Below are 144,179 nucleotides of genomic sequence, written 5' to 3' on the forward strand. Positions count from 1 at the left end.
AATGGTTACATTGTGTAATGTTGAATATACTAATTATCCTGATTTCAGCATCACATATTGCACAGAGGTATGGATATTCAATACTGTACCACACATATATGTACAATCAATTATGTTTCAATAAATTAAAAATTTTTTTTAAAGAACAACAAAAAAGAAATCTTTAAAGAAGCTCTTTAGAGAAAAAGAAAAAGCATATAGGTCAGAAACTTGGACCTACGTAAAGAAAGAACATTAGAGAAAGAATAAATGACCATACAATAAATTTTTTTATTTTTCTCATGTCTACCTGATATAACAGTTAACCATTAATTCAAAATAATGATAGCAGCAATGCACTGGATTATTATAGCTTATGGATAAGAAAAATGAATAACAGAAATTACATAAGTGATGGAAGGGAGAAATTGGAATACCCTGTTATAAGGTTTCTGCACTATCCATGAAGCAGTATAGTGTTACTTGAAAGTGGACTCAGAATATTTGGAAATGCATATTGCTAGCTTTAGGGCAATCACTGAAAAAAAATTTTTAAGAAGTATAACTGATATGCTAAGGAGAGAAAATTGAATCACATAAAATTGCTCAATTAAAACAGAGAGAGAAAGGAGAAAAATAATGGAAGATTAAAAAAGAAAAGAAAGAAAGAGTGTAATGAAAATAAAACAATTACAAATTTGGTAGATATTAATCCAACTATATCAATAATTATTTTAAATGTGAATGATCTAAATATGTCAATTAAAACTGACATTAGAGTGGACTTAAAAAACAAAAACAAACAAACAAACCGAAACACTGGCTGGACAGTTAGCTCAGTTGGTTAGAACACAATGTTATAATACCAAACTGAAGGGTTCAGATCGCTGGACTGGTCAGCTACCAAAAAAAAAAAAAAAAAAAAAAACAAGCCCTGACTTAAAAAAAAAAAGCCCTAATTAAAAAAAAAAAAAGTCCTTACTAAATGTTATCTATTAAAAAAAGAAAGTTCTTTAAATATAAAGACACATATAGATTAAAAAGGAAGAAGTGGATGCAGGTGGAGAGGAAGAGGGAATTAGTGTTTAGTGGGTACAGAATTCCAGTTTTGCAAGATGAAAAAGTTCTAGAGATCTGTTGCACAACAATGTAAATATACTCAACACTATTGAACTGTACAAGGATACTTCAAAAGGTTCATGGAAAGATTTGTATTATCTTTTTCTTTTTTTTTTTTATCAGTAAGGGGATTGCAACCCCCGGCACGGTGTCGTCCACACCACGCTCAGCCAGTGAGTGCACCGGCCACCCCTAAATAGGATCCGAACCCGTGGCCTCAGCACTACCAGCACTGCACTCTCCTGAGTGAGCCACGGGGCCGGCCCTGTATTATCTTTTACTTTTGTTTTTCCACAAACTTTTTGAAGTACCCTCATACATTTAAAAATAGCTAAAATGGTAAATTTAATGTTATGTGTTTTTTACAATAAAAAAAGTAAAAGAATGGAAAAAGATATAACATGCTAACACTAATTAAAAGAAAACAGGAGTAACTATATTAATTTTAGACAAAGCAGACTTCAGAACAAGGAAAACTATCAAGAATAAAGAAGACAGATATCAAGAGGACATAATAGTAATAAATATTTATGCACTTAATAACAGAGCTCTAAAATGCATGAAGCAGAAACAAAACTGTAGAAAGGAATTGACAAATCTACTATTCTGCTCAGAGATTTCACATTGCTCTCTAAGTGATAAAACCAATAAACAGAAAATAAAGATACAGAAGACATGAACAACACTATCAACCAACTTGATCTGACATTTATAGAATATTCTATCCAAAAGCAGAAAACACATGCTTTTAAAGAGCATACACTAAATATTTACCAACATAGACCATATTCTAGACCATAAAACGTGTCTCAGTAAATTTTAAAGGTTTAAAATCATACAGAGAATGTTCTCTAACCACAATTAAACTTAAGTAGACTTCACTTGCTGAAAAATATACATAGAAAAGACCCATATATTTGGAAACTAAGCAACTGCCTTCTAAATAACCCATGGGCCAAAGAATAAATCACAAGGGAATTTATAAAATAGTTTGAATGAAAAAAATAGTAAAAACACAACATATTGAAATTTCTCATTTCATTTAAAATCTAAAACAGGGCTTACAGGATAATTTGTAGTATTGAGACTTTATATTAGAAAAATGGAAAGGTTTTAAATCAGTTACCTAATCTCCCCTGTTAAGATACTAGAAAAATTAGAGCAAACCTAAAGCAAAAGGAAGTAAATAATAAAGATAACAGCAGAAATCAATGAAATAGAAAAAGAAAAATAATTTTATAAGCTAATAAAACCAAACTTGTTTCTTTTAAAATACCAATAAAAATGATAACCTTCTAGACAGACTAATCAGAAGAGAGTTGACAGAAAAAGAGAGAACAAATTACCAATATCATCACAAATGAGAGAAGGGACATAACCATAAATCTTAGGTAGGACATAACCATAAATCTCCCAACATTTAAAGGAGACTAAACAAATATAAAAAATGTCATGCCAATAAATACAACTTGGATAAAATGGACAAATTTCTTGAAGATAAAAACTATCAAAACTCACTCCAGAAGAAATAGCTTAAACAGACAGGAAATAGCTTGAATAGCCCTGTCTCTATTAAAGAAATTAATTTGTAGTTAAATACCTTCCCATAAAGAAAACTCTAGGTCTAAACAACTGCAGTAGCAGAATTCTACCAAAAATTAAGAAGTATATAGTATCTCTTCTACATAAACTCTTCCACAAAATAAAGTTTGAGGAAGCCTACTGAACTCATTCTATTACTCCAGTGTTAGATCGATCCCCAAATCAGATGATGATTCTAAAAACAGCTAGGTTACAAACTAACTACCACCATCAGCATAGGCACAAAAATTCTAAACAAAACTTAAGCAAATTGATTCCAGCAATACATAAAAGACTAATATATCATGACCAAATGGAGTTTATTCCCCAAATCCAAGATAAATTTAACATTTAAAAACCTAGTGTAGTAACCATAGTCTTTAAAAATCGTATAATCATCTCAATAGTTACAGAAAAATCATCTGCCAAAATTCAAACACCCAATCGTGATAAAAAGCTCTCAGCAAACTTAAAATAGAAGGGAACCTTCTCAACCTTGTACAGGGTATCCGTAAAAAAGCTATAGCTAACACAATAATAACTGGTAAAAAACTAAATGTTTTTCTTTTAAGATCAGGAACAAGGCAAGAATGTTTGCTCTCCCCCACTCCTATTCAACATTGTACTGAAGGACAGTTGCCAGGTGCAATTAGGCTATATAAGTAAATAGATAGCATCCAAACTGGAAAAGAAATAAAACTCTTTACTCTAAAATGCATTGATTCATTTATTTATTTTTCTTTTTTTATTGGTTATGAATATTCATGAGATTCAAAGCTGATTGTCACCCCTCGTGCCCATGATGTGAGGGCCAGATCCATACTGGCAGCATACCCATTACCACAAATTGCATTTGTACCCCATGTCCCCCACCCAGTTATCCCCGACCTCCCTCCTCCTACCCCTTTCCCCCCACTCCACTTTGTAGCCCATGGAATGTGCTCTGGAGGGAGCTCTGCAAGTCCAATGCACTACTGTGGTCTTTCTTTTCTTCCTTCTTTCTCTCTTAGCTCCCACTTATGAGTGAGCACATGTGGTATTTATCCCTCTGTGCTTTGCTTATTTCTCTCAACATAAGTTTCTCCATCCTCATCCATGTTGTTGCAAATGGGAGAAGTTCATTCTTTTTTATGGCAGAGTAGTATTCCATGGTGTAGATATACCACAGTTTCCTTATCCAATCATCCATCAGTGGACATTTAGGTTGGTTCCATGTCCTGGCTATTGTAAACAGACTTGCGATGAACATGGGAGTGCAGGTATCCCTTTGATATGATGACTTCTATTTCTCTAAAACTTACTTTCTCTCTTTTCATAAGCTCATCATCCTTGTCATGTGGAATTTGGAAAAGTAGCACTTATATGCTGGGTACTAGGTAATTCGTGTGCGCCTTTCTCTACCTTCCCCTCCTTAACAGTAGGAAGACTGCTTGGGATTGGACATGGTCAGCAACTTCCACCATGATGTCACAGTGCTAGGATTATTATCAAAATTGTGTGTGTGTGTGGCTAAGTATGTGTCTGTGTCTGTGGCTATGTATGTGTCTGTATCTGTTTTCTCCCTCTCTCTCTCCCTCTCAATCTCTCTCTCTCTCTCTCCCGACTCTATGTCTTAGAGTCTTTCTCTTCTCAGGAAACTAAAGGGCTAAGAAGGTCAGCGTTGAGCTCCTGCTTGAGGTTGCTTATCTGTCTCTCTCCCTTCTTTACACCTTCTCTCATTTTCAAGAATCCAGAGGGATAAAGTCTCAGAAGATGCTTGTGCCTGGAGATTCCTCATCCTAAAGAGGTATGGGAGAGAAAAGTTCTAGGCATTAGGAAAATATCATATTAAGCTACTTCTTGCTGGCTAAATGCTCTCCCTGGCCTAGAGACAGATGGTATTTGAGTATGGACTTAGAGAGGAAGAGGTTCAGGGGCTTAACATCTCTTTATTCTTTCTGCTAAGCTGCCTACAGCTCAGGTAAAAGGAGTTGTCAATGTGGCATGCCAGAAGAACACATGAGGTTTGGTGCCCAAGGTTCATGGTGATAATCCTGGGGCATTTGCTTGACCTTGCTGTCTGCACACACTGCTTTCAGGAACACTTCAGAGTTGTCAGTGGCTGGCATAGACATCCAAGCACTCAGAAACCTAGGTCCCTGTCATCTCTTGCTCAATCTTGCCCTCACTAACTGTTGTGACCACCCCACAGAGGTAGAATGTATCAACCCTCTTCACCCAGAATTTGGTTAAAGATGTCAAGATTGATACTGTGACACACCCACATCCCAAGAGAGTATGAAAAGGTTTATTGCTCACGTAGTGAGGCTCTCTGGGAAGAGCAGGATAGGCTCCCAAGTAGGGCCAAAAATGGCTTGAGAGAGAGTAATAAGGGACAACTGGGTTAGAGTTTTATGGAGTCGGGCTGAGGTGAGGGTCTAGGCTTGCATGGCTTGAACTTCTCACTGATACCAAAGCAGGAAGCACCCTGGATTTCTTATAAGCTTGCCCAGATGTCTGGTAGAAAGAGAAAAGAGAGTGGTGGGGCTAGAAAGCTGTCAGCAAACAAACATCAAAAATAAAGTCAGACTCTTTATTATTACCAACACTATCAGCAATTCTTTCAAAGAGCTGCCTCCCCAATTCTCTGCCCTCAGTACAAGGAGCATCTTCATAAACCCCACTCCAGAAACATCTGTCTTTGGGAAGAGCAGGCTGTTGGGGTGGGAGTATCACTCCCACACAAAGAACAGCCATATGTGTGGAGGTGACAGGACCTAATGAGCTTACGGAGAATATTTAAACTGCTAAATAAGATAGCATATTTACTACCATGTCTAATCCCTAAGCATTTGCAGTAAAAATCAAAGGGATGCTATTATGTGGTCCCCCAGTGGCATGTACTTGGAAGCTCTCCTTTTTCAGCCAAAATTGATTTGGGGTTGTATATAATTCTCCCTTTCAAACAGCAATTAAAAATCTGGCCCAGATAGCTCAGTCAGTAGAGCATCAGACTTTTATTTATTTTTTTTTAATTTTTATTTTGAAAGTTTTTTTTATTAAAAGTTAATTGATTATATATATTTGTGGGGTACAGAATCAAATTTCAATACATGTGTACAATATGTGGTAATCAAATCAGGATAATTAGTATGCTTATGTTTACAAAACATAATCGATCTTTGTGACCTTTAACTAGTTTCTTGCCAAATCCCCACCCTTCCCCTTTTCCCACCGCTAATAACCACAGTTCTGTTCTCTCTTCTTTTTTTCTCTTTTTTGAAAGTTGAACATATTCAGGGTGGTAGGGTGCTGAGAGCCTCAGCCATGTCCCCCGACATCCGCATCCAGCCCAGCCATGACTGAATTACCACTGAAAGCTCCCTGGGCTCCCTTGCCAGAATGAGGGGGGTGCCATGGGCCTCGACTGACCAACCGTGCTCACCTCTTCCTCTTTCTTCCACCCCATCCCCCTCCCCTTTCCCCTCTCCCCATCCTCCCTAATTGCCCCACAACAACATCTTAGAATGCAATAATAATAATTACTTAATTAATTTAAAAAAGAAAGTTTAACATACTATTGTAGACTGAGGGTTCAGAGTTCAAGTCCTTGTTTGGGTGCTTCACTTAGGGCTGGCTGGTTAGCTCACTTGGTTAGAGCACAACCTTGTAACACCAAGGTCAAGGTTTCAGTTCCCCATACAGGCCAGCCACCTAAAAAAAAAATCTAAATGGTGGGAAATTAAGTCAAGGAACAGGTAAAGGCTTAAAGCAAGGGCAGGAAAGGATCTGCTCAACTATTCCTGGAAGACAGTCATGATGGCCTCATCCCTCTCTGCTGTCCTGATGTGGGGACTATCTGCAGCCTCATGTAGAGGACAGCAAACTGGCTTTGAAGCCAAGTGAGTCAAATTTCAACTCTGGCTCAGTCACTTAACATGTAACCTCAGGAAATTCATTTTCTTATAACCTTGCTTTTATCATCTATGAATTAGAAATAGTAATACCCACCACAATAAGATTGTTACAAGGAATAAATTAGAAAATTTATGTAAGTTTCCAGTATAATATGTGCCACATATATAATAGGTACTCAGTAAACATTAGTGTACTTCCACCACCGTACTCACCACGAGGACAACCACCAGTAACAAAGAATTGTGGGTTTTAACAAATCTTCATGTTTCTTATCCCTCCATTCTTCTGTCCATGGTACATAAATTGCTCTCCAAAATTACTAATAAATCTGGTCTGCAGTTTAAAACCTCCAGAGAACTCACCACCTCCTCAGCACACACTCCATCTTCCGGACACTCTAACAGAAAGCTGTCCCTTAAACTGAACTGAAATCTGGCTTGCCATGGCACAGCATCTCCCCAATAGCTGTTAATAGAGAGGTGTTCTGGAGGATGTTAGCAGTTGAGTAGAAAAATAAAATAAAGCCTTTGATTTCCATTTCTGACAGTATTTCAGACCAGATATCTTAAAAAATCACCAGGTATAAAGAACCCAATCAAAAAGGCTGTGTGAAATATTTTCAATATTTTTTTTATGCACAGTGCATAGCAGAGGTGGCATGACAGTAAAGAAAATCCTCATAAGCCAAAAAAACACAAAACACCAACCCAGAGAGGTGAGGACGGAGCAGCCAGTTGCCGTGAGGACACAGTGAGTAGCACTGGCAACATGAAGTTTCCTTTTCAGTGGTCTTTTCCTGGAAAAAAGGAAAACAGGCCTGGGGCCTACATAAGGTGAGAAGTGAACCTGAGACCCTTGAATGAATCTGAGACCCTTAAAAGCTCAGTGAAAGGATGAACTCAGGAAAAGAACCCCACAAAGGGAGACAGAGAAAATTTGCTTGTCTTAGTCTTAGTACTGAAGAAAGAAAAAGACACCAACTCAGGTAGATTATGTGTGGAATTCATACATGTGAAACGTTTTTAAAAATCAAATAATGAGTTAAGGAGATGTGAAGTTGATCATCATCCAGACGGGGTAGAGCAAACACGGATCCTCTCTAGAGTAATACACCTTAAACCTAGGCTCAGAGAATATTCACAGTTAAGCTCCAATGCTCATGATCTCACAATCTAAATACATAAATTAGATCCACAACAACTTCCGATGATGGACAGAATATAAAATAAGTATGTGTATCAAAAATGAAAAACTTATTAACATCAGATTTTGACAAATTAAGGACACATTATAATTTTAAGGGTGACTATTCAAAAATAGAAATAGAATGTGTACCATCCAAATTAGTGGAGGGTGAAAATACAAATACTTAAAAAATACAATTCAAAAGAAAATAAAAAAGAAGACAAAAGGAAAGAGAGAATATTGGGGGAAAATAGAAAGCACAAAACAAGTGGTAAATTTGAACTAAACTATATGAGTAATAACATTAAGTTGTAAATAAACTGTACTGTCCAGTTAAAAGAGAAATGTAAAGACTATTGGACTAGATGAAGAACTAAAATCTAACTAATCTAATATAAGAATACTGGGCCGGCCTGGTGGCGCACTGCTACAGTGCACCACTTGGGAGCGCAGTGGCGCTCCCGACGAGGGTTCGGATTCCACATACAGACCGGTTCCCACTCACTGGCTGAGCGAGGTGCGGGTGCAACACCGAGGGTTGCGATCCCGTTGCCGGTCCCGGTCCGGTACGGGCGCGACACTGAGGGTTGCGATCCATTGCCGGACACGAAAAAAGACAAAAAGGTAAAAAAAAAAAAAAGAATACTGAAAGATTGAAAGTAAAGTGGTAAAAAAAAAAAAAAAAAGATATGCGTTGCAAATACCAACCATAATAAAGGGGGTAGATTTCTGCTCCCAACCAAGATGGAGTAACAGGGACTGGATTTACTCTCCTACCTGAAAAAAAAAAAAAAATCTGACAAACTATATGAAAAAAAAAATGTTGTCAAGACCCTGCACATCAGGTAACAAAGGACTGTGGTCCTTGAGAGATAGAAAACAAATGTGAAAGTTTACTGCCTTGAAAGAGAGTGCAGGCCATAGCACAGGGCGAGGGGCCCAGGTTGAACCCAAAGGACTCCCTGTGGTGAGCAGATAAAGCGGGGAGTCCAGGTAGAACAAAGCATATAGTAGGATAGAGTAGTAGAGAAGAGAGAATTGCATAAAGAAAGAACTCCAGAAATCTACACATCTCCCTTCAGCACTCAGAGGAGTACTGATCAGTATATGCATGTGAAAAAAAAAACCCAAAGGAAAAGAACCACCCACAAGGATCAGAGGTGATAGTGCTCGGCAATCACACATAGCTAAGAACAGTGACTATCCCCACCAGCCAGACTGGAAAACCTCAAGATTCACGGGATACTGAGTACAGTACACAGAAGAGTCTTGCCTCAATAACGTAGAATAATTAGCTCTAGACTGAGCACCACTCTGTTTCTACCTAACAAATAATACAAGCAAAGTCTTGAAAGAATCAGTTTCTAAGTAATTTAATGCATTCCAGAACAAAGCTCAAGGCTACTCAAAGAATACAAAAATAACCAGCACCAAATAAAATAAAATACACAATGTATAGCAACCAATCAAAAATCACCAGGCCTATGAAGAAGTGGAAAAATATGACCCACACTGACAAGAAAAATCAATAAACCAAAACTGATCCAAAACTGAGATAGATGTTAGAATTAATAGACAAGGACATTAAATAGCTATTATAACTATATTCTATATGTTCAAAAAGTTAAGTAAAGATATGGAAGATATAAAAAAAATTCCAACTGAACTTCTAGAGACAAATACTGCAACATATAAGATAAAAATACCCTGGGTAAGATTAGTAGCAGATTAGACGTAGAACAAGAAAAAATTAGTGAACTTGAAGACATAGCAATAGAAACCAAAAAAAGAAAACAGTGATAAAAAAGAATCAAAGAACATTTTAAAATATGAGTATCTTGATTGTGATTATGATTTTGTGAGTGCATGTATAGCATTAAAATTTATCAAACTGTGCACTTTAAATAGATGCAGCTTGTTGTGTATCAATTATACCTCAAGAAATCTGTTTTTTTTAAAGAACTGGTGTGACTATATTAATATCAATCAATAAACTGTAATATAGAGAGTAAAATAAAAATAAAGAGGTATAATTAATAATGATAATAAATTCAATTTGCCAGAAACATACATCACTAAATTTGTGTGTATCTAATAACATGACTTCAAAATACAGAAAGCAAATATTGACAGAACTAAAGGAGAAGACAGATCATCATGAAAGATTTTAGTGTTTCTCTTTCCATAACTAACACAACAAATAAACAAATTCAGTAAAGCTATAAAATATTTTAATAATATGCTTAACAAACTTGTGACATATGTAGAATACTGTATTAAATTACACAATATAGTTTATTTGCAGCACACATAAAAGAGTTACATAAATACAAGAATATAAACTCTGACGTTAATCACGTTTCCACAGTTTTAATAGATCAAAATCACACAAACTATTTTTTTGATCACAGTGTAATTAAACTAGTTATCAGTAACAAATGTCAAAAATATTTAGCATATTTATAAATTAAGCAATACACTTCCAAACAGCCTGTAGGTCAAAGAATAAAACCATAATGGAAATTTAGTCTTCACGATAGTGAAATACCATAAATTAAAATTTATGAGTTGCAGCTAGAGCAATATCTATAAAGAAGTTTAGAAAACAAGAAAGGCTGGCAATGAAATTAATATCTACCACAAGAAGTTTGTAAAAATCCTTCTTTAAAAAAACGTTAACACAAAGAATGAAAAAAAAAGTAAGCAGAAAATAATAAAATAGAATGGACAAAAGTTGCTTATTTGAAAAAACTTAAACCTCTGAACAAGAGAAGAGAGAGGTAGAAAAAAGGCACCAATAAATAAATATTAAAAGTAAAAAAGAGAAACTGGTAAAGGGCCACAAAAATGTTTACACTGAATAATGAGAAAATTTTAAATAAATAAATGTAATAAATAAGTAATAAAAGTAAAAAGGGAACCGGCCAGCCACCAAAACAAAGCAGCAGGAGGGTGAAGAAGGAGACTTTATTACAAATCCTGCAGACATCAAAAAGATATTATGAATAGCCTTAGGCCAGTAAATTTTAAAATTCAGATGAAATGGACAAATTTATAGAAAAATAAAATTTTCCAAACTGACTCAAAGAGAAATAGAATATTCAAGTAATCTTATAATCATTAAAGAAACTGAATTTGTAATGCACAATTTTCCCACAAAGAAAACTCCAGTCCTAAATAGCTTTACTGGTTAAGTTCAATAAAATATTCAAGGAAGAAACTTTCAGAGAAAATTAAAAAAGAGGACATAGTCCCCCAACTCACTGAATGAGGTGGAAAAACATTTATAGCAAAACTCAAAAAGACAGTACTATAAAGAAAATTATAGGTCAATCTTAGTATAAACATAGATACAAAACTCCTAAACAAGAGAACAAACCTAAGGATACTAGAGATGGGGAGGAGGTAGAGAGGGGGTTTGGGAAGTGATAGGTTGGGCAAAGGACATAAAGAAATATCATGATTTGTAAGAATTAATGTGCTGATAATAAATAAAAATTTTAAATACAGAACAGGATCAAGTTTTATTTATTTTTATTGCTCATGAATATTCATGAGATACAAAACTGATTGTCGCCCTCATGCACTAGATGTGAAGGCCAGATCCATACTGGCAGCATGCCCATTACCACAAATTGCGACTGCACCTGGTGTCCCCCACCCAATTATCCCCAGCCTTCCTCCCCCCACCCTGCTTTCCTCCCACTCCACTTTGTATCCCTAAGTATGTTCTCTCCCTCTGCAAGTCCAATGCACCACTGCAGTCTTTCTTTCTTTCCTTCTTTCTCTCTTAGCTCCCACTTATGAATGAGCACATGCAGTATTTATCCCTCTGTGCTTTGCTTACTTCACTCAACATAAGCTTTTCCAACCTCATCCATGTTGTTGCAAATGGGAGAATTTCATTTTTTTTTTATGGCAGAGTAGTATTCCATAGTGTATATATACCACAGTTTCCTTATCCAGTCACCTCTTGATGGACATTTAGGTTGGTTCCATATCTTGGCTATTGTAAACATAGCTGCAATGAATATGGGAGTGCGGGTATCCCTTCAACATGATGATTTCCATTCCTCTGGGTATGTACCCAGAAGAGGGATTGCTGGATCGTATGGAAGATCTATCTGTAGTTGTTTGAAAAACCTCCATACTGTTTTCCATAGTGGTTGTACTAATTTACAGTCCCACCGACAGTGCAGGAGTGTCCCCTTCTCTCCACACCCTCACCGGCATTTGTTATTCTCATTCTTTTTTATTTTAACCAGTCTAACTGGGGTGAGGTGGTATCTCAATGTGGTTTTAATTTGCGCTTCCCTCATGACTAGTGATGCTGAGCATTTTTTCATGCACCTGTTGGCCATTTGTATGTCTTCCTTTGAAAAATGTCTATTCAGCTCCTTTGCCCATTTTTTAATTGGGTTATTTGGGTTTTTTTTACTGTGTAATTACTTGAGTTCCTTGTATATTATGGATATCAATCCATGGTTGGATGCATAGTTAGCAAAAAAATTTTCCCACTCTGTAGGTTGTCATTTCACTCTGTTGATTGTTTCCTTTGCTGTGCAGGAGGTTTTTAGTTTGATATAGTCCCATTTGTTTATTTTTTCTTTTGTTGCTTGTGCTTTGGGGCTCATGTTCATAAAATCTGTGCCCAGACCTAGTTACTGAAGTGTATCACCTATATTTTCCCTTAGTAATTTTACAGTTTCAGGTCTAATACTTAAGTCTTTAATCCATTTTGAGTTGATTTTAGTATATGAAGAGAGGTGCATATCTAATTTCATTCTTCTGCATATGGGTATCCAATTTTCCCAGCACCACTTATTGAAGAGGCAGTCTTTTCCTCAGTGTAGATTTTTGTTGCCTTTGTCCAATATCAGATAACTGTAAGGCAGAGGGGTGATTTCTGGGTTCTCAATTCTGCTCCACTGGTCTGAATGTCTATTTTTGTGCCAGTACCATGCTGTTTGGGTTACTATAGCTTTTTAGTATAATTTGAAGTCAGGTAGTGTTATGCCTCTGGCTTTATTTATTTATTTATTTGTTTGTTTATTTATTTTGCTCAGGATTGCTTCGGCTATTTGGGGTCTTTTATTGTTCCATATGAATGTTAAGATTGTTTTTTCCATTTCTGTGAAGAATGTCATTGGTATTTTGATTGGGATTGCATTAAATCTGTAGATCACTTTGGGTAATACAGACTTTTTCACAATGTTAATTCTTCCAGTCCAAGAGCATGGAATATCTTTCCATCTTTTTGTGTCTTCTTTATTTTCTTTTGGTAGTGGTTTGTAGTTCTCACTGTAGAGATCTATCACGTCCTTGGTTAAATTGATCCCTTCGGTTTTGTTTGTTTGTTTGTTTGTTTGTTTTGAGTGTGTGTGTGTGTGTGTGTGACTATGGTAAACAGGCTTACTTTCTTTATTTCTCTTTCCATTAGTTCATTATTTGAGTATATAAATGCAACTGATTTGGGGCATTTATTTTGTATCCTGCAATATTACTGAAATTATTAACCAGCTCTAGGAGTTTTTTGATAGAGTCTTTATGTTTTTCTATATATAGAATCATATCATCTGCAAATAAGGACAGTTTGATTTCATCTTTTCCAATCCAGATGCCCTTTATTTCTTTCTCTTGCCTGACTACTCTGGCTAGTACCTCCAGTACTATGTTAAATAGAAGTAGTGAAAGTGGGTGTCTTTGCCTTGTTCCTGTTCTTAAGGGAAAAGCTCTCGGTTTTTCCCCATTCAGAATGATACTGGCAGTGGGCTTGTCATAGATGGCTTTTATTGTGTTGAGATACTTTCCTTCTATACCTAATTTGTTGAAAGTCTTTATCATGTTGAATTTTTTTTTTCCTTTTTGTCTTTTTTCGTGACCGGTAACAGATCGCAACCCTCAGTATCGCGCCCGTACCGGACCGGGACCGGCCACGGGATCGCAACCCTCCGTGTTGCTCCCGCACCTCGCTCAGCCAGCGAGCAGCCGGTCTGTATGTGGGATCCGAACCCTCGGCGGGAGCGCCACCATGCTTCCCAAGCGGCGCACTGTAGCAGTGCACCACAGGGCCGGCCCTATCATGTTGAATTTTGTCAAATGCTTTTTCAGCATCTATTGAGATCATCATATGGCTTTTGTCCTTGAGTTTTTTGATGTGATGTATCACATTTATTGACTTTTTTTTTTTCCTTTTTGTCTTTTTTCGTGACCGGCAACGGATCGCAACCCTCAGTGTCACGCCCGTACCGGACCGGGACTGGCAATCGGATCGCAACCCTCGGTGTTGCGCCCGCACCTCGCTCAGCCAGTGAGCGGCCGGTCTGTATGTGGGACCCGAACACTCGGCGGGAGCGCCACCACGCTTCCCAAGCGGCGCACTATAGCAGTGCGCCACCGGGCCGGCCCACATTTATTGACTTTTGTATGTTGAACCATTCTTGCATCCCTGGGATGAATTCCACTTGATCATGGTATATAATTTTTTAATGTGTCATTGTATTCTGATTGCTAATATTTTATCGAATATTTTTTCATCTATGTTCATCAGGATATTGGCCTATAATTTTCCTTTTTTGTTGTGTCATTATCTGGTTTTGGTATCAGAGTTATGTTGTCCTCATAGAATGAGTTTGGGAGAGTAGCTTCTGTTTCAATTTTTTGGAATAGTTTGAGAATTTGTATTAATACCTCTTTAAACGTGTCATAGAATTCAGCTGTAAAGCCATCCAGACCTGGACTTTTCTTTGTTGGAAGATTGCTAATTACTGCTTCAATCTCATTGCTTGTTATTGATCTGTTCAGGTTTTCTTTCTCTTCTTGGTTCAGTCTGGGTAGTTTTTGTGTGTCTAGAAACATATCCATATCTTCCAGGTTTTCATTTTTGTTGTCATACAGTTTTTTATAATAGTCTTTAATGATTCTTCCTATTTCTGTGGCATGAGTTGAAATGTCTACCTTTTCATTTCTGATTTTTGTTGTTTGGGTCTTCTCTGTTCTTTGGGAAAAATAAAACCAACTTTACCACAAAGTAAATGGAATTTGGCACCTAAAAAAAAAAACCTCCTAAACAAATGTTGGTAAATTGAATCCAACAATATGCAGGCAGTCCTTGCTTTGCACAGTTAAGAAATGCAGACATTTCAGTTACCACAGTTTATATAACACCAGTTCCCCAATAATGACTCAAATTTCAGTTACCATGGTATATTAACTGTGATTACATAAAGTACAAACTTTATCGTAGATCTTCAGTCCACAAATCACTATGCAAGTAACAGATTGTATCATGATTGGGGACTAATCATGTAACTTCTTTCCAAGTCTGTTGGTGATTGATTCCTGCACATGTGTTATTCATTTCTCACACAGACAGCAAAGCGCATAGTTGTATTGCCTCTTTGTCTCTCAGCGATAAGCTTGCGTGACATATTATGAGTACAAAGATGTATAATTGAAAGATAGAATAGGCCAACAAAGATGAAATGGCAGCAAAGAAATGAAAAGTGATAACACTGAAAGTGAAAATCAAAGAGAATCCACACGAAGTTATAAAAGAAATAGCCGACCATGGGAATGTTGACACTGCCACCTTCAAGAAACTCTAGATATGTAACCAGAGACACTTAGTGAAGGCAAACTTATTGACATAAATGAGGAAGGCAGTCGTGATGAAAAGGATGAAGAGGTCCCAGAGGAAATGACACCAGTGAAAAACTTCACATTAAGGAAGCTCTTAGAGATATTTCACAATATTCAAAGCATAAAAGATAAAATGATGGAAGTTGACCCAAACTTAGAAAGGCAACAATTCTCTAAGGCATAAAAAATATGCTTGCTCCATAAGTTATACTAATAAAAAGGCAAGCACTGTCCAAACTACTCTTTGCTTCATTTTTTATGAAGAAATAAAACACTTTAATTCCCAACTTATCTAATGTATTAAATTACAGTGTACTACATAAGTATCAGATAACGCTATTATTTTTGTTTCTCTCTAGAGAGTTTTTAATAGTTGGACAAAGAAGGTCAGAGAAAATTGCAATTTTTACGTGGATTAAGATTGCTTTGCATAGGTTCAGCTTGCATAATCATTTTTATAGTTTTGCACCAACACAAAGTGAGGACTGCTTATATATAACTTTTTAAAAGTCATGACCAAGTTATGTTTGTCTCAAGAGTGCAAGGCCAGTTCAACATTAGAAAATCTATCAGCTAATTTATTACACTAACAGATTAATGAAGAAAATAAAAGGATCATCTCAGAGATTTAAAAAAGCCTTTGGAAAAATACAACTCCAGTTCAAGATAAAATCTCATAGCAAACTAAGAATAGAAAAAAATTTCCATAATCTGATAAAGAAATAAAGAAAAACTAAATGAATAGGAAGCACAGACTACGTTTAAATAAATCCCAATTCATTATTCAACATACTAAATGTAGATAAAATAAACAAAAACTACCAGACCTGTTTTTTTAAGAATGCAATTATATTCTTTTGAATAGAGACATAACTGAAACCTAAGGACATAGAAGAATGGGATAAATAGAATTACAATATAATAATAAAAATAATTCACCAGGAAGGCATAATGAATCTAACCTCATGTGCACTTAGGACATAGCTCAAAATATATAAAACAAATAAGAACTCTAATAAGGAATTTTCTAATTCACTGAAATAATGGAGATTTTAACATCTTTTTCTCAATAATTGACAAAACAGCCAAGAACTCAGCAAGCAACAAAATTTACAAGCTTGATCTAATAAACTGGTATAGAATATTGACTCAACATTTGGATGATATACATTCTTTTAATATATTCATGAAACTCTGATAGAAATTTATCTGGTACATGACTGATATGGATTGAGTTGTGTCCTCCAAGTTTTATGTATTAGAAGCTTGATCCTCACTGTGACTGTTAAGAGGGTGGGAAATCCCATTATGATAATTGAAAGGTGGGGCCTTGGAGAGGAGATAGATTGTGAGGACCATGCCATAGTGAATGAATTAATAATGGAGGTCATGGGTGTAGTTCTGAGGGCTTTAAACGGAGAGCACATGAGAGTCTCTTCTTTCTCTCTCTGCTCTGCTGTCCTGCCATGTAAGAACTCTGCAATACTGTCACACCAAGGCCTTCACCAGATGTGTTCCTGGACTTTGGACTTTCCAGCCTCCAAAACTATAAGCAATACATTTTGTTTTCTTACAAATCATCCAGTTCCAGTTATTTCTGTTATAAGCAACAGAAATGGACTAATACAACGACCATAAAGTAAGCCTCAAAAATTTCGGAAAATTGGTATATGCAGATAGTATTCTCTAAGCATAGCACAATTAAGTTATAAATCAATGCAAAAAGATAAACTTTAAAATCCTCAAGTAAGTTTTAACACTTGCGATAGTCTTGCCAAAAAAAAAATCAAACCTAAATCTCATCAAGCTCTGAACCCATCTACTAATTTCCTGGGAATACAAGGACAAAGGAACATGTTAAATTATACCATGAGGATGCAATTATCAAAACCCAGACTGTGGTAAACTCTGTAGGACAAACAACTTAGCTTTTAAACATAAATTTCTGGAGTTGGGGGAGGGGGACTGGAGGAGAAAATATAAATTAAAAAGAAATTTACAGACACTTCAATTAGTAGCAATGTATGGATTCCATCTGGATTCTGATACATACAGACTACTGAAAGGGTAAGATGACATTAAGAGAAAGTTAGATATTCAAATACTTACTAAATATTAATAATTATAAAATAATTATTATTATATGATGTATAGGATTTGCTTCAAAATAAAAGGGGGGGAGAATATAAGTGAAATAAGATTGTGAGTTGATAATTGCTGACTGGCTAATGGAAGCATGGGAGTTCATTAAATTATTCTACCTTTGTATGTGTTTGAAATTCTCAGCAATAAAATGTTTAAAAGAAACTAACAAATTCAGCATGAGATTGAACATTACAGGCCAGTGTCCCTCATAACTACACTTGCCCTTTAATACTGCGTTCCTTACTGCTGGGGCTTAAAGTCTGCAAAATATATTTCTCAGCTCCCATTGCCAGCTGGTTTTCTTTTAGATTCTGCCAATGGGAACCTAAAGTTACTGTTGGACAAAGAGAGAAGTTTCCTGCTTTTGGCTCCAACAATGTGGCAGTTGCTGGTTGTTGTAATGACAGCAAATATAGAGAGATTCCAAACTCCTGAAACCTGGGCCAAGGCAACATTTTTTCCATGGTTCCAACCCTGGTCAAGACAGCACCTTTTCGATGGGTTCAGAACTGACTGAGATATTTTCCCCAATAGTGCAACAGCAGGTGGCTGCTAATGGGTTCCAATCCAGGGGCATTAGCAGCTTTTAACCTTTAGTGACCACCCCTTCTTCGTCTTTACTCCTCCAGCACCTTTCTTCTCCTTTTTGCCTCTTCAGTGTTTCCAAAATATGTATATCCATCCCTGTACCAGCCAGGCATGCAAAAAGAAAAAAAAAAGTGTATCCAATTCCCTTTATTAAATTCCCTCTATTCAAAATACCTACAGTGGTTTCTGTATTCCTGGCTAGACCCTGGCTAGTACAATATGAGATATCAGGAGTGCTCGTATCAGAGAACCTCAACATGGGACTCTGAGATTGGGTTGCTGACTTCTTTGAGTGTGAGTGCAATGATAATCTCACTATACATCAAAAATGAGATGCTGTGAATCTATGCCTTGTAGTGTCATTTCAATTTCTCAGATCACCACTTCTGATTGTTTGGAATGTGGTGTCTATTAAAGGCCAGGCTTTGGAAGGTGGAGTGGCTACTGCACGGGACTGCTATGACAGTGAAGGTGACTATGAAGATTGAGGGAGCCTAGTTATTTCTGACCACACTGGAGAGCTTACACACACACACACACACACACACACACACACACAAGTGATAAATTCAAAAATTTAAACTCTCAGCATAAGGCATGGTCAGAGAACTAGGGAGTGTCTATGGCACTCTAAAATTATCTCTTAATTCTTGTAGGCACAGAGAAGATATGGCTGAAAAAAGATCCCAAATGTCATTGTGCATGTTGCAGAATTACAATATAATTTGTAGCTTCCATTTTCCTATGTGAAAATTAGGACTTGACTAGGAAGGAGTAGAAACTAAAGTCTTTGGATTTTGGTAGACTTGGAAGAATCTAAGAAACTAAATCTCCCAAATCCCCTGAGCTTCCCTTGATAACAGAAACAGTTACTTCTTCCCCATCCAAGAAGGAGACTAGCCAACACTTGCTGTAATAACATTAGCTGAGGCAGTGGCCTTTCAAGGGATTTCTATACTCCTCAAGATTCACACCAATATCCTCATATGTCCATTGCTTCCAGATTCATAACTATAATTGGATCTCAGTAAAAGTCTCATGCAAGAGGACACAGATTATTCACTAAAAAGAATTGTATGTTTCTGCCCACATACATTATAAGAAACCCAGGAAATATGTGTAGGAGTAGATTCCAAGGAAGATAGTATATGGCCTTGGAGAAGGCAGAATTTATTGATGTAGGTACACTTAACCTGAGATTCTGTATTTAATCCACTTGCTTTAGTAGTTGGAAATGGCTATAACAATTTGCTTGATTGACTGAAATTTGGGCTCAACAATGGTCTACAATAAATAAAATTGACATGCCAACATTCCTTGGCATAAAATAGAGAAATTGAGTTGGAACTTTGGAGACAGCAGCATTCAGTAGTATTGACTTTGAATGTGCTCTAGCAGCAGTGGCCTACGTAAACAGTGTTGATTCACAACCAGACAGGTCCTGTGGAGTGAATGTTATTGTGGTTCGTGCTGGTTTTCCTTGGTTCTGGCCCTTTCCCTGAGCCCAGTCCTTCAGTCTTCCTGTGGGTACTGTTTTTACTATGATATTCCACCCCAAAATTCCTTTTCCATTGCAGATAGACAGAGTTGCCTATAACAAAGAACCATGAATTACACAATTTGCATTTTTATCTTTCAACTACAAAAGCTATTTAGTAACCCTCACCATATTAACTTTAATTTTAATTATAACCTCTGTGTCTCAGGCACACATGTATAAGACTGGAAGAATAGTGGTGGGGGTAACAAATCAGGGAATTTCAGATTAAAACCATAATAATATATTACTTCACACTCACCAGGGGCCGGCCCGGTGGCGCACTGCTACAGTGCGCCGCTTGGGAGCGCGGTGGCACTCCCGCTGAGGGTTCGGATCCCACATACAGACCGGTTCCCGCTCACTGGCTGAGCGAGGGGCGGGCGCAGCGCCGAGGGTTGCGATCCTGTTGCCGGTCCCGGTCCGGTACGGGCGCAACACTGAGGGTTGCGGTCCGTTGCCGGACACGAAAAAAGACAAAAAGGAAAAAAACAAAAAAACACACTCACCAGGTTGTAAAAAAGTTAAAATTCTGAAAATACCAAGTGTTGGTTAGATGTGAACAGTGGTCGAGGAATAAATTGGTACAACCATTCTGGAAAAGAATTTCTAGTAACATGGATGGTGTGCAAAACTCCTATGACCCAGCAACATCTACTTTGAAGAACAGGTCACAGAAGAGCTCTTACCCATGAGTGCGGGAGAAAAATACAAGAATATTCATAACAGCATTGTTCAGAATAACAAAAAGAGAAACATGGAAGTACCCCAAAAGTTCAATAGAAAAGATTTCTATGGCAAAACAAGAAAATGGATAAATAGCTTGTGATGTATTCACACAATGGAATATTAAACAGCTCTAAAATAAGCTAATTATAGAACAAAAATTATAAAACAAACATATGTGAATCTCACCAAAATAATGTTTAATGAAAAAAAGCAATTTGCTGAAGATTACAAAGAGAATGATTCCAAATTGGAATAGTATTTAAAAGAGATGAAATAAAACAATATATTGTTTGTGGATACATTAAAAGGTGGTAAGATTCAAGCTGAAGTTACCTCTGGAGAGAGGAAAGAAATGTGAACCAGAAGAGGCACACAGGCAGACTTCAAAGAGACTGGTAATATTCTGTATCTTAAGTTATTGTTTTACTAATATCTATAAATTACTTTTATTTATTATACAGTATATACTGTTTTATAATTACAAAATAATCATAATTTTTGAAAAGCAATTTTATTTTAAGTGGTCAGCTGGCTGCCACTTAAAATGCTCATGAATTTGAGAAAAGTAACTTTAAAAAAAGAAAATGTCTCCTGCCTAAATCAATAAATCTGTTTAGGGCCGGCCCGGTGGCGCACTGCTACAGTGCGCCGCTTGGGAGCGCGGTAGCACTCCTGCCGAGGGTTCGGATCCCACATACAGACCGGTTCCCACTCACTGGCTGAGCGAGGGGCGGGCGCAACACCGAGGGTTGCGATCCCGTTGCCGGTCCCGGTCCGGTACGGGCGCGACACTGAGGGTTGCGATCCGTTGCCGGACACGAAAAAAGACAAAAAAAAAAAAAAGGAAAAAAAAAATCTGTTTACCTGTTTATCCGTTGTGTTTGTAATTGCAAGACTTGGCATCTTTAATATAGTAACATGGATTATGAATCTCTAAGAAAGAGATTTAGAATCCCATAATTCCAAAACTTTTTTAGCCATGGAATATTTATACTTGGAATACCTAAACCACAGACATGGTTTGAGAAAAATACTCTTCTACTATGTGTCCTAGTTCTATGCCATACCTCCCGTGTGCCGCCCCCCCAGGCATAACTATTCATTTCCACATTCTTGGTCCCAAACCTTAGCTGTGTATCTAGGACACTGCTTCTCCTTCTGCTTACCTAGATTCCTGTTCATTGCCAGCTCCTGGGTTCCTGGCGATTTCATAAGACCCGCTATCTTGGAAAAGACCACATTCTGGTCTTCCACTGTGGCCTGAAACAGGATTTTTCTGGGCCTATTGTCCTCAACATACCCTTTCGCATTCCGTTTTGTCTGCTGCAGTAGCTTTCCTCCCAGCACTTGCAGAGGGGTCTGTCTACTTGTCTTGCGCCAGAACAGTAGGCCTATGTAAGTCTAGATCACCTCCCCTCCCAGTCTTCTCCTCCCCTGCACTTAGTCTGATCACATTGGATGTGACCTAACATAGGATCATGAGCCTGGAAAATCATTTCCCTGGGGATGGGCAGAATTGGAGTGAGAGAGAAGAAAAGACGTAGGCAGACCAGCACCAGAAAAGAATGGTAGCATCAGCCCACGAGGTCACCACTGAGTGCATGACCATTTCAGATTATAGCCCAGAACAATAGCTAAAATAGCAGGGTCTCATCAAAGAGAAGAACCAGCCTTAATAGTTCACTAGTGGATATGATTCAAGCAAGCCAGGAGGCTCTCAGACAGGATTTGCAAGAAGGAAGAAGGAAGGATTTGCAAGAGCAGAGCCTCCAGAAACCTCTGGGACAGGCAAAGGAGGAGACAGCAAGGCTAGCTGACAGGCAGTTAGAAGCACAGAGATGTTACTGTGGAGGTTCTTGGAAGGAAGGACTTGAGTTCCCTACTATTGAAGCTAAGGTGGAGCCAGGGAAATACCGTTGTGTTTCTATTTCTGTCCTCTCCGTTTCTCTTCCCCTCCCCCCATTTATGTGGCTTGGGGAAGCAGAAGTTACAAGTTACAACTGAAATTCAAATTAGTATGTTGTGAGTTAATAAATAGCATTTGAATCTTTAAGACATTTAAAACCAAATGTCATAAATTAGGGTTCTTTAAGAAGTTCTGGCTAGCGTTAAGGGAAAAGAAATATTTTTGAAGAATATTAAATAGTTCACAGAATTAACCGAAAGCTGGAGAACCGGGATTTAAACATATTCAAACACAGGACAGCCAGCAGGAACAACCCAGGTCACTCCTCAGGACCCATCTGGATAGGATGGTGTCTCCACTGCCACAGGCCACTGCAGCCTAGGGATACTCAAAAATGTGGCCGAGTGCCAGATCTAAAGGTCTCTGCCACCTTAAATAATGTCTGACCTGTTCCTGAGTTGCAGCAAGGGTCCCTTGAGGTTCAAAGTGTGAGACAGTAGTGCCTGAGTGGCTGAGCCAAGATCACAGGCTGGTTTCCTCATGGCTCTTGGGCTGGGGGAGACTCTCACCTTTGGTTTCCACTGGGAGAGAAGAGTGGTCTGCACACGAGGACAATGTCCCAAAACTGGAATTTTGCATCCCAAAGAAACGTTGAACGTCCATGCAACTCTATAATATTGCATGGTACTTAAACCAACAATATCTGTGAATAATCACTATGAAAATGAGTTTGAAATGACTTTATGTGAATAAATGAAGAAATGTTGTGGGTGTTTGTGAATGTGAAAGCTGCCAGCTGTGACCAAGAAGGATTTCAACAGAAAACTGAAGGACACAGGGGCCAGAGAACAGAACCAGCACGAAATCCCAGACCCACAGGGAATCGACTGAGGAAGAGCCAGGAGCTCTGCCAGGCTGGGTCAGGGCCTGAGAATGAACAGAAACCCCCTCTCCCCCCAGCCTAGGAGGGCTGACACTGCGATGACCTCACAGAAAAGCCTGGACTGAAAAGAGCAAGCCCTTGCAGACAGAGCTTCTCTAGCGATTGCACTGAAACCACAGTTACACGCTGACAGTGGTCATCTCTAAGTGAAGGGATTCACAGGAAGTGTTTATTTCTGTCTAGAATATTCATTTTCCAAGCTTTCTACAGTAAGCATCTGTCACTTTTATAGTCAGAAAAGAAAGAGTGAAAGAAATAAGACAAACTCCAATGGAAGCTCCCCCTTCCTTTTCTCTTCCCATCAGAATAAATAAATCATCTTAGAATAACAATTAGGAAGTAAATGTGCAAGAGGGATATGTGTCCGGTGTGTGTGTCAAAGAGAAAATTTAGAGATTGTAAATCTGTAAGAAACTGGAACCCAGCCCTCATGGTTTGGTTTAGATTGGTTTGGGTTAGGATGTTTGTCAATTTAACTGCTCATAACTGAGCTCTCACTTTACAAAAACAAAAACCAAAACAAAATTCCAAAACTTTTTATTTAATTCGACAGGACAGGGATCTCTATCTTTAGGTTTAACATCCCTCCTCCAGCCTCCTCCCCCAATCGCACTCATATTTTTCTGGGAGACCCCTCGGGTGTTCTCCAGAGCAGCCCATTCAGCCCCCATAGAATGTGTGGATTATTTAATTGCCACCAGGAATGGCTCCTTGGAGAATGTCAACACACCCTGCAGCAGTTGCCATCATACCAAAGGTTGAGCACCAAGGTATCAAGCCTGCAGAAGGGAGGCACCCATGCAGGACATGCAAGTGCCCAGAAGGATGGCAAAGTCCCTTCATCCTCTAGACATGAGGACAGGGTGAGGAGGAAATTCAATCCAAAGAAGGATGTGGGTGACATGACTTGAGGAGGGCAGAAGGGTCATTTCTAAAAAATCCACCTGAGGTGTGGCAAGGGAGAGACCCAGGAAAGGACCAGGGTGCCAGAGATCTGAGAAATCACAGCTGAGATGGAGGCAGGGTCTATTCTCAGGCACCACACGTCCAGTCTGACCTGGGCCTTCAGGGAGCTGTACCCACCCTGTCCATAAGCCATGTGCTCAGGACTTGACTTCTTAATCCACTCAGCCTACCATGACCATTACATAACTCACTCCCTCTTCTGGTCTCTCCATGTTTATTCTCCCTGCTTCTTTGGTCTCACTCCAGTCTATTACCGTAGCATACCATACTTGCTAAAGAAGTAACTCAGAGTAATTCATCTCTGCTTCACCAGAGACAAATCAACACAGAGGTGGTAAAGGAAGTTGTTAAAGAAAGAGTTAACACCTTTAAGAGATTCTCTCCCTGTGTAGCTAGAGGAATTGAAAGAGCACTGAATAAAAAGAGAATTGTCTAGATAAACAGTGGCATACCAAGGGGGCGGGGGATAGGAGGAGTGGTCCACTGAGGTGAGAAGTATTTCATCACTGACATTGCTTAAAATTGTCAGTGCATGGTGATAATAAAAAGCAGACTGACTTCTTCTTGTTTGGGGACTCAGAGGCTGTTACCCCAAAATATGGTGCTTTAACATTCTGGAATAAAGAAGTAGCCTCAAGGACTCTCTGACCTCCCCCCAATCCCCTCCCCTCTCCAATCTCTCCATCCTCTGTCACTCTCCAAAGCACAGGATGAAGCTTTTCCCTTATCTGCCTAAAGTCCAGACCTGCCAACGAAGAAGACAATCATCTTTGGTCCTTTCCCTGAGTTTTCATTAACTTAAATCATATCACAGGAGGAAAGACTGGAGACTGTCAATACACCTGGACAGACTTCTGTCACAGATCATTGTCTTCTATTTCGCTCCCATTCAGTATTTTGAAGAAAATCATTTACTAGTCGTTGTCTGCTCTGCAGGCCAAATAGACTTTGTCCCAGGCCATTGTGTGATCTCCAAGTACATTTCATTCCCCTAAAAATAATTTACTCCTACACCCCCCACCTCCCCTCTCCCAGTGAAAACTGGTTTATAAGCTCTATATTCCATGAGAAATTGTAAAATAACTCTCTTGCAATTTTTTTCATGCATTGCTCCCTCCCAACATGTTCAATAATAAAATTTGTTATGCCTGTTCTTCATATTAATCTGTTTATCAGTTGACTTTTCATAGAACTTTCAGAGGGTTGGAGGGGAAGTCTTTCCTTGGCCCCTACACTTGCTTTCATCATTGTTTTAAAATTCTCCTTATTCTTTGCACCCCAGGCAGACCACTCCAACCTCGCTTGGTAGAGATCAGCTTTCTAAAGCCTTCTGTGTTATGAATAAATCTGCACTTCTGCAATCCTTATCATGAATGGTCTTTGATTTCTCTATCCATGAAGTGGCATCTACAATGGGAGACAATTGAGGCTGGGGCAGATTCGGCTATCATTTACTCCAACCTTCTCACTTCACAGTGGAGAAAATAGGTGCAGAGACATAGTGTGACTCACCCAAGTAAGTGCCAGAGCTCGGTCTTGACCTCGAGTCTCTGTTCCTCTTCATCCAAGACCATGTCTAGCACAGAAGGTGACTTAGCTAGTTCTGGCTTTAACAGTTATTTATAGGTCTCGTTCCCAATTCAACCGAGAACTTTCTCTTACCTATTGCAGGCTTTAACATAGTAATGTGATCTCTGCATGGGTCCCAAGACAGCTTTCTCAGAGGAAGATCAAAACCCCTCTCCTTACAGCCACCTGAACACCAACTTGATGGCTATCCTGGATCCTACTCACAAAATGTCCTTGTGTACTGAAATAAAAAGTGAAAAAAAGAAAAATCCCCTCTCCCAGGCATGTAGGCTTCAGTGTCAATGCTTCCTGTGTGCTGCTCTGACTTTTATAGCTTCTTCAATTGGCTGCTCCATGCAGCTTGTGGTATTAATCACTCTGCACCTTTCGTTCTGAAGCCAGAGCTTTTCTAAAACCTCCAAGTGTCTCTCAGCTCCAGACATCCCATAAACCTCCCCAGGGGCACAGTGAGCTCACTGCCACCTTTCCAGGACCTATTGATATCTTAGAGATGCTGTGGCAGAAAACGTTTGCATATCTGGAGCTCACTGTTATTTTTACTCTGCCACCCCAGAAGAGAAGTTCTTTCCCCAGCACCCATAACATAGACACTGCCATGATGGCCACAGGTGCTCTCAAAAAGAAGCAGATTTAACATCAGCCAGAGGAGACGGTCTAGAATGAATGAAGCAAATCAGCTGCTCCCCCACCGCAGAAAACCATGACCTGGTACAGTCCACAAGCAGGCTGAAGTGTTTCCCAATTGTCCATTATTTTCAGATTATCCATGCCATTCTTCTCATTAGCCCAAGTCATTGAGAGTTCACAGTTGGTGTGGCTGAATCATTGCCCAAGTGACTCAGCCTCCTGATTAAAAACAGACCAGAAAAGCTCGTTAGTTAACCATTGCTTATAGAATAAAGTCAACTCCCTAGCAGGGCAGCCAAGGCTTTCCTAAATTGGCCCCAACCAACCTCGCCAGCTTCATCATCCATCATCACCATAAAGGCCCTCTCTTCCCTCCGCACACCCCAGTTTCTATGTGTAATGCTTACTCATCCTCCAGGGCTCACCTTGAGTCACCTTCTCCAACAAGGCTACCTTGACTGCACCCAGGCCCCTGCTCTGAGCTCCCCTACCTCCCTCTCAGACTTATCATCCTGCTTTGCAAATCATCCTTTTCCTTGTCTGTTTCCTCCTCTAGACTCTGAGGCTGGAGCCTCCACTGCATGATACCTGTGTGACAGTGGATAAGCCTTTAACCTAAGTTTCAGTTTCATCATTTGTGAGTGGGAATAAGAAGGGTACCCCTCATGCGGTTGGTGGGAGGAATACGTGGGCTGATGCACATAAAGCACTTAATAAGCACTTAGTAAGTATCTGCTATTATTATAGTCAGGATTGAAGGCATCGTCAAGTTCATAATTTTTGGTCTCCCCAATATTTTACCCAATGTCTGGCACATAACAAATACTCAATAACTTGTTGAGTAAATTAGTAGATAAACATATTCCATCGAAACCTAACTATTTGCCATTTTGTAAACACTCCGTCTTTTATGACCCTTTGTCCTTGTACTTGCTGCGTGAAATACCTGTTCCTCCCCACCCCACTCCACCCCCGTCCCTTTTCTACCTGGTGAACTCCTACCTATTCTTCAAGCCCCACAGCAAATGTTACCTCCTCTATTCAACTAGCCCATACTCCCTTGGAGCAGATTTGTCTGAGCTTACACAGAACTTTGTTCATGTCCTTATTATCATGCTCAAGACATTGTCTTACAATAATTGCCAATTGTTTGCTGATAGGTCAGTCTCTCCCTCTTTCCAATGAGCTCCTCTAGAGTGATGACTGATTTATGTACCTGCTACCCAGTCCCAGTTCAGTAGCTAGCATAGTGCTGGTATACATTAGGCACTTAATAGACAAAGAAGAGGTTCCCCAGTGGGTCCAGAGGTTGATCCCAGTGTCATAGCAATAGTGAGGAAAAATCCTAAGGACCTTTCCTGGAGAGGCAGGGAATTGGGCAGTGTGCTTGGAGCAACATTGCCATTTCTTTATCTCTGCTATTTATTGCACAAACACCCTAACAACAAAGAAGTAATTTAAAAGGGAAAGAAGCATCATCCACTATCCTATTATACTAGCACATCAAGTGCTTTCATTTTTCTTTGTTCTGCTACAGTCCTTTATTTATATACATGCATAATTTTACATACTGCACTCATAATGTAGACACAATTTGGCATTCTGCTTTTTTTTTTTTACTTAACTTTCTCTGATAACGTTTTTTTAAGTTACTGTACTTTCTACAAAACCATTCATTCTGACCATATAATATTCCTTTGGTTGTTTCTAAATTACCACTACTAAACATAATTCTATGCCAAATATATTTTTGCATAGAACTTTTTTCTTCTAATGGGTAGGATTTTTTAAAAACATTTCTGCCTAGGACTTCAGAATTTTCCTGGGGTCTTAACAAAAGAGCTGACTTCTTTTTTTTTTTAACTTCCAGCCAATAAAGAGTGAACGCCAGGTAGTCAGTTAAGGCAGAAGCCTAGAATAATAGTTCTCAACCTCTGGATGGATTTTAGGATCCAAAGGATCACTTGAAGATCTTTTTAAACTACCTACATACAAGCCCCACCCTGGGCCAATTGGAAGCTGGGAATGGAGCAGTAGAATGTTTTAAAAGGTCTCCAGGTAGTTACGATGCCAGTAAGAATCACTGGTCCAGATTCTACTAGGTCAGAGAATTAGCAAGAGCATCATGGCAAAGAGATTGATGGGTCCTTGTTCTAGAGCAGAGACGATGTCACCTGCTGGGGGTGGTCTCTCTAGACCATGGGAATTAGTGATATGCAGAAGGCCATTGGAGGCTCATGAGAGAAAACTGACCAGTCATACAATCACTCTTCAAGAAGTATTAATTGGGCACCAAAGTGAGCTAAAGTGCACCCCTGAGTTCAGTCAAATATGTCCAATGGCCTGCTCTACATTTCTGTCTAGGTATGAATTGACATCTTGAACTTGACATGTCCAAAATCTAACACCTAATTTATCCTGATCAAACCAGCTGTTCCAGCAGTCTTTCTCATCACAATTAGTGGAAACTCCCACCTTCCAATTGCTCAGGGCCAAAACATTGGTATCATTCTTGATGCCTCTCCTGTCACATCAACGAATCCATCAATGAATCCTGCAGGCTTATCTTTCAACATACACCCAAAATCCAACAACTTCTCACCACCTCCACTCGCCGTCACCCTGGCCCAAGCCACCACCATCACTTGCCTAGATTATTGCAATAGCTTTCAAAAACTTCTCCCTGATTTACCCTTGCCCTTTGCAGACTTTTCTCTACACAGTAGCCAGGGTAATCTTTTAAAAACACAAGTCAGATCATGCCACTTATCTCTAAAACTTCCAACATCTCCCCCTCTCACTAAGAGTGTGATGATTAATTTTATGTGTCAATTTGACTGGGCCATAGAGAGCCTAGGTGTTTGGTCAAACATTATTCTGGGTATATCTGTAAGGGTGTGAGGGTGGATGAGATTAACATTTGAATCTGTACAGATAGGAAAGTCGACTGCTCTTCCCGGTGTGGGTGGGCCTCATCCAATCAGTTGAAGGACTTAATAAAACGAAAAGGTTGCCCCCCACACACACACATGTAAGGGGGACTCCTGACTGACTGCCTTCAGACTGAAACACAGAATATAAATGTTTCAAACTGGATTATCGGCTCTTCCTGGGTCTCAAGCCTGCCAGCTTGCATATGGAACTACACCATCTCCAGGCTGTACGTCTCTCTGTCTCTCTCTCTCTCTCTCTCTCTCTCTCCATATATGTATATATGTATATCTTATGTTGGTTCTGTTTCTCTGGAGAACCCTAAGACAGAAAGTAAAATCCCAAGTCCCTACCAAGACCTCTAGGGTCTTTTATAATCAGACCTCCCCATTACCTCTCTGACTTCATCTCCTTCCTCTCCCTTTCAAACACTGTGCTCCCACAGTGTTGACCTCAAATAAGCCAAACATGCCTCCACCTCAGGGTCTTTGCACCCAATATACCCTCCACCTGGAAAGCTCTTCTATGTGGCTCACTTCTTTACTTCCTAAAGTTCTCTCTCAGCTCAGTGATGTCTTATTAGAGAGGACCACATTGCCACATACCCCCATCCCATATAAACAGCAACCCGCCTCCCTATGGTAAAGTCTTCTTTCCCTGCTTTAATTTTCTCTGTCATGCTCATGACTGCCTTTTGTATTAAATATTTGTTTACCACCTTTTCCTGCACTAAAATGATTCTGACAACACACACAGATACATGATATATTAGGTAGTGATAAATACTGTACAAAATAATTAGGGTAGGGGGATAGGGCATGAGAGAGTGTTGTTTCAAATAGGGTGGCTGGGAAAGGCCTCCCTGAGCGAATGAAATGGGGACAAAACCCAGGTGAGAGGAGAGAGAACGAGGACTGGCAATGGGAAGGAGGCTAAGGGCAGCGTGCCCCACGCATATGCCCATGTCATTCTTTATGCAGGTAAATGTCCTCCTGCGAGTACCTACCACTTGCACCTGAAGGCTTCTCTTCTCTCAGCCTGCTCATGGGGACAGCCACATACCCCTGGGAGTTAATGCTCCTGGGAGCAGCTCTCAGCCAGTGACAGCAAGGAGTTAGAGAATAAGTACTCTGGCTCCCTCACCCCCATGGAGGGACAATTCTGAGTCATGTTCTAAACCATCTCCCAGAGTCCCCAGGGGGGCTGAGCCCAGGTGCCCACAGTGGTACCTGCTCCAGAACACACTGGACTGGCTTCCTTCCCTTCTATCCCTTGGTTTACCACCTCCTGGTGGTGACTCCTTCACACAGAAATCTTCCTCTCAAATTCAGTGCAAGATAGAAAGAAGCTTACCTGATGCCTGATGCCTTCTCAACCTCAAGATGGAGAGTCTGTGTGAGTGACACACAGGGGAAGGAGGCCTCTGCTGGGGGAAGCTGCGTGCAGGGCGGGCTGCGGGCAGAGGCTGTAGGGTGCTGCAGCTCTCCAGGGGCGGCTTGTGATCCAAGCACCTCACACCACCCCACACCAAGTAGAGTGCGATATTCAAATCAGGTTGAGGTCCTGGAGGGAGAGGGCGGCTGCACAAGTCTGGCAGTGAATTTACAGAAGCAGATTAACCCAATCTGCATACTAAACAGCATGTAAATTTCGTTATTTCAACCCATAAGTTTAGACATGTCTACAGAAATAAAAATTTATAACACTGATAAGATGTGTGGTTGGTGTAAATAAGCTAGCCCAAGCAAAATATACTAAAAGGGCTATGAAAATTCTCCAAAGTCAGTGAGTGATGCTGGCCCCAGCCTTCAGCCAGAAGTCGGGGAGGCTGACTCCTGGCCCTCGGGGCGCTCTTTGCTGTCTCCAGTCACTGCAGGGAGAGGGGGAGAATGGTCAGTGCTCATGCACAGATGGGGTAGCTGCAAGCCCTGGAGACAGGACCCCACCTTTGAGGGTAGTCACCATTAGAGATGGAGTAGAAATCACTCTAGGATAAATCCTTATAATAATAGTAATAGTAGTAGGTAATAATATCTAATATTTTCGAGGACTTAGTATGTGCCTAGCTTACTCTGAGCCCTCTATGGGTCCTACTCATTTAATTCTTACAACCACCCCATGAGGTAGATACTACTATGTACCCTATTTTATATGAGGAAACTGAGGCTCAGAGGCTAAGCCAACAGTAAGTAGTGGAACTAAACTCAGGCAGCCAGATCCCAGACCCTGCATCCTTAATCATAATGCTCTACTACCTCCACTGAACATCATGCTGAAAGAAACTTTGGACTAATTTATTTCAACCCTTCCACTTTACAAATGAAGATACAGGCTCAGCCAAAGGGTGTATGACTGCATGCCCAAGGTCATGCAGCCAGTAAATGGCAGAGCCAAGATTCTGACCTAGGATTTCAGACAGCATGGCCAAAGCTCTTTCAAGTGCCCAGGGCACCCTCTCCCTGTTGTCACTTGCAATGATCTGGGAAGGCTCAAGGAGCTGGAATCAGATGGGGACTACCAGTCTTACTTTTCTTTTATGTGTGGCCCTGAGTCTCAGGTGGAGAAGGTCTGCATTCTGTAGATTTGAAAAGGGCATAGCAGGGGAAATTCAGCTCATATTCTCAGAGGGGTTCTCTCATAGCCAGAATACTCTGCCTTGCCTATCTGAGGTGAGAGAACTCAGCAGAATAAATATCAGCCCCCACGTCCATGGCTTGCTCTCCCTTCCAAGGGTCTTGACTTTGTTACTTGGCTGAATCATCACAGTCCCCAAGAGGCAGACTTTCTTGGCCAGGGTTTATTCTGTAGCAAGTGATCGATCCAAACTCAAACAAGCTAAGCCAAAGAGGAGGCTCCTGAAGGGACTTGGAAGCCAGGATACAGTGGGCTGGGTACATGGGAGACTTGCTAGGTCCAGGTGAGACGTGGCTGGGTCCAAGGACTCCAATGATGCCTTCAGGACTTGGCATCTCCCTCTGTGCTCCCTCTGCCTCCGAACCACACACTCAGGGAGGTGCTCTACACACAGCGGGAGAGAGAACAGCCCAAGCCTGCACTCTGAGGGCCAACCATGCAGAAGGGACAGAAACCCCCTTTCCCAGGGAGGATACATCAAGTCTACTTATTCACTCAACAATGATTTAGAGAGCACCTATCGTAGTCAGACACCAGCGATACAGCCATAAACAAAACAAATGTAAATCCCATGGCTTTATGGAATGGAACACTGTATTGGAAGCAGGGTGGGGAACAAATAAAAAATAAAAGTAGGTAGAGTATATAGTATGCTGTACAGTGATAATTGCAAGGAAAATAAAACAAGGAAGGGAAATAGGAGTGCCAGGTGGTATGATATTAAATTGGACATAAGGAGTAGAGAAAAACTCACTGAGAAAGTAGCATTTGAGCAGGGAGCTGAAGGAGGCAAGAAAGTGAGCAGTGCAGGTACCTGAAGGAAGAGCATTTCAGGCAAAGGGAACAGCCTGTGCAGATTCCAAGGTGGGAGTATGCCTGGCATAATGAATGAATGAAGAAGGAACACTGTGGTTAGAGCAGAGGGAGAAAGGGAGAAGCAGATATAACAGGGTCTGAGAAATAACAGGCAAGGGGGCACACCCCATGCATGGCCTTATAGAGAAAGAAATGGGTGTCACTGAGGGGGGGGTGGGGAAAAGAAATGACATGACCTGACTTGCATGGTAAGAGGTTCACTCTGGCTGCTGCATTGAGAACTGACTATAGGGCACATGAGCTGAAGCTAGGAGACTGTCATTATAATCTGGGGGGAGATGATGGCTTCGACGAGAGTGGAAGCAGTGATATGAATTCGAGACATGTTTTGAAATGGAGCCACCATGACTTAATGATTGATTGGATGTGGATTGACAGAAAGAAAAGTGTCAAGAATGACTCTAAGATTTCTAGCAACAGGAATGATGGAATTGTCATCAACTGAGATGGGGACAGCTAAGAAAGGCAGGTTTGGGGGGTGGGGAACAATCAGGGAAAACCCACGTTTACAGGGTTCCATGCCCACATCTAGACTAATCACTGCACAAGATGGATGGAGCACTCTGATTGGCCAGCCTGTGTCATGTGGTCCTCCAGGGGTAGGAGGCAGGGCATCATGACTGACAGGCCCATTAGGAGCCCATGGGAAAGCCATAATTCCTCTAAGGGAGGGTTACTGGGTATGTCTTCCACACAGGCAGAGAAACCAGAGAGAGAAGCTAGGTGGTTTGTCCAAAGGCACAAAGTTTCTAGGAAATAGGAAATTCTTCTCCTCCCCTGTTCACCCACATGCACAAAATATGGCTGAGTCCCATCACCTGATATCATTAAGAGCCTGCATGGTACACACTGGAATGAGGTCAGGTTGGCAAAATACACCCACAGGCTCTATACAGTAGCACCGCTGGCCAGAAGCAATAACCATCTCTGAGTCCTCAGGGTCTGGCACAGTCCTGAGCACATAGTTGGTACTCCAAAAACATTTATCAAATGAATGAACAAAAGAATCAAAGCCCCTGAGCTAGCCACTGGGAAAAAAGCATTCTTTTGCTCAACTTCTGCCCAGCCTGCAAAGAGATATAGGCCACGATCCTACTCTGACCCCTTCCCTGCCCACCCCACACCAAAAATCTCTTTGAGCAAAATCTGTAGACATACAGGATCTCTACACAGGGGAGGGGAAGAGCCAGGAGCTGAGGGGCTGAGCAGCACAGGTGGCTACTTGCTGCCCAGTGGCTTGTGGCTTCTGTTTAGGAGAGTGGGAAGCTGAGTGGCAGAGCCTGAGCACCCAGGCCACTCACCCCCATACATATACACCCTGGCTGGCTGCAGCTTCCTGCCCCTGGCTCAGGAGCAACTGCTGGCTCTGGGCTGGCCCAGCTTTTAAGGTCCTTTCAGTGGGTTGGAAGGAGGGAGGGGAGGGCTGGGAAGGAGGAAGAGAGAGAAGCAGTGCCAGGTGCCTGCAACCAGGCAGGGCAACTCGGGCCTCTAAAGTTCAGAGTCTAAATGAAGAGAGAAAAAAGTAGTGAGAGGAAGGAGGGAGAACAGAGGGCAGAAGGAGAGATTGATTTCCCCACATCAGGCCCAGCCCCCAGGCTCTGGCTGCTCCTGTCTGCACTAGAATCATTCTCTTGCAGAGGAGTTGTTAAAGGTCCCTTGCCAGAGATCAGTGGTGGGGGAAGGGGGAAACAGGAAGGGCCGTATTCTGACCCCTCTCCCTGTCCATTCTCCACCCTTCTGGGCTCCGGGAGGCTGAAGCCAGAGGACTGTATCACCCAGTCTCCCTTGTGGCATGCAGGAGGGTTTGCCAGTGGGAGGCACTGGCAGGGTTCAGAGGCTGGAGCAGACAAAGATTGGAGCATTTCTTGTCCATACCCTGCCTGCTTTGGGGTCACATCTCTGGCTCTAACCCTCTGTGACTATAGCTCCTGCAGGGTGGCCCGCTTTACACAGTTGTTCAGGGGCACCATTCCCTGTCCTCTGTCTCTCAAGCCTTAGGGCTAGTGTGGCTGGACCCTGGGTGCCTCAGCATTCTGTGTTTTTCCCCTTAACACTGCCCACACCATTGTACATCGCCCTTCATTAAGGTCTCTTCATTTGAACCATTCGGGATGAATTCATTTGCTTTTGGGGATCATGGTTGATATAGTCCCCAAGCCTCCCTGAGAAATCCTGAGCACTCATCTTTGTAACCTAACACCTAACTGTGACCAAGGGGCAACATCATTTACCCAAAACCCAGTCACCAAAGGTCTACTTTGTGCCAGGCACAGTAGAGGGCCCAGAAATGATTCAGTTTTGGAGCCCACTCTCTAGGAGTACATTGAGAGGAAAGTTCCCCAGTTAGCTTTGTGTTGCCTCCATGTCTCTCAACATTTAGGCCAGTGCCAGTACGGAGCATGCAACCGATTTCAAATAAGCAAATGCTCCTCCTGAGTGAAGGGCAAGCATGCAAAGTCCTTGCAAGCTGCAGCTCTAGGCTGCACACAGAGAGAAGGAAAAGCCAAGGCTCCTGGCGCTTCCCAGCTCCATCATGAATGCAACAGCTACATCCAGACAGAAAATGCTAAGCACAGACAGTATGATAACCAAACTAGGAACCTCAGCTGAAGCATCATTCCCAACACAGTGCACCCTTGAAGGAGAGAAAGAAGCTTGCGCACCGAGTGATACAAAGCTGTGGAAGAATATACATGGGTATGATTAAGAGTGCAGACCTGGAGCCAGACTGCCCAAGTTGAAATTCCACTTCTGCCTCTTAATTGCTGTGTGACTTTGAACAAGTTACCTAACTACTCTGTGCTTCACTTTCCCCATCTGTAAATTGGGGATAATAATAGCACCCAACTTGTAGGTTTGTTGTGGAGACTAAACAAGTTAAAAGCAAGTAAGTTGTGAAGCAAAAGCCCTTAGAGCAGTCACTGGCACATAATAAGTGCTTTACATGTGCTTACTATTATTATGCTTTGCTACTGTGGAGAAAGAAAATCACATGAGCAGAAGGGCGGAGTGCCAGATGAATAGACATGCTAGCATTGAAGGTTATTAGCCAAGTGACATCAAAGTACTCTTTCTTCTTTGTATTTTCTAACTTGACAAAAATTTTGTGATTTTTTGGGTACTATTGCAAAACAAATAGAACCACAGCTTATGCTTCAAAGTAACACAGCCAATTTCATCTGCTTTTGAAGATGGTTCTACAAGGCTTCTGACATGGTTTTCTTCCCTTCTAGGAAGTCAAGGGGCACCTGCCACATGTGATGCGGGACTTCATATTGGAGTGCAATCCAGGAAAGGAGGAATCACGGCTGTGCCTGGAGTTGGACCTAAAGGAAGCCCCTGCCTCCCAAACGGAGACCAAGTGGCAGGCGCAGACAAGTGGTAGACCAGCGTAAATGAAAGAACAAAGATTCTGGCATCACATCAGAGTTCAAATCCCCAAAGACCACTTACGAGCTGTGTGGCCTTGGGAAAGTGGCAAACTCCCCAAGCCTCAGTTTCCTCATCCATAGAGGGAAGTGATAGCGCCCTCTTCCGGGAGCTGTAGCAAGGATCAGTTAAGTTGGACAAGGTCTACAGAGTGCCTAACACCAAGCCTGCTTTGTCATAGGTGCCAAATGTACGTTTTCTTGTTCCCTGGAGAAAAGTCCTTATTCCCCACTAGCTGCCCAGACACAGGGAAACTGCAGCAGGTAACTATTCCCTCCCAGGGTGGTCTTGTGCTAGGGAGCTCTGCCCAGAAGAGAAGCTTCTGGTTTGATCCCAGATGCCCAGAGGCCCCTCTGAGCTGGCCCCGTTTCCAGAATTGGCCGAGGGCTCCTCAAAGGAGCAAATGCCTGCCGGAGGATGAAAGGCAAGCTCGTGCAAAGCTTTGAAGCCTGCCATAATGCTGGCCTGACTCCTCCTCCCCGCTCAGGACGACCCCTGAAGGGGAAGATACAAAGAGAATCTGTGATGAGCAGATGAGGGACAGCCAGGAGCCAGGATCTGCATCAACAGCTTAATTCTCTGCTTTCTTGTCAGGCCTGATGGCTGGCAGCAAGGATAATTTGAAATGAAGAATGTTTTTCAAGAAGGAGCAAGAGTCTCTCATCTGAAACTAATTTGTTGTCCAAAATTGTGCTGCAGAAGTTGTTTAGAAGGCGCAGATTAAGTTGCGCGTAACAATACAGCCAACTCTTGATTATCTACACTCTCGGATAATCCCAAAACAACAGACACCTCAAAGTGACTTCTATTTGGTTTCATAACGTAGGATTATTTTTCCCTCAACATTTTTAGCTTTCTTCACTTAATTGTCCTCAGGGTGTATATAGCCAGAGAACTAGGGAATCTATAACCTTCAGTTAATTGCAAAGTAACCGAGGTTTCAGCACCATGCCCTGCAATACAGGAGCTGCCCGAATGGTATTTGTAGATAAAAACACCACCGAGGAAAATGAAGAAAAGGGAAGTGAAAAAGAAGGAAAACTATTGAATTTCTGTACTCTCCACACACAGACCAGAGAGAGCAATTAAGAGTATAGGGTCTAGAATCAGACTGCCCATATTCAAACCCCAGCTCTGTCTCCTACTGGGTGTGAGTTTGGGCACTTTAACCTCTCACAGCCTTAGTTTCACATCTTTAAATTGGGGTTGATAACAGTAGCAATGTTGTAAGGCCATTGTGAGGATTAAACGGGTTCATCTATGTAATATGTTTAGCATGAGGCCTGGCATACAGGAAGCAGTCAATGGATGTAAATTAATACCAGTGAATGTTAGTTACTACCGGCTCTCAGCAAGCTGGGTAGCTGAATCTCTGGCAATCTGTGCTCAATAACATCTCGTGGAATTCACTGAAGGACCCCAGGGACTGTGGACAGTTTGAAGCCCTTCCAAGCCTCCAGGAGGGGGCATGAGGCCAGACTTCATGGAGAGAGGCAGGTGCAGCTGTGGACGGATACTGGGGTTCTCTGGAGAGCCCAGGACGGTTGTCAATTCCTGCATGTGCTGAGCAAACAGGCACACCATCCAATCTTAATTATCCTGCCTAATGGGGTAGGGCGATTATGATTCATAAAAAATTGGCCATTAGCAGCACAGCTTGGAAAAGCAAACAGCCCTCAATGGCACAGCACAAACACCAGGTCAGGAGAAAGGCCCAGGTGTGCTGAGAGGGAAGTGCGGGGATCAGGGGCTCTGCTCTTGAAGCTACCATGGGGAAAGGAGAGGTCAGAAGACCTGCAGCCTGAGAGGTGGAGAAATGGAAGTGAGGAGCACAAAACTATCAGGATAATGAGGTGAGAGTACAGACACCAAGAGCAACTGCTCTGGGACCCAAACATCCAGAGTTCATCTCAGCCAGCCCCCTGCCTCTGCCAAACCCAAAACAGCTCTGATCCAAGTGAAGTTGCAGGGTAGCATTTACTCCAGACTAAAGTGAATCTGGATTCTCGGTCTGGCTCTACCAGAAACTTAATAACAATAGTAACAGTAGTAGTAGCAGTAACAGCCTCTTATGAGTACTATGAACCTGGTACTATGCTGAGCTCTTTACATGGATGATCCTGTTTCTCACAACAGCTTTATACAGAAGGTATAATTTTTTTCCTATTTTTACCCTGACACTGACCACTCACAGGCACTCAGAGGGCTTCGGGTCTAAAGCCTGTTAGGTCTCTGAAACTGAAAACCTGATTTTTAGAAAGCCCCTACCCTTCAGTTTCATTTCTCTAAGTTTTTTCCTCTAAGTTTCTACCTCCCTAAGTCTCTGTTTCCACGAGCAGGCTGAGCAGGCTGCACCCAGAGCGTAACGTTGCAACTGCTTCCCCCGCCTCGCCCAAGGTTTCTGTCTCCCCAGGTCTCTTTTCCCATGAACAGGCTGTACCCGGAGTGGACCACTGTGACCATCTTCCTAGGCTAGGCCAGATGCCAATCTTAACCCTATAAAAGAAGACACCCACTGCCTCTTGGCACTGACGCCGCATTTCAGCTCAGCCCCCCCGGGTCCACTTGCCTCTTGCTAATAAAATCTTCTTTTGTTCCTTTACCTGGCTAGCGTCTCCTTCCCCGGCGACCTTACAGAGCCCACTTGGAACTGCCCTAAGGGAAGGAGGACCCTGAGGCAACTGCTTCTGAAAGCGTTTCTGACTGCCCTCTTCTTTTCTCCAACCTCACTCCCCTCAGCACGTCCGTGTCCCCGAGGGGATCAGCTGGACAGGGGGCAGGTGAGACGGCTGGATCTGGTTGTCTACTTTGAGAGAAGCCTAGCGTTGGGCCGATCAGCATTCAGTAGCAATGTGAACCACTCCCTTTCCCCCACTGTCCTCTCAGCCCTCTGGGACCCCCAGCTGCAGAGCCAGCATCACATGGCTGGCAGACTGAGTTTTCTTAATCTGTACACAGTCCTAAACCCTCGATCCATCATCCCTACTGCATCCAGCCCATCACCCTGTGCTCCATCTCCCCTGTTTCTCTCTGCATTTACCCTGGCTCTCAACCCCCAGGCTGTCCTCCATTCCCACCCATGTGGCAAAGGATTGGAGAGAAGATGTCTGAGCTGGGAGGGACCTTAAGATTGTGTTACCCAAATCTTTCATTCTACAGGCAAAGAACTGAGGCCAGAGGGCCAGCTGGTCCAAAGTCATGTGGTTGGTTAGAGGCAGAACCCAGGGCTCTTGTATTCCTGCTCAGTGTTACCTCCTTCCAGAGGGAAACTCGTCAAGATGCGGGAGCAAGTACCATGCCCAGCACCCAGGGCAGGGCTCGGTACCAGGGACCGCTCAGCAAGGGTGACTAGCTGGCGGCGGTCTTGTCTCCCACTTGCTCTCACTCCGGCCTGGCAGGAGGGGAATGAATTCAACAATGACTAGTGGCCTCACTGAGCCCTGGGATCCAGTGATCATTTCTACTCAGTTTCTCCCCAATATAAAGAATAGTTCCTGAGACTAAGTATAGATCAGGAGCAGAGTTTGTAGTCAATGAAGAACTTCAGCCCAGAGAAGTGGGTCATGTGTAATTAGCTGCAGTTTCTAGAAGCTGCTCCACCACCCTACTCCCACCCCACCCCCACCCCACCCCAAACCGCAGCTCTCTGGCCTTGGTTTTCTGAGCACTTGGATCTCTGAGCTAAGAATTCGCCTCTCAGAGAGTAATTGTCCCTGGCTCCCCTCACTTCTAATCAACAAGCCAAAGTATTAGTTCCTGGGAGCATGATTGATTTCCAGGGACTTGGGACTTAATTACATTTTAGCAAAGTCTGTTTGGAATCCTCAGAGAAACAAGACACTTTCTGTTCTTTGAACTTACCAAGTAGGAGGGCTTCCAGCATCTCAAATATTCCATTCATCCTCCCTTGTGCAAAGGGAGGGGCCTTCTGTGGCTGTCATTTTTAATCTTTCCTCACCCAAGATCTCCAGTCCCTGGAGTTTGGCCAGAGAACTTGGTTTCCTCATGCAGAAGAACTTCTCATGTGGTCCTGCCACACCAGTCACTCCATAATGCCCAGGGAAGCATGAGTCCCACCTGGAAGCCAGATCTGTGTGCTCCCTCCCAGCAACACAGGCTCCACAGCAGGCCTCACCTGCTGCACCGAGCTGGATCAGGCCTCTGGCTCCAATCTCACCCTCAGGAGGTATTCCTCTGATCATTCTCATCATCATCATCACCCTTATGACCAATAACCTCCATCTATTGAGCAATAGCTATGTGTCAAGCATTATAAGATAAGTTACACATATCAGCTCATTCTATCCTCACAAAAAACCTGGTGAGGTAGACATTAATCTCCTTGTTTACCAGTAAGGAAATGGTGGCTCACAGAGGTTCCCCAGTTTACCCAAAATCACAGACCTCGAGATGGCCAGTTCAGCATGTACTCTGTTACTCTGCTGACCAGCTCTGTCCCGTCTCTCCAGGACGACCTTGCCTATGATTGCATGTCCCCTTAAGCCCTGCATCCTTTCCCTGCACCTGGGCCTAATGGCTAAGGTGCTGCTCTCAGCTTTTAAGAGTACCTGATAGCATAATGAAACAAATGGGCCAGATGATAACAGTTGGCGAATTCAGCTAAAGGCTAAACAGGAGTTCTTTGTAGCATTCCTGTAACTTTTCTGTAAGTGTAAACATATCAAAATTAAAAGCTTAGAAGAGTAGATAGAGTTCTGGTTCAATTTATGTACCTAATTATAGTTGTTTTGCAGTTCCAGCCTGTATTGTGCATTTTACATTAATGATTGAAAGCTCGAGTGATTTTAGTAACATCTATACAATAAAGCCACGTGAGGTTGCTTTTGAGATGGTTGAGTGTCATAAATAAATAAATTCTGTAAGAAACAATAGGGGGAGGAGGAAAATGTACTTGATGACACCCAACCACATGCTTGTCTGGGCTCCAAGAATCACAGAGGCTGGATTCCTTGTCTCTCTGCTGAAACCTACCTGCCAGGACACCTGCCATCACACCTGCCTCCTCCCTGACTCCATGCCCTCACTCATGATGACTGCCGGCCTGGGCCATTGCTCCCTACCATTCAGGTGCTAATTCATGGCTGCTATTTCCTCCAGATGTGCCCTCCCCACAGATGGCTCTAGTCTAGCATCTGTGACCCAAGATGTGGCTTAAACCTGGACCACTGAAAGTGGCCCAGACCAGAGAGACTGAGGGCAGGGAAATACACTCTCTTGCACCATTGCAATCTGCCTTTCTTCATGGACCCAGAACTTCTGGAATATTAGACAAGATGCAAGTTCATTGAGAGGTCTTGCTTTACAGACTCAGATTTTCAATCCTGGGGTGGACTTTAGTGGTGTTCCAAATCTGGGAGCTTCCTCTGGGCTATGGGTCTGGTTAGAGCAGCACTACCTTTGAGGGCATAATAGCAAAGAGGTCTAGTGTTTTTAGAAATATATTTACAAACTCAGATCTTTCTATAATGGTGTAGACCAATGACTGAGTTCAAATCTACTTTCTGAACATTCGCGTCAGTGAAAAATGCTGCTTTGTAAAAAGAGAAACATAGTGCAGACAGCCCTGAGGATGTTAGTATATCTGAGCAGTGCAATGCAGAGAGAACTGTAGACTCTGCAATGTAAATGGCCAGTCTGTGACTTTCGCCACTCATTTCCAGAGCCAGTGTAGATGCAGCCCCAAGCCTGAAACCTCTGTCTTCAGACATTCCCAAAGTTCTGGTAAGCCAGCTCTCTGGAGTGTGATACTCATCTTGCAAGTGTGTGGCTCCACCCTAGCCCTTCCTGGGGCAACCCTGCCACTTGTCCTGATGCTGGCTAGCATCCAGGTCAAAGCACATGTCATGGGATACCCAGGATCACCAACATCTGGAGTCACCTCCAAGGGAACGTTCTAGAGATCATAAGATGCCAAAGTTTAGTTGTAGGCATCCCTGAAGACACTTGTTATTTTGACAGCCACCACATCATTGTTGGAAGTGGAGAAGCAGAGAAATGGCAATGAAGAAGGAAAACTGAGGGTCAGGGTAGAAAAGGGCAGAGAATCCACGTCTGCAGAATTTTCCAAACCTTTCAGTGAGGGCAAGGAGTGCCGCCCTCCATCTCCTCCGTGCCCTCTCTGCCAGCCACTTGCCACCCCCATTTACATAGACCCATTTATCAAATGACCTGGAAATGTCCACCAGCGGCCAGATCCAATCTTCCCAGACAGAAGTGAAGGCCAGCCCTGCTCAGCGGCAAAGCTCAGCTCCAACCACCCGGGAATAAAGGTGAAGAAAAGAAATAGCACAAAGGATGTGGCAGAGAGAAGTGAGCCTCTCAGCCTAAGTCCAGGAGGCCTACTCAGGAAATTGCATGAAGGAAGAATGACCAGGGCCACCTAAGCCCCCAGTGGGAGACAGCAACCAAGGGCTGCTGTCTGGGATTCTACCAGGAGCCGGACACTCTGCAGGCCCAGGACCCTTGGAAACTATGAGAGAGTGAGGTAGACTCCTACTTGATAGAGTGAAAGCAATTCATAACATTAGGAGCAGAACTGACTGGAAAATGATGGGGTTACGGGAGCACCCCCAGAAGGGAAGGGCATGGGGAGAAGGGGTCCTGGAGTCAGGCCCGGATGCTTCACGCTGTCCAGGAAGATTGGATCTGGCCATTCTCCCTTCACTCCTTTCGCTACGATCCTCATCTGCCTTAATTCTCACCATGGCTTCTTGCTGCTGTTTCTTATTTCCAAGTCAGCTGAGCAATAACGTTTGCCATCCTCACTGCCCCACTCCATACACACACATTCATTTCAAAAGAGTGACCTGGGCCTCTCCTTCCTTTTGGATAACTGGTCCTTTTCCCTCACTTGTCATACCCCTTCACTCCTGAGACCTCCTCCTCCCAACCTCCTTCCCAGGGGTCTCCCTACAGCTGGGAACTGGGAACTAGGGACAGTGGCTGGGAAACCAGACAGTGGAGGGGGCCGGTGAGTTCAGGCTCAGGGCTTGCAGGATTTCTGTGACTGGAGCCTGCCCTTCCTTTGAGAGGCCTGAGGCGACCAAGAAGACAGCCCAGCAGCTGCTGCAGCTGAAACCCAGCCCCAGGGCTGAGGGCAGGGCCAGGGACAAGCGAGAGGGAGTGAGCAGGCATGACAAGGGTCATCATCATCAGTACTCCCCACTGGGTGTTTCCTATGTGCTGGCACGTGGCTAAGCTCCCTATCTCATTTAATCCTCAAAACAGACTTTAGATAGGAATTCTCTCCATTTGTAGGTGAGAAATCCAACTCTCAGATAGATTTAGTAATTTGCCCAAGGTCTCAAAAAACAAATGAGGCCAGGATTCAGCAAGGTCCTGGCTATGGGTTGCAATGACAGTCTTAGCTTCACGACTCCTCTCCTTCCTCTCACAGCAGACAAGAGGAAGTGGGTATGGAGAAACAGCTGTTTCTGTGTCCAGAAACCTCATAAGGACTCTATTCCATCACTCCATTACCAGCTGAGGTAAAGGATCCTCACCAGTCCCATGTCTGGGTCCAAGCTTCTCACTGATGTCACTTGAGATCAGCTCTGGCCACATTTTTACCCCTTCCACAGATATGGGTGGCCCCCTGGGCTGGGACTCAGGACCCAACTCCAACACCTGGTTCTGCTCACTGCCTCTTACTGTGATTATTTTTCCTCCTGGCCTCATTTTACTCACCATAGAGGGAATGATGGTTACCAGCACCTCCTTCTATTCTGCAGAACTGTCTCAGGAAGCATTAAAAATGAAAAAGAGAAGATAGGCACTCTTAAGAGGAAGGACGTTAGTTGTTGCTGATATTGACATTTTACCTGAACAACAAGAGGTTCCTATCCAGACCCTCTGTCCCCTTGGCCATGGGAGCCATGGAGTAGATGGAGAGTCAGTCTATGAGCTCAGAAGTTCTAGGATTCAGAAAGGGGATCAGGTGCCCTGAAAGAGACAACCTGATAGTGCTTTTTTCCCCTAGACTAGGCCAAGACCCCAAAGGTCTGGGCAAGGCCAGGTGCAGTGCAGGGGAGGTCCCTCATGTGGCAGAAAAGAATGGATAAAATATGGAGGAGGAAGGGAGAAAAGATCTTGTTTTCTGCTTCTAAAAATTCACCCAAATGATCAAGCTTTAAAACTGTCTGAGCTATTCAAAACAGAAGAAAGCTCTGCCTACTCATGTTGGGCTGGGCTGGGCTGAGAAGACGCATTTATAAAACATCAAAAGGAAGGTATCAGTAGCTGCTCACAGCCCTCAGACCTGACTCCCCTAGGAATTTCTTTTCAGAAGGATATTTCTAGGGTCTCATGCATGGGAAAGTCAGGATTAGAGATCCACGCAGTTAACCATCCAGCCACCTCAGCAACCGTTAACCATCACCCCTGCGGGGAGGTTGGAAAGATCGAGGCCCTCAGAGAAGAGATGTTTTATTTATCCACCTGTTTGCTTTGGGCCGTATACAATGACAATGCATTCTATCCCTATACTGGTATTTATTGACTACTTTGTGCCAGATGTTGTGCTACACTTATGTGTGGATGAATGGTGATGAAGATGTGGTTCCTGTTTCCCAGGAATTCTTGACTAATGGAAGAGACAGACACACTAATAACTAGATGTTAATACACATTATGCTGGGTGCTGTCATGGATATGTGGAGAAAGTGCTAAGGGAACACAGAGGCAGGATGGAGGGAGTCTTCGCAGAAGATGCAACATTTGATCTGGTTATCGAAGGATGAAAAAGAATCTTATAATAATTCTAATAATAAAGAGAGAAGAGGGATGAGAACTCTTGAGGCAGGGGCTGGCCCGTGGCTCACTCGGGAGAGTGTGGTGCTGATAACACCAAGGCCACGGGTTCGGATCCCATATAGGGATGGCCGGTTGCTCACTGGGAGAGCGTGGTGCTGACAACACCAAGTCAAGGGTTAAGATCCCCTTACCGGCCATCTTTTAAAAAAAAAAAAAAAAGAACTCTTGAGGCAGGGGCTGGCCCGTGGCTCACTCGGGAGAGTGTGGTGCTGATAACACCAAGGCCACGGGTTCGGATCCCATATAGGGATGGCCGGTTGCTCACTGGGAGAGCGTGGTGCTGACAACACCAAGTCAAGGGTTAAGATCCCCTTACCGGTCATCTTTTAAAAAAAAAAAAAAAAAAGAACTCTTGAGGCAGAGGGAACAGCTCCAGCCAATGCGAGATGATGGGAAAGAGTGTGATTGATTTGATTTGACTGGAGTGTGGAGTGCATGGAGTGGTGACTGATGATCGAGCATCCTAAACAACCATGTGCTGGGCACTGGGCACGTGACAGAGGCACCACAGTGCTCTGTCCCTAGGGACAACCCAGATGTTCCTAATCATAGTTAGTTCTTCCACAGGGTAGTCATGGTGGAAAGAACAATCAGTCTTTTACTGGATTCCTGAAAGGACCATTAGGATATTTTACCAAAGTTCCAATTTCCTTCTTGAAGCCATTCTAAAATCAGAGAGATTTTACAAGGGTCTGGGTAAACTAGGTCCTGGACTCTCCTTCCTCATTCCCTGTACTGATTGGTTCATTGACCCTCAGATTCATTCCTCACCCTTCCTTTGCTCTGTTCTGTATTGTGGTGAGGACAGGAGAAGCTGCAGCCTGCCAGTGGCCTCTCCCAGGTTTCTCTCTGGGTCCAGCCAGCAGGAGGTACTGTCAGGAGAACAGAGAGCTGGAGGAAGGGAGAGTCAGCATGTTTCTGCCTTTGTCTCAAGTAGTGTCTCTGTAGTAGCTGTGACTCCTGCCTGGCTCCGTCTCCCTCTGGACACATCTACCTTGGTTCAAGTTCCCACTGAATGCATTGGCTATGGTCCCAGCTTCTACCTGGTGACCCCAACCCCTGCGATCTGGTAACATCTCACTCTCTCTCTGTCTCCCTAGCCTAGACATGATAGTGTCTGCCAAGTGTTGCTAATTTCTGTGTTGCCATCTCCTGTTCAGCTTTCCAGCTCTTCCATCATCGGTTTCTTACACTAAATTCCCCCTGTTGTAGTATTTAAAATGGTCTCTGTCTTCTGGTTTGAACCCTGACTGATACAGAGACTGCTTTTTAGTTTCCCACAGCCCCTGATACAGTGATTTTTTGAGCACTAAGTATTTATTAAATGGACAGATGGGTAGCTGATTAAATAGATGAATGGTGGTATGACTGGGTGGATGAAAAAATGGATGGATCTTCATAATTTAATGAGGAGGTTTTAGTTTTGTGAAAATAATGAATAAATTCCAAAAGAACTACAAAGAGAGTGATTCCAAGGGATACAAAAATGGCCAGTTGTTAAAACAACTGTACTTACACCAGTCAAGCCAAAAGAGAATCCAGCAGCTGAAAAAGCACAAAAAGAGAAAGAGACTTTATGAAGTTTGTTTTTTGTTGTATTTGAACTGAGTCACTCATTCCTTGAGTCTCTTTCTGGATCTCTTCCTATATTGGCAGAGGGAGAGAGGTAAAAGCGTGTTAGTGGCAAATAGTCCTAATTTTCATCTGGCAGGCATTTTCATTACATTTATTATGCCTGAGTCTCTACAAAATGAAGGAGATATAATGGAAGGAACCCCATCACCATTGATTCTCGGTTGTGTACATTTGAAGAAGATGCCAAATGGCTACAGTCCTGGGCTGGAAAGAACTTGATTGGCCAGACAACTGCAGTCTGTGGGGTTCTTGGGGATTTTCAATGATTATGTTCTCAGAATCCTGCATCCTTTTTCTGAGTATATTGCCTTGAATAATTAACAACTCAGAGACCAAACCCTTCCAAAGCCACTTTGTTCATCCTCCTGATAAGTAGGGTTATACTGAAAGATGTTCAATAAAAAATTTTTTAAAAACTTTCATCTTAGCTGCTGACACTGGCATATGAAAGCATTGAGCTTCTGAGTTCCTGGCTCTGCCACTTACCAGCTGAATTCCCCAGCAAGGTCAGCACCCTTCCGTGAGCTTAAGATCCCAGCCCTCTCCTGTCTACCTCACGAGATTTTTGTGAAGACCAGATAAGATGATTGTGAAAGCAAATTGAAAACCATAAATATCAATGCCACAATATTATTTGTTTTATAGTCAATCTTTTGTCTACATAGATCTAACCTAAAACCCTATAGCTCCACTGTATTCCCAGGTCATCTTGCCCTAGTGTACAGGATGATCTGTCCATGGCAAATCAGAATGCAGTAAGTCAAATTAAGAGGAAGAGAACAACAAGAGTTTGCTTAAGCAAGGGCCTGCCACTAATGAAGTACATTTGAAGAAAAACTACCAAAGTAGGTGAAGAGTATCTTTGCTTCCCTCACCTCTTGGCATCTTTCTCCTTATCACCAGGAAAACTTCCTCCTCTAACGTTTCCTCCAAAGACTAGTGCTTTGAGCCTACCAGGTTTTGTCCTTCCTCTCCATTTTCCTGCATCAGCTTCTTCCTCCTCCAGTGCCACTGATCTCACCTCCTTGTCATGACTAGAAAGTGCTGATCGGGTCAAGTCACACCAAAGTAGAGTACAGTATGGTAGTCCCTTTAACTGACCATGGAGTGCTAACTTTCTAAAGCCTGAACATCAGCTCTAATGTCTTCAGATGATATTTCAGACAGAGTAAAGGAGACATTTGAAGAGAGGGAAATGAAAAACAGGTCCTTCCTAAATGCCCTCAAGTTACACTCCTAGGAACAAATTAATCAGACTCATAGTAAGACCAAAATGGTCCCGCTGAGAATCTTTTCTCTTCATTCTACTCTTCTTCCTCCCAGCCCAATTCAAAGTTGGAGGAAAGCAGCAAAGCCACCCAGATATTTATCCCCTCATATCTCTAGGGGAATACAGAAGTAGGTTTGTTATGTTGATAACTCTTGGAATGGGAGAGATTCCCTCCCTACTCAAGACCATCATGCAGCTGACTCCCAGGCAGTCTCATGAGGACTGGCCATTTTATAAAACTTCCCTGGGTTCCTGCCAAGCTGGCCTCCCCTGCCACACTGGCGGTGCCCCTGCTTCCTCTCTGCACCATGGGTTTGTGAGTGTTCAGAGCGTAAATCTACTTTTCAGATTAGCTTCAACAAAGAAAGCATAAGGAGGTAAAACAGTCTGCTGGCACTGACTCATGCAAGGCATTGCAGAACCAATTTAAATGATCACATTGATCAATAATTACTTATTGAGCATCAACCAGCTCTGGTTATGCTCTGCTCAGAATACCCAGCCCTCACTTCCTCTTCGCAGCCCCTTTCATGACCCCTCTACAGACCGGACTACGACCAGTGCCATCATTATCACCAATAATCAACTTGACAGGCCCCTTACCCCCCCGGAGCTGTCCGGAATTTCAGCACTGCCCATCAAACCAAGGATGGATTGGGGAGTTGGGGCAAGAGGGTAACTGGCTTCCTTTTCCTCTCTTTGCCAAAACAGATGGGAAAGGGGGGAGGAAAGGAATTATTTATTTTCTAATTTTGCCCAAAGTGATATCTATATTGAGGGCCAGTTCCCTCCACTCCTGTCCTAAGCCCAACATCAGCTTCACTAACAGTGGCCCCCACCCCAGTGCAGTCCCCAGAGGTCCTAACCCACCCTGTTTACACTGCATGGAAGTACCTCTGCACTGCAGAACTTTCAGTTTCAGGATTTTGCAAATTTTATGAGAATTTTCAGTCAAGCTGATTTTTAGCTCCTGCTTTCCCCTCCAGCTAAAATCAAGATCTTTCATCCAGCTCTGATCTCAGAGGGACTTTTTTCTCAGCACCTGGGACATGATTAAATAACAGGCACACGTGCACACACCAGCCCAAAACCCTTTTATTTCCCGTACCTTTCTTCACTGATGAAGCCTGAAATGGAAAACTACTGTGCAGAGAAACTGTAGCAACAAGAGGAAGAGGAATAGACAACGTGCCAGCCCAGCTCCTTCTGGAAAGAGAGGTGAGAAGTTTGCTCCCCAAACAAGGGCAAATTAAATATGCATCAAATGGAAGCCTTTCCAAGGAGAACTTTGGAATGTTCAGTGGTTACCAGTTGGGGGTCCATTAGCTGTGAATAAAGGGGACTCAGGAAACATCTATATTTCTATACTTTCCAAAGAGCATGAGAGGGTGGGAAGAGGATTGGCTGCAAAGGGGCATTCTGTTCTTCACCCAGTTGACATGATCATTAACTGTAGCAATTATGGCAATATAAAGAAATCATTAAAATGCAATTATTACAGCTGTATAAGTTTATAGCTGCATAACTACATCAAAAGGCCACCTTTGTAGGTCTTTACGTGCTCCATAAACCTAAATAAATTGCAGCAAAGAGAAAAAGATTACTTCAGTATGAATCAAGAGAAAATTCAGAATTTCTGTCCTACTCTGTGGCAATAGCAGGAAGGAAAGGCCTGGGTCTCTCATGACCCCTGACCTGCTGGGTGCCTGCTGGAGTTTTCTCTTAGCTCTGGGCCTGCATCTCCCATGACCTGTCTTTGGTCAAATTGATCCAAACAAATGAAAACCAACTAAGCAAGTAAAAAAAGAATCACAGCCCCGTACATTTATATAATGTCTTACAGTTCTCACATTTAACGACCCTATGGCTAGGTAAGATAATTATATCCATTTTCCAAATTAAAAACTGAGAATCGGGCCGGCCGGGTGGTGCACTGCGCTAGTGCGCCGCTTGGGAAGCGCAGCGGCGCTCCCGCCCGAGGGTTCGGATCCCACATACAGACCGGTTCCCGCTCACTGGCTGAGCGAGGCACGGGGGCAACGCCGAGGGTTGCGATCCCGTTGCCGGTCCCGGTCCGGTACGGGGGCGACACTGAGGGTTGCAATCCGTTGCCGGACACGGAAAAAGACAAAAAAAAACAAAACTGAGAATCAGGGCCGGCCCAGTGGCGCACTGCTACAGTGCGCCGCTTGCGAGCGTGGCGGCGCTCCTGCCGAGGGTTCGGATCCCACATGCAGACCGGTTCCCGCTCACTGGCTGAGTGAGGTGTGGGAGCAGCGCCGAGGGTTGCGATCCCGTGGCCGGTCCTGGTCCGGTACGGGGGCGATACTGAGGGTTGCGATCCATTGCCAGACACGAAAAAAGACAAAAAGGAAAAAAAAAAAAAAACTGAGAATCAAAGACTGCTTAAGGAACTTGTTCAAGGTCACATAGTGGGCTGGTGAATGTCAGTCTGCCCCCCCACCCCCGCCACCCCACCCTAGATTCCCTCCCTGCCCTTCTCCACCCTGCTCTGTGCCCTAGAAGGCTGACTCATAAGGACTGCGTCAGGGAGCTCCCTTGGCCTCTGGCTTCCGGTCGGATGTGGCCAATAGGAGGCAGTGGCAAGAAAACAGAGAGAGGGAGAAGATGGAAATAAAGGTTTTTATTGCCCTGGCCCCTTCCAGTCAGGCCATGGTTTGGTGGTGGCTGTGTTCCTCTGCTACAGCCTCACATCCTGTCAGGTGGCCCTCTCATCAGGAACAGCCACAAGCCTCTCCAGGTTTGCCTCTGCAGGCCTTCAGGAGGTAGCAGTGTCCCTGCAGTCGCTAAGCCCCAGGGTGCTTCACCTTCCTGGTTGCTTCCCTTAACCCCACAGACACTCCTTCTTTGAGCCCGCTTCGTTGCCTCTACTGAATGTGCCCACTGTTTCCTGCCAGGGCCCTGACAGAGACACACAACTAATGAGTGCTGGGACCTGAGCTAGAACCGGATCATCAAAAACCCTAGTAGTCCAGGCCTGAATCATTTAGAAAATTTAATTTGCTCCAAACACAGACATGTTAATTGTCATCACCATCAGAGCTTTAAGTTCCATACTTCACTTGCAACTGTGCTGGGCCACTCAGAGAGAATTACAAGAATACAAGCCTGCCTTATAAGAACTTTCATGCTGCATCAAGCACACTGTGATAAGCCACTGTGTACAGTACATGCATGGGACAAAGACATCCCAAACCAACACCTGGATGGACAATGATGAGATGGGAGGGTCATCATATGGTGTGAAGGTAAATACATTCAGGAGTTAAGGGCTGAACATCCAGAAAAGCAGATGTTCTATTTCCAAACTAGGTGGAGAGAGCAATGGGTCAGATCATTCAAAATTGCAGATGATCCCAAACCATTTCTATTTGGCTTTGACATGCATGACTAGATAATACATCGTTGATTTGTTTGGGGGTTTCTGCTACAGATATGCTTACCTAATTAATTTTCATTAGGCTATTAGTGAAGAGAGTTAGTATTCTTGGGGTTCACACACCACTGCTGCCTAGGAGGTGGAAACAAAGCAATCTGGCCTCCGGTGTTCCCAGAAGTGAGCTAAAGAGCAGATTGCCTGTACATAGCCACCACAGCTCACCACCCACTTATGCCTGTCTGACATTTTCACGCTTATAAGATCTGAGATCATGGGTTGTGAAATGGGGTTCAAGTTCTCAGGACACAGCAGGCCCTTGCTAATCCATGATGGCTCAATATTCCTTCCCCTGAGGACCCAAATGCCTCAGAGTAGCAACTTGGGTCTTTTAAATGAGTCATAGACAGTGGGAAGCAGGAAAAGCCAGTTGTGGTTGGGAGTCAGAAGACCCCAGTTCCAGTTCATCCAAGCTAAGTCTCCCTGGGGAACTCCCTGAACCTTGCTGAGTGTTTTATGCTTTAAGATGGAGAAAATAATACCCATGTCAAGAGTTAAAGCAAGACACTTTGCCGGGCACATCGAATACACTCAATGAATATTGATAGAATTGAATCATGGATGGACAAATGCTTTGTAAATGCTAATTTCTATGTGTGAACATTATTATTATAGACTTTTAGAGTTGGAATCAGTCCTGCCTAGTGTGCAGACAGCTTTTACTGAATTCCAGACATTGTAAATTAATAGTGTTCTAATTTTTTTTACAAATAATGACAGCTAATACTTCTATGTTACTATCTACCAGACCATATTCTAAACAACTTACATGGATTAAGCAATTTAATCCTCACAATTACCTCCACAAAATAGGTACTATAATTCTCCCTGTTTTAGGAATGAAACAACTGAGACTCAGAGAGGTCACGTACCTATTAAGTAGCAGAGCCAGGATTCAAATTCTGGGTCTGGTTCCAGAATCTGTGCTCTTTACCACCGTGCCTTCCTGCCTCATGAATTGCTGGGCTACAAGCTAAAAACTGATGTGCCAGGAAAGAGATACAAATGGTGTGCAAGCATAGCACTTTCTGGCTGGGATGCAGAGAAGGCTTCACAGAAGCCTTTAAGCTGGGCCTGGGAGGATAAAAAGAACTGTGCACATAGAAATGAGATGAACAGAGTAAGTGAAGGCATAGAGGTGGGAAGATGCGAGAGGAACTTCAAACAACAGCAAGAAGTTCCATTTGGGGTCATGAAGAGGCTTATGGGAGATGAACTAAAGCTTTGAAGATGGGTTAGAGTGAGTTCCCCCCCCCCAGAATGCTAGATTAGGCTGCATGGATTATATTTCCTCCTGGAGGAAATGGGGAGCCACTAGAAGAGTTTGAGCAAGAGTTCAACAGGACCAGAGTTGTGTCCAAGAAAGAATTAATGTGACAGTTGTGTGTGGGATGGCGTGGGGGGAACGACTGCAGGCAGGGAGACCACGTGTCCCAACCATCTAATAGGCTGCTCTGCACCCACTGCCGTAAATAAAGACTTGACTGACTGATGGGCTGATTGACACACTGCCTCCAAACCACAAGCCCAGCTCCATCGGAAGTCCCCTCCTTCATAATCTACGCACAATGGCAGCTCTGCCTGAAAGTGGGTCCCAAGCTCTGAGGCTGGAGTGACTGCAAAGAACCATAATGCTGCATTTATAAATAGAGAAGGGCTGAAAACTAGGAGACCCAGACCCCGGCCCTCAAAAATTCCTCCAAGGAGGGAGGCCAGTGGTGAGAGAAATGCCCCCAGTGAACTGAACATGACCCTAATTCTTTTTCCTTTTTTCTCGTATTCCTCAATCATGAAGGGAAAATGCATGGCAGCTGTGTAAAAAATGATGGTTTTATTTCCCCATGTGAGGTTGTCAGGGAATTTGGCTATAACCTTTTATTAGACGTTAATAATTTAGAAAAGGGAGAAGCATTCCCCAGTCAAATCTAATCTCGTACAAATAAATACTTTGCAGGGGAACGAGAGCGTCACATTCATCCTGGGATGAACAGGCGATTATCAAGCCTTCACACGTTGCCGGCATCCATCAACAAGGCCGTTCACCCCAGTTACCGGCAATTACGTTACTTTCCTTGGGTCTGTTTTCAGCAGTTGGATTCGTGGCTCTGGGTGTCTCTCTCCTGTGCTGACTCTCCGAGGCCTCCCTCTATGCATCTGTGAGGAGCTGTGTTCTCTCTGTGTTTGGGTGTGCACTGTAATAGCTATATATAGGAAATATCTGGAGTGCTCGAAGTTCACCGATGGGCTAATGTCCAATGTTAACCTGAGAGGCCGCCTGCCACTTGATGTTCAATTAACGCCAAAACATTCACTCGAGAGTGCCAAAGCGACATTCACTCCATGCTCGCAGGCAGAGGCATCAGTGTACAAAAGGCCCTAGGTGACCAGACACGATCGGGTGTTTGCTTCACAAGTTAGTCATTTTCTTGTCCCATGGTTCACGTCGATAACTGGACATGAGTCAGCTTTTTGCAGCACTGTGCACATTACCGGCTGTCAGCCTGCTGTTAAATGTTAGCCATAACACGTTAGGCTGTATATTGGGGCCTGTGACTACAAAGCCACCCTTTTCTTTCACAAAAGAAAGTGAGCATTAAGGAAGCAATGTAGCAGACAAGATGACCAAGAAAGGAGGATGTCGACGAACAAGCACACTGAGCTAATCTTCTCACTGTAAACAGAGTCATTATGATGCACTTTCCCACTCTCCTGGGTCCATGGCCCAGACAAGAAGAAGTCTGACCACAGCTCTGCCTCACTTGGCAGGATGGAGGTTTATTTTCATTTACTTTTCTGCTCCTATTCTAATACCAGCCTTCCCACCCTCGGGTGAAGCAATTCTCCCCAACCAGGCCAGGAATCCTTCCAAGCAGGCCAGATCCCTGGAACAGCCTCAAGGATCTCAGATTGCTGCCACTGTCCCCACAAAGTACCCAAAATGAGGATGGCTCAGTGGACTGCTGGTAAACCAGTTCTTGGGTGTCGGGGATCAAACCCTGAGTCACAGTAGTGTTTGCCCATTTCCATGGTGTAAATAGGCCCACCATGGCCAATTTCAAGCTACCAACAGTTTAACAAGCAGCTTATAACATTCCTGAACATTTAACAATCCACCAGAGTGAGTGAACTTCAGCATGACACTGTCAGGTCCCCTGCCCACCACTGTCCTGAGGGCCCCCAGGTGTAGGCAGGTGGTGGGATGCCCTAACCCATGCGTGGTCTTCACACTCACTGCTCAGCCTCTACAGTTTATGGAACAGTCAGAACCCAACATGCTCCTTAATCAACATCTTGTTCAGAATGTGTCACTTGCCATAAATATAAGCTTTTAACCTGTCTCCTCAGCGGCTACCTCTGGGACTAGGGACAAGGAAATTCATCATAAATTTCAGAGTTGGTGGATTTCAAGGGAGCAGGAGAAGCTCTTAGTTCACAAGAATTATGAAATGAGCATGTCTCCCAAACCCCATTACAGAGGAGGGGGACAACCGTCCAAACCTTTCAGTACTAGCCACTCTGTGTCCTGGGTGTCTAGGCCAGAGAAAAAACAGCCTGGACTCTGTTTTCATAAAGTACAGGAGGAAGGCTAAGGGAGTAGTGACCTCAGAGGTGTGGAGATTGGAGATCTGCATGGGTTCAGAGTTGGAAACCATCAACAGTTATTAAGGGGATTACAGGAAACATTTTCTAAGCATAAAAGCTGTTGCCAGAGGCAAGAGAGAGGAAACAAACAAGATACAGAAACAGCTGGAAACCGAGACAGGGTCAGAGACAGAAATGAAAGGGGAGAGAGACAGAGACAGATGGATAGAGATGGTACTGAGCCAGATTCTGTTAAGCCACAAAAGCCTGAAATGGTCACGTTTCTTTATTGATTCCAAGCCCCTGGGTGCAGTTCAAAGCGTATTCAACCAGTGCCCCAAGCCCCTGCCTCAATTCATGGTTTAAATTTTCATCAGAACTGACAGCATACCCTCCATTTTGTTTGAACTCCTCTAATTCTGTGGCTATATGTAGGTCATTTCCCTTCTGGAGACATTCTCTTCCCTTCTAAATGACTCTCTGCTCCCCAAACTCATTCCAACGCTCACCTCATCCAGAAGACATCCCTGGTCAGCAGTCCTGGCTTTCAGCACTTTATCTCTCTCTCTTACTCTCTTAGCACTCAGGTGCTCAATTTGAACAAATCTTTATCCCAGTGATCTATAACGATTCAGCAACTGTTCAGTAGTGTGACCAACCTTAGACAAGTCATGTCCTTTCCTGCACCTGCATTTCTTCAACTGTTCAAGGAAAAGGCTGGACTGTATGACTTTTAGTTTCTTCACAGCTCTGACAGTCATCAGCTCAAAGTGTTGATGGCCTCACAGAAAAGACTAACTGAAGGAGGAATGTACCAATGAGAGGACAAACGGAAGTGGTGACCAGATGAGGACTGAGTGACAGATGGCAACAGTGAGGCCAGTATCTACTTCTATTGTCCCAGTATCTCCTCTTCCCTTCTTTCATAGTAACAACTGGCCACCCAGAAAAAAGGCTCTAGATCCCAATGTACCTTGTACTTAACAAAGTTCTGGACTATCAGGCATAAACAAAAATGTTGAGTAGCAGCTTCCAGGATCTTTTCTCCTAAGACGGCTAGTGCTCATCACTTGCTATCCTTTCTTTTTTTATTCTCTCCTGCAGCCTGCTGCCTGGAATGTGGATGTGACGTCTGGGGCACTAACCTCCATCTTGGTCTATCAGGATGAGAACTACAGTGAACTGGAAAGAGCCTGCATCCTGGAAGACAACATAGAACAGAATCTCCCTACCCAAACTGTATACCTCTGGCTTTTCCTGAGAAAGAAATAGCTCTCTTGTTTAAGCCACACTTATTATTTTGGACTTCTGTTACCTAAAGCTGAACTTAATTTTAAATGATACAAAGAGAGTGTTAAGGCTGAGGAGGAATTACCGAGAGGCACAGACAATCAGATGCTAGAGGGCACCAGGTGGAGGTGGGATAACAGATGGCCGGTGAAAGGGAACACGAAGAGTTGACAAGGGCAGTGCTGTCTCCTCGCTTCTCCACCACCTGAACCAGTCTCGGACGTCTCTGAGCAGTTTTCAAAGCCTATCCTTAATGCCTGTGTCCAGGAAGCCTCCTCTTCTTTGTCCAGCTCGGCACCTCTAGGATCTCTTCACCTCAGAGCTCCTGGGGCACTTTGTATTACTAAGTTGGTACTTGTCGAAATGCCCGTCGTTGTCTTTTTGAGTGTTTGCATTTCCCAACCTAGCTGGATCATATGCTCCTTGAGGAAAGAAGTCTTTCTCAGTTTTCCCCCAGATGATGACATTCCAGATTTTCTGGGATAGAACAGATTTTGAGTGTTCTGTTCTGGTGTTCCCTGAATTTCTAAAATTTTAGTGTTTAAACATATCAGGAAAACAATCTTCTTAATATAGGACTAAAACAAAAATTCCAATTTGGGACTCAGAAAATCTAATTCCCATGGACTAGGTGCACAATTTGAAAAAAAAAAAGTATTGATTTTTTTCTTCTTGATGGATTGAAAGTGTCTTGACAAGGGCCCACAGGCATCTAAGTAAAAAGAGAGATGTACAGGAGTAGGGAAGTTGATGAAGTACAACAGGTGGAGGGAGTGTGATCAACACGGGTATCATCAGGACAGGGAGAAGATGCCAGGCCTAGAACAGTGACCAATGGGCCATCAAACAGGGAGAATAGCAGCTTTCCTAATAATGCACATAGCCTGTGCCAGGTACCTGGGGCCTTGCCCAGTGGGAAACTGGAAAGGTCTTTTTTTTAATGATAAAAGTAAATGGTCAGACTTCCTGTTAAAGGTGGTGAACTGAACACACACATGTAATGACACTCCCTCTCCAAACCTCACTAAACCTACAGCAAAGGGATTGTTTACAAAGGTGTAAACCCACAAGGACAAGACAAAATGAGAAAGGAGAAAATAGCAATAAAATTTTGGAAGCTGCAAAGTAGATGGGCAAAGGATAATAAACTTGACAGACTCAAGAAATCTAAGTCACTGCTGATAGTGAGGAAAGCTGAAAGTCAACCTGATACATACCACAGAATCTTCAGAATGTCCTGGAGTTGGCAGGACCTGGTATTTCTAGAAGCAGAGGTGAAGAGGAGAGGCTAAAGTTAGGAGAGCAGGTAGAAAGCTGTTAAGAAGCAGCAGCTTCTCGATCCCCACTCTCATTTCAAGCAGCTGGGCAGTACCCCTCGCCCATGCTGGCAGAGACTGCACAGAGTGGAAGGGGGGCTTGCAGGCACTTTACCAACACAGGAGGCCAAATACAGGCATTTTAAGTGCTTCTCCAACATTACCAGACATCAGACAAGAGCCTCTAATGTACAGAATCGAAAACAGAAACCAAGAGAAACAGAAGAAGCCAACTGGAGGGGTTGCGGTAGCACTGAAGCTATGAAGGGAGATGACCACTATAATTAGACCCCATTAGAAAGTGCCAGAAATTCATACCCTCAGCTCCATTGGCCCTTTGCTTGCCTGCCTGTCCCTGGGAAGACCAGCTGCACACAGCCACAAATGTCACAGGCAGGAGGGACCTTACACAGCATCTGTCCAGTCGTTCTCAAACCCAGCTCTTAGGAACTAGGGCTTCCGAGAGTCCCTTGAGGACCACGGTGATAGGGAGGAGAGAGGATGAGCAGGGGGTCTCCAGCCCCTGCCCCGCTTCAACCAAACAGCTCTGCTTTTGACTGTTTTTAAAGCAGATTCCTTGTAAAATTTTGTTGAAAAAGTAGTTCTTCTGCTTAAAAAAAAAGTTTGCAGATCACAAATGAAATCCAGGCCTTATTTTTGGAGATTGAGGAGACCTAGGAGCTTGTTAGGAGTCGGGCTCCCGACTGCAGTTAATGACGGCTGTGCAGCAGCTCCAGCAGATGTCTGGGCTGTCAGACAGCCAAGCAGACGTCCCTGGGGCTCCAGCCACGAGTGTTCTCTCCTTGGAGATCAATGACCCTCCAGCTCGAGGCTGATCTCCTGCTGCCTTCTCCCTCCTGTTGATGCTCTAGGGCAGTCTCTTCAGCCTGGGGACCTGACAAGCTCTAATGCTATGTGCACTCTGCCAGAGACTCCCCCGCACTCATGGCGACACCTCAGCCTGGCTGGTGAGTGAATGTGAGACACTGGACGTGTCAGCTTCCTTGAAAAGGCAGAGAAGGTAGAGCTATGCTCTGTGAAGGTCACTAAGAAATGTTCTCCTTTCTAATTGGTTTAAGTTCCTGACTCTCTGGCTGTGGCTCCATTGGACTCCTCGTGCCCCAAGATCTATAGATTCCCCTCCCCAGTTCCACTCTGCTGATCTCCTTTCTTCTCCCCCAATTTCCCTGTAGCTCTCTTGGACAGCCCACTAGAGGCTGGTGTGACACTGCTCCTTGGTTATCCCTGAGGGATAAGGCAAACACAGCAGCCCTTATCTAGACAATGTGGTCCCAGAACTCACTTGGCAGAGGAGACCTCTCTAGTTGAACCAAAATCTTACACATCCAGCAGAGGCTCAGACCTCAGAAAAGAAGTGCTAAAATAAAAAGCTTCACACTGCTCAGGATGGTCTGTCCCTGTTACATAGATACACACACACACTCACTCGCACTTCCTTCCAGCTCTGGGTCCCCTCCTAGGATGACGTGGCCTCCCCTGTGATCTGCCTGCAGAGGCCAGAGTAATTGACCATGCTGCCATCCGGTCTTGTACCCACCCACCCCCACCCCCCAGCAGACTTTGAGTAGAGGGAGAGCAACCTCTTTGGTAAAATGGTGTATGCTTGGCAACGCCCCCCAAGCCCCAGGCAACCCTGCTGAGAACAGGCATGTCTGACAGTAAGGACTCTTATAGACAGACACTTGGCTTGCTGTCCCTCTGACTCATTTTCTGCCTCAGTTTAGCAATAAAATCTTCCTATCCCCTGACTTGTTTTGCCTTCTGGAAAAGAAAAAAACAATATACCTACTGGTTAAGTCAGGCTAAAACTAGAATGCAAGCTTCTTGAGGGCAGATTTTTGTGTGTTTTGTTTATGGCTATATCCCCAGTGCCTGGAACAAAGTAGGTTCTCAATAATATTGACTGAATGAATGGATGAATGAACCAATCTTTCTGCTATGGTTTGAATGTATGTGTTTCTCCAAAATTCATATGCTGGAACCTAGTACCCAATGTGATAGTATCAAGAGGTGGGGCCTCTTGGGAAATGATTAACTCATGAGTGCTCTGCCCTCATCAATGGGATTAGTGCCCTCGTTAGAGAAGAGAGTGCCCTAGCATCTTTTTGCCCGCTTCCATCATGTGAGGACACAGCAAGAAAGCACAAGCCCTCACCAGACATCAAATCTGCTGGCCCCTTAACCTTGGACTTCTTAGCTTCCAAAACCATGAGAAGTAGATTTCTATTATTTGTAAATCACCCAGGCTGTGGTATCCTGTTATAACAGCAGGAATGGACTAAGTCACTTCCTTTGTCATTCCCTCTCTCTTCCTGAAAGCCTTCCCCATACAAGGCCTGGCCCACTTTCAGAGTGAAATGCACATCATTGAACATGACATTTAAAGGACAGAGAATCCTTCAATCTAAGTGGAACTGGGAAGGAGAGAATAAAGCCCTCCCCCAAACCCCTCCAGTCTTCTATGATTAATGGCTCCACCAAATCAAGTTCCCTTTAAGTCCCAGGACCATTTGCTAAGTGTGAAGGACAATCTGGTGATATAGAAATGCAGCAAAATGACCAGAACCTTCCAGAGAGTTCCAAAGGGAACTGAAGCAAGAGAAGCCAAACCTTCGTCATAAATCATCCTCGGCTTCAGAGTATGTGGCCTCTGAACTGGAATCTGCTGCAGTCCCTGTAGATTTCTGCTACCTTTGGCCGCTTCACCAAGCAGCCGAACATTTGAGGTAACCTCTTGACATGCTGGGTGGGGCAGAGGGAGGAAAGGACCCCAAGATGCTGCAGAACTCTGTGAGGACACAGAGGTAACAGTCTCTGCTACTAGGAAAGGACACTGGACCTCACTAGCTTCCTTCTCCAGGGCTTGCTCGGGTGACAGTTCTTTGAGGCACCTTTGTTCAACCACACTAGCAGAGTCCCTTGTGGGTCCCACCCAACCCTCGGGTCCACACTGCAGAGGAAGGCACACAACATCACCAGGGCACAGTCTGTGCAGTCCACAGAGCACCCTGCGACTTTCACCACTTCACATTGCTGTGTGCCCAGGAAGTTTCCGAACACAACCTTTCCTTTCCTTTCTTTTATCTGAAAGTTTAAAGATGATAAAATAGTTTAACTGTCAAATTCCTAGGGTTTTGCTTTGCAGTGATAACAACAACAACAACAAAAAGCCAGCCTAGATCATTTGGAGGATTGCAGGGAATGGGGAAAGGGAGGTTAGAGGGAGTGGGGGGCAGGTGGGGGCAGCAGCAGAGGGAGAGAGAGCCACCATGGACCATCTTTCCCAGGAATGCACAGTGTCTCAGAAGTGGCACAGGAAGCCTGTGCTCCTTCGTGTCTTCTATCTTCCTGGTAGATCCAGTGGGTCACCCTCCCATTCCCCCACCAGGCGCTCCTAAGGTGTGAGGCTCTCCTATCTCGTGAGTATGGATGAACCTGGAAAGAGTCTCATCTTAAACTGGTACTAGCCCACATCTTAATCTGGGAGCAGAAGCGTCTGCTCTGTGCCAGGCACTCTACATGGCATTGGAAAGATAAAGATGAGAAGATCTCTCCCTGCCCCCAGAAAGCCACGATCAAGGAGGGAGAAGCACCACTTGTAAACCACTAACTAAATACAAGAGCAAAGTCAGTGCAGAAGACTGTGAGAGCAAAGAAGAAAGAAATGATTAATTTTTAGTCAAGATTCAGGGAACTTCACTGCAGAGGTGGCATTTGAGCTGAAAGGTGAGGGAGAAGAAAGTTTTACAGGACATTATAAGGCTGAGGGCAGAGTAGCAAAGGGACATTCAAAATGGTAGATGGGTCTCCAAGGCTGCCACGACAAATCACCTCCAACTGGGTGTCTTAAGACAACAGAAATTTATTCTCTCACATTTCTGGAGGCCAAAAGTCCAAAATCAAGGTGTCAGCAGAGTTGGTTCCTTCTGGTGACTCTCAGGGCAAACTGTCCCTTGCCTGTCACCTAGCTTCTGGTGGTTGCTGGCAATCCTTGATGTTCCCTGGGTTGTTGACTCATCATCACTCTGATCTCCACTTCCATCTCCACATCACCTTCTTCTCTGGGTGTCTCTCTGTGTCTGCTCCTTTCTTGAGAAGACACCTCCTCTTATGAGGCCCACCCCAAACTCAGGACAATTTCATCTCCAGATCCTTAACTATTCATACCTGCAAAGACTGTATTTTCAAATAAGGTCACATTCTGAGGCTCTGGGTGGATATGAAGTTTAGGGGGACACATTTAACTTACTGCAAGTGGTAAAGAGATGTAGAAGAAATGGTTTAGCTTCTAAGTAGCATCTCATATTCAATTATGCAAATATTTGCTATACCCATTTAGGCAACATGGACATGTTTCAGGATCCTGACTGGACATGGACTCAAAGGTGGTGGTGGTTCAGACCCCAAATCTCAATGCCAAACTTTTGAGAAGTGACTTGTGGATACCTCCTTCATGTGAAGGAAAGGTTAGGATCAAAGCTCCAAGAAAGCCAGTGAATTAAAATTCTTCTTGTGCTTTTGGGGTGTTATTCATAAAGTGATTGCCCAGTCCTAAATCCTGTAGCATTTCCCCTGTTTTCTTCTAGGAATTTCAAAGTTTCAGGCCTTATATTTAGGTCTCTAATCCATTTTGAGTTGGTTTTGGTATATGGTGAGAGGTACAGATCAAGTTTCATTCTTCTACAAATAGATGTCCAGTTTTCCCAGCACCATTTATTGAAGAGGCTGTCTTTTCTCCAATGTATGTTCGTGTTGCCTTTGTCAAAGATCAGTTGGCTGTAAATATGTGGGTTGATTTCTGAGTTCTCTATTCTGTTCCATTGGTCCATGTGTCTGTTTTTATGACAGTACCATGCTGTTTTTGTTACTACAGATTTGTAATATAGTTTGAAGTCAGGAAGTGTAATGCCTCTGGCTTTACTTTTTTTGCTCAGGATTGCTTTGGCTATTCGGGGTCTTTTGTTGTTCCATATGAATATTAAGATTGCTTTTTCGATTTCTGTGAAGAATATCGTTGGTATTTTGATGGGAATCGCATTGAATCTGTCGATGGCTTTGGGTAGTATGGGCATTTTTACTACATTGATTCTTCCAATCCATGAACAAGGAATGTCTTTCCATCTCTTAGTATCTTCTTTAGTTTCTTTCAGAAGTGATTTGTAGTTCTCATTGTAGAAATCTTCTACTTCTTTGGTTAGATTTATTCCCAGGTATTTTGTGTGTATGTGTGTGGTGACTATTGTAAATGGGCTTGTTTTCTTGATTTCTCTTTCTTCTAGTTTGTTGTTGGAGTATAAAAATGCTACTTATTTTTTTTATGAATAACACCCCAAAAGTACAGGCAACAAAAGAAAAGATAAACAAATGGGACTATATCAAACTAAAAACCTTCAGCACAGCAAAGGAAACAATCGATAGAGTGAAAAGATATCCTACAGAATGGGAGAAAATATTTGCAAAACATGCATCTGACAAGGAATTAATATCCAGAATACACAAAGAGCTCAGACAACTTTAAATCAAAAAAACAAATAATGCAATTTAAAAATTGGCAAAGGAGCTGAATAGACATTTCTCAAAGGAAGCCATACAAATGGCCAACAGATATATGAAAAAATGCTCAACGTCACTAATCATCAGGGAAATGCAAATCAAAACTACTTTGAGATATTACCTCACCCCAATCAGACTGGCTATTATTAAAAAAAAGACAGAAAATGACAAAGTGCTGGTGAGGATGTGGAGCGAGAGGAACCCTCCTGCACTGTTGGTGGGACTGTAAATTAGTACAGCCATTATGGAGAACAGTATGGTGGTTCCTTAAACAACTACAGATAGAACTTGGGGGGGGTCCAGCAATCCCACTACTGGGGATATATCCAGAGAATTGGAAAACATCAGGTTGAACGGATACCTGCACTCCCATGTTTATTGCAGCTCTATTTACAATAGCCAAGATATGGAACCGACCTAAATGTCCATCGATAGATGACTGGATAAGGAAATTGTGGTATACACACACAATGGAATACTACTCAGCCATAAAAAAAGAATGAAATTCTACCTAATTTGCAGCAATGTGTATGAGCCTGGAGAAAATTATTCTAAGTGAAACAATCCAGGTACAGAAAGAAATACCACATGTTCTCACTCATAACTGAGAGCTGGATCCATAAATAAACAAATGAACAATAAAGAAAGACAGAGAGAAAGAAAGAAAGAAAGAAACAACAATCACAGTAATATGTTGAACTTTTAGAAAACTAGAGGTGGAAAGGAAAGGGGAGGGGAAGATGAAAGCGGGCTAATGAGGAACCGGTCAACAGTCCCAAAGAATGATTGCACATTGTAATGATGAATAAGCTAACTATACTGATCTAACCACCACACATCGTACACAATTATTGAAAATCAATGTTGTACCCCACATGTATGTATAATAAAAAGAAAATTCTTCTTAAGTCTTCAGGTTTCTGTTCATTCAAAGTTCAAATTTCAATTTCAACATTTCTGAGAGTTTACTAAGGAAACAAGTGATGCTCTCTCAAGTCTCTCCCTCCCCTCTTTGCTCCTTACAACAGGGTACAGTGTGTTCTGAACAGAGAGGAGGCTTCAGTGAGGTATGAAATCAAACAAATCCACAGGCAAACAGCAAAGAAATCTGGTGTATTTTTAATATGCAGGCACCATTTCGAGGATTGTGGAGAAAGTTTTGCCTCTTCATATCAAAAAACCAATGCACTGGAAAGTGAGCCAGAGGTGGAGGAGGAGATATACAGCTCTCTCCCCTCAGCACAGCCACTTCCTAAAGAAGCAATTGATTAAAGAGAAAGAGTGGGGAACACACAGTTCACACTTGCCAAATATTTCTAAAGGTTCAAAATCACTCAAGGTGGTGGATTTTTTTTCATAAAGTGTCTACAAAATCTGTCACCTCGACACCCAGTGTTCAAACAGGGCAGTGTCTTGAAAAATGACTTTGTTCTCTGGATCACTCACAGTGCTGACCTGACACTGCTTCTATTTTCTGCATCAGTGTGAAACTGGCTACAAAAACAGCTGCACGAGGGCTCAGCACAACAGCTGTCAGGAGCCAAGAAGAGTGGCCTTCATCCCTTCAGGCTGCTGCCTCAGGCCACCCTGCTGTCCCCGACCCCTTATGCCCTGTGACCAGGAGCATTCCAAGGGCTCATTACCTCTTAGTTGGAACAATGTGAGCTGAATTGCCTACTCTGCAGAGGCATAGCAGAGCCTCAGAATGACAGATCTGGGAGCAACATTAGTGACTGTCTAGACCAAACACTTCTTTCTACAGATGAGGAAACTAAAAACGGGGAAAGCAGTGACTTGCCCAAGGGCTAGAGGACTTCTAGTATTTGTTTTGGCTGTTCAGCAACTCAACTCCTTCCTTTGTTTGGACAATTCCCCACCAGAGGATGCTTGGTGGGGATCAGACCCCATATCTCACTATAGAAGCTGAAAATGCCAGATATTCACTTTCTGTCCGTCTTTTGTAGCCAGGACATAGGCACTTGACCTAATCTCTTGCCAACCAGACACTCTGATAGGTTCTGGACACGACTGGTGCCATTTTACCAACACTCAGCACAAAATGGCCACCAGCCTTTCCCTTACAGAAACCTCATGGTTTCTGAGAAACAGAAACTCCTCTACTTCCACATGGGTGCAACTTTCCACCTGATTGCATCTGCCAGCCTCATCTTCCACTCCAGCACCAAACCCCCTCCCTGATTATTCCAAACTTCCCTACAGTCTATATAAGCCCTCCCACCCCCAGGCCTGGTGCTGCCCTCCATTTTGAGTGCAGCCCAGCAAATTTTCTTCCTTTAATAAAGCTTGATTGGTAACCAGCATTTCAGGTCTCTTGCATTTTGGTGCCAAAACCTGGGAAAGGTCCTGGCTGGGACCTTCAGAAAATCCCCTCTCTTGGGTTGATTGGCCCTCCCAGCCACCCTTCCTGGACCTGCCAAACTGGGTGCCTCCAGGACTCTCTCCTTTTGCCATTTCAGACCAACACATCCAACATTGGCCTCAATTCAGGGTGAGTCAGTGGGTCTGTCCTGCTTCTACAGGTTCCCCCGACTACTTTCTATGACTACTGTCTACTTCCTGAAGACCAGGCACCTGGCTGATGGAACCCCTCTCATGTCCCCCAGCTATTGGAGGATGCTCCTTTAGCCAGTCGGTGGCTTCTCTCTCGAAAAGGAGGTGTACACCAACAAGGATGCTCCTTGGTGTTACCCTTCTTCTACTGGGACTGATCACCCCCTTTCTCACCCTCTAAATGGGATCCTCACAATCCAAACCTCCACATTCTACTCCACTGGGCTGTCTCCTGGCTGATTTATAATCTCTTGGCTTCCAGGGAGACTTTGTTGTCACCCTCCTCCTACTAGGAGTACTCGTTTCCTTTCTCACCCTCTATGTGGGATCCTCACATTCCAAACCACCATGTTCTATGCCCTTAGGCTGTCTCTTGGCCAATTTACAACGTCTTGGCCTCCAGGGAGACATTAAATGCAAACACCTTGTTTTCTACTGCAATCAGGTTTGGCCTAAATACAAACTAGACAATGGATCTTAGTGGCCAGAAGATGGCACTCTCGATTTAGATACTCATAGATTTAGACAACTTTTGTCACCAAAATAGCAAAGTTGGAGAGATTCCTTATGTTCAAGCCTTCTTCCATCTTTGATTGTATCCTTCTCTCTGTCAAAACTGTCCTATGTCTCAAATTCTCCTAGCTCATCCCCAACCTCCCCTTCTGGACTCAGATCAATCTTTCGATCTGTCAGACCACTCTGTTCCCTGACTTCCTCCTTACATTCCAGATCCTTCACCAACCCCTCCACCTTTTCCCTCTCTTCCCCACACCTGGTCTCAAGACACTTGTCCTCAGCCACCCAATCTCTCTCCTTCCCCCCCTTCATCAGGTGACAACCCCACTTCAGCTCTGGCTCCTTTATACCCCTCCATGAAGTGGCTGGGACAAAGGGAATTGTCTGGGTCCATATCCCCTTTTCTCTTTCCAATCTCTCCCAAATCAAAAAATGACTGGGATCTTTCCAGTCCAACCCAGACACATATCTTAAGGAATTCAGATATCTTCTCCCCTGATGAATACCTTTCCAAACAATTGGACACCACAGCTCAAGGATGGGCTCCATGTTTACAAATCTTGGTGGCAGCTGCCCTTTTAGCACAAGAAAGCTCTAAACTAACTTTTGGACAACAAACAGTCATTTGTTCCCCCCATCATCTTCAAGACCTTCTCAGCCATAAGGCCATGTCAATTCTCTCCCCTTCCTGCCTACAACTTATCCACCTGGGCTCCTTTAAATGTTTCCCTCCCTTAAATCCAGCCACTGTCATCCCCAAATACTCACAACCCTTAGAACATAATTGCAGGGAGGCTTTAGACCTCTTTCTCAATCCCTTTCCACACATCTCTCCACATCCCATTATGCAGCCCCAACATATATGGTTCATAGATGGGAGCACCACCTCCACACCTGCCCCCTGGGCAGGTTATGCCATAGTAAATCTAACACAAACTATTGAGGCTGCCCACCTCCCCCTAACACCACTTCCCAACAGGCAGAACTCATTGCACTCACCCACGCTCTCACTCTGGCAAGTAACAAATGAGTCAATATATACACTGATTCTAAGTATGCTTACCACATCCTACACACCTGCATGGCAATATGGAAGGAGAGAGGATACATGACCACTCAAGGAGGGCCCATAAAAAACAGACATCTTATCAAGATACTTCTTGAGGCTGCACAACTCCCAAAGGAGGTTGGGGTTATATACTGTACAGGACTCCAAACCTCCAATGACCCCATAGCCCAGGGAAACAAACTGGTGAATCTAACAGCAAAACAGGCTGCTCAATCACAAGGCCCCCACTCTTCCTCTCCCACTCAGGTCCTTCTCATGGCCCCTACACCTTTACCCCAATACACACTCCAAGAAATACAACTCTTCCAACAGTTGGAAGCAAAAAGGAAGGACAACTGGTATACTCTGTCTGGTTGGTATGTCCTCCCTACCACGTAAGCTGAACAAATCCTTTTAGATTTCCATAATTCAATTCATATAGGCTATGAACCCCTATTATGCTTTCTTCAGCCCTTATATTACTGTCCTCACATGGCCAAGTTACTTAAACAAATCACTCAAAATTGTCCTTTGTTTACTCATCTGCTCCAATCAAGGTGGCCTCCAAGTTCGGTCCTTTCCCACCCACCAGGCCAGAGGATACACTCCTGGCCAGGATTGGCAAATTGACTTTACTCACAGGCCTCCCCACAAAAGGACATGCTATCTTCTAACCCTAGTGGATACCTTTTCAGGTTGGATTGAGGCCTTTCCCTGCACTTCAGAGGATGCTACAGCAGTAACGCATGCTCTCACCTCAGAAATCATCCCTCATTTTGGCTTGCCCACCAGCCTCCAGTCTGATAACAGCCTGGCATTCATTTCCCAGGTTACACAACTCACAGCACAGGCATTCCATATCAAATGGGACTTACATATACCATATCTGCCTCAGTCATCAGGCAAAGTAGAAAAAGCCAATCACCTCATAAAAACACACCTCACCAAGCTGTCCATGGAACTTCACCTCCCTTGGACCCAACTTCTCCCTCTAGCACTCACTTGCTTGTGAGCTGCCCACTGCAAACCCACTGGCCTAAGCACCTTTGAACTTATGTAGGGTAGACCCTTCACTCTCACACCTCTCCCTTCCAGTTCATTGCCTTTAGGCCAGTATCTCTGTACTCTTTCACTCATTAGGGATCTTCTTTGGGAACAGGCCAACCTCCTATTACCTCATCCTTTCCCCACCACCCCCTCAGACTTTAAACTGAGCCTGGGACAGCAAGTGTATATTAAAACCTGAATCCCAAAGCCCCTCTCAGCATCTTGGGAAGGGCCTTATACAGCACTTCTCACCACCCCTACAGCAGTAAAGGTACTAGGAAAGGTCCCTTGGTATCACTTATCCTTGGTAAAACTAGCACCTGAGACTTTACCCAAAGAATCTGTTAACACCAAGCCAGAGGGGTCCCTCTTCTCAATGCCCAACCCAACACCTCCTTACACTTCATCCCTTTTGGGACCCACAAAATTAAAAATCTCCAGGACCTCCACTCTTCCCCCAGTCCCAGAAGAAGGATAATCTTTCCCCCAGTGATTATCCTCTCACTTCTGCAGGCCCATTTCACGTCCTTCACACAGGAGCTGCTCCAAGACTGTTCCCGACCTGCCACCTCCAGTGTGGAAGACATCCTTGAGTGGGTACCTGAATTAGCCTGGCAGGGTGCCCTCTGTGATTACACCCCTGACGAGGTTGCCATCTACTCCTTTTTCCTACTATGCACCCTCTCAACCTCTCAGCCCCTGAACACTTGCCTTTTCTCTTCCTCCTGTTTCTTTTCCTGACAGAGACATATGCCACATCCTGTTCACAACGTTTTGGTGGGTAGAAGGACACTTTTCAACCTACCAGGTCTGCCACCCGGAATCTTCAGGGGAACCCTACAGGACACATTCACATCCCTGACATATGTTCCCGCAACATGCTATGACCAGACAACTGCCACTTCATGTTCTTACGGGGGTAAAAACTACTGGACAGCTCTTTCTACAGGGGATTCTGCTGGAGTCCAGTGTGCCCCTGCCCATAAAAACATTTCTGTTACACCCAAACCATGCACCTAGGCTCTAGCAATAGGGGAGGACTTCAGGACAAAACACGTTGGACCCCTGACCATGATAGGACTTATCCTTCTTCTTGGTCCCTGCCTCTTTCGGTGTCTCTCTAGTTTCTTACAGGAACGTATGCAGGTCTTCACCAATCAAAAGGTCACTGGATTCTTCATGGGAGGAGGATATCAGCCTCTCAGAATCAGTGACCCTTCCCTGGAAGAATACAGCCTCCCCACACAAAACCAATACCCCACCACCTAATTGTTTTACCTACCAACATAAATCTTCTATTTTTTTCATATTTTCACCCATCTCCAGCAGGAAGTAGCTTCTGAAGAGTGAGACCTCTGCCCCTTTTCCCTTCTCCCTATACTTAAAAGGCAGGAATGACAGGTTCTGGACATGACCAGTGCCATCTTGGACATGACCGGCACAATCTTGGACATGACTGGCGCCATTTTACCCACACTCAGCACAAAATGGCCACCAGCCTTTCCCTTACAGAAACCTCATGGTTTCTGAGAAACAGAAACTCCTCTACTTCCTCATGGGTGCAACCTTCCACCTGATTGTATCCACCAGCCTCATCTTCCACTCCAGCACCAAACCCCCTCCCTGATTACATCAGCCTTCCCTGCAGTCTATATAAGCCCTCCCACCCCCAGGCCTGGTGCCGCCCTCCACTTTGAGTGCAGCTCAGCAGATTTTCTTCCTTTAATAAAACTTGATCAGCACCCAGCATTTCGGCTCACTTTCTTTCACAATCCTGTCTTAGGTCATGATTGGGAGATAGTAACTCAATGAAAAGGGGATAGAGGAAGATTGTATGTCCAGGTTTATGGTTTTGGATGCTTCTCCTGGCTGTAAAAATCATTATTTAGTGAATTACCCAATATCCTTTTAATCAATCTTTTATTTTTGTCTTTAACTTATCCACAGTCTCTTTCTGTGACTTGCAAATGAAAACCTTGGCTGGTGCCAAAAATGTTACCAAGAGTTGGGCACAAACAGACCCTCCAGAAAGTGGCAGGAATCTGGAATAGTTTATTTGACATGTTTAAGGCTGAATTCAGTGAAAATTCAGCTAGTAGTAAGAGATGTGTCTCTGCCAAAACATGGTAAGCAGTGGCAAACCAGTAAGTTTTTACCTGGGGTCACCTGGAATGAAATACCTATTGAAGACAAGGCTTAGGGTGTGAAACAGTTGCCATTATGGAACAATATAAAACACATGACAAATTCAAGGTCCACAGGATAAAATGCTAGCTTCTGGTAGTACTAGATGATTTTTTTAAAAAAATAAAGAATAAAAAACATAAATTCTTAGGTTCTCAACTCAAGGCACAAAATAAAAATCAAAAATTTTCTATGACTTTACTAGAAAAATCTCTTTTGTCTTATGGCCACAATGCTGAAATAGACAAAAATCAAACACAAAGTTTGAGTCTCCAGGTTGCTGAATTTAAAATTAGTTTAATTTGCAGCATTACACTGTTGTTTAGGTGAAGATTAGAGCATTGGGAAGGAAGTCAACTTAGGAATTGTAACAGAGATTTATGGGAGGATTCAGATGACTCAGAGAGCATTGAATTTCTAAACTCCATTGATTCTTATCTCTCTTGTCAGCCAAATCAACCCTCCTTCCCTTCTCATGCACCTATTCCCACCTTGCTTAAAAATGCTGCAACGATCTAACCTGATCTAAAGGGAAGCGCTCCATCCCTCTCCACCCCCGTTGTCTCCACACATACAACTAGAGTTGGATCTCAACATGTCCCTGGGGCAGGGTGGGGTAGGGGAGTAAAGTTTATATCTGAAGTCCATTCCAATATTTGAAGGGAAAAGGCTTATAGACAAAAGCTTATAGACATGACTTTGATCATTGACATTAGCATAGACCTAGGGAATATGAAGGGGTAGATTTCGAGGGTGCTAGGCCAACAGGGAAAACCAGTTTTAGGTCAAACTGAGTTTATTGATATGGTGTATCTGCCAGTGATTCTGCATTTGATACACTAGCCTGAACATCTCGGAGTCATTTTAATTGTTTGCTGAGTGGGTTGACAGAAACCTGGACTCATTAGTGCTCTGTACTAAATGCAGCTGAGGTGCCAGAAATTACAAGGTATGATTTAAAGGAAGTAAACTCAAAGACCTGAGAGATAGGAATGTCAGAGTGGATTTGTCGCAACTGCTTACCTACCTCCTAACTACATCTCCCAAGAGCACCAAACTACCTTCATCAAGGCAATAGTAAATACATTAGTAAGGGAGTGCCAACAACAGCTAGAGTGGCTGTTCTCTGTCAGCCAAAGATGCTGGAAGAGAGAAGCTGTAGTTGGAAATGAGATGCACAATTTCAACTGGATTGGGACTATCACAAGGAAGCACAGGCCTGAGAAGAGCGTTAATTGCCAGAGGCACATTGAGCTTGGCTACCATAATAGGCAGCTGGCCAGCCAGATAATCAGAATGATTTGACCTGTGGGAATCTTGGGTATGGCAGTTCAAGGGGTCCCAAAAGAAAGAGTTGGACACATCACTAAGGTCCTAACTTTGATTTGACAGGCCTGGTGAATAGAGGCCTGACTTGTGTCATCATGATTGACAGTTGCAGTCTACAGCAGACCTTGTTCATTTACTACCCAATAGCCACTCGCCAGCCCCCTTCCTCCTTTCAAACAGAAGTCCAACTGAGACTTGTGGGAGAGGATTCCTTCCTCCAAAAAACAGACTCTAAGGAAGGAACAGCTCCTCTTCTGCTGGACATGATCTGAGTGCATGTGGTTCCTGCAGCCAGGGTGGCAGCCAACTCGGAACAGAGGAAAGTAAACCAAGACACTGAGGAGGGAAGAGCAAAGAAATGTAAAGAACCCATGTTCTCAATAACATTTTTAAGCTATTGAATTTACAAGCCCTTGTACTTCCTGGCCTTCAGATTTTTCTTAATGTGATACACTTTTTTGTTTATTTTTAAAGCCAGCTGAGTCAAGATTTTCTGCTATTGACACTTACAACATCCTATTGATACACGGCTTCTCACTCAATCCCATACCTGGGTCAGTTCACAGATTCAGTTCTCCATGTAGCAAGGGGAAGTTGAGTACCTTCAGTAAAAGCCCTGCAATTACATGGCAACTATACCTTGAATCTTTCTCCTAAAAGTCCCTAAGGAGCCCTGCAGCTATTTACCAGAGTATCTCTGTACTGGGGAAAAGGAAATACCCAGAGTCTTTCTGAAGATTATTAGACACTGACTCTAAGATAACAAAATCTGAAGACTCAGAACACTACTGTAGTGTCAGAGTGGGTAAAAATGGGGAATAGGCATAAAATGGAATTTTACACTAAATCTGCCTCATGGTAGACCCAGTGGACCTCAAGCCCAATCAGTGGGTGGAGTCCAATGGTGGAGAATGTCAGGTCATTCTCTCCAAAATAAAAGACAGTTTTCTGTAGCTTGTGCCTCTTAAAGTGAAGGAAAATGGTGTAATGTTTCAAGGGTTTATTTGGATTTTAGAGGTAACATATACCACATTTTGGTTACTATTTTCTAGGAGCCCAGAAAGGCTGCCAACTTTGAGCAAAGTTCAGAATAAGAGAAGGTCCTCTAACTGATTCAGGCTGTGGTATAAACATCTCTTCACTTGGCCCTTGTGATCCGTAAGATCCGGTGGTATTTGAAGTGCTTTTGGCAGATTATGGTGCTATATGGAGTTTGAAGTTGCATAGGAGAATCATAGAATACACCCCTGAGGTTTTGTAGAAAGCCATGTCCTCTTCAGCAAGTTACTATTCTCCTTTTAAGAAACAGCTCTTAGCTTGCTACTAGGCCCTGGTTGAGGGTGAATGAATGACGGTTAAACACCAGGTAATCATGCAACCTGAGCTACCCTCCTGAATGGGGTGTTATCTGATCCATCTACCTATAAAATCAGGAAGGCCCAGAAACACACCATTATCTACAGAAGTGATATAAACAGAACCAGGCTCAAGAAAGGCCTAAGGGTACAAGAGAATTTCATGAGCTCATATTCCCAATATGCCTATTCCTCACTTAATTCATTTCCACAGCTGAGGTACTGTCTCACAGGATGAAGCATATTCTTTGAACCATCACAATGCTCTTTCTTTCATAGCCAGAAATTGTGAGTCCAGAAATCAAAGAGTTAAAGGGGAGATGATACTTCTCACTATTACGCTAAATGATGGGTTAGTAAAGTTTTTGCTTCTAATCCTTATGGCTCTGGGCATTGCAAACTTAGAAATTATAGCATCCAAGGAAGACTGCTTCTTCTAGGAAAACAACAATTAGTTCACTAAATTGGGAGTTGAGACTCCAACCTAGCCAGTTATGACCTCTATTTTCAACTGGATGAACAGGCAAATTTTAAAAAATGGGATTACTAGAGTAATTGCTCTAGATCATCAAGGGAAAATAGAATTGCTACAACACATTGAGGCCACAAAAGAGTATGGATTGAACACAAGGGATCCCCTAGGGTGACTTACAGTTCTTCCATTTCCAGTGGTTATAGATGGAGGAAAGACCATTGCAACCCCACACAGACAAAACTATTATGGGATCAAATCCTTCAAATATTAATGTTTGCATCACCATCAACTATAAAAACCTGGTCTGACTGAGTACTGAATGAAAATAAAGGAAACATGGGCAAGTTAGTAGAGGAGGAAATCTTCAATACCAACTATAGTGACACTATCTATACTTCAATTATAGTAAAAATAAAGACAGGAATACTTATGTGAATTATCTACAAATGTTACTCTCCATTCTTCTCCTTTCCCTTACTTTTTCACATAGTTTATGTTCATTGTGATTAGGTTTATAATTTATTCTATAAATTACAGAATATTAATGCAAATTCATGCCAGAGCTAGAGGAGAAAGAGATACCAATCACAAATCCTAAATTTGAAGCTAGATACAGTATCTGATGAGTATGTGGGGAGAAGATAAGCTCATTTTATTAAGCAAGAGATAACTGAATTCTATTAGAAAGAAACTTTCTTTTAGAAATATTAATATGGAAAGAAGACCATACATTGATATTGGTCTGGAAAAGGGGTGGACTATAGAGGACATTGGTCGTTCTTTTTTGGCCCACTTTCTATATTTGGAAAAACCCGCCATCTTACAAGTCTGCTTCCCATTATAACAGTTTGAGATGACTTTCCCAGATTTTCTTGTAGCTGAGATGCAGACACATGACCTAGAGTTGTCCAACCAGAAGCACCCAGCCTGGATGCTCTGCATGAGAAGCTCATGATGCAAAGAAACAAGGGCAGTAAGGGATTTTCTCTCTGGCATCACCTGAACACAATTGAACTCCTGGCATGGCCATTGAGGGATGCTGGCAAATTTAGGAACGTGCTTCTGGCTGAGTAGCTCTGATCATGCTATTTGAGGCTTCCTGATGATCCAATATCCTTTAGATGAATTACTATACAGATCAAATGATACACAAAGTCATGGTATAAGATGGTGACTGTATTTGCATGAATCAATTATCTATTGCTGCATAACAAACCACCCCAAAACTAGTGATTTAAAAACAATAACAATTTACTGTCTCTCATAATTCTGTGGGTTGGCTGGATGGTTCTTCTGGTCTTGCCTCAGCTGCTGTAGCTTCATTCAGCTAGTGGGTTGGCTGGGCCCCTCTCTCCATGTGTTCCTCTATCCTCATGGGGACTAGACCAGGCTCCTTCACAGCCCAGTGGTCTCAGGGTTCCAAGAGGATGAGAGCTGAAGCTGCAGGGCCTCTTGAGATGAAAGCTTAGCTACATGTGTCAGCCACGAAGCCACGTGTGTCAGTTCTGCCACATTCAATTGGTCAAAACAAGTTACAGAGCCAGCCCAGATTCAAGGGGAGGGGAAATAGATTCTATGTGTCTATGGGAGAAGACAAAGTCACATTGCAAATGAACGTGCACACCAAGATGGGAGAAGTTACTGGAGTCATCTTTGTAAGCAATCTGTTATTTGTTAGATTGTATAACTGAAACATGAAGAATCCAGCACAGCGGGATCTCAGTGCTCAGACATTGTCAGAACTCCATCTCTCTCTTCATATCTACATTTGACTGGACAGACAGTAATCAGCAGCTCTGGATTATAGGACCCTTACAGACAATGACCATGGGACAGCTCCATCAAAACCCCATAGAATGGGTTCCCCACAGGAGAAAGGGATTCTGTTAATCAAAAAAGGTAGAAAGGGGTTCTGGAGAGAGAGTGGCAGAGGCAAGCCTAGCATTCAGGTGTCATGTCTCCTGGGCCTGGGCTCTTTCCACTCAAGTTATCACCTGCAATTGCTTCATGTTTCCAGATGAAAATAAAGGAAGGGAAGTGGCATCATAACACCCTGGAAACTCTGCCCCAACTGCTTGACATGGGAAGAACTTGCCCACCTATTTAGAGGAGCATCCCATCTTAAGGGAAACTAAAACGCCAGACCTTGGAAAATTGAGTTCGACCTATGGCGTGTTTGCCCCTGCAAGTAATTCATATCCTCCCGAGAATCTGTTTGTTTGTGTTTTTAGAGAGAGTGGGCAGTTGGAAGGAAGACACTATCACTTGCATGACTTATATCAATATAGACTTAGCCTCCTTAAACACTGAGATTTGAAGTCTGAGCATTCTTCATCCATGCTTCTCCTCTCTGAACTCATGCTTCAGAGACAGGGACACTTACATGTAATCCAACTGTCCACTTACTTGCCTGGGGCTCAGCATCCTCATCAATAAAATAGAGCTGACACTCTCTCCCTCACAGTGGAGTTGTGAGAATTAAATGAGGTGGCATACACATATTGCCCACCACACAACAGGCCCTGGCAGATATTAGTTCCCTCTGCCTGTTACCAGGGCAAAGCTTCTGCACTTTCCATCCTGCCTACTTCAAATGCACATTTAAATCCTCTCTACCATGCACGCCCCTTCCATCCTTTATAATATTTCCACAATGCCTGCCCTCAGAAAGCTGCCCCTGAACAGACTCGTCCTGCCCCTATGACTCACAAGCCCTGTGTCCCATCACACGCATGCTCCTGGTATATGCCCTTTTCTCTCGCACTCAGTGTCCTTCCTACATTCCCTTTATGTGTGTTCTGTGCTGCTTCTTCCCCCAGGAACCTGCCCAACACAGGATGGAAGATGGAAGGGGAGATGGGTGCTCCTCAGGTCTCCGTGGAGGCAGTGCCCTGGATGCTGGGAGAGCCCAGGGCCTCTCAGGCGTGTCTCTCTGCACAGTAGGCTCTGTCCACGCCTCTCACCGGTCGGTTGTCTCAAATGCCTCATAAAAATGCCTGCCAGTGGGCCGGCCCGTGGCTCACTCGGGAGAGTGCGGTGCTGATAACACCAAGGCCCCGGGTTCGGATCCCACATAGGGATGGCCGGTTCGCTCACTGGGTGAGCGAAAAAAGATGACCGGTAAGGGGATCTTAAGTGGGCCGGCCCGTGGCTCACTCGGGAGAGTGCGGTGCTGATAACACCAAGGCCCCGGGTTCGGATCCCACATAGGGATGGCCGGTTCGCTCACTGGGTGAGCGTGGTGCTGACAACACCAAGTCAAGGGTTAAGATCCCCTTACCGGTCATCTTTTTTTTAAAAAAAAAAAAGATAAAAATGCCTGCCAGTGAAAGGGGATCTTCTGCCTACTGCTTTTCAACAAAGCTTTCTTCCGTGCCTCCAGATGCTTCCTTTGATCTGAGCTGACCCTTTCCCCAGCCTGTGGGTAATCTTAGCTTCTATTAAATTCTGCTCCTGGTCCCTCTGGAGCAATGTTAATTAAACACAAAGTTGTCATCATGTTCTTAACTGGCCTCCTTCACAGGCACAGTGACCCAAGAGCCCTTCCCATGTGCCAACAAGCTTTGCTCTGTCCTACTTAGATCATTTTAACTGTGCATTGGCCAGGGACCATCACAGCCCACTCCATCCTCTCCCATCCAAGGCAGAGATGGTCTCTCCATGCCTTTCAATCATTACTTTACCAGCAAGAGTTGATGAAATGATGAATATACACTCAGTGATGTACAAAGGATTTATTCATTCGTTCACCAACAAATGCTTTTTGAGCAAGTCCTCCTATGCGCCAGGCACCTTTGTTGGCGCTGGGAATACAGCAGTGAACAAAAGAGATCAGGACCCTGCTCTCATAAAAATTATACTCTCGTGTGGTCTTAGTTAAGACCAGTGGTTTTCAACCTTGGTTGTACACTAGAAATACTTGGGGAGTTTGAAAAATCTCAGTACCCAAGCAGCATATGAGACCAACTAAATAAGAATTTCTAATATTTTTTAAAGATCTCCAAATAATTCCTATGTGAAGCTGCAAATATTTCGTTTAATCACTTCCCCTTGTCCCCTACTGAAAAAAAAAGAGAAATATACCATTCTATAGAGAAGAGATAAAATCGTTGTCCTTAGAGTTGTGAGGTTGGCATTTCAAGTTCTGAAGAAGCTCTTCCTAAAAAGAAAAGAAAAGTTTGGTAAGATCAGATCTTCTCTCATCCGAAGGGCCTGTTGGCTCCCAAAAGCTCTGTTGGCTCCCAGAGACAGGCAAAGGGGCTGACTTTAAACAAATCACAACATCCATGGATGACCAGTCTCTCCAGGAGCTTGGGCCACTGCTGCTACCACCTTGTGCCTACAAAATTTTCCAAAGAACAAGTCCCCAAGCTGACAAAAGGGCTAACCCCAAGTTTACTTTTTTTTTCTCTGCTGTAGTTCAGAAATGATGAAGGGCCTTCTGCTAACAGGGCACTTGTCCTCAGGACCAGTCAGGGCCTGGAACCAGGAGTTCTTTAAACTGGGGATAAGGAGCACTTCCTTAGAAACAGGTGACTTCTTCTCCTCAGCAAAGCCTGGGTCTGACTCTTGGGCCCAGGAACTCCGCATCCAAGGAAAGTTGCTGCATAGAAGGGAATGAGGTGCAAGAGTTGTCCCTTCCCCCTGGAGCTGGCTTGAAGTCCACTTTGACCTTTAGGGAGGGAGACAGCAAGAGGGAAAGCTGACTCAGGATCCCAGCAAGGACATCTGTCCTCCCTCAGAAAGCAGAGGTGAGAGGCAACATAAGTGATGCTCAATTGGGCTTTGAGAGCTCGGGGTCCTGGTGCCAGTGTCATCACCAATGAGCTAGGTAACCTCAGGCAAGGCTCATTCCCTCTCTGGGCACATCTTCCTTTCTATAAAATTAAAGGCTAGACTAAAAGATAGCTGAGATGCCTTCTAGATTTGGTTATCTGAGTCTAGGATTCTAAGAGGCTGAGAGCAATTGCCCACCCAGCTGGCCAAGAGCACCCAGTGGGATGAGGAAGAGGTCAGAGGATGCCCTTCCCAAGAGGATTGGGCAGAGATGTTTACTGAGAGTGAGACTCCTTCTCACTCTTTAGACCAGGGGGTATAAGCCACTTGCCTAGTGAGCAAGTGAACAGGGGTGAGGAACTAAAGAATCATCTGCTCTTTCATGCATCTGCAAAGACATGGCAGACCGATGCCCTCAGCCCCTGGGAATTCTGCCCTGGGCCTGAAGGTGGAAGTGAAGCAATGAAGGACCCCACAGGTCCCAGAGCTGAGCTTGGTTACAATTTGAAGCTGTCAGAACTACAGCTTGAATGCTGAGTGGCCTTGGTCTCGTGGGGCTTGCCATTCCTCCTGGCTGCCTGAGGAAATTATTCACTTGGATAAACCCAAATTATACTTAGGAAAGTAGCACATTTTTCTTTACCCCCTAGATGTCTGGAGAGTTTCTTCTCTGCTTCATCCTTCCACACAAACCTTCCTCCCTCCCTCCAGCCACCTCAAGTTACAGCCCTGGAAAATTCTCAGGCCTCTGCCAACCCTGGCGTTTGTCAGAGACACTAGAGGATACACTGAAGTCCAGCAGTGCTAGAGCTGGCTGTGAGACACCCATTCACCGTGATGTTGGCATGAAAAAAAAAAGAAACCCACAGGACTTTCAAATAAATGCCAGATTCCTTCTGGACCTAAAAAGACTCAGTGGAGACACTAGGAAATGTTTTCTGACTTCCTATTTTCCTGCTGCACCCACTCTTGGTGAGCTGACCTCCCTTCCTAGTTGTACTCTTAAAAATAAATAAATAAATAAGAAAGGGTGAAGGGGAGGCTTGTCGTAGGATTCACAGGGATTTCTCATTGGCCATGTCCACCCACCTTCCTGTTCCCTACCAATGCTAGATTAGTCCAAGGGTAGAGACACCTGACCCAGTCTGGGCTAATCAGGTTCTTTGTCCTGGGAAGTCAAAGACTTGAGCACAGTCACATTGAGACCAGGCATTTGGAGCTCATGGCAGTCCTTGTCCTGGAGACAAGATCCAGGAGGACCTACTAGTAAAGACCCTGGAGCTGCCCTGGTTGTTCAGGTTTCCCTTTGATTCTGCAAACAGCCATAATGTCCTTCATCTTGAGCTGGCTGGAGTCAATTCAGTTGTTTGCCTCTAAAGAAACTTAATTGGTAAGAGCCTCCATGAGTGCACATCCTTTCCCCCATCCCAGTACTTCCACGCTATTGCAATCACTTTTTTTTCTTTGTCCAACTTTTTACTTAGACCAGAAGCTCCTTGGTGTCCTGACCATGGATTGGTCTCATCTTCACCTCCCCACCGCCTCTTCACTTAGCTAACTCCCTCTCTTCCCTTAGGTACCAGGTGAGATATCAACAGCCTTCTCTGCCCACCACCTCCTGCACCCCTTGTCTGGCTTAAGTCCACTGGAACGTGTTCCTATTGCAGCTGGTACTTCCCCTGTGGAAATGTGCAAGGCAGGAGCTGTAGCCTGTTTGATGTTCTATCTCCAGAACATTGTACAGTGCTTAGGACATAGTAACACTCAGTAAATATTTGCTGGATGAATAAATGAATGAAGGCATATAATAATCTTCTCTCCTCCTTCTCATGGTAAAATAACAGAAATTAATTACCTGGTCCAAATTATTATTCACCTCAGAATACAATCAGTCAGTTAACAAATTAGCAGTAGCTAATGTGCCAAAAATTGTATTAAGCACTATGCAACTGGGATAAAGATGCAAATATAAGCAGGGGAGGGAAAGATTTCCTCATGAGAAATACAGTCTGTTAAGAGGGAACTCTAAGCTTCTGGTCTGAAGCAATCTATGCCTCCATTTTCTGTATCTTGAAAAAGGATGTGTAAAAATTACCATTAATGATTTACTGGGTTTGCAACAGGCTCCTGAATCAATAGACAGAAACTTCCAGAATAATGCTAGATTCAAACAAGGTAGAAACCTTTAGGCAAAATTCCACATCCAGGCTGGTGAGTGCTTTGGGCCCCTAATCAACTCATTTCTGGTCCCTGCCTGGCTCAGAAGAGCCACTGCAAAAGATCATGGGCTGAGAGGCTCTGGGGCAGGTGGACAGGAGAGGGGTCTCTGAACCTCTTTTTCCAAAGAGGCCTGCTGCTGCCATCCCTGCTACTCCAGCAGGCATTGAACTGAGAGAGGGACCTCTCCTCCTGCCCCCAGGCTAGCAATTACAGAAAGCAAATTGTCTCCTGCAAAAGGCATTGTTGCCCTGGTGTCATTTCATCGTAAAATAAATTGCACTGCCCATCAGCTTGCTGGAGGCCAGCCTTTGCTGGCAGCTCCCACCATCCCCCAGAAAGAGCCTACTCCGATGTGAAGGCAAGTCAGCCAGCTGCAGCTAGCACTGAGAGTAACCCTTCGGGCCCCAGGAGCGTGATTCTGTCGTGCAAGAACCCAGTGCATGCCTGAAGGGGCACAGCTTCAGCCTGGCACCAGTGACAGCTCTGCTGGGCTGATCTCCTAATTGTCAAGTCCCAACAGAGAGCAGGATAAACAGTTCAGAGAGATACAGGGTAACCATTCCATAAATGCGCAATTATTCTAGATGTGTGTTAGTGTGTGTGTGTGTGCACCTCTGACGCCAGTCCTCATCACCTACCTGGACTCCTTCAGTAATCTCCTAATGGCTCTCCTGACTCCACGTTCTCCTTCCTCAGCAGTCCTCTCCCACACCACAAGACTCATGTTTCAGAATCATAGATCCAATCATGCCAAATTGTGGGAATCAAAGTCTAGTATTCACCACCCTTCTCAGCTCCAAACTACCTTGTCTAATGCATGTCAAACTTTTCTTCTGGCACCTGTACTCCCATCAAATAGGGCACATCTCTGCTGTAACATGCACCCCCACTTCAAATATTTAAATCCCACTAGAACTTTAAGGTACAGCTCAGATATCTCCTCCCTCATTGACACTCTCCCCTCCACCCTCACTCTGCCACTCCAGAAGCTGGAAGACATCTCTTCTCCCTCAGAAAGATAAAATACAGCCAGCATTTATTGATTGCTTGTTATGTGCTTTACACATAAGTGCATCATATCAATACTGTTATTGTCCTCATCTTACAGATGGCAAAGGTGAAATTTAGGTGGCTTGCCCAAGGTCACAGAACTGCAAAAGTGCACAGCCAGAACTTGAACCCAGAACTACTGGCGCCAAAATTTATGCACTTAATTACTGTGTAGCGCTCTCTCTTTAGCTTTAAGGGGTGAGTGGGGGGAAGGTGGGGGAGAATTCATCTCCCCTGCAATTTTCATCAACTTTCCAAATAAATTTATAATCTAAGCAGTGACAGATTTATTCTGATGCCAATAAAGCCTTAAACAGCGAGGCCCCTCACTCCTGAGATTCTTTCTAAGGGCCTAGAAATGTGTTCACATGATCTGTTTTGTAAAACTTTTGAAAGTAATATATTTTAACCAAAATTTGTTAAAGTAGGTCTCTCTTCCCAACCAGCCTCCCTCCATCATGCCTCTCTTCATGTCAGTGGTGCTAGAGTGGCCATGGGCATTTGCAATCCAGCTAAAGGGAAGTTGAATTGGGAAAGCTTTTAGCTGGATTGGTTATATTTGTGTCCTTCATGGTTTAGGGTATAGTTAAGTTATTGTTAGCTGTCCCAATGTAGAAAGGACTCTGGGAGTATACTTCCTACCAGTTACACCAGTTCACCTGGCATCGTGGCATGAAGGGACAGAGCCAGAGGTATCATTGTGCTATGAACATGCCCATGGCTCCTCATGCTGGAATTTACCAGAATTCCTGGTTGCAGGGCACAAACCTGTAACATTATCACAAAAACAAGTGCATCTGTATGCAAAGACTCATGTTTTATGAATCCTAGCTATAATCAATAATACAAAACAAATAATACAATAATGCAAAATTACCAATAATAATACAAAACAAATTTTGATCAACTGTGCTAGAAGACAGAATTATTTTTCTATTCTCTCTTTAGAAAATGATATGCCAAAATTGTTGTCATATGAAGAAGCACTACAGAGTATACAACCAAAAATATAGGAAGACAGTGTGATAAAGGTGTGCCAGTCAGCTAATTAATTTTTGATTATGAAGCTGTAATCAGAAAGCTCCCAACAAGGAGGGAGGGAGGTTTCGGTGATGGGACATAATAATCAACTACATTGTATATTGACAAAATAAAAATAATACTAATAAAAAAGAAAATGATATGCCAAAATTGTTGTCATATGAAGAAGCACTACAGAGTATATAACCAAAAATATAGGAAGACAGTGTGATAAAGGTGTGCCAGTCAGCTAATTAATTTTTGATTCTATAACTTTTCTGGATTTTGTGATGTTTGTGGTTGTCAGCTTTTACAATGTATAATTTACAGTGAAAAAAAAAAAAAAAAAAGAAAGCTCCCAACAAAGAAAAGCCCTGGACCAGATGGAAAAAAAAAAAAAAAAAAGAAAGCTCCCAACAAAGAAAAGCCCTGGACCAGATGGATTCACAGCAGAAATCTATTTTCTTATTCGAAATAAATTTTCAATTTTATAGCTAATTCTATATTCAGGGTTTTGTGGTTTTCTTCCTTAAATAACCTCCTTCCCAATAAATAAGCTTCGTGTCCCCCATACAACTGGATCTGCCCTTAACCCTCAGTAAAAACAGCACTCTCGCTATGCAAACCCCACTGCAGGTGTCCCAGCCCCTCTTTCTGTCTAAGCTTTCTGTCTAATTCCACCCTCTGATGCTGTTCTGTGTGGGCATTCTGGGGCCATGGCTGCAGTTTCACATACCTCTCCCATGACACCCACCACTGTTTACTTACATCAAACTTGTTTATGTTTCTGTCTTATCTCTTTCCAGAAATCACCTCTGAGCCTTACATGGACACTCAATAAATGTTTCAAAATGAGAGCCCTCCTGGAATCAGGAGGCAAAGAATAGGCCAGGTGGAGGGGCAGAAGGGAGCCCTCCACTCCTGGATCTGCATGCTGGTGATGGCACAATATGTCTCTGATGTTTATTTTTTGTGTACTTGAAGTGCATGGATAAGAGATTTCCTTCTCTCTTTCTCTGTATCTCAATCCCTGACTCTCTTTTTGTCTCTCTGATTCTCCCTCTCTCTCTCTCTCTCTCCCCCCCCACCCCGATGCTAATAGGGCTAAAATGGCAATAAGGAGTAGGAATGGGAACATAGGAGACAATCACAGTCCCAAATCTTCCCATCACAGGCAGAGAATTCAGGAAAGGCACCTGCAGACAGGCAGCATTCCAGGAAGGGGATGAATCTCACCCAGGCTGTATGTTTCTCCATCAGCATGGCTTGAGCCACAAATAATCCAATACATCAACACACCAATGTTTCCTGAAAGCAGGGGCCAGTCTCATCAGTGACAGGTGAGGTGGGAGGTCTTCCATGGAGGGAAACTGAGCAATGAAATCCATTTCAAAGATCACAAGGTGTGGCCCCCACCCAGGAAATGAGTCTTGCAGCCAACTAGATGGAAATGAAAACGTAGAGTGTTCAAAGCACACAATTACTGTCTGGCTAAATTAATTGTTGCATTCATCTAAATGGATTAGACATTTTAATTAGCAGGGTCTGGTTGTTTGCCGAAATTGAGTTTTTGGCATGTGGGTGTTATGTGCACATGTGTGTTTGTTCTAGTGGAGCCCAAGCTGGATCCCAGCAAATCTACAATGATTCCTTTCTCTGCAGATGAAAGGAAAGGCAGTCTGGGAGCAGCCAGCAGCTCCCCATCCCTGAGGTGGAAAGAAAACCATGGCATTCTTTCCTGGCCACTGCAGGGGGTTTTGCAGCTAGAGAAAATATCTGTGAGCTTAGAAGTAGCTGTGAAAGGAGAAGGGGGGATGTGGAGGGAAGAAGGGAAATGTGTGATGGAAGAACCTTGACTTCAAAGCTTTTCTTTGGTTTACACTAGGTTTGGAAGGTACATGTCTTCCAAATCAGCTTGTAGAACGTGCACCCCCAGGGGGCAGCAGAGCACCAGCCCTTGGGAAGCCAGTGACCCACTTACTCCATTATGGCCAGAGATGTGCTGCGGTTAACAGGGTGTTTAGTGGCAGGAAGAAGAGCAATCTGGATAGGAGAACAAGGATTCAAACCTTGGGAGGCCAGTATCAAAAGTGTGAGAAGATGAGCCAAAGGGGATAGGAAGAAAAGGGATGGAGCAAACCAGGGCTAGAAACAGGCCGGCATCAGCCTCAGGAGAGAAAATGGGAGCCAGGGGCCACAAAGCAAGGACTAGAATTCCCAAGAAGACCCAACAAGGTGCAGCAACCTGTAATCTAACCAGAATCAAGGAAGGACCAGCCAGGCCACCACCCCAGATGCCATCCGTAAAAAGAATCTAAACATCCCTGGAGATGTAAGAAGCTAAAGAAAGTGTGTTTGCCAGAACTGCCCTCAGGAAGAGGACTGCAGGGGTCTGTGGAGTACTTTGCTGAGCTTCACCAGAAATGGGGTGAAGTGTGGAAGTGGTTGGGAATAAGAAGAGAGCTCAGAGATAAAGTAGGCAAAAGCAGGACATGTCCTGATTATAGATGTTTGTTGGACCATCCCCTTAACTGTGGGGCTTTTATTTCACTAGGTGGGGTATGCAAGTTTGGGGCCAACACCAAAGTCCTGGGGACAACAGAGGAGAGACAAAACCTTCCACCAGCAGTCCCTGCTCCACCTTTCCCCACCAAGCTCTCAGCCTTGCCTAAAAATAATTGAGCCAACTGGAAAGGAACCAAATCATGATCCTGCCAAGGTCCCCCTGTCTATATCCAGCCCTGCTTATGGCAGGCTCTGTGCACACAGTCCTTGTGCAGGTGGGGCCCTCCTTCTGTTTTTTGCCCCATTTACCTACTTCAGGGCCTGGAGTGGTAGAGGCTATATTAGGACTTGAGCATCTTTTCAAAAGCTGAAGGAAACTCTGCTTTCCCCACACTGGGCTGGGGAAAGAGCCTCCATCCTGGAGGCAGAGAGAAAGAAAGCTTTGATTCTGTGATTCATTTCACTTCGGAGTTTGCAACTGAGTTTGAACAGAACTCTTCACTTGTCTCCTAAGGTTTGTTACACATCTCTTATAAAGAGATGGCAATAATGCTGCTCATGGTTATGTGGTCGATGGAGCAGAGTCAAGAAGACTGTCTCTGGGCGGGGAGGAAGTAATCTCATTTGCTCTGTCTCTGATCAAGGGAGCAGGTAGAAAAACGGAATTTCATGCAGGTTACTCCTTCATGCTGAAACTGATGGTAATGGTTATTTAACATTTCCAGAGTGCCAGAAATCTGCTAGGCACTGAGGAGCCTCTCTCCAGCTTAGAAATTGGATTCAGCAGACAGGCATGAAAGAGTTTCAGGGAAAGGCAAACTCCCAAGATCATTTTATCCAGGACTCATGCCTCTAGATAGGAGTGTGCATAGCATATTCCAGAAACAGAGGGGTGTGGCCAAGTCTTACATTTCTCCCACTGGTCATTTTGGAACATGGCTTGCACTCAGGGAATTCTCTCCTCAGCATCAGTCCCCACTCCCCACTTCCTGTCCACCCCACCTCAACACACACACATGCTCACAACACTGCTCACTTTCTGGCGGTTTCTTCTTGGTATTTGGAGGTGTGAGGAGTGATACCAGGCAGCTAAGGCAATCAGATCTGGCCTTCTCAAATGAGAAGAATCTGAAAACCCTTCTGCTACCCCTTCCCACTGCACCCCACAAATCCTCCTGTAAAGAGAGAGGAGGCTAACAAACTGAGCGTGTTTGAATAAACTGCTGTCCTCTCTGGTCTCAGTTTCCTCATCTGTGAAATGACAAGTTCGGACTAGATAAAGTTAAGATCTCTTACAGCTCTGCCTTTAAACGGACTCTCAAAAGGAAGCAGGCCAGTGAGAAGGCTTAAATTATCTCCTGAGCTACTGGATGGGGCCATGCTAACAGGAGACAGTGCAGCTGGAGCTGTGGATTCAGGAGGGCAAAGAGGAGAGAAGAAAAAGAGAGAGAGTTGAAGGAAATTATTTTAAAAGGAGTCTTTAAAGTGTGTGGTCATTTCTTCCAAGCCTTCAGGTGAAAGCAACATGAAATGGAAAGTATGAGATCTTTGAGTGGGAAAAGCTAAGGGATGGGAGCCATCCGGCTAGGGGCTGGGGTCTTCTGGAAGTACGTGTGGCACTCCATGAGGTCCCACAGAGCCCTGCCCCAGGATGGTGTGTGCAGCCCCATGAACGGGCAGAGGCCCCCTGAGATAGCCATGAGGAGCCTTGGGGGGTTCATTCCATCAAGCCCTGGGTCCAGGTCAGGCCACCGCAATCCATCCACTCTGAGAGCTGCTGTGAGGCACAGGGGCTGCCGAGGACCTTCCTCTCTGGTGCCAGGAGACAGTAAGGTGATCTGGCAGACTCTAAAAGCACTAAAGCCTGGCGACAGCATCAGGAGGGAGATGGAAGATGTGGTGCTTGTGGGAGGTTGTATGGGGTGATGTTAATAACCATTTACACAGGGCTTTCCAGTCTATAAAGCCCTCTCACATCCATTACCTCATTTGGTCCCTCTCGCAGCTCTAAGAGGCAGGCAGGGTGTCTGCTCCTTTCTTCTGTTCTGTAGGTAAAGAAGCTGGAGTGTAGATGAGTTAAGTGACCTGCCCAGGGTCACACAGACAGCTCATGACAGAGTTGGGTGACGCCAGCCACCCAAAGGGAGCACCAGCCTGAGGGCAGATAGACCCAGGCCCCATGCATGCTCTGCCCCAGGTCACTGACCTTCTCTGAGCTTTACTGTTTTTATCTGCAAAACTGGGTAAAATAACTTGGGCAGTTAAGGCAGATGACGCGTGTACAGGGCCCAGTCCTGAGAAGACAATTAACATGTCTACTCTTCTCTTTTCTTCCTCTAGCACTTAAGAATCTCCTTCCTTCGGGTAAACAGGGAATGAAGTGGGGTCAGACAGGCACGGTTTTCACTCCTGCTTGCCACTTCTGGCCATGTGATTATAGGCAAGTTACTAGAGTTGCTCTGGAAAGGGAGGACTATGATGCCCACCCCACGGGGATGTGTGAGGCTGAGGACCTTCCTTTTTAAGTGAGAAAGCATATAACCTACTAGCACCATGTCTTTCCTAATTAATGCAGTTTTTCACCTGCCTGGAGTTGCCAACAAATCCCAAAACACTAGGTAGAGTTTCCCCTGCTGCCTTTGCCATTGAATTAATAATAATAATAATAGTTGTTGTTGTTATTGTGTTGTTTTTATTCACCAGAAACTTACTCTGGCTCAGACACAGTGCTCAGTGCTTTACCTGCATTAGCTCATTTAATCCTTGCAATAGCACAGAACTACTAGCCCTATTTTGTGGATGAGATAGCTGAAGCACAAAGAATTCAAGAACTCATCCAAGGTTTTACAGTTTATAATGGCAGAGCTGGGACTGAGCTCTAAAGCCAGAGCTCTTAATCTAACTTACCTCTAACTAACCCTGTGCCTGTTGCCCGTGGGCTGGGGGCAAAGGCCCCTGTCTTCTGCATGCCTGCGGTGACACTTACATGAGGACAGAGGGACTGAGCAAACTGGGAAGCACCCTGGCCAGATATAAAAGACCATATTTAATCACTTATGCAAATGCCAGGATTCCATTTGCCAAAGAGGTTCCAGACTGAGTTGCATTTGAGAAGCTAGAGAATATGGATGATCCTAGAAAGCCGATTAGCACACAAAGGGATATTATCCCCTGCCCGAAAAGCCAGGCAGACATTGAGGCTACTGAGAGAACTTACTCTGTGCAAACTATCCAATTAGAGAATCAGCCAGTGGGATTAGGAGCAGGAATAAACATGAGGTGTGGGCTCCCTCTCTTACCATATGAAGAGGAAAGACTTCAATGTCAGATCTAATTCTGAGACAACTCAGTGGGTCAGGGCACAGGAAGAGTCTCATAAAGGTCTGGGTGCCCACTGCCCAGCACAGTCCTGCCCTTTGTAAATGTTCAAGACGGACGGCTGAATAAATAAATGAATCAATCGATTCATCAATGAAACTATTCTCTCACCAAGAGGTAGCAAAGAATCTAAAATGTTTCTCAATGACCCATGATCTCAGGAGACTCAGACAGAACCCCAGTATTTAGAGAGGCTAAAAGAAGAACTTCCTGACAGTGTAAAATAAGAAAGAGGTGAATGAAGAATGAGGGAGGACATACCAACTCAAGAAAAGGGGGTCCTAAATATCAGGCCAGGGCCAGAGGACCACCTTTCCTAGAGGAAGGGGGTTGGATAGAATAACATCTGCCATCTAAATCCTAAAACAATGAGAGAAATTGCACAAGAAAGGGTCAATCCAAGTGGAATATGAGATGTTAGCACATCATTTTTAACCTACTCTTCTAGATGTTGAAATATTGGGAAAATCAGGATGGGTCATACCCCCACCACCCAATTCTCCTGCTCCCCTACCACAAGCCCATCCCAAATCTCAGGAGGTTCCCATCAAGTGACAATTCTACAGGAACTAGCCTGGGGCAAACTCCACACTGGTTACACTGGTGGAACAATTCTCATCAGAATGTGGCTGTTTTCCAGCTCGGAGGCCATATTTTTAAAAGTGTTTCTCTTCTTAGAGCTGATGGTCACTTTAGGAAACAGTAACAATAGCTACAATTTAGAGGGTGCTTAGTATGTGCCAGGAGCTGGGCTAAGGCCTCAGGTAAATCATCCCATTGCATCCTCAGAAAAACCCAATGGGATTGGCATATAATTAGCTTCATTTCACTTAGGAAAACCCCAAAGCTGAAAGAGGTTAAGCATCTGACCCAGGTCACATAGTAAGTGTAGGATCCACAATTTAGAAGCCCAAGGCACTCAAGAGATGATGACATTTTCTCCAAATACAATGCAAAAGAATAACTAAACCAGACGTAAAATAAATGTAAAGAAGTCCACGAAGTTCTTATTTTTCTTATGATTGTTTTAAATATAACTTTTTTTTAAAAGTACACTATTAACTATTTAGTAATCTGCCAGGATGCAATCCCAGTTCTGTTTACTCCAGTCCTGAGTTCCCAACCACAATCTTCCATTATGAGGTGGACTTTGCTTTTTCCCAGCATCCAGAGCTTCCAGAGCCTCCAGCCCTTCAAAGAGGTCCAAACATCTGTTTCTTCTTAGAAGAGTTAACAAAGTAGATATTGGAAGGGATGGGGGTGATAGGGAAGGTGATTGAGGCTGTTTAAGCTCAAATCTCAGGAAATAGATTATAGGAAATCTGTTCTTTGCCAGCCACTTGGACTCCTTATCTGAGCCAAAGCAATCACTTGCAGAAAGGCAGACTCATCTATTGCTTCAGCCAGTGTGGGAAGATGCTTCTTTTTATCTTCACCAGGAGCTGAAGAGCTTTAGCCTTTGTAGTCAGCTTCTTCGAAGGGAGGACCCAACGAGGGCCTGGACCTAAAGGATCCTGTCAGTGTGAAGAATCCGGGCATGTTCTGCTGCTACCTTCCTTAGACGGGACAAGCTGAGCTCAGCACCAGTTTGGGGGCTAGGTTTCATGGAGTGATCGCCAACTGGGATGCACACGTCCAAGGTAATAGGATGAGAGAGCTTAGGGGGAATGACATAGGTATATCAAATCTCAGACTTCATTCTTTCTACTGTGTTGAGTTTAGGAGGCACTTTCTGTTGAGTCTGCCCTGTCCCCCACCCACCACCACCACCACCCTGCCACCAACACACACCACCCTTTCAGGATCACTCCTGTCACTCAAAGGGGAGCACTCCTGTGCCTATGTTTGTGGAATGTGATCCTGCCCTCCCCCACCCCATCCACAGCTGATGGACCAGAATAGGTACTTCACCTCAGCTGTTCCAATCATATTTCTCTTCTATAAGTGTGAACTTGAAGAGCTAGAGCATAGGTTGGTGCCACTGGAGCTTAGAGAGACATCTAATGCCAGGGCAGGGGTGGCTGTATTCTGCTGTACACACAGAAGAGCAGAGAAAATTAGTCTGCCTAGAAAGAGAAGAACGAAGCCAGTGCACAAAGGAGAGTAGATGAGAACACATAGTCTGGACAGGAGCTGCCCCAGTCCCTGATAACGTTCTAGTTCCCATCCTGCCCTTGGGGTCAAGGCTCATCTCCACCCCATGGAGTTTCCTTCTTAAGCTCCTCTGAGTCAGTTTTTATTATTTGCGACTAAAAACAGGAGTCTTGAAAAGTAACTAACATGGGCCGGCCCGGTGGCGCACTGCTACAGTGCGCCGCTTGGGGGCGCGGCGGCGCTCCCGCCGAGGGTTCGGATCCCACATACAGACCGGTTCCCGCTCACTGGCTGAGCGAGGCACAGGAGCAGCACCAAGGGTTGCGATCCTGTTGCCGGTCCCGGTCCGGTACGGGCGCAACACTGAGGGTTGCGATCCGTTGCCGGACATGAAAAAAGACAAAAAGGAAAAAAAAAAAAAAAGTAACTAACATTATCATTCAGATTAAGAGTCTGCTAATGGTTATCAAATATCTATTTTTTGCCAGGCACTACTCCAGAAACATTGCCATGATTTATCTCACTCATCATTTTCATCAGCAACATCATGAACATTACCATCAAAAAGTGTTTATGAAGAGCCTGCTTTTCTGTAACACTCAGCTAGACTGAAAGAGAGTGACACCAGCCAGGTCCATGCCCCCACCAGCTTTCTAGACAGGCATGCTGATGTGAAGACAAATACAGAGAGCCTTAAATTGAGACACAAAGAGACGGTGAGATGTTTGCCTCGTTATCAGGTTAGAAGGAAGAAGGGAGGCAGAGAAGAGAACAGTTGAGGGCATTCTAGGTCAGGGGCTGGGGCTGAATCCCCAGCAAGGGAAAGCTTCAGGCTCGCTCAGTTGGACAAGGAAATATATAGAAAGGAATATCAAAGAGGCTGAAGGACTGAGTCAGGAACTGGGGCCAGCTTCACTGATCAGGAGGCATCTGTTTGGTCTCTGAATTCAGCAAGGAAGGAGAACTGAGGGGAGACTGAAGCGACAGCAGGGATGGAAGGGCTGGGAAGACCAACAGAAATGCACAGTGTTGATGTCGATCCACCGGGTAGATCTTGATAAGCATCATGGGCTGACAGCTGGTTGGAAAGAGGCTGGAAGAGGTAAACACTCAAAGGGGGAAAGCACCATGTAGAGAGGGGAAGTGACAATGGAGAGAGCCAAAGAGATGTAAAGGTAGAGAAAGAGGCAGCGGAAGATAAGTGAGACCAGAATAGAGGATGCAGGGTGGGGTCAGAGGCAGGGAAGGCCAGGAACTAAAGGACGTAAAGAGGGACAAAGAAAAACCAAAGTGGAGAATTATGGAGAGACAGAGATAGAAGCAAAGAAACCAGGGCTCAGAAATAGGACGGAGCTAATAGAGAAGGAAAAAACAAAGAGGAAAAACTTGTCTAAGCGTTGGAAAGGGAAAATGGGAAAGCAACAGAACCCTTGAGAAAGGGGGTGGGGGACTCATCTGACCGGACTCGCCACTGTCCTCGGTGACATTTCCATTCTCTTAACCTTTCTGGCTGGAAAACTTAAAAGTTTTTTTCACTTCTCCATTCTGCATATGGATAGCTGGACGCTGTGCTTTGTCATTCTTCCAATTATCTCTGACATTCCCAACCCCTCTCTACACTCACATCACTCTGAATGACTGACACGAGGCTTGTTCCTGCCTCTGGACTCTTTAAATGGTCTTTATCCCAGGCCCAATAACAATAACCTCTCCCACTTACCTACTGCTTTACAAAGAACTTGTCAGAGATGACCTCTGATCCTCCCAGTTGCTCCGTGGGTTAACATGATTATACCCATTTGAAAATCTATTCATTCATTAAACAAATATTTCTTGAGAACTGTTCCCAGTCCCATGCTCAGTGCTAAGGAATCAACACTGAACATGATAGGTACATCCTCTGCCCTTGTGGAGCTTACAGACCCACAGCAAAGACAGACAGTAGACAACCAACTACAACTGCAACAAGTGCCACAAGGGAGAAGAAGGTGCCATGAAGAAAAATGGCAGAGGACCTGCCTTAGTTGTAGTATCTGAGCAGTAATGTTTCATCTGAGCTCTAAAGAAATGGGGAAGCTGATGACTGGAGAGGTTATCAGACTTGCCGGGGTCCAGAAGCTGCAGATCTTGGCTCAGAACTGTCCTCTTCTGACTCTGTGCAGCACTCTGCCTGCCTTGCCTCTGTGCCCTTGGGTAGGCCATCTTGCTAGGCATGGAATATACAGAAGTAGGCACAACCCTCTTGCCTTCAGGGGAGACTCCGCTGTTCCAGAACTTCAGTGGTTGTCTCCATGACTGTCACATCAACCCAAACTCCTCTGCCTGGATCCCCAGGCCTCCATGATCTAGCCACACCTTACTCACTCACCCTTCTCTTCTCCTGTTCTGCAGTACATGCCCTGCAAACTAGTTGGTTCATCTCCCACTGTCCCAGGACTTGAGACATTCTTGATTTTATTTGTATATTTATTTGTATATTTATTCATTCAACCAACACTGTAAACCTCTACTATGTACTAAGCAGGCATCCTGCTCATGCTACTTCTCCTCCCTGAAATTTCATTCCCTTTACTTTTCGCTAATCTAAATCCTACTTACCTTGAGTCTCATCTCTTCTTTAAATCCTTGACATAGTATAGTGAAAGGAGTAAGGAACTCAAAGCCAGAACACTGGTGTTCAAGTCAATTTATTGCTTAAATTTCTTCAACCTCAATTGCCCCATTATAAAATGGTGAAATAATGGCCCATGACAGAAATATTGGCATAAGAATCAAAACAAAAAAATAAGATGTTTCCATATGAAAGCACTTTGTAAACTGTGGTACAAATTTAAGCAATGAGAGATTAATGGACCCCTCGCTCGCTGGCGCTCTCTCTCCCCACACTCCTGTTCATGTGTACTCAACATCAAGCACTTACATTTTCTCCACTTGAATCATGGGGCTAGTTTTGTCTCCTTGACTAGATTCCAAGCAGTTTAGGAGACAGAGATACATCATACTCTGTTACATCTCCCATGGTGATGTATTATCCAGGTTCGTGGACTGGGCTCTTCTGAAATGTAAGCAGACTGTCCAGGGAGCGCTGGCCCCACACTCACAAGGAAAGGGAAGAGGCAGGCAGAAAAACTTGCACATTGACCCTTGGCCAGCAACTGTCCAAAGCTGACATCTGCCAGGCTAACAAAGAAGTGGGCAGCTCAGTTCTTCATGCCACCTGACCTCAGGTTTCCCATGCCCTAGAGCTTCCAGGGGGCCCAAGGCCACCTGGAGATAAGAACCACCAGCCATCGGATTGATTTAGGGACATAGCTCATTTTTTCTAGCAATTGCTAGAGTTCTTGTTCCCTTTGCCGGCCTAGCTGAAGCCTTTCTATAGCTCTGGGATTATAGCAATAAAACTCCATTTAGCCGTGACAGATGATTCTGCTGCTCCTCTGTCTCTTCTTACCCGCCCCCCTCCTTGTTCTGAAGTCTCCCTCTCAGAGGTAGCTCAAGGGCCTTTCCTTTATGTGGCACTGGCATGTTCTGCCATATACAGTCCCCCAAAGCTGGTATCATTCCAAAGTGGACTGATTGTGACCCAGAGGGGAAGAGAGGCTGGGACAGAAGGATGAAGAGGAAGAGAAGAGCTGGGTAGCAATGTGGCCCAGGCTTCCCCTGGTGAAGGCCTTGATGACACAGAGCACTAGCCAGGAGAGGAAGAAAGAACATAGGAGGCCAACGCGAAATCCAGACAGCGGAGGAGAAAGGAGGGAGAGGCAAAAGTCGTTCATCAGTTGCATTGATTCGAGGGGAAAGACAAGTGATTAAATAATTCACCCCCAAGGAAGAGGCCCTGCTCCTGCAGGAAGCTGAAATCGTTTCTTAGCCAAGTGGTTCTGCCTTGCTCTGTCTGAGCTGGGGCTCATAAGGGGAGAGGGAGGGCTGCAGAATGGGGCTCCACAGCCAGCTGTCAGCAGCGCATTCTGATGGAGGGGCCAGAAGCACCTTCAGTGTCCCAAGGTGGGTGATCCCCTTATCTCATCGTCTCTCTCAGCTTTGGGATTTATCACATGGAGTGCAGGTATACTGAGCCTAGTTAGGCCTAACTTTAAAATGTGGCTTAACATAAAAGCCTCTGTCCCCTGAGGATCGGCCTTGTGGCTGCGGGGCTGGGAGGAAAAAATGGTGGGAGGTGACAGGCAGAAATTGACATAGGCTGGAAAGCTTTACATCTTCAAAGTGAGCAATCTTCATTCTCAGAGTCAAAGGCAGTGGTGACAATATTCAGAAGGGAAGGAGGACAGCACTTAGGACGTGCCGATGATGTGACGGTGTTTTCAGTGTGACTGACTAACCAACATTTATTGCCCCCCTGTTACCTGCCGGGCACAGAAGTACGGAACGAGGAAGACCCAGTCCCTCAAGGATCTCTCAGTCTAGATGGAGACAAAGTGTCAACAAGTAATTTCCATCCAATATGGTAAGGGCTGAGATTGGGGGGTGTACAGAGGGTGAGAGGGTGGGCCAAGGCTGAAGGTTCTAGAAGGTTTCCCACAGAAGGTGGGTGCTGGAGCCTCATCATGGAGCTGACTCTGTTAGTCTGGGCTGGTTCAGAAGGTGTCCCTGGGTCTGCTGACCAGATGTTCTAGCCCAGGCTTCTTGGCCAGGTCACAATTTCCCCAGCCTTTGCTGTCCTCCTTCCTACCTCCTCGTGCAGCCCCATGATCCCTGTGGAGGGAAGGAAGGCTCACACCCTGGCCCTACCTGCTGGAACAAGGTGGACTCCAGGCACTTTACAAGAGAACATCAGAAGCTTAATCAGAGCCCTCCCTCACCCAGATTTCCACAACAGGACTTTGCCCTGTCAACTCACTGTCATGTTTTTGGCAGGTATGAGGTGGCTCTTAGAAGCATTCTCTTTCAACGCACTCCTTAGGATACACTGTGCAGTCTTAGAACAACATTCAAATCCAGACTGGAGAGACCAGAGGCTGGGCTGCTCCTGCCCTTACAGAGAGGTAGGAGGAGGGCTCCACCCCAGCATTTCTTCCCCCACCCCAGCATTTCTTCCCCCACCGCCTTCTCATTCCTGCCCAGGAACATCCACTTCCTTTTCAACCAAGGATTTGATAGAACTCATTCAAAGAGTAAAAGTAGATCTTTTCTCTGTAAGAAGTATCCCAGAGAGAACTCAAAATCAGTAACTCCCAAGTGGGTTGAAGGAGAAGTTAAGAGGTCACAAAATGTATCCCAAGTTTTCAAGAACGACTTCATGTTCTCCCTTTTCTAGTCGTGTGATTCTGACTCCTGCTTCCCAGGTAAGCATTGCACCTGTGGGCTGTCACAACAATTCCTGGAGAGCTTTGCTTTGGCTCTGCTTCCTCTCTTCATGGCAATGTACCTGAAGGGCAAGCCTAGATTGTCTAGGATGGAGAGGACACCAGTAATGTCCTTTTCTGCCCTGATTTTTCCACTCACCTTCTAACACCGAGCCAGAGGCATTTCTCCATTTTCTCAGATGAAGCATATAGTTTGACTTCTCCCTCCATCACATCTCCCCCCCACCCACCCACTCATACACCAGGGTCCCTGGAAGGCAGCCAAACAGGTTGATCAACCGACTTCAGCAAAGTTCAAATAACAGACTCTGAACATTTGCAAACTGGTAGCCTCTTCCCTCTCAATAGTCACAGTCAAAGGTGCCAATGGCCTGCTAAGAAGCTGGACTTTTCCCAAAGTAGCTACTTCATACACATGCACACCTGTGCATGCACACATGCATATTCACAGAATCCGTCCTTGACTTGAGCTGGGGTTACACAAGGAAAGGAGGCATGCCAAGTGTGGCCATTGTGGGCACAGCCTTGGTTAGGAGCAGACAGATGGGCTGGCCCAGATGACTGCGGGTGTCTTCCACTCATTTAGTCTACTTCTTGGCTGAAAACAATTTAAAATAGCTGCCAAGTTCCAATGATGAGATACTTTGCAAGGTCTCCTCTTCCTTGACACTCAGTTTCCTAAGAATAGAAGTGTGCAAAGGACCTGAGATATTACCTAAGCCATGCCCCTGAGGCCCAAAGGTGGAAGAAACTTAACCAGTGTAAAACCTGAAGCAGGCCTCCAGGTCACCTGGCTCCCAAAACCAGCTTTTGTACCATCACACAGCCACTGGTTCTTCCAAAATCAGGTATAGCAGAGAGAAAAAGAATGATGAAGACCGACAGATGGAGATATTCACACTGATAGGAAGAAGAGCTCTTTTGGGACCCACCCCCAAAGCTATACACAGACACCAATCACAAAGCATTTGTTGATCAGCTACTATGTGCTTGACGCTTTTCAAGGCACTTGGAAGACTGCAGAAGCAGAATAAAAACCGAGAAGCACCCAATACAGTGTCTGGTCCTGAGTCACATCATAGGAGCTCATTAAACGTGTGCTGCATTGCATTGCTTCAAGCCATAAGACTAACCCAAGTTTACTGAGTGCTCGCTGTGCACCAGGGACTCTGATCTAAGCTCCTTTCATACATTTTTCTCACTCAATCCTCACCACAACTTTAGAGGTAGGTACTTCTATCTACCATTTTTCAGATGATGAAACTGAAGGGCAGAGAGGTTAAGCCCAAGGTCATATACCTGGTAAGTGGTAGTAAGATTGTGCATTCAACCACCAGATTGCAGAAGACGTGCAATACCCATATTCTATGTCCAACTGTGGTACATAAGCTGTGTGACTTGAGATCAGTCAGCAAGTTATTCAACCTCTCTGAACCCCATTTGAGAAATGGGTAGAATACTATGTCACATTGTTAATGTGAGGATTAATCAGATCTTGTCTAGCGGAGCCCCTGAACACTCACTCTCCGCATTGTGTAACACACCTTCTTCCCTGTGAGAGGTCAGTATAGAAGAGAAGAACTAATATGCACACACACATACACACAACCAAAAATGAACAGTGCCTCCATTTCTTCACCAGCAAATTGGGGACAATGCTATTATTTACCCCAAAAGGCTGTAGTGAGGATAGACTGGATTAATGCAAAAGAGTACTTAGAAGAGAACTTGGTACAAAGTATGCACTTAGTAAAAACCAGCTATTTTCATTATTAGTATCATAATTATCATCATTATTGTTGATTACAGAAATGTACTACAACCAGACTTCAGAAAACTGAGCTGGAATATTGGAGAAAGCTTCAGGAAGGAATGAAGTCCAGGCTGGATGGTGAAGGACGGCTAAGGTCTATAGGGACACTGAGAAGAGACAGCACTTTGCATTAACAGGAGCCAGAGACACAGGATCCCAGCCCCCAGGGCAGGGGAGCATTTGCCCAGGCCTGGGAGGACCTGCACTGCTTCCCCTCAGCTTGCGGGCCGTGGAGGAGTAACAAAAGTTCCTCCCAGTGGCCTGCACTGGGGACCACCAGCCCTGGGGAAGGGGCTGACCTTCCTGAGAAGTGGTCAAATCAGCTGGTCCTGGGCTCTTAGAGAACTAAGAAAGCTGCCTCCCAGGAGCCTAGAAGCACCGCCCCCCGCCGGCACAGCACCCCCTGCAAAGGGCAGCATGGACCCCCAGGTGGGTACATAGCAGCACTTTCTCTCCCTCTCCCCACCTCTCCTTAGCCCTAGCCAAGCTGGCCCCTGCTGGATTTGGGATTTGTGTGCTGTTTACAGTGCTGTCTTTTTACTCTAGAACCTGAAAGCTTTACAAGGGTATTAAATTCCAGCATCAGACTGCTGTTTGTACTCCTGGCTGAAGGAAAGAGAAAGAGCTTTAATGCCCTCAGAAAATGGAGCCTGAATCATTCATGAACAAGCATCACAGGAAACCCAGAGCCAGTACTAGGACAGGAGTTGATTCCAAAAGGAACGTGTTTATTGTGGAAGGTCCGGCTCTGCCCTCACCCCATCAATCCCTAAGCCCTTGTTAGCTGGAACACATGAATTGCTCCGTCCGTTATTAAAGAACATCCTGGCTGTGGAGGATGTTGTGAGAGGAGGCTGCCCGTTATATTAGGAGAAAGCTGGCTCAGGCAATTATCTTTCTGTGATAAGAGAGCAGCTCTGTCCTGGCTGCCATGGCTTATGTAGCTTTAGCTTTGTTCTTGCTGGAATTTTTTCAAACTTGTGACTCCTCGGGGGCTGGCTGACCAGGCCAGGGAAAGCCCGCTGGCAGGTGGGCTGTGTCAGCTGATCAAACCCGTGTGGATGGAAGCTTCCAGCCACCTTTTCCAGTCCCAGTCTCAGTTGCGGGTGTACAGATAAACAATCAAACAACTCCCATGATTTTTTTTTTTTTTTCTTGAAGCCATCAGCTCAACCCCTTCATTAAAAAAATTATAATCCAAGCAGTGGAATGTTTCATTTTAGAACACGGAATTATAATGCTGAAAGGAACAGGAGAAAAACAGAACAAGACTGAGCATCTTGAGCACAGGGGTAGGTCCTTCTCTGTTCCCAGACCACCCCCTCCCCTTCCTCTTCCACAGCACCTCCACAGACAATCAGAATAAAACACAATTTTGTTCCTTTTCACAACTGAAAAGACTTGGTAATTCCCAGCCACCCTGGTCTGGCCACTCCCTTTTTATACATGCCCTTGAGGTAGCCAAGACTCTGAAATACAGAAAGGGCTACACCCAGAAAGGTCTTGGAAGTGCTGGTATGGAACCCAAGTCAAGGTTTGCCCACTTCCTCAGCTCACTCCAAGGATACCCAAGAAGTACCAAGAAGTCTGATCTCAGAGCACTGGGCAGAACCTTTTCTACATCTGGGAAAATGGGGTGACCTCACAGAACTGTTGGGAAGCTTATAGAGGACATAGGGGTGACAGCCCCTTACATCCTGGAAAGCAAATTTGATCATTGGTGCTCTGACTCTGTCACTAACAAACTGCAGGACTTGAGGAAACTTCATCTTTCTGCTCTTCAGCATCCTCATCCTAGACAGAAAGAAGTTGATGGCTCCTAAGTTCTCCCCAACTTTGATTCTGGGTGGCCCCTGGCCCCAGGCCCTAAGACTCCTGGGCCTGGGTGGCATTTGAAGGGACCTGAAGGGGTGGGAGTGAGGGGGAGATCAGAGGTATCTGTACAGCTTACCCTGATGGAAACATCCCCACCCTTGGCGGGAGCCTGGTGCCAACAACTGAGTGCTAAGAACAGTTACCCACAGACTCCTCCCAATACAGGGTGAGGCAATCTCTCCAGCAGGGAATAAAATGTTCCAGCTGCAAGAACATCAGCAGCCTTCCCTCGGGCTCCAGGGTCAGTCTCAGGGGACAGTCTGGTGGGACAAAGTGCCATTCTCACCTGATAGCTGGTTCACCCCCAGAAGAGAATACCCTCCCCATTCTTCCTACCTTTTTAGGCTGAAGAATCCCTTTTAAAAAGTCCTGAGGAACGTTCACCAAATGTCAAATCTAAATCAATGTGGAGCTCCGGAGACATCAGTGGTATCTCAGATAGGCAAAGTAAATGGGGAGGGAGGAGTGAGTGTCCCAGGGGTTGGGAGGTGCAGAGTCCAGAGCCCCCAGCCAAGGGCAGAGAGCACAGACCCTGGGCCCAGGGGCATGGAGAGTCTGGGCGGGAAGATGAGGCTTGCAGTAAGAAGATCCTTGTAGCAGAAAGCAGAGTGATACACAGAAAACTATGTCCCAGAGCTAGCACTGAATGGCTATCTGCCAGCTGCCCCACCTTGGGGCCTCAAGTCATCATCTGAGAGTACAGCAGGTCAGAAGGATCTTCGAGAGGACCGGCCACATGTCCCAGAGTTCTCAGCTAATGTGCGCAGGTTCCTGACAAATGGCCTATTCCTCCGGAGGGAAGCGGGTGGGGAGAAGAGGAGGAAGTTCTTGCTTTGAAGTTCAGGGGAAAATATCTACAAAGGGATCTGGGAGTCTCTTCTCCTTTCCAGGCCTGAGTTTTCTCCACTGCCTAATAACAGGGTTGGACTTGATAGTTCCTAAAGCCCCTTCCAGCTCTAACATTTTGGGATTCTATGATCTTTAAAAAATAAATAAATAAGTGAGATCATGCAATATTTGTCTTTCTGAGTCTGGCTTATTTCACTTAGCTTAATATCCTTCAGAATCATCCATGGCTCAAATGACAAGATTTTCTTCTTTTTTACGCTGAGTAGTATTCCATTGTGTATATATACCACGTTTTCTTCATTCATCTGTTGATGGACACTTAACATTTATTCCATATCTTGGCTACTGTGAATAACGCTGCAATGAACATGGCAGATATTTCTTCAACAAACTGATTTCATTTCCTCTGAATACATACCCAGTAGTGGGATTTCTGGATCATATGGTAGGTAGTTCCATTTTTAATTTTTTGAGGAAACTCCATACTGTTTTCCATAATGGCTGTACTAATTTACATTCCTACAAACAGTGCACAAGGATTCCCTTTTCCCCACATCCTTGCCTCTAAAAGAGTCAAACTCATAGAAGCAGAGAGTAGATGGTGATTGCCAGGGGCTGAGGTGGGATGCAAATGGGGAGACATTAGTTAAACGGTAGAAAGTTTCAGTTAGACAGAATAAACAAATTTGGGGGATCTATTCTACAGCATAATAAGCATAGTTAATAATAATGTACTGTATGCTTGAAAATTGTTGAAAAATTAGCTCTTAAATGTCCTCACCATACAAAAAAATAAGTTCAAGTGAGGTGATGACTATGTTAACTAGCTTGATTTAATCATTTCACAATGTATACATATATCGAAACATCGTGTTGTACACTGTAAATATACACAATTTTTATTTGTCAATTATTTCTTAATAAAGCTGGGGGAGAATAAATAAATAAAGTTTAAAACAATAAGAAAAAACAGAGAGGAGAAGAGACGGAGAGAGGAAGGTAAGAAGTCTGAGAAAGGAAAAGAAGAGCAGGAAGCACAGCAGTGGAAAGGGTTGGTCACTTTTTAAGGCAGAGGAGCTTTGGAGAGTGGGGTAGTGCCCTTTGCTGTACTAAGAGGAACTAATTTGTCCAGGCCTAGAAACTCCCTATAAATCCTCAGCTCTGGTCATAGGAAGCCCCTGGTTGACTGAAGCCCTTTGACTTTTAAGTGTAGAGATTGCTTTGGAGGCAGCTGGCAGACCCACACTCCTACCCTGGAAAGCTCAAATCTAAGAACAGAGCCCCTAATTATATTATCCATAAAAAGAAGCCTGAGAGGTTCCTGGGCCTGTGGCAACAGCCAAAGTCTGCAGCTCATGCCTAAGTGGGGCAGGGCCAGCCCAGGCGGGAGGATTAATGGCAGTGATTGAATATTTTATAAGTGGAATATTGTGTATTTTCCAAAACCAAATGGAATGTCATTTTTTTTCACAAGAGAGATGAGGGACGTCACTGTTCTCGTTTTCCATTCAAACCACATATTCCATGGCAAGCAAGATGAATGGGACTAGGAGCTGCCAGGGAAGCAGGGAGAGGCAGAAAGGGAGCAGGAAGATCATTCACTTTGTCCTCTCCCTGCCAGCCTGGTCCCATGTTGCTGCCTCCCTCTGCACCCGACGCTTGAACCCGCTGTCCACTGGATACTCCAGCTATCCGCTGGGGATATTTTCCCTTCCCTGACCCCTGTGTGGTCTCCATACCACAAGGAGATTAAATGACAAGGTCACCTATTTCATTCCTCTGTTTCCGAGAAATACAGAGTAACAGACATGGAAAAATTGCCCCCAATCTTCCTACATGTCTTTAGTCTAAGGTCTTATTTTCTTTAGGAATGCCTTCCTTTGGTCTAACCAACAAGTCCATCTTGCTGTAAATGAAGGTCATACCCTCTAAATTTTGACTTTTGTAGAGAATGAGATATAACTGGCCTCCCTCCTTTGGGAAGAAGCTCTGCCTGTACTTGATACAAAGGTCTTTGAGGCTGAAGTGCTTCAGAAACCCTGGATCTAGCACTGCCTCCTAACCCATCCTCTTTAACGCGTTACTGGCCTGTGCAACTGCAACTGTTTGATTAGCGCTGGAATGGTGAGAGGCCCTTCCTTTCTCAATACCCTGTTACGTGCTCCAAGGCCACCCACATGCTTTGCTACTTTGCATTTGCCCTGCAATCTTTCATGCCAGTTGACTTTTCATCTCCAAATCCCTTTTCACATTAAACACAAACCCACACACTCTGTCCTATTTTCCTTTGAAATAAATCATAAGCCCATGCCAGAAACGACTCAGGGTGTTCTCTGGAATTTGTAAACAGCATTAAAGTCTTGTGGGAAATGTCACAGAGTGTTGGTCTGAATTTATTAAGTAATTTCTCAGCTTAAAATATATCTTTCCAGCCTGCTGTCTGACAACATTTACCTCTAATGGAATTTTATCCACTCTTGATCAGTAAGCACACTTCCATGCTGGAGTGCAGATTCCCAAGCTCCTTCCTGTTCAGCTCTCAGTTGGGTAGACTTCAGACACATTAGCCATGCCCCTGCATTTCAGAAGCTATTTGGAGTTCTGGGAGTGCCTGACTGTCCTATATTTCTGAGGGTGACAGTCCACAATCACACCTCACATACGTGGATGTAACTGAACTTACAAACATATTAATCATAGCCACACTAGCAGCAGAACCGGGAATGTCTCAGAGAAAGTACTTCAGTTCCCCGCCTCCCAGATCTCCATCAGCTCCCAAAATACCCCAAACAAACATACTAATTTAAAATACAAATCATGACTCACTGTACAGAACAGCTTCAAGACAAGTGCCCTAGCCTGCCTCCTCTTCTTCAACCAATCGCCCTCCTTTGCAGAAATGTTGGCACTGTCCTTGGGTGATTTTGAACTCTGGTTTCAATCAGTCAGTTACACTACACATCTGTAAAGAGCAGCTGTTTTGAACAAAGTTAAAATGAAGTGAGGACATGGAGAGGCTGTCAGGGTATGTCCTTCCTAGATCTGTCGCAGGCATTTCTGTCTTCTATCCATGGCCTCAGGCCTACTTGGTTCCAGGGCCCATCCTAACCAGGACATGAAATATTTCTGCAGCAGCAGCTCAGCATCTTTTGGGGCCTGGATTGGTCATGGTACTGTAGGCCCAGTGTCCAAGGCAATTAACCCTAGGCCTTGTCATGACTCTGAATGTCAGCTTTTCTCTACTCTGCTGTACATAGAAGACAGCATAACATACTGGTCAAAAATTCTGAGCCCTGGAATCACAGTTGGAATCAGTTCTGCTACTTGGTAGCTGTGTGAACTTGAACAAGTTGTTAACCACTCCCTTCTTCAGTTTCCTTATCTATATAATGGTGATAATATTAGTGCCTACCTCATAGGGTTAGCTTGAGAATTAAAATAATATATGTAAAACACATAGAACAATGCCTGGTTATTATTCTTAAATAATTAATTATTAACCATAGCTGATGATAAATAATTATTATTTATGTTTATTAACATGCTTACTACTATTTTATTGTCTGGCTGGCAGTGTACTCTTTGCTTCTTTTCTAATAAGACAAACGAGTTCCTGAGTCTCTGTAAGTGGTTTAATGTCTGGTGACTGAGGAATGGCTCAGTAGGTGGCCGCCCATGCTGAGGTGTGGCCAACACCTGCCTCCAAATGGGGCCCTTCTCCTTGTGCAGCCTGCTTGGAGGATGCAAGGACACATTCAACTCTCAAGAAGTTTGCATTTCTAGAGTTGAAAGTAAAAGCAGCCCACCCTGCCTTCTTCCCAAGAGACTACAAGGCCAACAGCTTCCTTGTGCTGAGTGTGGAATCAGGGCAAAGGGAGTTGAAGGTCTTACTGGGACACTGAAACTACTTTCAATAGCCAGTCTCAGAACAGAAGTTAAAGCAACAGCTAATTCAGAATAATTACAAAAGCGCCAAAAAGAACTAGTAAGGAACAAGAAAACTGAGACAAAATACAAATGAATTAAAACCCACTGGGCCAGGTTAAGAAACCAAGTATAGAATCTGAAAGGATTTCTATTAAAATTTTTGTCTTGTTCTGTAACATAAGTTCTATCTGAGCATATCTATTCTCTGTTCTAAGAATATAGCTACAAAATAGATGGAAATAGCAGATGCATGTGCTGAAAAAAGTTTTATATGGGGTTCCTTTTTATCTGGACTCCAGACTGCTCCCAATCTTGTGTTTGACCACTTTACCTTAAACATGTCAAAATTAATTATATGACTTTTCTTCATATCACATTTTAATTTGGGAAAATGTGGGAGACATCCTTGTTTCTTGAGGAGATTTGCATATTAATCTAAACTCACTGGCAATACATTTACAAACTCACGGTGTGTTAGTTATGTGTATTCGAACTTCGTTCTCTTTTTTTTTCAACTTCAGAGGATGGCTTTCTAACCTTGTGTCTGAAGTCTAGCGGATATTTTGAGAGATTTGGGAGATGAAATAAACCATACATTTATTTGCTTACTTTATACTTTGGATTTTTAAATAAGTGTAAAGAACATGAGACTATTGAAAATATTTATTCTGCCTCTTAAACACTGATTAAAGCAGTGATGTGAAAGAATATTCCTACATGTCAAGACAAGCATCAGGCGGCATGCAGAAGGCAGGTCCATGCTGACAGCCAGAGTGAGGAAGCTGGACCTGGGAAGTCAGGTCTTCCTGGAGGCTGCAAAATCCAACCATCAACGACAAAACTACAGAGCAACGGAGAGCAGAGAAACAGGCAGGAAGGTCAAATGCAAACAGGACAGAGCTGAAAATAAGCCTAGGATTAATTATAAATGAATTAAACCTACCAGCTCAAATTAAATAGCCAATTTTGCATTTGATATTTACACGTATTTTTGTTAGTTACTATTTTTATATGTGTGTGCTTGAAGAACTTATCCCGTTTCTATTTTCTCAATATTCATTAATAAACTTATTTTTCTTTTAAAAAAAATGTTTTTAAAAAATTCATGTGATATTGCGGGTCAGTAGAGTTGGTTTTGCAAGTCATGCCCCTGGAAAGTTGTTCTCAAATCTTAGTCTGCATTAGAGACACTGGGAGTCTCTGAGGCAATAAGCTGGGTATCTGGATCTTGCACACACTTCTCTGTTGAGTCTGAAGACCACTAAAGCTTAGGAACCATCACTCTAGAACACAGCTCTGTCCTCTACAGCACATGAGCTCTGCGAGTAACTCCTATTTAGTGCTTTCACTCTCTCACTTATCTCATTCATTTGTACTTGAGAACCCGTTAAAATATAATGAAAGTCACCTGGTTAATATGAAAAACCCTGAGCTGTTATTTCTACTGTCAAATTATTTATCTGGAGGACCTAGGGAAAACAAAGCATAGACATGGAAGTTAATTACAAGGCAACCTGGGAGGGGGGCGAGGGTTGTCATATTTTGGCACATATCTAGGAGTTTAGACAAGCAAAAGGTGGGGCTGCAGTGACGAGGGCAGTCTGTAACAAAAGTGAGTCTTGAGAGGAGTGCTAAAGGATGGGTCTAACATGCATAGACAAGTAGTTGTAGGTGTGTTACAGGGTGAGAGAAGGCTACAACTTGAGGTTGACAGGCAATCATCAGGATTTCTCTCTTTATGGTAGTAAGATACTAATTAAAATTGCCTTCAGCTCCCACAGGCACTATCTAGTTAAAGCTCAAAGAGGAGGAATTTAAAAAAAAATGAGTTCATAAAATTTAGTACCAGCTTAATTTTTATTCATTGTGAATCAATGCAGAAACCAGAATAGACCTAACACATTGCAGCCGAGTGTGTTCTGAAATCATGACACATTCTTGGCCAGAATCAGAAAGGTGATAATACTAAAGAAAAGTTCCCAGGTCTTCAATCCACTTGTGATTGTGGTTCTGTGCTTGGCATTTCCTGATAGGAACATCTCCAGAAGCAGGAAGTCAGCAAAGCCCAGTGATGGGTATAGGTAGGATAAATAAAATCTATGGGATCTATGGGAGTTATATACAATACCATCCCTGAACCTGGGTGACCAAGGCCTCCAGAGGTGAGAGACCCCCATGGCCTATCTCCCCTCCCCAAGGATGAGGAGTCAACACATAAATAGACATGCTCACCAGGAGCCTGTGACCTCCCTTCTAGATGACACTCTGGGTACCTGGGACACTGGAATTCCCTGTCCTTCAAAGACCTCTTCCCCAGGTCTATATTCCCAAGGGTGGACAGCACCACCAGTGTGTGCACTCCCAGGCCTCAGGAGTGGCCTGCGATACTGTTGGGAGATGGTATGGACAGAGTTTAGGCAAGTGGGCAAATTTCACAAGGGATGGATGAGTGAAGGATGGAACAAGGGGAAGAGAAAAGAGATGGGCTGGGGGTTGGGAGGCCTCAATTTCTACTCTTGCCTAGACTGTAAGAGTATTAGGGGACAACATCAAAGATCCCCCGCCTCTTAGGAATTGTGACAGCCCCTTTCTGTTCCTTGTCCAAAAAACAAATGATAGGGGGCCATTTATTATCCCACACCTCACATTTCCATGGGGAAATGGGCATTCCACTCCATCCCTTGGGAGAGAATGGTAAAACTCTCTACATCCCCTCTCCATCTGGTTGTCTGATTGGTGAGGCTGGAGAAATGTTTGTAAATGCATAACTCAGCCCTTCCTGGGCTCTCTTATAGACGCTGCCTGCCCGCAGCCACCACCTTTCCTCCTCCTTGCAGGGATCAGAGGGAAGCTCAAAGCTTTTCTATCCTGTGACTGTTCGTAGATCCAATACAGGGAGGACAGAGTAAAGCCTGCACTTGGCATACATCTAACCGCATTCTCTACCCCAGCAGCAATCACAGCCATCCCCAGCTGCAGACCTGAAGACATCTTAGGCACATGGTGATAGATACACAGTTCCAGCAATGCCAAGCCTGAGAGATACCATGGGGGGCTTGATGAATAAGAAGACAATAGAAAGTGAGAAGGGGAAGGAGACAGGAAAGATCTTACCAGTTTAGGAGAGAGAACAACTACAACAAGAGATGAGAAACCATGGAGAACAAACTGTAGAGGGCAACCAGGAAGACAGCAGTTGAAGGAAACAGCTTTGTCTGAAGAGAGAATAGGAAAGAAGTGATTGAAAAGAGAGATGGGAGTTAGAGGACATGGCACTAGTGGAATTAATCTAGGCCACAGAGCAAAGGGAGAACATGTCCAAGAGAACCTAAAAGGACTTGGGTGGGGAGCAGACAACACGCTTAGGAGTGAGGGCTTGGAATCCAGAGGAAGGGCTCTGTGATCCCAAGAGCCAAGAATGGCTGCAGGGTGTAAAAGTCCATCTCGTATGTCAAGCTGCATTAATGACTAAGCTGAGTGCCCGATATACCTATTCGTATCTGCACATGCCTGAAACCTGGAGCTCCTCTCACTATGAGGAAGGAGAGTTAGTGTGAGAAATGACTGGTTGAAGAAGACGGTGCTTTTGAACCATGATGGAACCACAGTGCAGAGCTGGGCCACGATCTCAAAGTTAAAGTCCAAAAATAACAACAACTCTTCCAGTTCCTGTAGCTGGAGGGGATGAAGGTGGCCAGAGGGGACTGCCACTTACTGCCAGATGTCTTTTTATGCATACTTTTATTTATCTAAATTAGATGATGGTTTGGCAGGAAGAGATTGTTTTGTTTTGTTTTAGAATTTCCTGTCCCTACCTTGGCTTAATTAAAGACAATTTGGGATATCATAAAACTAATACTGGAATTCATAAAGCTACACATTTGGGATGGTATGTACCCAAAGCTAGAAAGATGAATTAATATACAAAGGCATGAAAGATGAGAAAAACGGGGAACAAAGAGAAATAGTTCTTTTAAGAGAAGAGAATTTAGATGGAAAAAAGGACATAGAAACAGAAGCAAGAAGATTTTTTAATTGGAAGGAAGGAAGGGGAGAAGGAAAGAAAAAGGGAGAGAGGGAAACAAGGAAGAAAGAAAAGAAGGAAGGAAGGGAGAAGTAGAAAGGAGGCAAGGAGGGAGGGAGGGAAATGATTGGGTGAGTAGATAGGAAACAGAGAAAGAAAAAAGAGAAAATCAGTGTTCTCTAAATAAAAATATCCTTATCCACATGAAACAAGGGTATTTTTTGCATTTCATTCAACTTCTTTGCCGGTTGTTTTGTTTTAAAAAGCAGCAGGGAATGTCAAACAGCTGTTTTTATAGCTTCTGTCACTTTGTCAAAGCCAGCCTGTGCAGTCTGACTGCCGGGCACACGCAGACGGCAGTGCTGGTGGTGAGGCACTCTGGCGAGCAGATGGGCCGAGTTTGCAGGCAGCGCAGCAGGAGACAGTGCCTGGCGCCCATCACTCCCCTCGGAGCCGGAGCCAGGAATCAGGACCCCTGGGAATGCAGCTGGAAAGAGATAAGCAAACACTCAACGCAGCATTTCTCTTTCCTGATTTAAAAAAAAAAAAAAAAGCATCTAGGGATAATCCTTCCCTCAGTGGAAACAGCACAAAACTCAAAGTCACAGGACATGGACTTGGTCCCCAACTCTACCATTTCTGACCTGTGTTACCTTAGGCTGGTTGCTTTGCCTCTAAAAGTTTCCATTTCCCCACTTACAGAATGGGGATAATACCTCACAGGGTTCTCATAAGGTTAAATGAGGTTAATATGTCTCACAGCCAAGAATATAGGCCCTCAGTAAATATGTTAAAAATCAATCAACAAACAAACAAACATAGATGACATATGGACAGATGGATAGATAGACAGATGTAAGTAAGAATGGAAATGGAGATGGCAATCCAGGAAATTTCTTCAAATAAATTTTTGGTTTCTTATAAATGTAAGAAGGGCTCTTCCATTCCCTTCTTCTCCTCCCTCGCACTGCCGCCAGTAGCAAGGCCACATGGAAATCAGAAAGGTGACTCCTTTTCACCTTCCCTCCCAAATAAACCCTCCAGCAGCACTGCTCTTAACACTGCCAAGTCCAACAGAGGTCATTATCATGGCAGGAGACCCTCGAGGAAGGGGCACCCTCCTCTGTGGACCATTCCCTCCTGACAGCTGCTGTGAAACCTCACAATGTGGCTGTGATGGGGTGGGAGTGGGGGACACACAGGACAACGAGGAAGGAGAAGAGACCAGGATCTCAAAAGCACCAGTGTATGAAGGGAAAGAGCAGCACGTCTCTCTCTCCCCTCACAAGCTGGTGTGGTCAAGGGTCAAAGGTCAAGGAGAGTGTATCTGGCGTAGGGCCCTTTCCTCTCGAGATCAGAGGTTATCCAAGGGGCTCTTCCTGGGCTCCTGCCAGCTCATCAGCCACCACATCATCATCATTCTCGTCCCAGAGCAGAAGATCCTAGATGACAAATGAGTCTCTTCCTTAGGGCTTGGAGAATTATGCGCTTTTACCCTTTTCCTGGACACTTTGCTTGGTACCCTGAAAACCTGGCCCTTGCTCTGGCTCCAGAGGGCCAAAGCCTGCTGTCACCACCACCTCCCCTCAGGCCCACGCCTGACATTCATAGGGCCAAGAGCACGACAGTTAAAATTATAAATCAAGGTAACAAATTGTTAAGTAAAATATACCCTCCTACCTTGACAAATACACCTTCGTAAGCCTGGAAATTTTAAATGTAGATCTCTCAGGAGCCCTGGAATTCTGCACTGGCACACAGAGATATGGGGACAGATGACTTCCAATCCCCAGCCTGCCCCCCACCTCTTCCCATGCTGGGCTCTGTCTCACCCTCGAGGGACCTCTCTCTCTCTCTCTCATACACACACACACAAACACACACGCGCGCACACACACACACACTCTCACACACACACGTGGATGACCAGCCCACATATCCAAGCAGTGTCCACACTCCCAGTGACATAATCTACTCTTTAAAGGATGTGCTGGTAAAAAGTTTATGCAGATGCTAGAAGAAGACTTGGGGTGATTTGTCAGGGAATTGCAGGTTCCTGAAGTATGGTGTAGAAAGGCGGTCACAGTCCTCGGGTGGGCATATCCTCTTGGTCCCAAGTATTCCTTGCCTTTTGGGGACAGTTATGGCTGGGAGGGAGCCCAAGTGTGCAGGCCCAGAGCAAAGGCCCCTACACCCAATCATCCCTACTGTCCGCGTCTTCATCAATATCATGTCCCACACCAAATAGCAAGCCCATTCGTGTCGTAGGCAGCAAAGAGAACATCTCTCTTGCATTTGCTCCCTACCTGGGCCCCTGACATACCCTTTCAGTTTACCAGCTCCAGCCAGAAACTCAGAGTCGCTCATGCCTAAAGCCCCCTTGGGAAGGGACTGCAGGGACAGGGAGAAGAACCGGGCTGGAGACTGTGGCAGGGTTGAGCAGAGCTAGGATTCCTGGGGCAGGTCCCATTGTTAAGCAAGCCCCCCACCAGATTTAATGGAGCATTTCTGCTGTGCTTTTCACAGTGTTGTGGCTCTTAATAGTCTCCCCGGCAGCCGCTCAGGGCCCACGCTGCCTCTGAGCAGCTGCTGTGCTGAGTGAGGGAGCAAGCGGCCCATTTGGAGACCATGTGCCTGGCGGCTTCTCGGGAAGCCATCACAGCACGTCCCGGAACAGTCTCCCAAGGAGGCATCACAGTTGAGTGTAATTCGTCAACTTCACAGCTGCTGCTTGGGAGGGAGGGGCCGAGGAAGCCACAGCCGGAGCCAAGCCGCTCAGGAATCTCGGGAGCATTACCCAGGCCAGCAGGTGAGCCCCAACAAGAGTGGGCAGGGCTCCACAGTGACCCTGGCTTCACCTCCAGCCTGTCAAAGGCCGGGGGCTCCCCAGAGGTGGTCAGCATTAGCCCAAACTTCTGCTGGCCCTGAGGGATCTGGCAGACTGGAAACTCAGGGAGAGAGCTGGGTCTTCAGAGTCAGGCAGACTGGACTCAGGTCCCCCTGTGTTGTCCACGGGGTGTGTAACCTACAGCAAGTTACTTTGTCTCTCTAAGCCTCTATTTGCCCATCTGTGAAATGGAAGTGAAAGTAGTTCTTACCCTCAGGCCTGATATTCAACTAGGGCTGTGCTAGTTATTAAGATATTAAAATATTTAGTAAAAAGCAGTGGTTCTCGAAGTGTGGTTTCTAGACCAGTGATATCAGCATCACCTGGCAACTTGTTAGAAATGCACATTCTTGGGCTCCACCCTAGACCTACTGAATCAGAAACGCTGGAGACTGGGTATAGTAATCTATGTTTTAACAAGTCTTCCAGATGATTCTAAGGCAGGCTAAAGTTTAAGAACCCCTGGTCAAGCCTCCTCACCCCCCACCAGCCCCAGATAGTTCCCCACCACTGCCTGGGCCCCTCTCCAGGACTATCCAGACCTCGTCACAATCCAGCAACTAAAGAGTCAGCTTCTGGCATGAGAGGGGCTGTGGTTACTGCCCACGTCATACCAGTGTTTGAATATTGAATGAGTAATGCCTGAAGGGTGCTCAGCAGAGCACCTGGCATAAAAAAGCATTCAACTGATGGAAGATACTTTGATGTTATTTTGGAGGCCCCTTGCTATTTTTTGCATCTTCTGGGTACACAGGTCTGTCGTGGGCCAGTTCCCCCTTTCTTGTCTTTCTTCCCTCCCTCTGCTACAAAAAGCCAGCCCACTTGCTGGTTTCCAGAGGTCACCAAAGCTCCCTCAACCCTGATCCACCTGGGAATTGCACAGCACTTGTTTCCCACCCCACCCACCCCGTTCCTAAACAAAACAAGCAGCCTTCAAAAGTTGTTTTGTTGTTTGTTTATTTGTTTGGGGGGGGGGTATTTAATAGACTATTTTTTAAAGCAGTTTTACGTTCACAGTAAAATTGAGCATCAAATGCAGAGAGTTCCCACATACCTCCTGCCCCCACACATGCACAGCCTTCCTCACTATCAGCATCCTTCACCAGAGTGGGACATGGGTTCCAATCGATGAACTTACATTGACACGTGATTATCACCCAGAGTCCATAGTCGACATTAGGGTTCACTCTTAGGGCTGCACATTCTATGGCTTTGGACAAATGTATAATGACATGTATCCACCATTATGGTATCATAAAGAGTATTTTCACTGCCCTAAAAATCATCTGTGCTGTGCCTGTTCATCACTCACTCCCCACTAACTTCTGAAAGCCACCCATCCTTTCATTGTCTCCATAGTTTCACCTGTAAAGAATGTCATATAGTTAGAATCATACAGTATGAAGCCTTTTTCAGGTTGGCTTCTTTCACTTAGTAATATGCATTCAGGTTTCCTCCATGTCTTTTCATGGCTTGATAGATCATTTCCTTTTTGGCACTGAATAATATTCCATTCTCTGGATGTACCACAGTTTGTCTATTCACCTAATGAAGGACATCTTGGTTGCTTCCAAGTTTTGGCAATTATGAATAAAGCTTCTATAAACATCTGTATGCAGGTTTTTGTGTGGACATAAATTTTCAACTCATTTGGCTAAATACCAAGGAGTATTTGCTATTGCTGGATTGCATGGTATGCATATGTTTAGTTTTGTAAGAAACTGCCAAACCATCTTCCAAACGGCTGTACCATTTTGCACCAGCAATGAATGAGAGTTCCTGTTGCTCCACATTCTTACCAGCATTTGATGTTGTCAGTGTTCTGAATTTGAGCCATTCTAATAGCTATGTGTTGTATCTCATTTTAATTTACAATTCCTTAATGACATATGATATTAAGCATATTTTCAAATGCATATTCACCATCTGAATATATTCTTTGGTGAGGTGTCCATTCAGGTCTTTTGCCCATTTTTTAATCAGGTTATTTGTTTTTTGAGTATTGATTTTTAAGAGTACTTTGTATATTTTGAATAACTGTCATTTATCAGAAATGTCTTTTGTAAATATTTTCTTCAAGTCTGTGAATTGCCTTATTCTCTTGAGGTTGGTTGACTTTTTAGGTTTTGTTTTGTTCTGCTTTGTTTTTTTGTAATAGAAAAGAGACAAGGAGTAAAAATAATAAATATTTTAGGAAAGGAGATACAAGCACTTTAAAACGCCCCACAATGAAAGCTGGGAAGTAGGCCAGATGGTTCTTAAGTCCCCTGGCTCCTATCCTTCACTTCCACCCATCCCAAAGAAAAGTCTCCATCCTTCCATAAGAAATTCCCCAGCCAAACCACCCCAAAACAATTTTCTGCTCCAATAGACAAATAATCAGTGTTTCTTAACATCTTTGGGGCCACTGACCTCTCTGAGAATCTGACCAAAGCTACAGGTTCCTCCAGAAAAATGCACATACATACATAAGCACATGCTTTTACATGCCATTCCAGGGTGTTCACAAACTGCCCAAAGCCCATCTAACGTATGGTGACACCGTTTTAAGAGACCCTGCTGGAGAGAGAGAAGAGGAAGAGCTGAGCTCTCACAGTCAATCTGGCAGACACCAAGGAGCAAAGTGCAAGCCATTTTCTTCTCAAAGAAAAACCCCAATTCACAGTCACTATCTTCGAAGCCTCCTAGACCATTCCCTCACCAGTGCCTTGTGCTTTTGAGATGCTGGGAGGAAATGAAGAAGTGCCAGTTACCCAAGCTTGGAGAGGTCATCCAGTCCTGGTCATGCAACCCCCAATCAAAGTAAATGTGCTGTTCACCCGCTGCCACTGCCGGTGGCAGCCATCCTCACCCTGCAGCAGCACATCCCCTGTGGTGGTTCTCCATGGTGCCCCTCCTCCCACAAGGCCCTCCAGCTGCCCATCTGGTGGGCATTCTGCATGGGGCCTTCGTGGTTTACATAGGAGGAGGGTTGGGGCTAGATAAAGCAAGTGAGGCACCAATGGTGCAGAAATGAAGGGGACACTCACTCCCAGGGCCCTGCAAAGAAGTCCATCCAGGAGACAGTGGGCCAGTAGCCTTGCCTGTTTATGGAAAAAGTTGGCAGCCAGGAAGGTGAAATAACTTTGGACCAACCAAAATGAGTTGGTTTATAGCAAACACAGCCACCTCAGAGAAAAACTCTGTGGCATTTCACAGGCTCCAAACCCAGCTCTGGTGACCTTTGAGAGTGAGGAAAGGTCAGCTCCCACATGGAAAAGAGAGCGCGGACCTGCTAACACTTTACACAGAGCCCTGAAGAGACCTGGATGGGAATTGCAAGCAAAGGGTCTTTCTCCCTCCCTCCTCCTGGGGTGAGTGTGAGCCCCATCTGCTGGGGCTGCTCCTTCCCTGGTGAGGTGGAGGGAATGCTCCATGAGAGCTAAGTGTGGCTGCAGGGGCCTGGTCCTCACACACAGGTTGGAAGCTCTCTAGGTGTTTTTCTCCTCAGCATTGCTCACTCGCAGCCTTCACGAGCCCACCCAAGTCCTTCCAATGGCTCCTAGGCATTCACTCTTTCCCCCTAGAAATAGACTAGATTCCCCTGCCCCACAGACCCCAGCTCTTAGATTCCTCCCTTCCCTCCCCCCTCCCAGTATGTTGGCAGCCTGAGGCTTCCTCAGTCTCCCCAGGCATAGGAAATACCAGCCCACTAAGGAGGGGCAGAGCCCACCTTTTCCCCCCTCCTGCCCCAACCCTGTGTCTGCGGTGGTGAGGAGAGGGAGGGAAGTGCTGCAGAACACACAATAACCGAGAATGGCAGGGAGAAGGGATCAGCGGCAGCTTCTCAGGTGCAAAGCTGGTGAGCCCTGGAAAGCTAAATAGGATATGAAATTCATCCTTAATGTCTTCCCAGAAAATGGAGGTGTTCACAGGCCGGATCCCCCAGTCCCAACATCAAGGAGGCCGCAAGTCCTCGACGTGGTCTGAGGCTCCTCTTTCCTGTACCACATACCTCCTCACCTTTGCACCACTCCCTTGTCACTGCTCTTATGCCAGACCATGGAAAAAGCTGGTGCTGAGGCCACTGAAGGAGGTAGAGGGACATATACACAGAGGCTAACCTGGAAGTTGAAGGGATTTTCCCCAGTCCTCATCCCCTAGAGAAGGTGGTTTTCAGGATTGGGAGAGTAAAGGCAATGAACCTACAGAAGACTTGTCCTATAGAGGATAATAAGACTATAAGTGATTTGAAGTCTTCCTAACAAGACTTGTGCCACTGAAGGCTTCAGGGAGACAGGACAGAAGTCTGGAAGTCAGCCATGTGACTTCATGACACAGTGCTGCCCCTCACTTGGGGACATCGCACAAAATGTTCTGTCTTTCTGGACCTCAGGTTCATGACATAAATATTTAGTGAGCATCTTCATTGTGCCAGACACATACTAGGTATTGGAGATCAAATTAATAATAACTGATATTCACTGCATGCTTTTTACGTGTGGGCACGAATGTTCAAAGTGTTCTAAGCACTTTGCTTACATTATCTCATTTAATTCTCACAACACCCTTATGAGGTAGACAGTATTATTATCTTCACTTTACAGATGAGGACCTTCAGGCAGAGAAATTAAGCAACATGCTCAAAGTTGCCCAGCTAGAAAAGGGTAGAACAGAATTTGGACCCAGGCTATCTGATCCCTGACCCTGCTCTTAAGCACTGCTGTATACTCCCCTCCAGAAAAAAACACATCCACTTCATAGACTTCACAGTCTAGGGCAGAGTTTGGCCCACAGGCCAAATCTGGCCCACCACCTGTTTTCACAAATAACATTTTATTGGAACACAACCACATTTGTTTACCTATTATTTATGTCTGCTTTCACACTACGATGGCAGAATTGAGTGGTGTGACAGAAACTATATGGCCCACAAATCTTAAAATGTTTGCTCTATGGCCTTTTACAGAAGAAGTGTGCCAACTCCTAGTTTAGTGAAATAGAACCATCCTGCCCTTTCCTAAGACATCAGAAGAACATGTGAGGTGATGGTAGGAACAACACTTTGAGCACACTGGTCTTAGAAGTGACCAACACAGCACAGCCAGAGCATGTCCAGCCTGTCATCCAACTACTAGTCCACCTCCAGGATCATCAACCAGGATGACTTGAGAGCAGCCTGCTCCAAATTGTTTCCACCATCACTCAATGCCTGAGCCCAGGGGAGGCAGCCAGGGCTCCAGCTGGCAAGAGTCATAGCTAGTTATAGTCAGAGGATCTATGTAAAAAGAGATTAGATACATTCTCTGGGGCCCAGACACTGTAGGCAGCTTGGGAGATGGGGAGCTCTCTCTCCACCCAGTGGGGTTGCTCATTGATCCATTTAATCATGCAACAATTATTAAATACCCACTGTGTGCCAGGCCTCAGGGTAAGTACGGCATTCATTGGGAGGCACACTATGGATACAGATCAGACAAGATCACTCACTGGAGAAGGACTGAACAAAAAACACCATACTGTCCCTTCTAACTCTAGGATGCTATGCTTTGAGGTTTTCCCAGGGTTTGCTCCCTTGCAAGGAAGGCCTCCATATTCAGGTCTCAGGTGGCACACAGGAGAGGATCAGATTTGAAGAAAGCTACCCCACTACTTTTCTTGCTTCCAAGGCAAACTTCCAGCTCTTTCCAAATATACCCCATTGTATTCAAGAGCAGCTTGCTCATCAAATAGCACAACTATTTATGGAAATATATTTTTTCATATATATTTTTCCATATATGTAATAAGTTCCAAATTCTTTTATTCAACCTTGATTAAATGGCATCTAATGAAAAAAACATTAAGAAAAAACATTAAGTAAAGAAGCTATTGGCACAGTGCTTTGAGGATGCAAAACCTTGGGTTACCGGGGGACTTTGTGTAGACAGATGAAAAAGGTTAGAAAATATTTACATATCAGATACAAAATCTAGGTTAAATTCATACTTTGTCTGTATCTTGTCATCATAAAGTTGAGTTTCCATATAATTCTGTTTATGAAAAAATGTGAAGAGCTCTCCCGTAATATTGAATGGTTTAAAGGTCTAAGGACTATTGATGGACTTCTGATCTAGATGGCAGAATAGACGGTACCTAGTATCACCCTCTCCCACAATCAACCAATGTACAACTATTAAAAAGCAACGAATTGCCAAGCTGGGGCCGCTAGAGCTCAGGGGAAGAGGAAGAGAGACCTACAGAGTTCATGAAGGCAGGAGAAGTCGCTATGAGAAAAAGAAAGGACCACTCCAACCATTTCAAGCCCCGGCCATTTCAAGGCTGGCCCTGGTGAGCACATGGAGCAAGAGCTGGAAAAAGCTGGAGTTGTGACCTTCATGTGAAGTTGCTTGGAGACTGCAAGGGAGAAGAGGGCCTTGGTGGGCCCAGGCTAACAAGACCACTAACAGGATTCCCATGGACTCACATAGGAGCGAGGAGCCACAGACAGCTGAAAAAAGGAGCCACTCAGAGGCTGGTGAGTCACTGCAAGGGACTGGTGCATGGCCCGTCCCATGGGAAGTGTTTGGATGCAGGTGGTGGGGGAGATGGGCCCACTGGAGGAACACTGGGGCACAGAAAGGACAGCTGATCTGCCCCCCAATCACTGCAGGACCACTCAGTGGAGACTGGTGAGGAATACAGAACTGCAAGGGGTGCAGTTTGCTGAAAAGAAACAGGCCCAGACCAGAGTTTCCACAACCCAGGTGTACCAGACCTCATGAGACCCAGAAGTACATACGAGGTCAACAATTAAAATCTGAGCTACACAAAAAGCCTTCCCCAGGGAATCAGCAGCAAAGCAGCAATTTAGCTCAACCACAGGGTTCAAGTGCTAGTTCCCACAGGAAGTTCCCCCATTTTAGAAGTAAACAAAGGACAATAAATTAGCTCCAGTGCAGTTTAAGTGGTAGGAACAGTGAATAATCCAACATAGAACTGAAAGAAAAAACAAAAAACCCACAGATCAGAGACAAAATTATGATATTAACCAGTAAAGGTCTAACACCACCAAAGAACACCTATAAAACCTAGAAGGACCAGAAGCCACCTGGGCTCCCAAGCCAGGGTGGAAGGATGCTAAGGGTCTCAGCAATGCCCCCCCAATGTCAGCATCAAACTCAGTAAAGACCACTGAGCTGCCACTGGAATTGCCCTAGGCCCCAGGGTAGGGGAGGCTGAGGCTTTCAGCCATGCCCCTCCAAAGTCCACATCCAGCCAAGCCACAATGGAGCCACCACTGGAAGTCCCCTGGGTTCCCCATCTGGAATGAGGGGGGTGCCACAAGCCTCGATCAGCACCCCCTTCCTCTACTTCCTACCCTATCCCTCTCCCTTCCCTCTCCCCCTTTCCCCAACTGCTCTGCATCATCTTAGAATGTAAAAAAATTAATAATAATAATTAATCAATTAATTTTAAAAAATTTTTTAAATTACATTAAAAAAGGAAAGTTCTAAGGACTGTTGCCTCATAACCAGGAGGCCATTGAAGTTTGCTTCAGGAGACAACATGTGTTAAAATGTTTGCTGTAGAAAATTGTTCACTTAAAATAGCTAAGCTGTGTTTATCAAAGGAGGTTGAGTTTTCTCACAGCCTTGCTATAATTAATCCACTGGCTATGACCTCACTGGTCTTGTCATAATTCAACCAGTGAAAAAGACTCGGGAGAGCCTCTTAAAATTAGGAGCATGACTAAAGGCACTCATTCCCTTAAAAAAAAAAAAAGGTTATTTTGAAAGTAAAATAAACAAGTGGTTCTAACAGATTAACTTTAAAACACCATGCAGAATCTCGATTTTCCACGACAGGGGAATTCTCATGTAAGGAGGTTTAATGAGATGCTGCCTGAAGATTCTTCGCTCTCTAATGCCAACATGTGGCCAACATCTGCAGGTCACCAGCTTATATTTCTAGAGGCCCAGCTGCCTCTCAGTCTCCTACTTCACTCCAAGTCTAACTAAGAAAAATACCCAAAATGCATCTTCTCCACAAGCCACTAGCCGGAATCCTCATTACCTTCCCCGGAGCTCAGCCTCACAGAAAGGCTCTGGGAAAGCTGGCGGGGAGGCTGGGGTGTGGGGGAGCTCTCAGGAGGACTCCAGCGGTTCTCTGCCCCAGCCCAGAGCCTCCCTGAGCTGCAGACCTGTGCCTGGAGAAGTGATTTTCTTTCTAATGCATTTTCTCCTCCCAATCAGGATCAGAGAAGTGGTTCTGGCTGTCGTTGAAAGCTTTCTGGGTTAGACATAAACATTAATGGAATGACAGCTGGCAAAAGACAAATTGTATAGCATTCTCATGCCGGGCGTGTCTCAGGGGAGCTGGCTAGATGGCCCCAGCAGGCCTGCCAGAAAACCATGTGGTGGTATCCATCCTGGTCTCCCCAGGCCACGCATGTCCAAACTAGAAGGGCTGACTTTTCTCCCAGGCACATTCTGCACACATTCCCAGAAAAGCAGGTTCAAGCTGAAGGTGTGGTTTGTGTGGCCCCAGGAGACTCAGAGCTAAGTTTTGAATGATCAATTGCTCAGTTGAAAATGGCTGGAACTGTTCCCAGTTTCTGGGCTAGGCTAAGCTGGAAACCAGTTAGATACTAGAGAGGTATCAAATCCTCATGGATTTTCAGGGGCTGGAGGACATCCGGACACCCCAGGGAGAGCGTGCCACTCACTCCCCACAGTGAAAACACCCAAGTCAAGATGAAAACCTCCAGAGAGGCACTGTCTTCCTCCTCCCCCTTGCTTTTCCCTTTCTTTCCATGTTTCACCTTCTTAACTTCTACCCTCCCCTTTTCTTCCTCTCCCCTTCACTCCTTCGCCTTTCCTTCTCCCCAATATCCACCTGCCCTCCTCCCCACTTCCTTTTCCTGGTGGCCTCCACTTGTTAACCTGAAGCTTCACGTGCTTGCAGAAAAGAGTTTCTTCCAAACTCGGGAAAAACTAGTGCTTCTCAGTAGACACGCCTGTTAGTGAAAGGTGCCAACACCATGATGAAGCCCAGGACTAAGCAGGTGGTCACTTTGCTTAGCCCTGACCTGGTGGGAGGGACTGTACCCCTACCTCAGTGGGAAAGCTGCAAGATACAGTGTCAAGGACATAGGCTTTTAAGTCAGAGAGACTGGGGTTTGAATCCTTGCTCTAATATTGACTAGCTGTGTGATCCTGGGAAAGTTACTCTACCTCCCCAGGCCTCAGTTTCTCTATCTGTAAGACTAGGAATATTTATCTCAGAGTTGTTGTAAGGAGTTAATGCAAATAAAGTATCTGGCCCATGACTGGTGATCAATAAAGTGTGCCCAGCCTTTTTCCTTAACTCTTCTTTTGGTGAGTCAGGAGGGTGGTTCCCTGATTATTCATGGCTTCCTTGGAAAAATAGCCTGGGAGACTGGTGTCTGGATCCATTGTATTACACCCCCACATCATAGGACACGTCAATATCTGCAGGTTGCTCTGTGTCTTCTATCACACCTCTGCTAGGCCAGGTCAGAAGACCGTGGTTAAGAGTCAAGTAGGATCAAACACTGTGAGCAGCCATGTGTGAAAGGAACAGAGTTCTAGGTGTCTCACATGATCAAGGTCTCCTAGGGCCTGTAGACAATTGATACCATTTCACCTCACTTTTTTAGCCTGGAGTGCTCAGCCCCGAGGCAGCCCAAGCTCAGCCTGCCCCAGGCCCATCTGATGGCCCCTTGTGCTGCCCAGCCTGCTCCTGCATGCATGAAGGAATAGTCCGTCAGGGCTCCTCTTCACAGTGGGAGTCTTACCCCTGGTACCCAGTCATGCACACATCTATACAGTCAGACCACCGCATGTTTTCCCAGGGCTTCCCCTGGTCCCCTCTCTATCCTTAAAAAGATTCAGGGACTATATAGAGCCTGGAAAAAAATTCCCAGCTGTGCACTCCAAAGGTTTTCTAGAATAAAAGCCATAATAATAACCAGTAATATTAGTGTAACACTTTGAAGTTTCTGAAGAACTTTTATCCATTTAAACCCTGTCAAAGTAGGATAACTGCTATAAAGAATGACCCCAAAATTGTACTGGCTTAACATAATGAAAGTATGTCTTGTTCTCAGGTAGGCAAAAAGGAGGGGAAGCTCTGTCTCTCATGTAGACATCAGAGACCCTGGCTACTTTCATCTTGTGGCATTGCCATCCCCTAGAGCCTTCAAGTTCCTTATTTCCAGTGCACATTCAGGGAAAGGGAGAGTGTGGAGGATACCAGGGGAGATTTCTATGGGCCAGGCCTGGAAATGAAAACGTCAATTCTACTCACACTCATTGGCCAGAACTTAGTCACACACTCACCTAATTCTAAGGGAGGCTGGGTGCTCAGAAGGAAAGAGTCTGGATTTGGTAAACAGGTAGCACAGTACTGTCTTTTCTATAAAACCATGAGACAAATATTTTTTTTTTGCCAGAGTAAGAAACTAAGGCTCTGAATGGTTGATATGCCCAAGATACCACTGTCCGTAAGAGCTAGTCATTATTTCACACAGTATTTCTTCTTCCTGTGGGTACATGTTGCTGAGCAAGGTACTGAGTCATAAGAATGACTGGGTCCTGCCCATGCCACCTCCTTTTCTCCTTACCCCCAGGCATTTGAAAAGCCAAAGAGAACGGATACTGCACACCACCCTCCCTCTCCTTCCCGATCAACCCCTCCTTCTTCTGTAGCACAAGAGTGAGATCAAGCCCTTCCCTAGTGGCTTGGAAGTGGGAATAAAGATGATTGAACACATCTGCATCTTTGGCCCTGAGTAAGATGACACGGTCCTTGACTTGGAAGAGTTCACAGTCTAATGAGAAAGACAGAAATGTAAGAAACAGCTGTAACTAGATTTGATTAGACTACAACAGAGGTCTCTACAAAGCGCTAGAAGAACATGGATGAGCGGGAAATTGATTTTCTCAGAGAGTCAGAAAAAGTTACAGAGAGCAGGTAACGTTTGTCCTGGGCCATGAGTCAAGAACAGCCTAGCAGACAAGGTTGGGGAGGCATTGCAGGCCAGGGAAGAGCAGGTGCACAGACACAAACAGGGGGAAGGAGACGCTCGGGTTAAGTCCTCAAGAAGAGACACAGGAACCACAGAAAGCTGCAGAAGGCCCCTTCTTACATCTTGGTTCTTCAGGGACCCTGAAGAATGTCACGGTCCGGACAGACTTTCAAGGTATTATGCTGCAAGGCCAAAGGACAGTAACCCATGTGAGGCCCAAGACCATTACTTACCTGTAGCAGAATTAGCTGTCACTTGTACCACTTTGCTATTTAGAGGCACTTTTTACATATTATCTCATTTCATCCCTCATTTTGCAGATGAGGAAAGCAAGTCTCAGGGAAGTTAAGTCGCTTGGCAAGCAGGCAGCAGGACTAGCACTCAACCCAGATCTGGTACTCTAAAGCCCAGGTACTTTCCACTAGGACTTTTGTCAGTAGGTGTGGGAGGGGGTTCTGTGGAGAGGGGCCCTTCAAAGGCCTTTGCAGTGTCCCCATCAGGATCCTTTCTAAAATGGATAACTTATTTACAATTCTTTTCCTTCCCTTCCCCACACATGGGGTTGAGAGCTAATTCTGAGAGTCTGCTCCTAGGAACCCTAGTTCAGCACCACACCTGAGGAGTAAGGGGATCTCCCCTGATTCTGGAGAGCCCCTACCTTCCCCGCCCCCAGGTCATCTATAGTTCTTCCACCTTATGCAAACCACCCTTCCAGAAATCCAGTAGAAGACAGAATAACAGGCAGAATCAGAGACAGATTAGGACAGAGTGGAGCCAAACACAGAAGACAGCATCATATTCCCCACTCTCTGTGAACCTCACAGACCCCCTTATGACTTCCACAGAAAAGTAACAGAGCAGCAGCAACTTTCTCTGTGGTGTCAACCCCACCTTCACCCATCCCAGTGCCCAGGACCCCTTCATTTCTCTTTCTCCCAACCCTGTTCAGCTCTTTCTTTCAGCCCAGAATTGGATCAAGAGAGTAAAGGCTGCCGATGTTGTTTTTGGTGGTTCTCTGAGCTCTCTGTAAGCTGACCTGAAGGGAGACGACCCTCTGGAGTTAATCAGGGCTCCTTCCTTCCCCTGCCAGAGAACAGTCACTAGGAAAGAACACTGGTGACTGTGTGAGTCTAGTGCTCCTCCCAGGAAACCTAATGACTGAGTACCTCAGGAACTGCTGGTTATAGCTTGGGGCACAAATTCTTCCAGACGTGAGCAGATACCCCAGGGTAGGGGCTACTTTCTGTTGTTCGCTTAAAGGAGCAGCCATATTTTCCAAATCAAAAAGGGGGATATACTCTATTCAGGGGATTTTTTCTGATTTCTTATATTTGTTTATATGCAAAGCCCTATAAAGGTAAACAAATTAAACCACATGAAGTTATGTGTTTAATGAATCATATTTATTTAAAAGAATAATACATAGATATAGGGCTGTCCCCAAAATTCAGTGTGTAAGGCTGCCATGGGTACTAAGAACATAATTGTTTCTGCAATCTTTTCTCCTGCAATGGTTGGTAAAACAGAAAACAAGAAGAATGTGGTACCCAAAACTGAAAAGGGAGTCTGTGCAGGGCTCCTCAGACTGTGCCTAGCAAAGGAAGGAATTTGGGACCTTCGTAATTGTGTTGAAAAAACTTACATTGTTATGTGTTTCCATTATTGTATTTATCACGTTATATTGTAAAACTTTTTCCTATTTGTTTTTTGTATACACTAGTAGCTCTTTGAGGCCACAGCCTTCACTGTATTCATCTTTAAGTCCCCTGTGCCTCATGCAGTGCCTCACGGGGGCCCAATAAATACTTTTTAAGTGGATCAGCTATAAACTGGGAGACTGTAAACTGTGTCCACCAGGAAATGCTCCCTGAACTTGTTCAGACCTCTGCTCCTTAAATTTGTTTTGTTTTTCAATTTCAAAGTAAAATTTCTCTTTTAAAAAATCCAATCTGTGGGCCAGCCCATGGCTCACTTGGGAGAGTGTGGTGCTGACAACACCAAGTCAAGGGGTAAGATCCCCTTACCAGTCATCTTTTTAAAAAATAAATAAATAAATAAATAAATAATCCAATCTGCCTTGGCTGCACCACAGAGAGAGGGATTTTGTCTGTAACTAAGTGTAGAAGTAGCAATGAAAGTGAGATCCAGGTGCACTTTCAGGGGAAGACAACAACTCTGTATGAAGAAAACTATTTAGCCTCATGTAAAAACTGAATAGAAACTGAATTAAGAGTGTGCACCTAAGCCCCATGCTGTAGAAATTCCAAGGGCCATTCAGTATGAAAGAACCAGAAAACGGTCTAAGAGTGAAGTCAAAAAACAGACTGTAAAACAATTGGGCCAGGAAGATCTAGCACCAACCTGCTAAAATGAATTTCCATCAAAGGACTCCCTGGAAATTCACCACAGGGATCTTTTACTGGTGCAGCCAGTCATGCCTGTGGGATCTAGCTCCAGGGTGTCTTAAGGGCAATACCGAAAGAGTGGAAGACCATTTTAGCTACCTCTTCTTGACTGTAGGAATCTCTCACAAACTCTTCTTTGCTTGTGCCTTGAAGGACACCACTTTGCAAATCTGACTCCTGATAAACCCAGAGAGAGACCTCTTCACGGTGAGTTTAATGACCTTAGGGAGCTAAGAGGACATGAGTGCTATCCAGGCAAATAAGGGAAAGCAGCTGGTTCCCTTTAGTTATTTAATATAATTCAGTTCCATTTGCAGAAATAAACAGATCTTCCTCACCAGGGAACTCAACAAAACATTTATTGAGCACTTTCTATGTATTAGACACAGTGGATACACCCGTGTATTAATTAGCATAGGCTAAACTTAGGTAACAAACACCCAGAGGTCAGCAACTAAAAACATAAGAAGCTGGTATCTTTCTCATGTGACCACTCAGGGAGGATGCTGAGATTGTCCACAATCATTCGGGGCTCCACAGCAGCTTCGAAGGTCACTGTGGGTATCACCATGCCTTTGAGCCTTGGCATCACATGTAATGGGCATGGAGGAGGCACTGCTTCTCTGGGCCTCAAGTGGTACATTCCAATGGGAAGGAAAGAAGCAGGGAGCTAAGAAGCCCCTTCCAGTCTTTTTTTTTTTAATTTTTATTTTGTCAATATACAATGTATATGATTATTATGGCCCTTCACCGACACCTCCCGCCCTCCTCCCTCTCTCCCCTCCCCCCCAAGAATGTCCTTTCCGTTTGCTTGTTGTAACAACTTCAAAAAAAGTATAGTTGTTATATCTTCTTCCCCACCCCACCCCGGTTTTTTTTGTGTGTGTTTGTGGGTAAATTAATTTGTTTATTTTTTAGCTCCCACCAATAAGTGAGAACATGTGGTATTTCTTTTTCTCTGCCTGACTCGTTTCACTCAGTATTATTCTTTCAAGGTCCATCCATGTTGTTGCAAATGGCAGTATTTCATTTGTTTTTATAGCTGAGTAGTATTCCATTGTGTAGATATACCACATTTTCTGTATCCACTCATCCGATGATGGACATTTGGGTTGATTCCAGCTCTTGGCTATTGTGAAGAGTGCTGCAATGAACATTGGGAAACAAGTGTACCTTCGACTTGATGATTTCCATTTCTTTGGATATATTCCCAGCAGTGGGATAGCTGGGTCGTATGGTAGATCTATCTTCAGCTGTTTGAGGAACCTCCAAACCATTTTCCATAGGGGTTGCACCATTGTGCATTCCCACCAACAATGTAAGAGAGTTCCTTTTTCTCCGCAACCACGCCAGGATTTATCTTTCGGTGTCTTTTGGATTTTGGCCATCCTAACTGGGGTGAGATGGTATCTCAGTGTGGTTTTGATTTGCATTTCCCGGATGCTGAGTGATGTTGAGCATTTTTTCATATGACTGTTGGCCTTTTGTATATCTTCTTTAGAGAAATGCCTGCTTAGCTCTCGGGACTCCCTCTTCAGCAAAGGGTGCTGGGATAACTGGATATCCATTTGCAGGAGATTGAAACTAGACCCTTCCAGTCTTCCTCACACTCAATCAGCTCAGCTAATTAAGCACATTCAGTTGCCAGGGGGCAAGCAGCAGCCCAGCTTTGGGGACTGTTCCTCTCCAGCCCAGTTTCTGGGCTCAGTCCTCCTCTGCTGTGGGTCACCTCCTTTGCTGCAGCCACCAATGCTCCTGCAAAGCTGGGGTTCATTGCCAACCTCAGAATATCTCCCTCACTCACTAAGTCAACATATATTTATCAATTTCATATTTCACACCACTAGGTGCTGGGGATATAGTGATGTATAAGTCACACTTGGTCAATGCCTTCATGGAACTTACATTCTTGTGTGGACACAAACAAGAAAAAGGTCAATCAATCATTAAATAAATAACTTCTGAGAACAATAAGATTTTTAAAGGAAATGAAACAGAATCATGTGAATGAAAGATCTAGGGTCAGAGGACTACTGTAAATAGGTCAGGGAAGCACTCTCTGGGATCTACGAGGGGAGGGGAAGAGGCCATACAAATAGCAGGGGAGGCTGCTCCAGGCACAAGACCCACGTCCTCAGGCAGGAGTGAGCTTGGCATGCCTGAGGATCAACCGGAAGGCACCCCACAGGAGAAGGGTCACCTGAGATGAGATCAGAGAGGTCAAAAGGGTCCTATCACAAAGGGTGAGCCATGCTAAGGAGGTCATTAGATCACTCAGCAAACATTTATCGAGCTCCAAGACCAGAGGCTGTGGACACCACAGTGAGGACATAAATCCCCACCCTTGTGGAGCTTAAATGTGCCAGGGAGACATAAAGTCAACAAATAAATGAATAAATAAACAACATCACATCAGGTAGTGGTTAGAGCTGTGAAGGAGATAAAGCGGGATAAGAGCCGACTGATGGGGCTGCCATTGCAGATGGAACAGAAGGTAAGGCCTCTGGCCAGGTGAGTAGAGACCTGGAGGAAGTGGGGGAACAAGCCTAAGGGTATCTGAGGGAGCAGGGTGCAGAGAGCTCCCAGGGTTGCCCCACAAATTACAGGATGCTCACTTAAACATGCAGTTCAGGTAGACAAACACCACATGCGCACACTTATGCTAAGAATTGTTCATTGCTTATCTGAAATTCAGTTTTAACTGAACGTCCTGTATTTTTATTTGCTAAATCTGGCAACCCTAAGAGAGAGGGAACAGGAAGTGGGAAGACGCTGAGGCGGGAGAACACTCTGCATGTTCAAAGTATGGCATGGAGGCTCCTATGGGGCATGTGGTAGGAGGTACGGCTGGAGAAGGAGGCAGAGGCCAGAGCGTGCAGGGCCACGTGGGCCATGGTGAGCACCTTAGATTTTATTTTAAGTGAAATGGAAGGCCCTGGAGGATTTTGAGCAGCTAGTGAAGGATGGCAACAGAAGACACAAGACTGCTACCCTAATCATCTGCCCTCCAGAAAGAAGGAAGTAGAAGCTCACGCTTGTTCCAGGTCCAAATGTCCCACTGCAATACACTGTCACTGGGTGGCCATAGAGATGGAAACTGGAGAGTTTGGGGACTGCTAACTCACATAGGAATATCATTCCATGGGCAGGGATCAGAGGCACCCTCTTCCAACTCCCCCTTCTCTCCTTCTGCTCGAGATCGCCCTGAATCACTGGGGACAAGAGGGTTAAATCAGAGTGTCCAAAGCTTCAGCCATCACTATTTCTTCATCCCCTAGGGAAAAAGGCAATTAATGTTGCTGCCCACAGCCCCCTGGCACAGTCCTGGAGCCCACTGGCACCAGCCTCTATGCCACCACCTACTTCACTGCTTCTTTCCATCCAAAATGGGGCAGAGACCATCCTGGGAGAAATGTGTATTAGACAAATCCCCCTCCTCTTCTCCTCTTGACCTGACTGCTCTTCTTCCAAGTGTACGGTCATGATAGAAAGAAGGGACTGGGTTTCTTTCGGTCCAGCTGCTGCTATCGATTCTTTCCCCTCTCATCAGCAGTCCTGTGCCTACACTCTGAGCTCCTGGTGCTCCAGCTGTCGGCTTTAATCAACAGCAAGAGTAAATACAAGCAGATGCTGACTCTTCCCAGGATGCTCCGTAAAGCTTCTCACACTCAGCTTGAAAAGGAACATTTTCTGAGATTGATTCAGAACACGTGACTCTATAAGCATCCAGACTCCAGCCAAGAGGGGGCAAGAAAATAGCAGGCAAGGGGGTCCTTCCCTTAGAGATGTGAAGGAAGGACATTTCTTTGTAACTTCTTAAGAAGCTCTAGACCTCAATTTCCAATAGCAGCATCTGACTCCAATGTCAGTGGTTGGATGATCCTATACAAAGAGTATTGATTCAGGGATTGATTTGGAGTCTAGATCTACCTAGAAGGGGTTCTCCAGTGATTCGTCTCTGTCCTTGGCTTTGTCCTGTAAAACCTCTCCTTCTACAGCTTGGACACAGCCATGACATTCAGATGACCCAAAACTAGGGGACAGTGTGATGTAGGGGAAAACACTGAACCAGTTGAGTAACCTTGGGAAAACTGCTTAACCACTCTGAGCTTCAGTTTCCACATGTGTGAAATGGAAATAATAAATTCTACCTCTTTAGACTGTTCTGAGGTTTAACCAAGATACCCTGTGCAAAATACCTAGCACAATATCCGGCACAAAGTACTCAGTCAATATATAGTAGTTCCCTTTTCTCAGTTTTATCATCTGTAAAATGGTGGCAATGAAATTACAAATGTCATTAGAACCTCAAACCCAATTGACTAAGGAAAGGAAGTCTTAGTTGTTGGAAAACCACCACAGGCTAGAATGATAAATCAGAATCAAGACAATGAACATTAATAAACCATGCAGTTAAAATCTAATAACAGCACAGAGACTATGAGCTTGATAACAATTCCTATATAAAAAAATCCAAGAGTTTTAATTAGCCACAAGCTCAGTTTCAGACAGGAGTAGGACATGTTTTCCACGAGGAGCTTATGCAATTGCAGATTACATAATAATAATAACTAACATATATCGAACACTTACTATGTCCCAAGAGATACTCTAAGTACTATACTTCACTCACTCAATGCCCGCAGCAATCCTATGAGATCCTACTTTTATCACCAGCTTGTAGATGACAAAACTGAAGCAGAGAGAAGTTGAGTAAATTGCTTGTGGTCGCAGAGCTTGTGAACAGCAGAGCTGGGACAGAGTGACTTCACTCTGTGCACAATTCATCTGGAGTTACTGGGTTAGTTCTGAGCACCATCTCAGGTACAGCCACATTTTCCCTACCCTGATACCACCCTAGCATTCAACTCTTCTATGTCAATAGGCTGAGGAGGACGTTAAGGATGGCACAGCTTGGAATTAAGCCACCCACCCAGGCCCAGGCTCCAAAGGCCAAGCCATGACTTCAAGATGCCTACATTGTTCTCCAGATCGACTCACTGCCTATTGGCAAAGGACTCTCAAGAAACGACCATGAGTGCCCTTATTGCCCTTAAATTCTGGCTTATCTCTTCCCCCCTCCACTCCCTCAAACCCCTTCAACTGATCCCCATAAGTTAATGGCCACCTGCCATTAAAAATAATGTTGCAAAAGAATGAGGCAGGACTGGCCGGTGGGCTCATTTGGTTAGAGTGCAGTGTTGTAACACTAAGGTCAAGGGTTCAGATCCCAGTACCAGCCAGCCACCAAAAAAAAATAAAAAAGAATGAGACAAATTTGATATTTCTTTGAAGTCTTATATCTTCTAAAAAGTCATGCAAATGTTGTACTCTATTCCATACCATATCTGAGTTTGTTTTAATATAAAAGTAATATCTTACTTAATTTACCACTGAGTAAAATTGATGCTCTAGTGTGATGAACTGTAGTTTTCCTATAGCTTCACAGAACCCCTGGCACACTGCTACCTGTCCCCAATTTGAAAAGCTCAAAACTGCAGATGCATATTTCATATCATGAAAAAATGTCCAGGGCTTATCATTAAGTGATAAAAGCATGTTACCAAACAGTATGATTTCATTTTTTGTATACTGTCTAGAAGGCTATATATGTCTACCAAAATGTTAACAGAGATTGTCTCCGGGCTGTGGGAATGTGGGTGATTTTTATTTTGCTCTTTTTGCTTCTTATTGTAGGAGCAGAGTATAGGGTTTTGTGGTGGTGGGTTTCTTTTTGGGGGTCAGGTGTCAGTTTTGTTTTTTACAATTTGAGTTAATGGCTGCCTTAATTTTTCAGACACTTGCTTCAGCAGGCTATACCTTTTAAACCCTGAGACCGCTGCCCTCTGAAGCGGGGAGGACAAGCCACAAGAAAACACCATACACAAGAATTTAATCAGGCATCCTCCCTGGTCCTCACCTTATCACTTTTTAACTCTGTCAGCTTTGACTTCAAATTCCTGGCATACGCACACAAACCTTTCTCACCTTCAGGATGGTGAGTATATATGCATAGGACATACATATGAGGTCAACTGGGGCACCCCAGTGGCCAATCCCCAATTCTGCTTAATCTTACAGCAAAAGATTTCTGTGTCCTACCAAAAGCTCCAGATTTGACCAAGGTTTTGCCTTCTCATCTCCAGTCTTAATGCTGATGGCTCACATGCACCATGCAGGCCGAGAAGTAAAGGATTCCCCAGATTGGACTGGTCTGCCTCGCACTGGATGCTGCCTGAGTCTGGTCACAACTCACTGCACATTTGGAGCTTGTGGCTCAATTCTCAGCTTACTCCCCAGAGGCTGCCTCACTGCAAGTTCAGTTTCCCATCTTCTGACTCTACCTAGTTCTAAGGTCTCAATCCGGGTCCCCTTCCTATCTCACTCATGATGTCATTAATCATTATTAACTTATTAACTTTATTAATTTATCACATAATTATTGTGTGGCAAGCACATGCTAAGTACTTTATAGGCACTGCCTTTTAATTTTCACAGTAATCCTTTAAGGTAGATTTCATAGTCCTCACTTCACAGAGAAGGAAACCAAGGCTCAGGGAGCTAGCTCAATGAAAGCCTTCGGTTACTGTTCCTATTACCTGTTCCTGCATAATGAATCACTCCTAAACTTAGTGGTTTAAAACAACTATTTTATTCTGGGCTTAACAGGGATCAGCTGGGTGATTCTCACCTGAGGTCACTCACGATGTTGCAGTTAGATGGTGTCTAGGGCTGGAGTCATCTCAAAGACTTCCTCACAACATGTCTCATGATTGGCACTAGCTACATTCTAGGGCTTCAGCTGGGCTATCAACCAGAACACCTACACGTGGCTTCTCCACGGGGTCTGTCCATTTGAGTCAGTTTGGGCTTCCTCACAACATGGTGAATGAGTTCCAAAAATATGCATCCAAACAGAACAAGGTGGACGAACACGGCATTTTGATGACCTGGCCTCAGAAGTCACACAGCATCACTTCTGCCATCTTTTATTGGTCATGTAGTCACAAAGTTCTGCCCAGGTTCAACTGGTGGGGACGTAGACCCCACCACTTGATGGCAGGAGTGTTGTCACATGGCAAGAAGAACATATAGAATGGGATATATTGCAGAAACAAACTTTGGAAAATGCAATCTGCCACGATCACACACCTAATAAACAGGGCAGAGCCAGGATTTAACCCAAATCAGCCTCACCACAAAGCCTGTGCTCTCAAACCATGACGGTACACTGCCAAGAGAGATTTATAACATCCTATGCCTTGAGCCTACAGAATACAGCGTATCAGGGAGATATTAACCAACAAGTGTGTCCAGAAAAGGGAGGCCAAGATGTTGAGGTGCCTGGAAACAAAGTGATATAATTTAACAAACAGCTGAGACTATTTGGCCTGAAGAAGACAAAACTTAAAAGTGACAAGACAGCTTTCTTCAAACACAATAAGGTCAAACATGTAGAAGAGGGAAGACATGTGTGTTGCATCCTCCAGCGGATGAAAGAGACAGGGAAGCAGACAGGGCTGTCAGTTCTTCCCACTACGTAAAGTCCTGTTTGAAGGGCACAAAGACGGTACTCACCAGGTGCTGGGTACCAGCTTAGCACTGCAGGACCAATTGATTCCGTTTGCTGCAGTTGAAGGCTGTGAGCCAAAGGTATCTTGGCCTGCCTTGGGCAGAATGAGCCCAAGGGATGGATGGGCGGGTCAAATCTCAGGATCACGGCAGGGTCTCAGTGCCCTGACATGTCCCTAGGGCAGGACAACAGTTCTCTCCCCCCAACCTTCCACATCTCCCCAACAAATGCAGCCATGCCTGCGGTTGGTGTCACAGTGATAAATTCTAGTCTCTGATGGCAAAACTCCTGTGCCTCATCCCTGTCTGCCTGTTAAGCTGAAAGACCTCTCCCTGGCTCATCAGTGAAAACCTCAGAGAAGAAGGAAAAAGACTAGTTTTCCAGAACATTAAACCTCCATTGCCACTACTGCTTGCCAATCTCCTTGCTAATCACTTGGAGAAAAGAAAGCCAACATACCTCAGAGGGAGCTGGGGTTGGGGGCCTGCTCACCACAGTGCTGCCTGCTGACAAATCCTTGTCTTTTCAGCAGGAAGTGACCTTAAAAAGTCAATTTGTCACTGATCCTGACCTGGCCCAGACTCACTTTATGCAGAGAAAGAAGACTGGCCCAGCCAAAGGGACAGTTCTCCCTCTATATTTGGTAACAAAAATATCAACCAGAGTTTATTCAAGAGCCAGCAAATATTTAGTGAGTACTTTCCATGTGCCAAACACCAGGCTGATTAAATAGGTCTCTGACCCTCTGTCTCCAAAGTTTGTAATCAATGGCTTAAGCCACAAGGGCCAAGGAAGGGAGTGGTCCTCAGATTTGAGTATATAAATGCTGAAAACCTTTCTCCCACCCTCACCAGCACCCTATAGTGTACACATCCTTCCTATCTTCTTTTCTGGCCTGGCTGGACTAGGAAAGATTTTCATGTGCAGCGGCAGACGGTTGCAACACAAAGGTTCAATGGAGTTTGGTTGGCGGTGGGATATAGCAAAAAAACCACTGAACTGAACATAGAGTTAAGAGACTGGGTCACAATGTGAGCCTGGACAAGTCACTCAACTTCAGTGATTCTCAGTTTCCATATCTGTAAAATGGGATTAATTATACCACCTACTTCATAAATTGGATATCCCATTCCAATCTCTTCAAATAAGCCTAGTTCACTATGCTGGCATATATGTTAGGAGTACATTTTAGGAAAAGTGCACAAAAAGTTGTGGGCTCTTTTACACACTGTTTGTGGAAGTGTGAGTTAGTGTACACTTTTGGAAGGGAGGTGGTGGCAATAAGTTTCAAAGTAAACTTATTTTACTCACCCTTTTGCTCAAAATCTTTCTAGGAACTTACTTTGTGTATGAAAAGATACATGCTACAACAGTGATCATCACAACATCATCTATAATTTGTCCATTTTTATTATGCCATACATACAAAAAGTCACATAATAGATACTTATGCTTTAAAGAATAGCCATAATAAAAAATAAGCAGCCAAGTGCCCAACACCCACCTTAAGAAATAGAATATTTACAAGACCTTCAAAGCCAAGTCCCCTGCATGTCTCTATCCAATCCCATCCCATCCACCTCCCTCCAGTGCTGTCATTCCTTTTCTTCCTTTACAGTTTTATCACATATCTATGTATATCTAAAAAAAGAGAAAAATTTCATTTTTCCTATTTTTGATCTCTATCCAAATATAGTCAACTTGTGTACTTTTTGTCCATGAGATTAGTTCTAAGTTGATTTTTAGTTTAATAATAATAAGCTTAATAATTATTATTATTATTTTATACACTCAATAATATTTATTTACCCATATAGATATTTACCATTTCTTTCTCCAGCATTTTTTCTTGCACTTCAAACATCCTTCTTGGAACACTTTTTTCCTGGTACATATCTTTATAAATGCCTTTAATAAGTGCCTCTTAGTAGTCAGTTGTATTAATTTTGTTTTAAAAAAATATTTTTAAATTGTCTTTATTTTTCCCTCAAATATGAAAGATAATTTTGGGATAATAAAATACTAAATAATAATTCTTTTCACTTAACACTTCAAAGCTACCATTTCATAATCTTCTGGCTTCCATTGATGCTGTTGAGAAATGAGCTGCAAATAAAATCCTCAGTACTTTGTAGGTAACCTATCTTCACTCAGGATCCTCTCTTTGTCTTTAGTGTTTTCAGTTTTTCTACAAAATATGGGCTTATTTTCCTTCATCCCACTTGGGATTCACTGGACTTGTTAAAGCTGAGGACTGATATCTTTCTTCAGGGCTGGAAGTTTTTCATTCATTATCTTTTAAGATATTTCTCTCCCACTCTTTCTGCCATCCTTTGAAATTCCAATTATATGTATGTTATATCAGCTCACTCTGTCCTTTATATCTCCTAACTCTTTCATCTCTTTGTCTTTCTATTGTATTCTAGGTCACTCTTTAGAACAACTTTCAGATCACTGATTCTCTCTTCAGCTGTGTCTAATTTATTATCATAAGCATTGAGTTGTTAATTTCAATGATTATATTTTTTCATCTCTAAAAGTGGTATTTATTTCTTTTTTAAATATGGCCAGATTATTTGGATAGTCTTTTGTTTCTTCATTGTACTTTTGACATTCTCTTTTATTTCATAAACAAATTAAACATATTTATTTTATATACTATATTGGATAAGTTCAGGTCACTATAATCTTTAAAGAATTTATTCCTACTCGGGGTAGTTCATTTCTTCACAAAATTTCTTAATTAAAATTTGATTGTGAAGTACAATTGTAAAGGTCCCTTGGAACTTTCCGTGAGAATTCTCTGAGACCAGGGTTTCAGGAGAATTTTGGGGTTTTTTCTTCAAGCCCTGAGGTATCACCAATCCAAGATGCTTGAAATATTCAGAATGGGGTTCGGGTTTAAGATCAGGAATTCTCCAAGGCAAGATTTTTTTTCCGGTTTTTTTTTTTTTTTTTTTTTTTTTTTTGTATTCCATTAAGAGTCAAAGATGACAAGCAAGTATCTTCAACAACTCTCTCTCTTTCTCTCTCTCTCTGTAATGTGTTTTTTCTAGTTTATCTACTGAGAGTTTCATGCTTCAAGGGTCCCACTTTTGTGTGAGAATCCAACCTGCTTGATCCCTGGGCTATATCTCCCATCTCTCGTATATATGGCCCATATTACCCATTAAAGCCCAATTAGGCCCTAAGACAAGGACTAGTTCTACAGTTCACTTATTCTTTTTGATTCATGTTTTCTTATCATTTCTTATCTCTAAGCAAGTACCATTAGCTAACTCAGCCATGAATTTATTTATGCATTCTTTAAAGGGTGAGAGTGTATGTGTGTGTGTGTACATATATATATATATATTCCATCATTTGGGGGCATACTATCCCTGGAGAAGTTTCAAGGAACATCTAGTCCACTATATTTGATGAAAAGATGAGTTTAATTATGTTTACTGGCAAGGGAAGATGTCAATGTGAGGAGTAAATTTTTTTTTTCAAAAGTTATATAACAGTGTTCTCTTTAGATAACGTATACTTGAATGATGCTTGCTTTATCTTTCATGTTTTTCCATATCATTCTATTTTTTTGTAATGGAAATGTATTATTTTAGGAAAAGAGTTGTCTAACTTCTACTCACACTATTATGCAAATATGCAAAACATTTGTGGCTTCTTTATTTTTCTTTAACATGCTTAATTGTGCTTCTGGAGACTACATCCCAGCAGGAAGTGTAGGAGCCTAGTGTACCAGACCCGGTATACGGGTCTTACCAGATTTGTCCCCACTTGCCTATACCGTCAACCATGACATGCTCAATGGATAGTCCCAGCCACTACCACCATTGCCTCATCTCCTAACACTGCAGCTAGCTCAGCCTTCTCCACAGTGAAGTGGATACTCTCCTCTGCCTGCCATGGCAGGAGACACAGCTCAGGTGCTGAGGTTCTGCCTGACTCAACAGGACCCATGAAGGTCCAAGTTCCTCTCACCACTCCCAGAGTTAGATAAAGAGTGTTTTATTACACACCACTTTGTAACAAATCACTTCAAAACTTGTGGTGTAAGCAACAAACATTTATTATCTTATAGTTTTTTGTGGGTCAATAATCAGGGAGTAGCCTGGCAGGGTGGCTCTGGCTGAGGGTCTCTCGTGAGAGGGCCATCAGGCTTTTCACAGGAACTTCAGTCATCCAAAGGCTTGACTGGGCCTGGAAGATCCACTGCCAAGATGGCTCACTCTCAAGGCTGTTGGCAGGTAGGCTAAAGATCCTCACCATGCAGGCCTCCCCCTCGGCTGCTTGAATATCCTCACAATGTGGAAGCTGGCTTCTTCCAGAGCAGATAATTTTAGAGTGAGGAGGAAGGCACAGTGCCTTTTATGAGCTAATCTCTAAAATCTCAAAAGTCATTTTCATTTTATTCTAATTGTTCAAAGCAAGTTATTAAGATCAGCCCACCTTCAGGTAGAGGGGAATTAGGCTCTATCTCTTGAAGAGAGAGGTAGGAAAGCATGTGTGGACATATTTTATAACTACCACAAAGGTCTATGGCACAGGCAGGGGATCTCTAGCTTCCTCAGTCTTCCCAGAAGGACCAGGTAACAAAACTTCACAGCGTAGTAGAGATGGCATACCGTGGCACAAATGTCGACCACTGAAAGACAGGAAAGAAGAAAAGGCAGGAGACAAATTCAACCCCTGCTACACACACAAGCGCACACACGCGCAGAGGCTATTTTCGGGTGTGATGGTTTCTCATGGCCCATCTGGAAGAAATCTCATGTGTCTGAACCACCAAATGGGTTTTCTTGGGCAGCTATGGCTCACTTCTCTCCTTCTCTGCTTCACTTTCCTTTTTCCCCTTACTCTTGCTGCCCTAGGACTGCGCCATTCAGTAAAGTTCTGTGTTCCAGAAACTTGGGTTAAGACAAGAAGTTAATCTTAGAAATTACTGGTATTGGCATAAACATCTCATTGGATAGCTCTGTTTCTTCAGAGTAAATGTTTAGACTTCCAAATTTCCTCCCTGGACACTCCACCACCACCCTGGCTCTTCCTTAATGGTAGCTAAATACATGGTGAAGCTTACTTGACTTGTGATAATAGGAGAAGAGAATTAACTTCTGGTTGAAGCTGACCTCTGCCCAGGTTATCCATCTACTCTGTTCCTGGACTTTTCCACAGCTGATTCTGACTAGTGGGAATGACACACTAGCACCCACGACTAAAGACCACAACTCTGGTCCTACTTTCCAGTTGCTAAATCCCCTGCTCTATGAACTCTTTGTTCCAACCCCAGGCTTCCGCTGAACTGTAGCTCTCTCAGCACCTCAACCAGAGCACATAAGAACTTCTACGTTCTCCCTGTACTGGCCAGCTGCCAAAAAAAAAAAAAAAGAACTTCTAAGTTCTCCTGCACAACATTCCCAGGCCGTGGAGAACAGGAAAACTGCCTCAGTCTCATCTAGTTACCCTCCTCCCTTCACTTTAACTCCTATGCCATGTGTAATGGACTGAATTATGTCCTCCCAAAACTCACGAAGCTTGAAATGTGTCACTCAAGTTTATGTATTTGAATCTTAGCCCCCACTGTGACTGTTAAGAGGGTGGGAAATCTTATGGTAATTGAAAGGTGGAGCCTTGAAGAGGTGATTGGGTTGTAGGACCCTGGCCTAATGAATGGATTAAAAATGGTGGTCAAGGGTGTGGTTCTGAGGGCTTTAAAAGAAGAGGAGAGTCTGTCTTTCTCGTTCTCTCTGCTGTCTCTGCTTCCACCATCTTGCAATGTGAGACCCCTGGGTCACTGTCACCAGATGGACTTTGGACTTCCCAGCCTTAGAAACTGTAAGCAATAAATTTCATTTTTCTTTATAATTACCCAGTTCCAAGTATTTTGTTACAAGCAACACAAAATGGACTAGTACACCATGTTGAGGGGAATAAAAGGCTGGAGACATTAACGCCCACGTTCTTGGGTTCCTTCCTATCTATCTGAATGCTTCCACAGTGCCCAGTGATTTGGCCCAGGGGAGTAAACAACGAGGACACTGCACTCTGACTCTATTGTCCCTCTTCCACCTCGCCCCTCTTCCTCCACTCTCCTCAGGTAAGAAGGGGTGAGATTCCCAAGTGACTCATCACACCACAGTCTAAATTATCTCTACCCTGTTGTTTATGGGGAAATTGTATGATTATCTTACTAATGAATTCAGAAGTTTATTTTCCTTCCACACAAAACCTTACTTTCAGACTTTTTTGTGTTGACAGACTCACAAACAAGAAGTTGGCTTTGAGATTTAAATCTAAACTTCCTTATTCGAGGTGCTTCCTGCCCTTCCTGAAACATTAAAATCCATGGTTTTTATGAGTGAAGAGCACCAGGAAAACAAAATGAACCGGACATGGATATAGGTCCAAAACACATTCTAAACATACTATCTATTTCCTTTAAACAATTAAAGTATTTTCTCAAAAAGTACCATCATTGTCATTAACTCCTTATTGAGACTACCTATAATGTGCCTATTAAGGATACCTCCTTCTCTTCCTCCAGACCCCAGTCCCAGGTACCCAATTCCTCTCTATAGACAATTTGGTTTGAACCCATTTTTCTGGTTTTGAACTTAGCAGTTCTTCCAGAGTGAGCGTTCCAGTACTTACCCTTCTTGACCCAGGGTAAGAAAGAATTCTCTCCAGCCCATTTCCTCACCTCACAGTCGGGAGACAGATCAAACACAGTGATGTTTTAAGACATGGAATAAAAAAAATGTATGTGAAATCACTTTGCAAATTGTAATGCACTGTACAAATATCAAGCATTATTTTATGAAGGAAGCCTTTTCAAGCAGCTGAGAATGGTCTTTCTAATGTTGTCTCTCTCAATACCTGTCTTTTGAAGGATAACACTTGTCCTCAGGGGCCAGGAAAGATAATGTTAGTGTCAGAAAGGAGGTTTCTTTAAATCACTGTAGACAAAGGATAGAGGAAGAGGGGGTACCTGTGGAAAGTCATTTTCAGATGTATCTCATCTGCCCAGATAACCACTGGCTTCAGGCATCTGCTGGTGGAGCAGTATTAGCAAACACAGCTTAGGGATGGCAGCCAGGGAAATCCGAGTCATGATGTTGAGATGGTGGCAAACCACAACCCCAAAACCTTCAGGCTGGCCACTTCTGTGGTCACAAGCAGAGATCTACTACTCAGGCCACTGTCCAAATTTACTCTGCTGGGCAGAAAGAGAGCTGATTTATGTCTCCAGCAGGTATAACAGAGAAAATTCAAATTGATCAAAAATTAAATATTCATAGGACATTATTCATTAAGATTCATCTCACCGAGTGGATGAAATGAAGCAAGGGAAGAAATTAGCTTGCCTGAGAGTGTCAAAGTGATTATGTGATTAAATTGCAATTTATAATTTCTTCTTCAAAAAAAGTGTTGCTTCTTGATTTGTGTTTTCTCCTCCTTTCCACGCCTGCAGCCAAGGACGCTCAGGGTTAACTGGAAATGGGAAGGCTCCAAATACAGTGCCTGGTCTCACCCCCTCTATCCCTCTCCTCCATGCACCACTGACTCCAAGAGGTGCCCTTCCACCCAGCCTCAGGGTTCTGCTCTTAATACTGAGCAGGTGACAACCTCCCCTGAGAAGACCAGACTAATCTCCACAGTGCCACTCAGCTGGATGGTTTCCAGCCTCAGATACTGCATCTCTTTCTCTGCAAGAGAGAAAAAGAAAAAGGACAATTTCCCTTTAGATCACCTTTCCTCCCTACAGGGCATACCTGGGTGATCCCTAGGGAAGTCCACTTCCAGGTGCCTTCCATACTCTCACAGAGAAGGGAGACATCCTCCCCATATCTTAGTCCGCACTCCTGAACTTGAGCGAGAGCTATGCAAAGCCTCCTTGAGGCAGGTGGGTCAGGTGGTTGACCCATGAAGCTCATTCTGCGACTCCATCATTACCTGAAGGTCAATGAGCCAGTTCCCCAGCTCCTCCCAACAAAGGTCCCCGAGAAAGTGGGGATCAGGTTTCAAGATCCAACAGGTTTGGGGGTGAGAGAGTAGGTTTCCCCTCAGATAAGCCACCTCTTTCACCAGCTGACATATCCTCTCCATCACACTCTCCCTTCTAGGTGGCCAAATTAGGCTAAGCCTGAATCCAGGGACACTCCCACAGCCTTGCCACACAGAGGCCAAGTGGCTTTCATTTCCAAGCCCCGAGGACCCTGAAAAGCAGAGCTCGCCCTGTGAAGAGACAAGGCAGAGCCTCCAGGAGCAGCAAGCTCCACCTACTGCAGCTCCACTCTCAGCTGCTTTATTCATGGGGCTTCTGTTTTGCTGCTAAAAATAATTTCAAAACCACTGACTTACATGACCTCTACAAGCCCCTTCCAGTCCAGGAGACTCTGCTTCTCTGATGTTAGTGGTATAGAAACAAAATGTACTCTGAGCCAGACAAAGGCTCTATTTTCTCCTCTCACTCTTAGGAAGAAATGCAATCTGTGTGAGTGTCTGTCTGTCTGTCTGTCTGTCTAAGATCCAGAGTCTAGGTGAGATGATACGTATGGGCCTGGAGGCAGATGGATAACTGTATTTATCTTCCTCCATCTATCGTCTTCCATCTTGGCCTCTCACTGTCTCTATAACTCTCTGTGTCTCTCTTGCTATCGCCCAGTAAAGATTTAGAGGCTGGCTCCAGCAGCTGAGAGGGTGATATTAATTCCAAGCTTGTTTCCAAACACCACGGAGGCCTGCCTGGGTTAATTAGCTGCACAGGCTTTTTTTCAAGTGAGCGAGCCGGCAGGGTTTTTTATAGCTCTGTCACTGCGTTTATTTGTTCGTTTTCTGTTTTATTTGGAAACACATTTCTCTGACAATAAATAACATCCCCCATGACTAGGGAAGATAATGGCAGTGAACAGCCCCTCCGAGGGTTTGGGGGTCACAGTCAGAAAGCTTCGTGGCCCAGTCCCCCTACCCCAAGTGGCACTTACAGCCCTGGGGAGAGACGGGGAGGATGTGGGTAAAGCCAGTGGGAGGAGGCCAGGGGAAGAGACAGGACCAAGGGACATGAACGTGGTTAAAAGTGAAGAAAGGAGATGGCCACTGGTGAGCAGAGCCCACGGCAAGTACGCAGGAGCCTGAGGGTCTTGATGAAGGGTGTGAAGGATGTGCCTGCAGCACAGGGCGGAGGCAGAAGAGTTGGTTTCAGGTCCCAGGTCCAGCACACACAAGCCACGTGACCTCAGACAAGTCACTAACCTCCATGCCTCAGTTTCCTCACCCATAAAAGGAGAATGATAATAGCACCTTTCTGCCCAGAATATATTTAGGAGACAATAAAAGTATAGGTCCTATACAAACAATAGAAATTCTCATTTTTTAGATGAAAAGAATTGCTCAGGTGTGCTCTCCTGGAGTATGTGGTCAGGATTCTAAACCTCCCTGGGAAAAACTAATCTAAAATGTTAGAGAAGGGATTTGATGAGAGAGCTTCAGCCTTCTGTCCAAAGGGTCCATGCTGATGATTTCAACATGATCACATAGTTTGGCCCATTTACAAGTTGACCACAATCTCTCCAGGGCTAGTTTAGCTCTTGCACAAGCCCCAATTGGGCAGATTCTGTTAATCCCAACAAAAAAAAATATTATGGTAAATACTTCCCTCTAACCTACAAACACTTATTTAGTACTTTAGAGGGAGGGAGGGAGAGAGACCAGGGTTGCAGAGGGGCCACAGTATAAAACCAAGCAGGCAGGACAGGATATTGGTAGAGTATGAGCTCGGGACTCGGACTGGCTTTTTGTATCACTTTTTGGCTATAAACCTTAGAGGTGCTACTAAACATTTCTATCTCAGTTTAGTTTTCTCATCCATAAAATGGGGATAGCGCTGGTACCTAGGTCATTGGATTGCGGTGTGAGGACTGAACGAGATGAAGTGTGCGATGTGCTCAGGACAGTAGATGGCATGCAGAAGAGCCCCATAAACTAGCTATCCTTACAACACATACAAATTACTCAAGAGACATTTACTCATGTGAATATGAACTTACTACCAATTGAAAGCCTGGGTGCTGAAGATGCCCAGTAAAGAGGAATGGTAGCCTGGTGGGATTTAATCAAGGAATCCTTCCAGGAGGAAGAGCAACTTCAACACAGTTTAAAAGAGAAGAGACAGGGTATCATTGCATACCTGCTGGATATGTCCTAACATGATTTCCCGTTATACTAGAATTTTAGCCAAGGAGAGCCAAGTAACCCCAGAGAGTTACCAGCAAGCTGTCCAGCTGGTCAATGCACCAGCGACCCCCAAATGGATGCCCCCAGCCCTCCTCCTGTCAGGATAGGAACAGAACTGAGGGCCATGGGGAGAGTCAGCTAGCTTGTGGGGAGTGCAGTGTCTGTGGGGAAAGGCTGAGCCTTCTTCGGCCCTATGGAGAAGAATATGGGGGTACTTCCCTGCCCCAGTGTGAGGGGAGAGGGAATCCAGGCTCACCCCAATGCTTCAGAGACACAGAGCCTTGTCAAAGAGTCCTTGCCACTCTGGGGACCTGGGACTACAGCCGGTCCTTTTCATTCCGCTCCCCCATGGGAGAAAGCAAAAAGCAGAGTGCCTGATGTGCATACCCTAAAGCCTGGGATTGTTCCTGTATGTAGAGGCTGGTGTCCATGTCAGGCCTGGGGATTCTGAAAGTGGGAGGCCCACCTGCAGTAGCCCGTCCAGCACGGATGGAAGGGCCCTGCTGCAGCATGACTGGGAAACAGTGGGGACAGCTCTCCCATCCCAGGTCTGCGTGGCACTCGAAGGGTTATAGGAGAAGATCCGAGTAGTCCCTGAGGCTCCATGTGGAGATGCACAGAAATCAGTGGAAGGGAGAGAGCCAAGGGTTTGCCTAGGTGGTTGCTGAATTAAGAGTTGGATACCCAAGCCAGAGAAGGGGTTGTGGGGAGCCTATACCATGGTGAAGGAGGTGCAGCTGGGTGGGGGCAGGTGGGGGAAAGGGTGGTCCTCAGTGATGGAGGAAGGTGAGATCCCCAGCGTCTAACAGAACCAGACAGCCCAGAAAGGGGTAAAGGACACTCCTGTAAAGAGGCCTCTTACTCCTCATCCCTCCTGTCTACCCAAACAGAGACACTGAGGCCTGGCGGAGGAAGGAGATGAGAGGCAAAGCAGACCCCACTCCCCTGCACTGCCCCAAACAGCCAGGGCCCAGCTCTAGCTTGTGCTGGAAGGAGGGGAGGAGAGGAGCTTTGAGTCGAGTTTGTGATGAAAGTTTTACAAATGGAAGAGATTGAGTCTTAATTACAGGAACAAGACTGTTGTAGTAACCGAAAGTGCCTGAAAAGTTATGGAACCAGACCAAGACATCGTTAAGGGAGCTGCTCCCCAGCAGGAAAGAAAGATCTGGCACAGTACAGCCAGGGGCAGTTACTGGAAGAAATAAAATTGTTTCGTGTTTATACCCTGAGTTGAGACTCCCCAGTAAATCAGGCCCAATTGCACACACACTGGAAGTAACTGGGCCTCGGAGAACAGTGTCCCTATGGTCAGAGCACCCTGATGGTATAATGACTCACACAGAGCACGTCCTCCTCTTTCCCATTCAGGCACTGTCTCACCTCCCAGGGTAAGTGAAGCAGGGGGATCTGTCCTCAGGCTTTTAACGA

Source organism: Galeopterus variegatus, unplaced genomic scaffold (genome assembly GCF_000696425.1).
Source record: "Galeopterus variegatus unplaced genomic scaffold, G_variegatus-3.0.2 Scaffold45, whole genome shotgun sequence".
Taxonomy (NCBI): domain Eukaryota; kingdom Metazoa; phylum Chordata; class Mammalia; order Dermoptera; family Cynocephalidae; genus Galeopterus; species Galeopterus variegatus.